At 40.7% G+C, this 106,551-nt stretch overlaps 4 protein-coding genes, 1 long non-coding RNA gene and 1 gene segment (V, D, J or C); 3 read left to right on the top strand and 3 right to left on the bottom strand.

Moving 5' to 3' along the window:
- Positions 1-15,428: 15,428 nt before the first annotated feature.
- LOC127545836 (vomeronasal type-2 receptor 26-like) lies at positions 15,429-16,906 on the top strand. Its single transcript, XM_051973328.1, has one exon. The coding sequence runs from the start codon at positions 15,906-15,908 to the stop codon at positions 16,689-16,691; it is 786 nt and encodes a 261-aa protein (XP_051829288.1). The 5' UTR covers positions 15,429-15,905; the 3' UTR covers positions 16,692-16,906.
- Positions 16,907-24,045: 7,139 nt separating this feature from the next.
- Positions 24,046-27,749, top strand: LOC127549146 (vomeronasal type-2 receptor 26-like). The gene is made up of 3 exons (XM_051976976.1): positions 24,046-24,054; positions 24,228-24,351; positions 26,839-27,749. Exons 1-3 carry the CDS (start codon positions 24,046-24,048, stop codon positions 27,747-27,749), a joined length of 1,044 nt encoding a protein of 347 aa, XP_051832936.1.
- Positions 27,750-36,595: 8,846 nt separating this feature from the next.
- Positions 36,596-45,382, bottom strand: LOC127543849 (uncharacterized). Its single transcript, XR_007949320.1, has 3 exons — positions 45,031-45,382; positions 44,354-44,449; positions 36,596-37,066 (listed from the first exon to the last, which is right to left on the bottom strand). It is a non-coding gene; the product is annotated as an uncharacterized LOC127543849 (long non-coding RNA).
- A 5,147-nt stretch (positions 45,383-50,529) lies between these two features.
- On the bottom strand, positions 50,530-72,760 carry LOC127545835 (zinc finger protein 383-like). The gene is made up of 5 exons (XM_051973327.1): positions 66,266-72,760; positions 64,721-64,798; positions 63,884-64,010; positions 62,757-62,852; positions 50,530-54,651 (listed from the first exon to the last, which is right to left on the bottom strand). The coding sequence occupies exons 1-5, from the start codon at positions 66,518-66,520 to the stop codon at positions 53,240-53,242; spliced, it is 1,968 nt and encodes a 655-aa protein (XP_051829287.1). The 5' UTR covers positions 66,521-72,760; the 3' UTR covers positions 50,530-53,239.
- A 6,685-nt stretch (positions 72,761-79,445) lies between these two features.
- On the bottom strand, positions 79,446-91,862 carry LOC127545824 (zinc finger protein 254-like). The gene is made up of 6 exons (XM_051973325.1): positions 91,664-91,862; positions 91,227-91,282; positions 90,187-90,313; positions 89,768-89,863; positions 81,213-81,298; positions 79,446-79,932 (listed from the first exon to the last, which is right to left on the bottom strand). Exons 1-6 carry the CDS (start codon positions 91,854-91,856, stop codon positions 79,930-79,932), a joined length of 561 nt encoding a protein of 186 aa, XP_051829285.1. The 5' UTR covers positions 91,857-91,862; the 3' UTR covers positions 79,446-79,929.
- An 11,676-nt stretch (positions 91,863-103,538) lies between these two features.
- Positions 103,539-104,206, top strand: LOC127545829 (immunoglobulin lambda variable 4-69-like). The segment is given in 2 exon segments: positions 103,539-103,675; positions 103,797-104,206. Coding segments are annotated over 2 exon segments (441 nt in total).
- Positions 104,207-106,551: the final 2,345 nt, after the last annotated feature.

Here is a 106,551-nt window from a genome sequence, read left to right as displayed (position 1 = left end):
CAGAAATTACATGAACATAATTATGAAATACTATTTATACAAATTAAGTTAAATTTAAGTAACTGGAGAAATATTAATTGTTCATGGGCTGCAAAGTCATGCTGATTGGGATTCTCAGGATCAGCAGCTATAGTGGCACTCCTTGAACTGCCAACTAATGTGCTGGAGTCCAGCTCCTGGGAAATAAGGGTGTGGAAACATATCAGGGCCAGGAAAAGAAGTCGAGATTATGGACTCTCCAAAGTTTATTTATCAGAGAGACAAATATACATATAACTCAAATGCTCATAGACTTGATACAAATTACACTCTTTGAAGTTCCTATGTTTTCTCTAACAAACAAGATCTACTGAGATGTAAGTGATTAAGGCCGGATCTTGGTTAATTAGACAGAGATGCAAATAGTTGAGATATACATCAAGGTAAAGTTTATCACACCATTGTCTCAAGTGTCTTTCTCCCAAATACCTTTAGTCTCTATTGTTAGCTCTTTTTCCTTTTCCTAAATTCAAAGGTTGCCTTTAGTCTAAAGAGTAGTATTTGCATTTTGTTTCAGTCACTAGATTATTAATTTATTATGTTGACAAGCAGTCTCTGCTATTTCAATAAGGGAGTTTTGGTGAGCCAAGTTACTGGAAAACTCAAAACCTTGGATGGTTTCTTACTTCTTGACCCTCTGCCACTAGTGATAAATCACTATTGATCAGCAAATTAAGACAGCTCTGAGATACCACTACACACCTCTCAGATTGGCTAAGATGAACAGGAAAAGATAATGACAAATGTTGGAGAGGATGTGGGAAAACTGCAACACTGATTCATTGTTGATGGAGCTGTGAACTGAGTCAACTGATTCTGGAGATCAATTTGGAACTATGCTCAAAAAGTTATCAAACTGTGCATGCTCTTTGATCCAGCAGTGTTTCTACTATACTTATGTCCCAAAGAGATCTTAAAGGAAGGAAAGGGACGCAAAAATGTTCGTGGCAGCCCTTTTTGTAGTGACAAGAAATGGAATCTGAGTGGATTCCCATCCCTGGGAGAATGGCTGAATAAGTTGTGGTATATGAATGTTATGGAATATTATTGTTCTATAAAAAATGACCAATAGGATGATTTCAGAAAGGCTTGGAGAGACTTACAGGAACTGATGCTGAGTGAAACAAGCTGAACCAGGAGATCATTGAACATGGCAACAACAAAATAATACGACAATCAATTCTGATGGATGTGACTTTCTCAACAATGAGATGATTTAGACCAGTTTCAGTGTCTTGTGATGACGAGAACCATTTACACCCAGAGAGAGGATTGTGGGACATGAAGGTAGATCACAACATAGCATTTTTACTTCTTTTGTTGTTGTATGCTTGAATTTTATTTTCTTTTTAATCAGAATTTTTCTTGTGCAGCAAGATAATTGTATAAATATGTATGCCTATATTCTATTTACATATATATTTTTTGCCATGTTTAACATATTGAATTACTTGCCATCTAGGGGAGAGAGTGTGGAGAAAGGAGGGAATTGGAACACAAGGTTTTGCAAACCTTGTAGAAAAATTATCCTTGCACATGTTTTGAAAATAAAAAGATTCAATTAAGAAATGAGCCATAGAATTATCTCTTACTTAGTCACCCACACATATATGCATGTATATGTAATGACCACGTATTTAAAATCAGCTGGAGTCAGGAATTCAGATTAAGGGAAAAATCTTCAATCTTTATTGAAGTGAAGAGGTGAATAAGGATTGCGATAGCAATATGGGCAGCTGCGACAGGAAGCCAGCTAGCAGAGGGGGATCGGAGGTGAAGGGAGGTGGTGATAGCAATGAAAGCAGCTGTGACAAGACGCCAGCCAGCAGTCTCTCCTTCCCCTTCCTTTTCCACTCTGCCTCCACCCACCAAGATCGTCATTTCCTATACAACACATCAGGACTTGCACAAAGAGTGGGCGGGGCCAATCTTTCTCCAAGCTTATCTATTAATAGAGTATGGTCCAATTACTATTTAGCCTCATGTGCTTGGGACCTCAGTGCATCAACTCGAGCCTCAGCCCATTACATGTATATATACATATATACATATGTATACATTAATACATATGTGTGTGTGTGCGTGACTGTGGGAGGCAAAGATCCTCAGGGTTTCTGGCTAAAATAAAAACAACTGATATTTGCATTCACTCTAAGCCACCCAGACAAGGTCAAAATGGATGCACAACCTAGAAAATTTGAAGAACATGGAACATATCAGACTGTGAGTAAATGAACAATTTATGATCAAACAAGAGACAGAAAGTATTGTGAGATATAAAATAGATAATTTAAATTATATTAAATTTAAAAAGGTTTTATACAAATAAAACAAATGTCTAGATCAGAAGGAAAGCAGAAAACTAGGAAAAAACTTTTTATAGACTGTTTACCAAATAAAGATTTCATATCTTGAATATATAAAGAAATTTGTCAGATCTATAAGGATGCAAGTCATTCCTTAATTGATAAATGGTCAAAGGATATGAACAGGAAGAAATTAAAACAATTAAAACAATTTATAGTCAGATAAAAATTTTCTAAATTATTATTTATTAGAGAAATGCTAATTAAAATATTATCTTGGGATATCATTTTATACCTATCAGATTTGTTTAAATGACAGAAGAGGTAAGCGACAAATATTGGAGAGAATGTGAAAAAATTGAGACACTAATTCACTGTTGATAGATCTGTTAACTGACTCAATCATTTTGAAAAGGTGTGGATTTATGCTCAAAGAGTTATAAAACTGCCTATGTAAAGCCAACAGATCATATTTATTCCAGGTCTGGAATGCTCTTCTTTCTCATTTCTGTCTCCTGACTTCTTTCAGGCTTTAGATAAAATCCCAACTTTGGCAAGAAGACTTTCCTTCTTCTCTTTCATGGTAGAAATGTCTTTCCTCCTGATAATCTCCAACTGGACCTATCTGTTGTTTGCCACTGGTCTTCCCCTTTAGACAATGAGTTCCCAGTGAGAGGGATTGGGTGTTTTGTGCCTTTTTTGTATTCTCAGTCGCAATGGTGGAAGATAGTAGGAGCTTAAAAATACTTCTTTACTATTGTCTTATTGACTATATCCATCATCTAACACTCTTAGGTCATCTTTGGAATCTGACTTTGTCACTGAGTAATAAGTAGCTAATGATTATAGACCTTTTACATACAATTTTTATTTGCTCTTAACAATTGGATAAGTTAGCCATGACCTCAGTTTTCCAGATGAAAACACAGACTCAGAGAAGTCTTCTTTCTTGTTCCTTGTGAATAAAGTATCCCTTCCAAAAATATATTCCAACCCATGAGCCAGATCTCACCAATGTGATAATGTCTCCCAAAGTATCAAATTTCTCACATACACATTTCTCCACAAAAAATAAGTCTCCATTTCTAATTCGATTGCTCTTCTTCAAGTTGCATGGAGTGCAGTAAGACAATGGAATAGTGATCATTCAGGATAATAACTATTGGGACAGGTAAATGGGATAGTAGATAAAGTAGTGGCTCTTGAGTCAGGAAGACCTGAATTCAAATCTCACCTCAGACACAACACTAGCAGTGTGACCCTGGCAAGTCACTTAATCTCAACTGCCTCTCCAAAAACCCAAAGCAGAATGATAACTACCATTTACATATTTACATATGCTTTACATACTTTTACTTATGCTAACATACATTCACATATGCTATTATCTTAATTTTAGAGAAAAGGAAGCTAAGACCGAGAGAGGTTAAAGAAGTTTCTAAAAATTACAAAGCTGGTTTTTAAATGTCTGAGATAAGGTTTAAACTAAGGTCTTCTGGCTCCAAGTTGGCACTCTAGGCCTTGCAATATGGAGTAAATAGACCATCTGTAATGTACCGGATCAAAAACAATGTTTTGAAGAGAACTATAAGCTTTCTTTCTGATCAATGATGGTATATTTGCCTCTGACTTCAAAAAGAATTAGATAAATCATGTATTTTCATGCAAAATAGATGCAGCATTTTGAGAAGGCACAATGGTACAAGGGTTGAGTAGCTTTCTTTAGGATCACACCTATAGTAGCCCTTTTCACTGAGTGGCATCCCATAATCCACTGAGAGATTTTATACCCCTTACTCTTTATGCTCCATCTCTCTGGGGAGTAGCAGGGGCACACACATGTATGGGGATGGGCATGCTACCATGATAAAGAAGGCTCTAGGGCAGAAGTTCTCAAACTACGGCCTGCGGGCCAGATGTGGCAGCTGAGGACTATTATCCCCCTCACCCAGGACTATGAAGTTTCTTTATTTAAAAGCCCACAAAACAAAGTTTTTTGTTTTTACTATAGTCCGGCCCTCCAACAGTCTGAGGGACAGTGAACTGGCCCCTATTTAAAAAGTTTGAGGATAGGGAGTGCCAGCTTGGACTGGATATGAGTCCTGTATCTCCAAGATCTTCTTCTTTCCCATGAATATCAATGTGACCATAAAACTGAGTGACTAAATGGTCCTTGCATACTCAGAAAATTGAATTAAAAACAAAGCAGAATATGGCGATTTACGAAGCACGTGTTTCTTAGCCAGTACCAAATGCTTTTGGCGATTGCTGTTTTATAATGCAGTTTTGGATTTGGTACAAATAACAAAAAACAATGTTTGGGGCTGTTGAAAGCCACACTTCATCCCTATTGTGTGTACAACCTAGTAGAAAGCAATTGTTTGAAAGTCCTCTTAAATGTGAGAAAAAAACCTCATGTCATCAGCTTCAGTATATCTCATGTATCTCCCAGTAGAGCTCCTAGATCCAGCTTCTGAAGCATCTCTATCCTTTGACACCCAATGATAACAGGACCTTCTTCCCTTTTAGCTACACTCTTTTCTGAAAGACTTCCAGTTTAATTATAGTGCTGGTGACCAGGCCTTTGTGAATGAGAAAAGAAACTCTGAGACTCCGTAGGATATTAGAAACTAGGTGACCTTTTTAAGACATGTCTTTAAAGACATGGAATTTCTGATGAAAGTGGGCCAGTTTATCCACAAAGCTCCAATATTTATCCATTCTGATAAGCCCATAATGGGATGCTGGATAGATTCAAGGGTCAATAGCCATTTGTATCAATTTATATTTAAAAATCAATTTGTTGACAATAGGAGAGATTTTTTGATAGAGTACTAGAATTGGGAACAGATCCCTTGAACTTGAATGGTTTATCTGATGTTTACTATGTAATTTGTAGGTAAGTTGCTTTATCTCTACAGGTCTAGGTCTCCTTATCTTTAAAATGGTGATAAGAGGGGCAGCTAGGTGGTGCAATGGAAAGAACATCAACCTTGAAGTCAGGAGGACCTGAATTCAAATCTGGTCTCAGACACTTAACACTTCCTAACTGTGTGACCCTCGGCAAGTTACTTAACCCCAATTGTCTCAGCAAAAAAAAAAAAAAAAATGGTGATTAGAATGTTAGACCACATCTAAGGTCCTTTCCCATTTTAACCCCGATGATCTAGGGAGACAATGCGAATCCTAAGAGTTTGTGAGAATGATTCTACTAAGGCAGAGAACTTGGGCCAGTGATGTCCCTAAGCTGGTCATTGTAGAAGGAAATTCTATTTGCTGTAAGTTGTACTAGGTAACTATCATCTCTAAGCGTCTACGATCCTGAGTATGTTGAGAGAGATTATGAGCATATCTGAAGATAGGATTTAGTGCACACGGCCGTTGGCTTAGAGAACATGGTGCACACTGTGGCCATGAGCGAGCAGCTCTTAGTCCATTTGTCTGAACAGAAAGTTTTAATGTCTGTTCACATTGAATCGCATTTGATGCAGCTAGATCCAGGAGGCCCTTGAAAGCCTCCTCCCTAAAACAGCAACATGGGCCAGACTCAGAATCCCTGGCCTTACACAGAAACACAAACAAGAATCTCAAGTTGAGAAGTGTTCACTGAAACGCCAAAACTTTACTCAACTTGTGGACTCTTCTGGGAAATGGTAGGGAAGGGTCAAAACAAGTTACTACACTTCTTTTTCCCCTTGGATACGGAGACACAGCTGGAGATGCCTCAAGCAAGGACAATCCCCAGAACTCCTGCAAATCCCAGCTGTGTCTTTGAAGCCTGTGACAGAGGGGGGGTAAGATGGGAAGGGGAAGTCCCTTTCTTACCTAATTACAAGGGTACTGAGAGATAGAATGTTGTTAAGTAGGCAGAGGTTCCTTATAAATTCAGCCCTTGGTCTCATATCATTATCTTTTCTTGAACAAGGTCTGACTCATGTTCCTTTGTGTTTCCTCAGTTATAGATGGAGGACTCAGGACTGGACATTGGCGATATTTCAGTTGCTGGACAGCTCCCCATCCACCAATGACTCTGCTTCAGGCAGCTTGACTCCTCCCAGGTTTGGGCTTTGTTGATGTTTAGGGAGATGATGCTTCACGTTCAGAGGGACAATTTCTGGCTGTTTCCTAGCCTGTTCTTCACACTGCTCCTGCAGCTTCCTGCTTTTATGTGCAGGACAGAGGAAACCATGTGCTTCTCCAAAATCAGTCCCAGCCTCGACAGAGATGGGAACCTTGTGATTGGAGGTTTTCTCCCTCTGTATTCTGTGAGAGTGAAAAGTCTTATAAGAGCAGCAGTTTTTACAAGTGAGCCCAACAAGGACTGCAGGAGTTATCAGTAAGTGTTTTTCTGTATGAAAGAGTTCATTTTAACTGAACTGACCAATCAAAGCATCCTCTTTTCAGAAAGAGGAAACAGGGAAGCCCCAGCTACTACAACTAGTTATATTCCAACTCTTCTGTCTCCTCCATTATCTCTTGCAAATCAGATTTCATGTCTCTGATTATCTTGCAAAGCTAAAGAGAGAATATTCTTTCTCTCTCTTTCTCTTTGTAGCCTCCATGTTTGTACCCATGTCTCTTTGGTTTCTATTTGTTTCTCTCTGTTTGTATCTCTCTCTCTCTCTTTATCTTTTCTCCCTAGCTCTCTATCTTCCTGTATTTCTCTGCTGTACTTCTCTTTCCTTAGGGGTCATGTCCTTGAGAAAGTCCAGAGATGAAAGTTACTGGAATTCTCCATTATTTATTCCTCTACCTCCCATATTCTGATCCAGTGTCCATACTGACACTACAAATTCATGTCTATGTGTTCCAGACTAGAGAAGCCTAACAGAGCTGACTGGATTACAGTCAGGGGCTGAGAGATCATTAGTATTGCATTTTTTTTGTGATGGCAGAAGTATATTTGGGTAGCAAACTGAATAAAATGAATCCTTAGGGATATAAAAAGCTGATGATAAAATGTATCATAATTAGAGAATTACTAGAGAATTCTGTCATAGTTAGACAAATGTATAGTGCTCTGATTTCCCCTTGAGTCATGCATGATGGCTTGGGGTTTGTTTCTCAAGTAGTTTTTCCGAACTCAAAGCAGGAGACGAGTTGGAATTAGACCTTTCAGAACGATATTAGACCATTAGACCATTGTTCTCATAGCCACGCCGAGACTGACTTATGTCTGGGCCTGCTCCTGTTCAAAACCAAGAAATAAGGACAGCAGGAATCCTTTGTTTAAGAGTCTGCACATGATGAATGAGAGTGGGATCCAAACTCACACACACACACACACACACACACACACACACACACACACACACCCCTCCTCCAGAATATTTCTTTCCAAGGACTTCAGGTGTCTATAACGCTAAATGGTGGCAGAGGATTGTGGGGATAGGGTTACAGGAGATGTATTATGGGGAAAAACAAATAATACTCATTAGATGAGTATTCTGACTTCTTCCTCTAGTCTGCATGCCTCTTGCTTCTCTTTTTCTCTCACTATTGATGTCCTTCTGCATTTCTCTTTGTGTTTCTTTGTCCCCTTCTTCCTAATTATATCTCCATCAATTGTACAAAATAAAGAATCAGATTCTGTTATTTAGAGTCAAAAAGATCCGAGTTAAATTCTGTCTCAGACATTTCTTAGCTTTGTGATGTTCAGCCAAAATATTAAAACTCTTTGTGTCTCTTCTGGATAATAATGGCACCTGCTCGCACCTGGCTCCCGCTTCCCAAGATTGTTGAGGTGATCAAAGGAAATGACATAGGTTAAGAACTTGTAAACCTTACAGCACCATATGAATGGCAGCTCTTGTTTTCTAAATCACTTCTGTTTCTTGAATTATTGAAGATGTTCACAAAACTTCCCTTTTCCTTCATTGTTCTCCACCTGACAGGAATGACGATGATTGGTTTTGGGGGTAAAGGTGCTCCTGGTTTGTATGTAGCATTAGACTAAGGTACAGCTGTGGAGCAAATTTCCTATTTGTCTCTATTTGGCCTTTGATAGACAGGCTTTCCTTGTGAACAGTCGTCCTGGATGGAGACGAGAGTTCCTTCTGCATGACCTCATTCTAACCAGGGAGTGTGAGCGATTTAGAATTCAGCAATTCACCTGGCATTTATTAAGTACTTTCTGAGAGCCAGTTCCTGTGCTACACACTGGGGACTCAAAGATCGACAGTCCTCCTCAAAGTCTTCTTATTCTAACAGAGAAGAATACATGTTTATATTTAAATATAAGCAGAATATAACCAAAATGAGGACAAGGTATTTATGGTGTGGGGGGAGTAGTTGTGCAGAGGATCAATAAAGATTCGGGAGGGCTTATGTCTTTTGGTGTGCAGGGCAGCTCATGAAAAGGTATGGAAAGAATGGACATAGAAAATTTAAATTCTCCGAGGCCTGGAGGGCAATTTCTTGTTAGGGAAAAGAGAGTTGTTTCCTGGAGGTGAAGTCAGCTTGGATGTGAGCACGAGGGATGGAACAGCCTCAGCTGCTGCCTCCAGAGATTTGGGTTTCCTTAAAGTCAGAATACAGAGAAACATTTCCAGATTGTATTGTAGAGTATTAGCATGAATAAAAGAGCTCTTTGTTCTGCATTTTCTGATTGAAGATTGGTTATAGGTCTTTTAGGTATACTGACTTTCTGCTCTTTTCTATGCTTTATAGCAAAGAGAAAGAAGTGTGGGGGGAAAGGAAGGAAGACCTGGATAAAGTCCTGGCTTTGAAATGAAGATATCTTGGGAAGATCTGATCAGAAATTATATATGTCCAAATCTGACAGGTTTCCTATTTTCCAATCTACCTCCAATCCTTGCTCTTATAGCTTTCTCTTCCCAGAAATGATATTTATAAATAGCTCATCAGTACATAGTGCCTACTGTACTTCTTAAGGGAATTATAGTTGTTATTGAATTTGATCCACATAACTGCCCTCCCATAGAAGTGCTATTTTTATACCCATTTTGCAGATGAGGAAACAGAGAAAGGTCAGAATACAGAGAAACATTTCCAGATTGTAAGTCTGTTGGAGAGTATTAGTCCAGGATCATACAACTAGTCAGAGTTTGGGACTGGATTTGAACTCAGGCCCTCCTGATTCCTAGCCAATGGCCATCTCTATCCTGTCACCTAGCTCCTAGAACGCAAGCAAGTAAGAAACAAGCATTTACTCAGTATGTATTATGTATCAGGCAGAATCAGGAATGAGGTAATAAAACTATCTCTTTTTACAAACAATATGATGATACACTGGGAAAATCCTAGCGACTCAACTAAAGTTAGTTAAAATAATAATTTTAGCAAAGTAGTGAGATATAAAGTAAATTAAAACAAATCACCAACAACTCTATATGTCACAAACAAAATGCAATATAGTAAAAACACATCATTTTAAATAATTCTACACACTATAAAATACCTAAGAGTCTACTTGGAAAACAAACCTAATAACTATATAAACAAAAGTATTAAAAGACCTTTGTATCTAAATAAAATCATATTTAAATAATTAGAGAAATATTAAGTATTCATGGGTAGCCATGGCCAATATAATAAAAACAACAATTTTATTCAAACTAGTTTACATATGAAATGCCATCCCAAATAAATGATCAGTTTTGAAGTCCTGTGCTATACCTTCCCTCTTCCAAGCTGTTACAGGCCTTTGAGCTGGTAAACCTTCCTTTGTTCAGTTTCCTTCAACCAAGACTATTCCTAACCCAGAAGTTAACAACAACAACAACAAAAGAGACAAGTTTTCTCGCCGACTATGGAAAAGATTCAGTGGCAGAAAACACGTCTCCTTCAGAAATTCCAAATTAGCTAGAGTAAGCAGAATTAATTCTTTCATTCCTATTGATCTCAGGTTTGACATCTTTAATTTGACAACTTGAACGGAATATCCTGGACACATCTTAAGATCATTATGACAAATATTTGGACTTTTTTCCCCCAAGCATGCCTTCTTCCAAATTCCACCTCGAGGGCACTATTCAACTGCCTCACTTATCACTTTTGGGACCCTGGGATAGACTCTTCCAAAATACATGGACCAGACTCAGAGTCCCTATCGTCCTTTTCTCACCTAGAAACACACACAAGGACCTCAAAATAAAAAGCGGTCACTGAGATTTCAAAGTTTCAACCATCCTGTGGGCTCTGCTAGGAAATAGTAGGAAGATATCAAAGCATGTTATTCCACTTCTTTTCTCCCCTTGGATACAGAGAAATAATTGGAGATGCTCCAATTATCCAGAAGGAAGTTCAGTCTCCAGAACTCCCAATGATCCCAGAAGTCTCTCTGTGGGCTGAAGGGTAAAAGGAGCAACCCCTTTCTTATCTAACTACAAGGTTATTGAGAGACAGTCTTGTCAAATAACCAGAGGAGCCTTATAAAATCAGTCCAGTGTTTTACATCATTGTTCTTGTCCTTGACAAAGTCCTGAATCATGTTCCTTTATGTTTGCTCAGTTATAGATGGAGGACTCAAGACTGGATATCAGTAATATTTTAGTTACTGGTCTGTGGTCCATGCAGCTCCTTGTCTCCTTCCTAGGTTTGGAGCTTTGGTTGATATTCAGAGAGATGGTGCTTTCACTTGTAAAGGGACTTTTTATGACTGTTTCCCTATCCTGGTCCTGACACTCCTGACACTGCTCCTGCAGCTTCCTGCCTCCGTGTGTAGGAGTAAGAAGTCCCTTTGCTTTCCTAAAATTAGCTCCAGCCTGACCAAAATGGGAATCTGGTGCTAGGAAGCTTTATCCCTCTGCATTCAGTGAAAGTAAGTAGTTTTACAAAAGCGGCAGCTTTTACAAGTCAGTCCAACAAGGACTGCAGGAGTTATCAGTAAGTAGATCTCTGTATGAAAGAAATCATTTTAATTGAGTTTCTTTTTCAAAGCATTCTCTTTTTAAAAGAAAAAATCAATACTGAAATCTCAGTGACTATGGTCGTTGATACTTTTATTCTTGCCCAATTTTTGTTTTTGCAAATTAATTTTAGTTTATAACTATATATGTATATATTTGCTGAGGCAATTGGGGTTAAGTGACTTGCCCAGGTTCACACAGGCAGGACATGTTAAGTGTCTGAGGTCAGATATAAACTCAGGTCCTCCTGACTTCAGGGCTGGTGATCTATCCACTGTTGTCACCTAGCTGCCCCTTGCAAATTAATTTTCATCTCTCTGTCTTACAAAGCTGAAATTTGAAATTATTCTTTTTCTCTGATTTGAGCTTTCTGTTTTTGTGTCTATTATCATTGTATCTTTTGTTTCTGTCTGACTTCCCTTCTGTGTTCCTTAGCTCTGTCTCTGTCTGTGTCTCTCAGTGATATTTCTCTTCTGCCCTTCTTCCTTCCACAGGGTTCTTGTCCCTGAGAAGCTGCAGAGATGAGTTCCTAGGATTCATGGTAATTTGTTTCTCCACTCCCATATTCTGAGTCTCAGTCTTCATGCTGACACTGTAATTACATGTCTTTGTGTCCCAGACCAGAGAATCCTCCCGTGACTGGGAACTGGGACGTCATTAATGTTGCCTTTCACGGGATGACAGAGCTGTGTCTGGACACCAGCTAGAGTAAACATGAATACTTTGGGATCTCCAAAAACTTATGTTAAAGTATGGGTCATATTTTTCCTTTGAGGGCTCTGATTTTCATTTGAGTGGTGAATGAGGATTTGGTAGTTGTTTCTCAAGAAAGTTTCTGCTGGCTCAAAGCAGGAGACAAATTGGAGTTGGACCTTGTAATGACCGCGTATTTAAAATCAGCCGGAGTCAGGAATTCAGGTTAAGGGGAAAATCTTCAATATTTATTGAAGTGAAGAGGTGAATAAAGATTGCGAAAGCAAATATAGGCAAGAAAGATTGCGATAGCAAATATGGGCAGTTGCGACAGGAAGCCAGCTAACAGAGAGAGACGCAAGCCGAGCCAACCGTGGCAATGGCAATCCCAAAAGTCTCTCCTCCCCTTCCTTTTCCACTCCCCTGCCTCCACCCACCAAAATCGTCATTTCCTATACAACACATCAGAGCATGCACAAAGAGTGGGTGGGGGCCATTCTTTCTCCAAGCATATATATTAATAGAGTATGGTCCAATTACTATTTAGCCTCATGTGCTTGGGACCTCAGTGCATCAACTCAAGCCTCAGCCCATTACAGGACCTTACTTCCAGAACCTTATTAGACAATACAGACAATGTTCTCATGGCCAGGCAAAGACTGAAATTTTGTCTGGGCTCTGCCCCTGTTGTTCAGCTGGCACACTTTGTTAACAGTGCAGCCTCACTTGTAAACCTCTGTGAGTCAGGAACTGAGGTGGAGGAGATGAAGTACATACAAATTCACATACACATTCACACATACACACAATTTCTCACATTTGATGGGCTTCCAATTTCCCAATCTGTTTTTGATCCTTGTTTATGAAGGTATCTCTGATGATAATGATGATAATTGCAAGCAGCGCCCATTTACTCATAGTGCCTACCAACGGCCACATACTACCTGCTGTTCCTGTCAAGCATTTATAGTTATTATCTCATTCAGTCCTTACAACTGCCCTGCCAGAGAGGTGCTATTATTATTTTCATTTTTACCCATGAGAAACCTGATGTAGGCAGAGATTTAAGTGACTTGCCCAGGGTCTGACGTTGGATTTATACTCAGGAGCCCAGGCCCAGTGATCTAGTCATTCAGGATAATCTCCAGAAGTTTTTCAGTCTTTACTGTAAATTCCTAATGTCTCCAAGTACAGCTTGCATTTAATAGTTATTCAGTAAATGCTATCTGCCTGATTAAAAGTCCATTCTTCAAGAGTTATGACAAAATTCAGGAAGCCTTTTTTTTTTTTTTTTTGCTGAGGCAATTGGGGTTCAGTGACTTGTCTAGGGTCACACAGCTAGAAAGTGTTTAGGATCTGAGGCTGGATTTGAATTCAGATCCTCTTGATATCAGGCTAGTGCTCTATCCACTACACCAACTAGTTGCTCCTCAGGAAGCCATTTCTTATGACTTCATTTGGAACTGAACTCCCCTCATTTATCATTCCCTATTTTTTTCTATTGTGCATGTGCACATATCCCTTGCTATCTTGTATTAAAGGCATGTGGGCATTTCTTGCCTGTCTTAGTGTATCATAGAGCCCCTCTGGAAGCAAGAACCGTCTGGATCATTGACATTATCTAGCACATCATATTTGCTCATTATTTATTAATTGAATAAATGAATGAGTTTGGTAGACATTTAAATAAGAAAGTCAAAGCAAATAGCCATTAACATGATAAGAATCATACAGCAGGTATGGTGCAGGGCTGAGGGATCTTGTTATGTTTAATCAGGTTGGGGCACAAAGGTACAACAGTGGTTGGAAGGACAGGTCTCAAGCCAGGAAGACGTACTTAAATCTGGTTTCAGACACTTACTGACTGTCCGTTCCCCTCTTTTTTCCATTTTTGAAATGGGAATAATAATAGTGGATATATCTCCTAAGGTTGTCATGAAGATATAATATAATATATATTATTAACCTATAGTAATATATTATACATTACATATTACATTATATGCTGTATATAATGTAATATATATTATAATCTATAATAATAATAGATGATAATAAATTAAATGGATAAAATAAATTAAATAGATAATAATAGACCGGCACCATATCAGTGTTAGTTATTATTGTTGTTGCTGTTATTATTGTAAAAACAAAAGGGGCCGGAGTGCTTAGTTTTTGAACCTCACTTAATTGTGAAAATTTTCCTTCTGAAATGTATTTTCTCGTCAGGTTTTGTTGGTTCTTTCTGATTCTCACTCAGGTGGCTCCATAAAAACTACCAGCAGGCTTTGACCATAAGGTTTGCTGTGGAGCAGATCAACAGGGATCCTGTTCTGTTGCCCAATATTTCTCTGGGATTCCAGGTCTACAATGCCTACCACAGTGATGAGAGAACCTTGGAGAGCTCCCTGAGGTGGTTGACAGGGGAGGGTCAGCTCATCCCTAACTTCAGCTGCAGAAGGCAGGACAAATCTGTGGCTGTCATTGGAGGAGCCACCTCAGCTCTATCTATACAAATGGGAACCTTGCTGGAGCTTTACAACTTCCCACAGGTAGTGATATTAGTAGGTGATCTTGGGCCTGATACATTCTAAATCTTTATCTCCCCTAAATCTTAAGTGCTAAATACTCTTACAAATACATTAGCTCACTTGGTCCTCCCGACAACCTTGTGAGACAGGAGCTGTTTTATTCCCAATTGAAGTGCACAGGAAGAATATAACTTGCCCATGGTCGCCCAACCAGTAAAGATCTAAAGATTTATTTGAACTCAAATCTTCCTAATTCCAGATTCAGTGCTCCATTCACTGAATCCCAAACCTGGTGCATATACAGGAGAAAAGACTAAAGATAATCAGTTATAAAGGTAGCAGGAGAACTGGAAAACAAAAAGTAACAGAAAAACAAAGAGAAGACAAGCTATCAGGAGAAGAACATGATTCATAGTATCCAAAGCTGCAGAGATATCAATAGGAATGAGGATTTCAAAAAGTTAATTTGATTTGATAATAAAGGGGTCCATAGGTGACTTTGAATATATAGGGTGTCACAGATATGTTGTAAAATGTAAGTTTAAGGATTACAAGATTTTCATTTTGATCTTTTTAGCATTTACTGTGATCAAAGTATAACACCATCCAGTGAGAGCTGAAGAAAAAAGTTGTATGCTAATTACTATCATGGTAATAATATCACTTATGATGTTCTCTCAGATCCAAGTACATTGCATGTAACTAGGCAATATAAAACTTTGTGTGATTTAATAATTGCACAGCAAATCATGCCTTTTTCAATAGCTGGTTTAATATGTGTATATTGAAATTTGTAGATTAGTGAATAAAAATTCAAAGTGTTCAAATGATAGCTTTTGTAAATGCAAAATTCTTTAAATTATTAATTATTATTTCTAAGTGTCTTTAAATAAGTAAAATTCACATTCTAGTGTCAAAAAGAAAACCACTACATTGATTTAAATCACAACTATTATTTTTTTATAGTTGTTTTACTTTGGTCTCAATAAACATGTACAATATCCACAAACACATGATTCAAGCGTTTTTGTTTCCATAAAAGCATTGTCATCACCATGACTGAAACATAACTATTTTTGAATAATAAGCAATTCTTGGGCAAGAACAAGTATATTTTCATGTATTTGGGAAGGATCCAAAAAACCATTTAGTTGGAGTGGTAACAATAGAAGAATAGGAGAACTCATTCTTTACCAAGCAAGTAGTTAAATGAGAGGGATAAAAATAGAAATTTGGGTTGGATAAAATTCCCCTATAAATGAGAGTGTACTCTAAAATTCATTGCATTTCTCTCCAGAAAGAAAAAAAAATTTACTTGATGAAAGTATATAATTTTCAACAATTCTATTGTTACTACCACATTCATGTAATTCAAAATTTTTCACATTATCTTTGTTTTCCAGCTCAGTTTTGGCCCTTTTGATCCCATCCTGAGTGATAAAACCCAGTTTCCTTCTCTCTATCAAATGGCCCCCAGGGACTCCTCCATGCCCCGAGGCATAGTCCAGTTACTGGTCCATTTTAAATGGACCTGGGTAGGTCTGGTAATCACAGATGATCTCAGGGGTGAGGAATTCCTTCGGGCAGTGACAGGGGAGATGGCAAAGCGTGATGTCTGTGCGGCCTTCACGGAGAAGGTCCCCGTCAGTGAGAGACGACATGAGGAATCAGAGATGAATTTCATGTCCAGGATAATGGAATCTCCATCCAGGATAGTTGTGATTCATGGTGACACAGATTCATTAATGATTTTGAGACATTCACAAGTTCCCTATTTCCCAACATTAAAAGTGTGGATCGCTACTTCTCATTGGGACATCACCATGAGACCTCACTCTTTTGATAGTTACAATTTCCACGGAGCTCTTACATTTAAATATCAGACCAGTGAAGTTCCTGGTTTTAAGTCTTTTCTCAGGTCAATCAACCCTAATAAAGACCCAGAGGACATTGTGCTTAAGGATTTCTGGTTGTCAGCTTTCTGGTGCAAGAAAAAATATAACAATCTGGAAGAAGAAAATTGTGTACCAAATGCTACCTTGGAGGCTTTGCCTATATTCCTTTTTGACATGACTATATCTGGCTTGAGTTATACCATCTACAATGCTGTATATGCTGTGGCTTGGGCCCTTCATAAGAAGCTTTTGATGAAATCAGAGTTTGTATCTGAGAAAGCTGGAGAAAATTGGGTGCCTCATCCTTGGCAGGTAACGGTCCCTTGGAAATTGGTCCTATCCATTGCTGATTCTTGAAATTTTGAATGACACTTACAGTAGGGTCTCACAAAATCTTCAGATTTCACAATCAATCTAAACAGAGTAGCATACATTGGAGCCCTCAAAAAACTCATATTCTGGAAACTACATCAGTTTTGATTGCTATGGTTTTTTTTTTTTTTTTAGCTTTATGAGACTGTTTTAGACACAATGTTAACATATAGTAAGCTTTAGTCAACTAAAACTCTGGATATTTTCTTTTCACATGAATTATTACAAAGCTTCTTAAAATTATCTCACCCATCTTATACTTATTCTTGTGAAAATGATTTCTTGAACTTAGAAAACACTTTTCTTTTCTCTCTATTACATTTTGTGTACTTAATCCTAACTGTGATATCTTCCTTTGATTTCCAGTATTAAACAGAAATCCTCTGTTTTGCATTAAACATTCTTTATCATCTGGTTCACCTCATAACTTTCCAGTCTTTTTATGTCTTTCACTACATTTTAACATACTTTTTGATTTAGTGACACTGGCTTTTTTATAGTTTCTCATGCAAAATACTTTCCTACTATTTTCACTGACTATCCTCTGTGACTAAAATTTTCTCCTTCCCTCTTTATGTTGTCTTAGCTAGTTTTTTCCATTGCATTTTTGGATTTCACTTATTTGGTAGTTTTTTTCTAATCCATCTTAATGCTACTGATTTTCCTCTGGTGATTATTTCTATCTCCCCCCTTAAGATACTGTTTTGATACAAGTTCTTTGCACGTTGTCACATTGTGAGTATATTGAGGGAATGGACTGTCTTTTGCATTTCTACATAACTCCACATTTAGCAGAGTGCCTAGAACATAATAAGTGTTTAATCAATGTTTGTTGACTGTGGGCTCATTGACCGATTAATCTTATAATCCTAGCAGATAATCCTATAAAACCTTTTTTGGATCTTGACTGTCCTGTTAACCTTGGGTGTCCCACAAGATTCTGTCCTTAGCTCTTCTCCTTGCTCTTTTATATTTCATTGGGGGAATCTCAGTTGCTCCTATGGTTTCAATTATCATCACTATGCTGATGACTTTTACTTTTAATCACTTAATTTTTTCTAATTACATGTAAAATAGTTCACAAAATTTATTTTTGAAAGATTTTGAGTTCCAAATTTTTCTTCCTCCTTCCCTTTCCCCCCCCCCTCAGGAGAGCAAGCAATCAAATATAGGCAATATCTGAACAATCGTGTTAAACATATTCCATATTCATGTTGTGAAAGAGGAATCAGAATAGAAAGGAAAAACCCTTAGGAAGAAAAAAATTCAAGAGTGACAAGAGTATGCTTTGATCTGCATTCAGACTCCATAGTTCTTTCTCTGGATGTGGATGGCATTTTCTATCTCAAGTCTTTTGAAATTGTCTTGGGTCACTGATTTGTTGAGAAGTTCTAATTCTATTTGATCATCACACAGTGTGGCTATAATTATGTACTATTTTCTCCAGCTTCTATTTACTTCATTCATATGTTGATAATTATTGAATCTTAGCCAGTCCTAATTTCTCTGTTGATTTCCAATTTTGCAAGGTCAGCTGTCAATTAGATATTTTTTAAACTGGACTTCATATATACATTTAAAAGTAAACATGACTCAAGCCGAGCACATTATTATTCCCTCTAATTGCTCTCCTTTTCAAAATTTGTCATAAGGGTAGTGTTTGAACAGTCTCATTTTGGGAGCACCAGGATACACTCACACACAAATACACATTGTCTGCATGGGCATAGTGAAAAAAAAAAACCCACACCTGAATGGGCAATGGTAAATGGTATACGTTTGTCCAAGAAAACTCTCACCTTCAAAACCACAGTCCTTGATGTTCTTTCTTCTTCTTTTTTTTTTTAATTTAATTTTATTTAATAATAACTTTGTATTGACAGAATCCATGCCAGGATAATTTTTACACAACATTATCCCTTGCAATCACTTATGTTTCATTTTTTTCCCCTCCCTCCCTCCTCCCCCCCCCCAAGATGGCAAGCAGTCCTATATATGTTAAATATGTTGCAGTATATCCTAGATACAATACATATTTGCAGAACCGAACAGTTCTCCCGCTGCACAGGGAGAATTGGATTCAGAAGGTAAAAATAACTCGGGAAGAAAATCAAAAATCAAATAGTTCACATTCATTTCCCAGTATTCCTTCTTTGGGTGTAGCTGTTTCTGTCCCTTGATGTTCTTTCTTCAAGGAAGTTTCAAAAAGTCCTGTGACATAGTCAAATAATAGATGGTGCTCGCTGCTTCTCAAAGAATATAGTAATTCTTTTGGCTGATAGTGCTGTGGGATTTCCTTGAGCTTGTTTCCCAAAGAAAGCTGCATTCTTCACTACTTTCAGCACCAAGATCAGCTGCATCTCTTTGCTGGAGTACCACTGAGCAAAGACCATTTGCAATTGATGGGCAGAAGCTTTCCAAGTTCCAAGTTTGAAGCCTCAGCTCTGACTTTCACTTCAACTCCACCAGCAATCAAGCAGGGCTTCTTCAGTGAGACACTTCCTCTTAAAATGGTCGTCCAATTAATTTGCCAAATGTTCATCCCTGCAGGCTAAGCTATAAGTTTATGTCATTTGAGCAGTAATCCATTGGTTTCAGAATTGTCCAATTTTTAAAAATCCTAAAGTGCTCCTATTGATCTATGCAAATGAATAACTGGGAAAATAGACACAGTGGCGATCTATGTTTTATGGAGAAAGTTCATTTTTTTTCTATTAGACTTTCCATATACAAATGAAAAGACTCAAAGTTAATCAATCAACAATTGTTTAAATTAATAAGTGCTCATCCAGTTAAATTAATAGGTGCTCCTCTAGTCTCCTTTCCTGGGAGGGGTGAGATACTGCAGGTCTCTTTCCAATAGAATTATGACCTTAGCCTTGGGCTGGCAGAAATTTTTTGATTTTCCCTCCTTCACGAACTCAGTTCTTACTCTTGCCACTTCCCAGGTCATTTCTTTGGCAACTCTTTCAACAGCAAGTTTAGCTTCTTCAGTGAGAGACCTTTTCCTAAATTTGCAATAACCATCCAACTATCCATCCAACAAACCAATAATCTTCATCTCTGTAAGTTAGGCCATATTCAGGCAGTGACAGTTTGCCCAATAATCTATGGGTTTCAGAGTTGCACAATTTAAAAAATTCTAAAGTGCTCCTATTGATATGATTGAATAGTTGTAGAAAGGGCACTATATCAACAAGAAGCAAGTTTGTTTTCCATTTTGGATTTTTCACATGCAAATGAAGAATCAGGGTCTCACATTCTTCACAAGTAAAACGTTTTGTAATTGTTTATTAGGTATTTTCTTTGTGTTAAGCCCTTTACTAGATACTAGGGATACCAATACAAAGAATCACACAGCTATTTGTTAAACTCAAACAATACTATGGGGACAATTGCTCTGAGGACTTGTTTGGGCAGAGGCTAGGCTCTTGGACATCATTTAAATTTATATCTATCTCTAGCTAATTATTGGTATATTTGGCTAAGCAAACTTCAAGTTATCGGAATTATCTAGGAAAAGAAACAACCAAGTGTATTACAATGCATGTTGACAGACAGCATTACAATGCATGTTGACAGACAGGTATCATGAGGAAAAGTTGGGGAAAGAATAAAATTTTCCTTAGAACTTTTCTCAGTTCTTTAAAAAAATGGATACAACTAGTAATTTGAACCTGAGACTTGTGAGATAATCTTCCTCTAGATCTTACTTCTCTGCCTAATATCAGTCTTACTTTCCCATTTATCATTTTGCTTTGTCTTCCCATCCTGCCATTGCTTTGTGATGTACTCTTGATATATTTCTCCTTTCTTTCTCATACTAGATTTCCAAATCTCCTAGTCCAACTATATTTTCTATAGGTTGCAAGTAGTATAATACTATCTGTCAGTCAATCCCAATAGACTACTTACTTGACTTTGACCCTGATTTTAGGTAAAGGGTATACCTAGTGGAAGTTTTAAAAAGAAATGTGGGTTAGAGGGAATAAGAGTCAAATCATAAACCATTTGAAAAATAAATTGAAAAAAGTTTAGCAAAATTGTCACTGATAAACAAGCAATTAAAACACTTGTGAGTAATGGTAAGGTGAAGGGTCATGATCATTTTTGCATATAACAAAGGAGGAGATAATGGCAAATAAATATATTAAGGAACAGGGATATTAAGGGATGTAAGAGGCTATTAATATGTATGTTGAAGTCCTCCTAATATGAAAATAAAGTGAAGAAAAGAGAAAGACTGAGCCCTGAACCCTTTCCTAAGGAAGAAAGAAGAATATTTTGATGATCAGGAGATGACAACCAACAAGCTTTAGCTTGGGTGATAAATGTGGATATTGTGATAGTAAAAAGAGAAGTGGCTCAATGAATGCTGTTGATCTGGAAGCGGTAATGGGGAACAAGGAGTAATCTGACTCTTCCATCATGATCAATAAATCAGGAGATTTCAGGAGATGTGTAAAAAAAACCTGAAAGAGTAAGAAAGAAAGCAATATTTTCAGGATGGAATTATATTTTAGTAAAGTCCTGAAGACGAAGTGAATGAAAAAGAAGTAACTTTAAGGTGAAAATAAGTTTGCTAATGATGGGTCAGGCATTACAGAAGGCATGAAGGGAATTTATATTAGATAGTTGCTCTTCAGAGACCCATAAACTCTCAAATTCTGTTTATGCTGAGGACCAAGGAGAGCATACAATTCAACTTACCATTCAATTTGGTTATTTATAATAAGTGAACAAATTGGTGCTCTCTTTGTTTCCTTTGAATAAAGTATCCCTTCCAAGAACATACATTCAGATCCCACTAAAATCATGGTATGTCCAAAGTCATGGACTTCTTCCTCAACACACAGATTCCCCTATAAAGAGCAAATTTCTTTTTTTTTTCCCAGTCTTTGTTTCTTTATTTTTTTTTAAATAGCTTTTTATTTACAAGTTATATGCATGGGTAATTTTACAGCATTGACAATTGCCAAACTTTTTGTTCCAATTTTTCCCCTCCTTCCCACTACTGCCTCCCCTAGATGGCAGATTGACCAATACATGTTAAATATCTTAAATATAATATAAGTATACATGTCCAAAAAGTTATTTTGCTGTACAAAAAGAACCAGATTTTGAAATAGTGTACAAAATGGTAGTTTTTGGCGGACAAAAATATAGGGATTGGGAATTCTATGTAGTGGTTCATAGTCATCTCCCAGAATTCTTTCGCTGAGTGTAGCTGGTTCAGTTCATTACTGCTCTATTGGAACTGATTTAGTTCATCTCATTGCTGAAGATGGCCACGTCCATCAGAATTGATCATCACATAGTATTGTTGTTGAAGTATATAATGATCTCCTGGTCCTGCTCATTTCACTCAGCATCCGTTCATGTAAGTCTCTCTAGGCCTTTCTGAAATCATCCTGCTGGTCATTTCTTACAGAACAATAATATTCCATAATATTCATATACCACAATTTATTCAGCCATTCTCCAATTGATGGGCATCCCCTCAGTTTCCAGTTTCTGTCCACTACAAAGATTCTTGCCACAACATTCTTGCACATACAGGTCTTTTTCCCTTCTTTAAAATCTCTTTGGGATATAAGCCCAGTAGTAACACTGCTGGATCAAAGGGTATTCACAGTTTGTTAACTTTTTGAACATAGTTCCAAACTGAAGAGCAAATTGCTTTTGAACATTTTGCTGACCCCCTTTATGTTTCGTGACAAATAGAAAATTTCAAGAAAATTAAGAAAAACAGCTGTAATTTTCATTGCACTTTGGGATATGTACTTTGGTATTTTATTTTACAAAGGTGATTAGTAAGGCCAGAGAAAATGAATTAATTGCCACAGACATAGAGTTAATAAGTGGATGAGGCAGAATTCTATATCCCATGTGTCATTTTCCAAACAGGGACCAAATCTTCTGGTCACCAAACTCAGCATCCACCTGACATATTGCACAGCTTTTGCTTTTGGGAAAGCCCTGATTTCAGATACCAAGAAATGACAGAAATTTCTTTTCCCTTTAGCTTCACTCCTTTCTGAAGGACATTCATTTTAACAACAGTGCTGGTGACCTGGTGTTTATGAATGAGAAAAGAAGCTCTGAGGCTCAATATGACATTCAGAACTATGTGTCCCTTCCTGATGATACTGAACTCCTGGTGAAAGTGGGCCAATTCATCCCCAGTGCTCCACCTGGTGAAGATTTCACTATATGTGAGGAAGCCATCGATTGGGGATGGTCAGGTTTAAAGGTCAGAAATTATTTGCCTGTGAGCACAAGAATAATTCTCACTAATATATATCTCACTAAACACTCAATATTTTTTCTTTTGCCTTTCAAGCAATTGTATGTCTTTCCTAAAACTTTCATATTTAGCATCCTTAGGAATAGACCAGGAAGAGACTTTAAAGAGTTCCTTGTCTATCTCTTTGAAGATTAAAAAAAAAAATCCAAAGTTCTGAAACCTTTTAATTGGCCCAATACATTCTGATTCCAAAGACAATGACTCTTATCCTACTTCCTGCATCTTCACGAATGGTGGCAAAATTTCTCAGTTCAATTGAATTAAGCCAAAATTTTATTCAGCCACTTTACAAAGTTTTATTTCTCTGGAAAAGGAAAATTTGTCACCTACATTTCATCCAATTATCCAAATATCTAAATATTCTTTAATAATTGGCATTTCCATAATACTCCAGTTGTTATAAAGCTCTGAAGATTCTCATTCTAACTCATTCTCACACTGATAAGTTAGATCTCCAGGTCGAGGCTACAGTTTTCTGTGGTTCCTGCCCACATATTAGTGTTATTTGGGGAAGAGTCTGAAGCATTCAATTATGAAAAGAATTATAGCATGTTTCTGTCAGAGAGAAGATAAAAATTCTTGGCCAATTATTGACTTTTGACCGCATTCTCAGTGTTGGTTCAGCAGTAAATGGAACAACATTTCTTTTTTTCACATAATGTGGTGTAATGGTGAACAGAACCCTTTTATTATACAAGATTACTCCTTTCTGGAAGCAAGCAGCCCAGATTTTTGAACATGGATTGACAACTTTTCCTTTGGGTCTCATTGACTAGGGCCCTAAAATAGGAATCAATTTACTTCCATTGTACAAGTTTATGATCCTTGCATACTAAAAGGGTAAATGTAATTTTGGATGGTAGCCAGTCTTTCATGATATGATGGGGTCATTACTATTAAAATAATCCAGGGTATATTTAGTGATAAAAAATGAAAATTTCTTAAAATGGTCTAGCACAAAACTCTCATTTTACAAATTACAAAACTCAAATCCCAAAGAAGTTAACCATTTCAGTCAAATTTCCACAACGGATGACAAAGGTGGGACAAGAAAGGAGATCCCTTGGATATTCCATTAGTGATGCTCCTTGATGTAGGATGTAAGTGTAAAGATCAGAGGTGATTTAAAGGATATAGCTTCTTGGCCTATACTACTCACCACAAAGCTCTCTCAAGATAATGGTATACTTCTCACTTTCTTGTTAATGACTTAGACCCCCCAGTCTGTGTGCAGTGAGAGCTGTAACCTTGGATACAGGAAGACAATTGAGGAGGGAAAGGCTGTCTGCTGCTTCATATGTTCCCAGTGCCCAGAAGGAGAAGTTTCTAATCAAATTAGTAAGTGTCTTCAAGGGGCTTCTCTAGTGAGTCTTCGATATAGAACCGTGTTGGGTTGAGTTTTTGGAATAATAGCTAATCCAAAGTGATATCATTGCTCCAATAATAGGATATAACCAGCAAAGAGAATCAAGATAAATGTCTGAGATAAGGACACATAGCTGGAAATACTGAAATAAAGGCAAAGAATTGTATCAGACATCACAGCATGATAACAAACATGTGTGTGTATGTGTGTGTGTGTGTGTGTGTGTGTGTGTGTGTGTGTGTGTGTGTATAATGTCTTCCCTTATTCCTTTATGAATCATGAACCACATCTTCATTCTGGGCCTGAGCATTGTAATATAGGAAATAAGAGTGTGCAGGAGCCAGCTTATGTTCACCTCTGAGTGGCAAATTTATACAAAGGAAAATTTACACAGAGGAACTAAACCAATGTTGCTAATTAGAGTTTGATTTGTTTGTTGATCAAACTTAGGAAAAGGATGTAGAAATAGTTGATGATGTGCATTCAATTTATGAGTGGGCTTTACATAGATTTCCCCTCCCTCAAAAGCCAGTTGTTAAAAATTTACCATCACAACTGTAAATGAAAAGGGTTTCCTTTCAGACATGTGTGCTGATAGAAGCTGAGCACAGGATTTCACATTTCTTCTTTGATAGAAAATGTAAAAGAGAAATTTGACCAAGTTAGGGTAGAGCCACTTGAAAGGGGCAATAGTAGTCAAAATGACTTGTTCCCTCAAAGCTGTTCTGAAAACAATGACTGTATAAAATATTCACTTAATTTTGCTCATTTTTTCTACTATCCTCAAGCTGATCCTTTCTTATAACACAGTATTATTCCATTTTAATTATACATTACAACTTGGTCAGTCACTTTCCAAGTGATGGGCATCCCTGAAATTTCTAGTTCTTTGCCATCATAAAAAGAGCTGCAAGGAATACTTTGGCAATATAGAGCAAAAATATATAGAAAGACCAAAAATATAGAGAAAAAAAACATAGAGCAAAAAAATTCTCATCTCTAGGCTGGGGCAAAGGGAAGAAAAAAAGGAATTTAGATAATTTTATTTTATATACTACTTTTGATATATCTCATAAGTTTTAATGTTATTATTTTCATTCTCTTTTAATGAAATAATTTGTCCTTCAACCCACTAATTCATTAATATTAGCTTGTTTAGTCTCCAATTAATTTTAATTTTATGCTTTCATGGTCCTTTATTTAATATAATTTTTATTGCATTATGATTTAAAAAGAATGAATTTAATATTTCTATTTTTTTGTCCTCATATATGGTTAATCTTTGAAAAGGTAGCAGGAAGCACTGAGAAAAGGTATATTCCTTTCTATTCCCATTCAATTTTTTTTATATTCTATCTTATCTAAAATTCTATTTATGTCCATATCTTTTTTCTCATTTACTTTTTGGTTAGGTTTTCCTATTTATGAGAAAGGAAGAATAAAAATCCCACTATTGTTGTACTACTGTTTATTTCCACTTGCAATCCATTTAACTTTTTTTTAAAAAAATAGATGGATGTCATATTATTTGATGTAAATAGATTTAGTATTGATATTGCTTCATTGTCTATGGTACTTAATTCTTACAATTACCTTGGATGGTGGTAATATCTCCCTTTTACACATGTGGAAACTGACATAAAAAGATATTTATTAATTTGGCTAGGCCCCTCACCTTATAAAGAGCTGAAGTTAGATTTATACTCATCTCCCTGACTCCTTGCTGCCTCTAACAGCAAAGACCTGAGAAAAGTTTAGTATAAAGGAGAATTTACAATCTCACTATAAAAAACAAAACCCCTGCCCCTTCTCCCCAGTTCAACTAGTAAAGTATTATGTATTAAGAGTGAAGACGAGTTTGGTTATGAAGAGAAATGAATTGTCCCAGGGGAAAAAAAAGGATGTTACATATAGACTTCTTTCTGAATGTAGATAACTTAATTCATGATGGAGTCACTCCAGAATTAGCACTGGAATTACTTTCTTTTTTATGTTACTAATACATCTAAAAGTAATAGACTACAGTGAATCCCAGGTAACAAATGATATGATGAAGTCTATCCAAGGTAAGCTGGTTTTAAGAACACTTTGTTAATTTTTCTAGGATTTGGCTCATGCTTTATGTTAATCACAATATAAACCATAACTAGCAAAATGTGGTTCACTATTTAGGGATCATGAAAGAAGCTGTAGAGTTTATTAAGTATCTACTTAGTGTTAGGAACAGTTTTAAGTGATGGTGACACATAAAAAGGCAAAACTAGTTTCTGCACTCAAGAAGTTCACCTTGTAGTAGGGAAGACAATGTGTGAACAGCAAAGTAACTATTGAATATATACAAGATAGATGGAATTTAATTATAGAGAGTAGGTCACCAGCAGGAGCTTCTCCTACAGAAGCAAGGATCTGACAGGATTCTTTTCTTTCTTTCTTGTTTTTTGGGGGATTATTTTCTTCAGATGTGGACCATTGTGAGAAGTGCCCAGAAGATGAGTATCCAAATAAGAATAGAGATCACTGCTTCCCAAAGATCGTGACCTTTCTGGATATTACAGAACCTTTAGGGACGACTCTGGCATTGGTAGCTATTTCCTTCTCTCTCCTGACAGCCTTGGTTCTGAGGGTTTTTGTGAAGTTTCAAGATACACCTATAGTCAAGGCCAATAACCGGGCTCTCAGCTATGCTCTCCTCATCTCCCTCACCTTCTGTTTCCTCTGCTCCCTGCTCTTCCTTGGTCGTCCCACTGCAGCCACCTGCCTCCTCAGACAAACAATTTTTGGAGTCGTCTTCACTGTGGCTGTGTCCTCCATTTTGGCCAAAACCATTATGGTGGTTCTGGCCTTCAGAGTTACAAGACCAGGGAGGAGAATCAGGATGTGGGTACAATCTAGAGTATCCAACTTTATTGTCCTCATCTGCTCTGGGATTCAAGTGATTCTCTGTGGCATCTGGCTGGGAACTTCTCCACCATTCCCAGATTTAGACCCATATTCTGAACCTGGTCACATCATCATTCAATGTAATGAGGGCTCTGATATTGCCTTTTATTGTGTCCTGGGCTACATGGGCTTCCTGGCCCTGGGCAGCTTCACAGTGGCTTTCCTGGCCAGAAATCTGCCTGATACCTTCAATGAAGCCAAGTTCATCACCTTCAGCATGCTGGTGTTCTGCAGTGTCTGGGTCTCCTTCCTACCCACGTACCAGAGTACCAGGGGCAAAGCTATGGTTGTTGTAGAGATCTTCTCCATCCTGGCCTCCAGTGCTGGCTTACTGGGCTGTATCTTTATTCCCAAGTGTTATGTGATCCTATTGAGACCAGAAAGGAACACCCAAGAAAGGATAAAGAAAAAAGTGCATTTGAAGGGCTGAAATTATTCTATGATATTGTCTCAGAATGCCTGCCAGAAGCACAGAATATTTCAATAATAATAAACCTCATCAATGTGAGAATCCAATGTTTAGCCAACTTATTGATATTTAACCTTCATCTGTTTCTTTTTTCTTTCCCATAAGCTGTCAGGGACACTTGGGATATGCTTGTAAATGCTTGAACAAAACTCTTTGAAAGTGTACCAGAAAGTTTTTAATTTAATCTGTCTAATTATAATTTTCCTATTATTTCATGAAATCTAGAAATTAATAAACCAATAAGTCAAACCCTGTTGAGAGCATTTTCCAATTTCTAGTCTGATTGTTGTTCTCACTGAAAGTTTAAAAATGAGCTTTCTGGAGCTGGTATGAACTGATTCCAATAGAATCCTAAAAGCCAACATGACTTTTTAGGGTCCTGCACATAAAGTTCTTGATTCACACTTGATATTTCTGATTCTTCTGAAATAAATCTATGACAACATCTCCTTTTCCATACTACTCCCTTCTGCAACCATTGCCTACATCCATACCCCTCAGCCTGGATTAATGAATCATTCCAGCATATATTCATTTAGAGCCAATGCTCTGTCTTGTATATTATACTGTTTAGTACATATTAAAAACACTAGAGAGTATAGGAATAAATGGACTTTTCCTTTAAAAACAATTAGTAGCATCTATCTAAAACTGTCAGCAAGCAAACATTGGATAAACTAGAAGCATTCCCAATAAGATCAGGAGTGAAACAAGGTTGCCCACTATCACCATTACTTTTCAATATTGTATTAGAAATGCTAGTTTCAGCAATAAGAGTTGAGAAAGAAATTAAAGGCATTAGAGTAGGTAATGAAGAAACCAAATTATCACTCTTTGCAGATGATATGATGGCATATTTAGATCTCCCCAGAGATTCTATTAAAAATAATCAACAACTTTAGCAAAGTTGCAGGGTACAAAATAAGTTCACTTATTTCTATCATTAGCATTCTTATACATCACTAACAAAATCCAACAGCAGGAGAGATGAAGAGAAATTCCATTTAAAATAATTGTTGATGGGATAAAATATTTACCTAAACTACTATTTTTTAGTGCTATATCAATCAAACTCCCAAAAACTGTTTTACTGACCTAGAAAAAAATAACAACAAAATTCATCTGGAAGAACAAAAGATAAAGAATTTTAAGGGAATTAATGAAAAGAAAAGCAAATGAAGGTGTCCTAGTTCTTCCAGATCTAAAACTATATTATAAGGCAGTGGTCACCAAAACCATTTGGTATTGTAAGAAATAGAGCAGTGGATTAAAGGAATAAGTTATGTTCACAAAACAAAATAGTCAATGACTCTAGCAATCTAGTATTTGACAAACCCAAAGACCCCAGCTTTTGGGATAAGAATTCACTATTTGACAAAAGCTGCTGGGAAAATTGGAAACTAGTATGGCAGAAACTAGGTAGTGATCCACACAACACTATATACCAAGATAAGGTTGGCATGGGTTCATAATCTAGACATAAAGAATGATATTATAAACAAATTAGAAGAACATAGGATAGTCTACCTCTCAGATCTGTGGAGGAGGAAAGAATTTTTGACCAAAGAAGAACTAGAGATTATTGTTGATTTTCCAGAAAGAGAAGCCTAGGAAGACTAACCAGAAGGAAAAAGGAGAGATGGGGCTGATCCTGATCAGGGTCATTCCTTTTAAGGCAGTTGTCATCTTCAGGAGTCTTCCCCATTCCCACCTAGAAGACCACTTGTTCCACTTTTTTTGTCCCCTTAAATATACAAACCCCACTGTTTCCCACAACATAACATTCTCACTCTCTCTGTTGTTATTTGCTTGCATTTTGTTTTCTATCTCAGTTTTTTTCTTCATTCTTGATCTGATTTTTCTTGTCCAGCAAGATAACTATATAAATATGTATATATATATATATATTATATATATATATATATATGATTTAATGTGTATTTTTAACATATTTAACATGTATTGGACTACTTGCCAGCTAGGGGAGGGGATGGGAGTGTTAGAATTCTTACAAGATGCTAAGTCAGTGGAATTGATAGAGACAATGGTTGTTTAGCAGGATGCTTAACAATTCACTAATATACTTAGTGCTTATTAGGGTTCACACCTTTAAGAGAGCATATATAAGCTAGGAGCCTCAACCAGAATGCACTTTGGGAGATTCAAAGCCAGGATTTAGTCGAGGAGATTCACAAGCCAGGCAGAACGAAGGAAGATAGAGAAGTGGTGGCAGGCTGTCCTGTGGAGAACACTGAAACCAAGATACAGAAGGCCTCCAGAAACCTGGCCCCAATGAAGGAGATAAGATTTTGACAGAAACAATAAAGGATTTGGACTTTAACTCCTGGCTGTATTTGAGATGATTATTACACTGAACTGAAATTAAGGCTGTCTCTAGAAGACTCCCGAGAAACCTGTACCCAGAGAACAATATATTTTAGAGAAGAAGATCGCATGGGGGGGATGAGGGGAAAATTTGGAACAAAAGGTTTTGCAAGGGTCCACGTTGAAAAATTACCCGTGCATATATTTTGTAAATAAAAAGCTTTAATAATAATAATAAAAAGAAAATGCCATCCGCATCTAGAAAGAGAACTATGGAGATTGAATGTAGATCAACACATGTTATATTCACAGTTTTCGGGGCGGGGGGGGGTTTCTCTTGTGGTTTCTTCTTTTTATTATGATTTTTCTCTCACAACATGATTTATAAAGAAATGTGTCTTAAAAATGTTAATACACATTTATAATCAGAAAAATAAAACAATTAAGAAAAAACTACTGTTGGAAACTATTTTTACATGTATTTGGAGAAATAAAATATTATTGAGAAAAAAAGAAGTATGCTCCTATCTGCAGTCAAACTCCATTAGGTTGTTTTTTTGGAGGTAGGTAGCATTTTTCATCTTAAGCCCTTTGGATTTATCTTGGATACTTACATTGCTGAGATAATTAAATCATTCACACTTGATCATTATAAAACTTTGTTGTTACTTTGTGCACCATTTTGGTTCTGCTCACTTCACTTGATATCACTTCATGTAATACTTTCCTGTACTTCTGAAAGCATTATTTCTTATAGACTAATAGCATTCATCACAATCATATATCACAAATTGCTCAACTATTTCCCAATTGATGAACATTCCCTCAGTTTCCAATTCTTTGTCACCACAATGAGCTATTATAAATATTTTTGGGCATATATGTCATTTTTGTTCTTCTTAAACATTTGACATACACATCTAATACTGTTTCTGAGGAGGTCAAATGGTATATATAATCAGTCTGGTAAGTGTGAGGTATAAATTAAAACAGCTCATAGATACTGCTCCATATCTACCAGATTGGCTCATATATCAGAAAAGGAAAATAACAGACAAGGAAAACAGAATTGGACACCATAGATTTCACCAACATTCTGGCTCTACTCCTGATATGGTAATCCTGAAGATATCATCCCTACCATTTTACTATTTTTGCTGATAGGTGATAAGTGGTTGAAGTAGCAAGTGCAGATCCAATGGAGGCTGCAGATGCAGCTCTGAATATGGGCATACCCATGGCCATAGGATCATCTTCTCAATTGAAGTATCATGTGCAGGTACACTGTAGCTCTAGCACCAAGTCTGCACACAAGTGGGTTAGACCATAAGATAACATTCTCACTAGAAGCAACAGTAGAATTTCTCAGCTCCCTGGGTGTCTGAGCAGCCTTTTAAGGATCAAATTCTTGCCTCCAAATGTAAGGAGTAGGCTAAAAACAGTATTTATCCAATCCTGGTCTGATGACCACAGTACATGGAAATCCCATCTGCTTTGGTTGAAACACAAAAAATGACCGAAATTTCTGCAAAGATAATTTCATTCATCATTGTCATTGAATATTAATAATCACTTATTGATCTCTTGTTGTAAGGTTTGCAAAGCTAAAATGCATTCATTGAGGAAGAGTTATGATATTTGCATATAGTGTCAATGTCTTACAACAAATGGAAAACCCATTTCTGAAGATGGAAAGAGTTTCATGTTCCATTATTTTGCACTTTCTCAGCAGCATGTGATATGCAGTTAGGGCAAGAAAGAGAGGCAGGAATATAACTTTAATGAAGGGATAAGAAGCCTGGAATCCCTGCCATATAAAGATTATCTGAAGGTTCTGGGAATTGCTCAACTATTTCCCAATTGATGAACATTCCCTCAGTTTCCAATTCTTTGTCACCACAAAATTCAGAATAGATAAGAAGGGATACAGTAGTTTTCATTAACTATTTATTTATTTAGAAATGTAATTTTATTTATATTCTGTGACATTTTCAATTTGGAATTTTTTTCTCTCTTCTTCATACCTTGCACAAAAGAAGGGACATGTGAACACACATGAACAATTCTAGGCTACCAACTCCTTTTTATCAATTCTTTTTCCATAGATGGAAAACATGTTCCTTCATAGGTTGTTGGTGATTTAAGTATTTAAGTATTCAGAATAATATAGTCATTCACAATTATTCTTTAAACAATATTTCTCTTACTGAGTCTCTTCATTCTGCCCATTTCACTCACTAAAGCTATTTAAAATGGTATATCTCTTACTTTCTCTTTTTGCATATTGATGTATAGGAATGCTGTTGATTTTCATCTGTTTACTTTATATTTTTCTATTTTGCTAAAATCACTAATTATTTCAACTATCTTTTTAATTGAATCTGGGATTTTCCAACTGTATCATTATGTTTGCAAAAAAAGAGAAACTTTTGTTAATCAGTTCTTATTCTATCTGCTTTTCATTTCTTATAGCTCTATTCTAGGATTTCAAGTACAATATTGAATAATATTGATGACCATGAACATCCTTTTGTTATCTCTAATCTTACAGTGAAAGATTAATGGAAAAATCTTATTAGCTTTTCTCTATCACAGATGAGGCTTGCTAATGGTTTTAGATAAATGCATTAAAAATCAATTTAAGAATAATTGATCAATAGCTACACTTACAAGTGATTATAATTGAAATGAGTGTTCTTTATCAAGTTTTTTCTGCATCTTTTGGCATAATCATATTTTAAAAACTTTTATTATTGACATAACTGTGTTAATAGTTTACTATATATTAAAATTTCAAAGTACTTTACATATGTGATCTTCTTTGAAACTTGAAACAATATATTATGGGTTTTTTATATATGTTATGTATATGTTATTATTATCCCCTTTTACAGATCACAAAAGTTAGACTAGGCAAAATTAAGTAATAGAGCAGATCCATGTCTGAAGCATTTCAGGATATTTACATCATTTCTGAACTGATATAAGAACAGTGCTCTATCCACTGCACAACCTGTTTCACATTCAGAAAGACCCTTCCTGAGTGTTTTCTACCCTAATTTTGATACTGATTCTGCAGCTTCCTGCCTCAATATATAGAAATGCTCCTCCCCCTACAAAACCTAGCTGACTCCAACCTGGGCATCCCTGTATCATCCCACTGGACTTGGTAATCCATGATTCCAGGGATGCTCAAGACCAGCACTGATAGTGGCACTCCATGGACTCCCAACTAATGACTTAGGATGCATCAGATTTATTCTCTTTTGGCTGATTTTCTTTCAGGTGCTGAAATTCCAACATAAGTCTCCATTTATTTGTTAATGTCCTCTGAGTTCCCTTAAAGATGGTTCTAGAAGACAAATTTCTTGACCTATGAAGTCGTAACTGGAAGTAGTTCTAATAGAGGACATTGACAACAGAAGAAAATTCCCAGTAGAGATAGCTCTGTACTTAAAATCATATCCCTTGAACTTGAATGATTCATCTGCTGCTTATTAAATACCTGGTGTAAGTTACTTTATCTCTATGGACCTCAGTTTCCATATCTTTAAAATGGAGATGAAAAAATTAGGTAGATTTTGAAGTCCCTCCTCATTATCAGTTCCATGATTCTATGTTCTAGGGAGAAAATTTGCATCTCAAAAGTTTGTAAATATGAAGTACTAAGGTGGAAAACTTGAGGCAATGCTATCTCTCAAAGGCTAATCTTTGTGAAAGGAAATTCTGTTTGATACAAGATGCACTAGACAACCTCTATACTTCTATGATTCTGAGCATGGTGCCAGATGGGACTTAGAAAGTGATTATGCTGAATTGTGGGTACATGAGCTCAGATACACATGATTTCTTACTCAAAGTATGGTTGGACTTTGAAGCCATCAGTGGTCAGTGTCAGTACTGACCTGATCTGAAAATGGTGGTGTTTGTTCAGTGAGTCCAATCCGATACAGCCAGTTCCAGGAGGCCCTAGCAGAGCATTCTTCCTGAAGAATTAACATGGGGTAGACATAGAATCTCTGAAGCCCTTTTCTCACCCAGAAATACATATCAGTACATCAAGTTGAAAACAGTCAGTGGGACTCTACAGTTTCACTCCTCCTGTGAGCTCTGCTGGGAAATGGCAGAGAGAGGTTAAAGCATATTATTCTATTTCTGTTTTCCCTTAGATGCAGAGACACAGCTGGAGATGCTCCAAGCAAGGAGAGTCCCCAGAGCTCTTGATGATCCCTGATGTCTCTTTATGTGCAGAAGTGGCTCCTTCCTTACCTAACTACAAGGATAATTGAAAAACACATTGCTATCAAGTAGCCAGAGGAGCCTCATAAATGCAGCCCTTAATCTTGCATCAATGTCCTTATTCTGGACAAAGTCCCCACTCATATTTCTTCAGTTATACATGGAGTATTTAAGATGGAACATCTACAATATCTCAGTTGCTGGACAGTTCCCCGACATTCAGTGATGCAAGCAATTGACTTTCCTTTGGTTCAGGCAGCTCCTTGGTTCCTTCAAGGTTTGGGACTTTGTCTGACATTTAGTAATATGGTGCTTTACATCCAGAGAACCACTTTCTGGCTGTTTTCCACCCTGTTCTTGATGCTGTTCCTACAGCTTCCTACTTCAGTGAGTAGGAGTGAGAAGCCCCAATGCTTTTCCAAAATCAGCCCCAGCCTCGCCAGAGATGGGGATCTGATGATCGGAAGCTTTCTCCCTTTGTATTCAGTGAGAGTGAGTAGTTTTACAAGGGCAGCAGCTTTTGCAAACCAGCCTAGCAAGGACTGCAGGAATCATCAATAAGTAGGTCTCTCTATGAAAGAGTTACTGTGGTGATTTTTCAAAGCATTCTCTTTTTAACAACGAGGTGCACAGGGAAGCTTCAATTACTATGTGCAGTTATAATTCCATCCTCCCCTGCCCCTTTTGACTTTTTTTTTGTAAATTAATTTTCATCTTTAAAGATAAAGAATATTCTTTTTCTTGGTCTCTCTGTCTCTATCTTTTTCTTTTTTCCACTTTAAATCATTGTCCCTTTTGTTTCAGTTTCTCACTTTGTTTCTTTCTTTGTCTCTATCTTGATATATCTCTTTTTCTTAGTTCTGTCTCTATCTCAGTTTCTTTACATTTTCCTGCTGCACTTATTCCCTCCACAGGGGCCCTGCACTTGAGAAGTCTCAAAGATAAGGGTTACTAGGAATCACCGTAATTTGTTTCTCCATCTTTCATATTCTCATTCTTCATATATATACTTTCATTATAAAAGGATGTTTTTGTGTCCCACTCTAGAGAACCCTAACATGGCTGTCTAAGTTACAAGGGGACCCTTGGGATAGGTCATTAATGTTTCCTATTTTTGTGATGACAGAAGAATGTTTGGGAACAAGTCAGAGTAAACACAATTCTTTAAAGATAGAAAAAGCTGATGGTGAAATGCCTGTTGTATTCAGGCGCCTGTGAAGAGATCTGCTTTTTCCCTGAGGGATGTGTGAGGATTCAGTGTTTTTTTTTCAAGAGAGGTTCTGCTAAAGCCAAGAAGGAAACAAAAAGGAATCGGGTCTCTTTGCATTTTGCGAGACTGTGTGAACATTGTTCTTAAGATGAGCCAGAGTTTGTAATTTTGTCTGGGCTCTGCTCCTGTTGCATCATGAGGAGCAGCAACTCTTTGTCTGGCAGTACAGACAGAAGCAAGTGCAGTATAATGTAAATGAAAACCTCTGTGAGTCTACACATCATGAACTGGGGTGGAAAAGGTGGGTTTTGAACTTAAACCCACACTCACAGCACACATTCCCCCCCCCCCCCCCCCACACACACACACAGACGGGTGCACACACATTGCTTTTCCACATTGTTTCTTTCTCCAAGGAGCTTCACTGCAAAGTGGATAAGGAGTTAAAGAGTGAACAGGACTCTGTGACAAGGTTATGGGAGATGGATTATGGAAAAATGCCAGTGATCCATTCAGATCACCGTTCTGACTTCTTCCTCTAGATCTCTGTCTCTATGACTCTTGTATCTTTCTGTTTTTCTCTCACTCTCAGTTTCATTATCAAGGTACTTTTGCATTTTTCTGTTTCATTTTGTGCTATTTCCTACCCTTCTCTCCTTTAGTTGTAAGGAAAAATTCTGTTTCCCAGAGTCAAAAAGATTTGAGTGAAATCCTGTCTCAGATATTCGTTAATTTTGGGATGTAGGGCAAAACACTCAACTTCTCTGTGCCTTCTTATGGATAATAACAGTACTTACTTCCCAGGATGCTTCTGAGGATCAAATCAGATTACCTATGTAAAGCATTTTGAAAACCTCAAAGCATGTGATTGCTAGCTCTTATATACTCAATCATTTATGTTTCTTGAATACTTGAAGATGCTCTAATGAATATCTTCCCTTTAACCTTTCATTATTCTCTGAGAGGGATGATAAAGATTAACTTTATTTTGTTTTAATGAATTTATTTTTTATTCAAGCTTTTTATTTACAAAATATATATATGGGTAATTTTTCATCATTCATCCTTGCAAAACTTTCTGTTCCAAATTTTTTCCTTCTTCCCCCTACTCCCTCCCGTAGATGACAGGTAGACCAATACATGTTAAATATATTAAAGCATATGTGAAATCCAACATATGTGTACAAATTTATACAGTTTATCTTGCTGCATAAGAAAAATCAGCTCTATAATAAAAACCTGAGAAAGAAAACAAAATTCAAGCAAACGTCAACAGAAAGCATGAAAATCCTATGTTGGAATCCCCACTCCGTCCCACAGTCCTCTCTCTGGATGTAGGTGGCTCTCTTCATCACTGAACAATTGGAATTGGTTTGAATCCTCTCATTGTTAAAGAGAGAATGGTTAACTTTAGAGGGAGGAAGTGTTACTGGTATATAAGTGAAGTGCTGTGAAGCCTGTTTCCTTTGTTGCCTTTGATCTACTTTCCTTATGAAACATAATCCTGAATGGAGACAAAAAAAAATAAACAGTCAGCAGTGCCTTATTTTAACTGCAGAGAATATGAGTGATCTAGAAATAAATTTATTAATTTAACTGGCATTTGTCATCACCTACCGGTGCTGAGTGCTGTGCTACACTCTGGTGATATAAGAATAAGAATGTGAGAGTTCCTGCTTTTAAGGATCTTTCATGCTAATGGAAAGAACAATAAATTTCTTTAAAAATACAAAGAGAATAAAATGAATAACAGGTGAGGAAGGCACTAGCTGTGCAGAGAGACAAGAAAGACTTTGTGAGGATCGGCCTTTGGGTTTGAGGGACAGCTGATAAAAAATCGAAAGAATGGACTCAGCATCTCAGATTCTCCGAGAGCTGACAGGAAGCTTCTCATGGGGAAAAAGAGTTGCTTCTTGCAGATAAAATCAGTTTGGTTGCGAACACAAGGGTGGAGGGCAAGATTGAAGGACTTTCTTCTCAGCTACTTCTGCTCAGAAAACTTCTGTTTTTTCTTAAATGGGGGAGCTGATAGAGAAACATTTCCAGATTGTAAATCTTCTGGAGAATATCAGCATCAACAGAAGAGCTCTTTGATGTAGATTGTCTGGGTAAAGACAAGGAACAGTTACAAGAACAGTCTTTTAGGAAACTTTGACTTTCTTCTCTCCTACAGCTTTAAGTGCAATGAGAAATAAGAGGGGAGACTGGAATGAAGGCCTGGGTAAGGTTCTGGTCTTGGAAGAAAAAGCTGTTGGGAAGGTCTGATTGCAAATATCGAGTGCACAAATGTGACTAACTGCTTCTGATCCTCCTTTATTCAGGTTTCTCATCAGTGATAATGATATAATCAGTGATTATATATAGCTCTCTTGTACATAATACCCACTACTTATAGTGCTGGCAAAGTGCCACATAGTGCCCACTGCTCCTGTTAAGTTGTATAATTATTATCTCATTTGATCCTCACAACCATCCTTCCAGAGAATAGCTATTATTATGCCAATTTTTATTTGGGAGGAAACTGAGGCACACTGGCATTTATGTGACTTGCCCAAGGTCTGAGAATGGATTTAAATTCTGCAACCAAACCCAGCATTCCATTCATTTTAGAGAGTCTCCAGGATTTTTTCAATTTTTTCTTCAAGTTCTTAATGCCTACTGCCATAGCTTGCACATAATAGATGCTTGGTAGTTGATTAAAGCGTATCCTTCAAGAGCTAGGATAAAAATCAGGAAGCCTTTTTATATCTTCATTTGCAAGAGAACTCTCCTCTAATCATCATTCCTCCATTTTTCTCTATTATACATATTCAAATATCTCCTGTATTTAAAACTTGGGGGCATTTTTTCCTCCATTATAGTCTCATAGAGCCCTCTGGGAACATGGACCATTTGAATCACGATATAATGTGGTCCATCTTATTTGCTCAACATTTAGTAGTTGTATAAATGAGTGAGGTTGACAGACATTCAAATAAGGAAGTCAAAACAAATAGACATAAACATAATAATAATCACACAGAAAGAAGATTACAAGATAAATGGATCCTGTTATTTATAATCAGCTTTGGAAACAGAGGTACAACAGTACTTATAAGGACAGATCTCAAGTGAGGAAGATGGGTTTAAATCCAGTTTCAACCATTTACTGGCTGTGTGACTTTGGACAAATTAGTTTGCCTCTATTTCTCTAAATTTTCCATTTTCAGGATAATAGTAACACGTTGTCATAAGAGTTAAATAGATACTAATTACAGAAACTGGTCATATAAATATTAGTCCCTATTATTGTTATTGTAAGCACAAAATGAACTGGAGAAACTGAGAAAGTTTTCCTTCTGAAATGTATTTTCTATTCAGATTTTGTTGGTGCTTTCTGATTCTCTCTCACTCAGGTGGCTCCACAAAAACTACCAGCAGGCTTTGACCATAAGGTTTGCTGTGGAGGTATCTTCTTATTGGAATCCAGGAGTAACCTGGAGAACTCATAATTATATCTTCACTATGAGTTGCTTCATTGTGAGTTTGGGATGTTTTCCTGAATCAAAATTACCAAGAGGTCAGTATTTGACTATTATTTGACTAACAAATAAAAGTACAAATGTTTCTTTTTACCCAATGCTTGTGGATATGCTCTCCCCTCTACAATCACTTATAGGAAGCCTCAAATTAAAAGTTTCTAAAGGAATTTTCTCAAGCTAATAGATTTTCAAATTCAGCATCACTATTGGATAAATCATTTCCTCTTATATTCTTTGACTTGGGCCTTGCTCCTTAACATAGTGTTAATTTCATGACTGGCAGAGATCTCTGCTGTTAGTATTCATCACATAATTTATGAAGGCTCGCTCTCCCAACCCTGCAAATTCCGCAGTTTCCAATGTTTCTTCAACTAAAATATCGACAGAAAAATAAAATCAAAGTCAAAACACAGAGACCTATGGTTACTGACCACTGTTTGAGGAGGGTCTGAGGCTTTTAATCACCATGAAATTTAGAGCATGTTTTTCACTGAGACAGAACCAAGAGAAAAATCCTGGGCCAATCACTGCCTTTCGACTATATTCACTTCTGGTTCAGGAGAAAATGAAATCAAAATTTTTTTTAAAATTTTTTTTAAAATTTTGAGAGAATTGTAAACATTTAGAATTTAATGGAATATTTGTAAGGGCAAACACAACCCTTTTATGATATCCTTTGACAATAGGCAGAGCATAGGGGTCTCATTGACTAAGTCGCTAAACTGGGACAGTTAATTTACTTCCATTCTATAAGCATATTGTTCTTGCATACTAAAAGAGTAAAAGTAATTTTGGATGGTAGCCAGTCTTTCGTTAAGCAACTTGGGGTCATTATAATGATCCTAGATATATTTAGCAGTACAGAATGTATAATTTCCTAAGATCATCAAGCAAAAAGCACATATTTTACAAATGACAAAACTCAAATTTCCAGAAGTCAACAGTTTTAGCCAAAGTTCCACATCTGGAGTATACAGGCCTAGAAAGAAGCATTCCATTAGTGTTGCTTCTTGATGTATGATCCAAGGATAAAGAATAGAGCTATTTTAGAGGCCACTTTCTTGGCCCATATCATCCAGCACAAAGATCTCTCAAGTCAATCAATAGTTCCCCATCTCCAGCGAAGCGGGGGCTGATTTTGTGGAAGCAGATGGGCTCTTCTGCCCTGCAGAGAGAAGCCCCAGCCACTGACCCAGGGGTCCTAGAATCCTCCCCTCTCCAGTTTTTGTTTGATCACATCAAGTGTCATCTCTCTACTTGTGAAACTAAAAAGAAAGATGTGTTCCAGCAGCAGAACAGGGCAGCAAGGACTCTGAGTTTGGCCCATGTTATTATAATAGTGAGGAGGTTCTGGGATGAGATTAAACATGGATAGATAAAAACAAAACCTTTTGGTTTAGGCAGCTGGGCTAAAAGCGGACTAATTGTGACCACAATGTGCACCATGTTCTATAAGTCAGGAAATATTGCAAGCTGCCTGCCAAAAACCAAAACAAAACAAAAACAACTGAAATATTTTAAAGTTACAGGCTGAATAACAGAAAATTTATCAGAGTCTACAAGAAAGAATCAGAGGGATTAGAATATGATATTCTGGAGGGCAAAGGGTTTAGAAGTACAAATATGAACCACCTATCCCACAAAATTAAGTATACTCCTTCAAGAGCAAAATGGTATTCAGTGAAATGGAGGACTTTTCAATATTCCTGATGAAAAGACCAGAGCCGAATAGAAAATTTGACTTTCACATATAATATTCTAGAAAAGCATAAAGACATAAATGAGAAAGAGAAATCATGAGGGACTTAATAAGTTTAAGTTGTTTATATTCCTATATGGGAAGACGTAACACAGAAGAACTTAATAGGGCAGTTAGAAGAAGTATATATAAGAGGAAACAGCTATGAATTGAATATGATGCATAATGTCTACAAAATGAAAATTAAGAGATGAGAAAGAGGACTACACTAGGAAAAAGAGAAAGGGGAAGTTAATGGGTTAAATTATCTCAAATAAAAGAAACAAGAAAGAGTTTTTTCAGGGGAGGGGAAATTGGGAGAGGTGGTGGGGAACACTTGAACCTTACTCTCATCAGAATTGGCTCAGATCGGGAATAACATACACACTCCATTGGGCACAGAAATCTATTTTGTCCCACAGGAAAGTATGGGGATGGCATATAAGACTCAAGAGTAGGGGCTGCTAGGTGGCACAATGGATAGGGCACCAATCCTGAAGTCAGGAGGAGCTGAGTTCAGATGTGACCTCAGACACTTAATACTTCCTAGTTGTGTGACCCTGAGCAACTCACTTAATCCCAAATGCCTCAGCAAATAAATGAGGGGGGGGGGGGAGGGAGAAAACGAGAGAGAGAGAGAGAGAGAGAGAGAGGAGAGAGAGAGAGAGAGAGAGAGAGAGAGAGAGAGAGTACTTTAGTACTCATAAAAGGGTCCTGGCAGAAATTAGAGGAAGATCTAGTCAAAAGAAAAACTTTTGCCCTTTGAAGAGGCACAGGAGGAAAGAAGAAAGAGAACAGAATAAATGGGGGAGATCAAATGAAAAGAAATATATTTAACAATTAAAGCTGTAAAAAATAAACTCTGAGGCAATTTTCTGTGGTAAAGGCCTTACTTCTGATATACATATATGTAGAGGGCTGCAGATAATGGGTGCTTCAAGTATATCTTACCCAGAGTTCCCCCACTATCTGCAGCCCTCTACACACACACATACACACACACACACATATATCTGAGTCTAATTTATAAAAATAAGAGCTATTCCTTAATTGATAAATGATCAAAAATTATGAACTGGGAATTTTCAGATGAAATAACTGAAGGTATTTATAGACATATGAAAATGCTCTAAATCACTATTGATTTGAGTAAGGCAAATTAAAACAATTCTGAGATACCTTCTCATACATATTAAATTGGCTAACAGGACATAAAAGAAAAGTGACAAATATTGGAGGGGATATGGGAAAATTGCAACAGTAATGCACTCTTGGTGGAATTGTGAAGTGATCCATCCATTATGAAACCATTCAAACCAATTTGAAACTATGCCCAAAGACTTATAAAATCATGCAAATCCTTTGACCAAGAACATCTCTACTAGGTCACTATGTTCTAAAAAGAACAAAATAAAAATTGTATACAAAAATATTTATAGCAGCTCTTTTCTGATGACAAAAGAATTGGAAATTGAGGGGGTGCCTATCAATTGGGGAACAGCAGAACAAGTTGTTGTAAAGGATTGTGATGTAACACTATTGTGTTATAAGAAATGGTAAGCTAAGTATTCTCAGAAAAATCTGGAAATGCTTACATGAACTGATGAAAATGAAATTAATAGAACCAGAAAAAAATTGTACACAGTAAATGCAATATTATAAGATGATCAACTGGGAATAACAACTATTCTCAACAATATTATCCAACACAATTTTGAAGAACTTATCATGAAAAATAACTGTCAGTTCTCAAAGAAAGAACTGATAGAGTCTGAATATAGATAGAAGCATACTTTTTATACTTTAAAAAATTCCTAGGTTTTATTATTTTGGTCTGTTTTATTTTACAACATGACTGATATGGATATATGGTTTGCATGATCAAAATCTCTTGTCTAAATTCTGTCATATAATGCTGAGAAATAGTTCAATATAATGGAATAGCAGGCTTCTTTTCTATTTATACTTTCCCATCTTGTTCTAAGACTTTGGGATAACTCTTTAATTATTTCTTATGTTATTATATCAAAATTCTTTTTTTTAGTAGAAGCTTTCAGGTAGTCCTATTATTCTTATGTTTTTAAAATTGCATACTCTATTCACTGCTCTGTTTTTCTCTATTTTATTGCTGTAAACATTTAGATATAATTTTTCTCTGATTATTGCTTTGATGTACTCCATAGGTGTTATGTGGCTTCATATTTTTTAATTCTCTTTAATAAAATGTTTTAATTTTTATTTAACCTATTTATTCTTAAAGATTAAATTATTTAGTCTCTTTTTTATGTTTCCATGTTCCCCTATTCAATAGAATTTTATTGTGCTATTATCTGAAAAGGATGCATTTAATATTTGTTTTTCTATACTTAACTATAAAGCTTTTAGACCTTAACATATGGTCAGATTTAAAAAAGTACTATGTACTGATGAGATTTTTTAAAAGGGTGTGTTCTTTTTTATTTGGATTCAGTTTTTCCAGGTAGCTATCACATCTATTTTATCTAAGATTCTATTCATACCTTTGACTTCTTATTTATTTATTTTTGGTTAGATCTATCTAGTTCTGAGAGAGGAAGTTTGAAATCCCTTACTGTTATAATTTTCTTATCTATTTCCCCCTGTAATTAAAAATTTTTTGATGCTATAATATTTGCTGCATATAGGTTTAGTATTGGTATTACATCACTATCATGATACTATTTATCTTTGCTTATCTCTTTGTTTATCTCTTTTAATTAAATCTATTTTAACTACCTTTGTCTGAGAACATAGTTGCTACCCCCCTTTTTTTGCATCCACTGAAGCATAACAGATTTTACTCCAACCTTTTGTAAAGACCAATTGATGTGGTAATTAAGGGAATCATTTAGTAGAAGAGAGGAAGCATTCAGTTGAGCTCCCCCAACATTCTTTTCCAGATTGACAATAATGGCTCAAACTGAATGTGGCAGTTACAGAAGCCCCAAAACGTCAGAATGAAACATCATGCCAGCCAAGATGACACAGGAGATCAGAAAAAGGGATTTGTGACAAGGGGAGGAGGCTGGCCCAGAGCCATGGGGATGGACCACACCGGTGAAGCTAAGAGATGGTGAAAGAAGCAACTGCCCTGCTAATATCTACTTAACTTAAGAGCAGGGAGGAAGCCTTGAGGATCAGTATGACTTTTTGCTTCAAGAGATCAAGGACCCTGAACAGCAGTAATGTTTCCTGTCCCAAGGAAAAGAGAAATAGTGTCTGAAGTAGAATCCTGATTTTGTGAACACACTGAACAGTAATAAAACCCTCATGACTTGAGAAGCCGAAGCAAATAAAGATGCCCCCCTCCCCACTGAGGGTCCTCTTTCTCTGAGTCTAGAAGACTCCTGGGAGGAAGAAAAGTGATTTGCTGGGATTAAGATAAATTTCCATGAAGCTACTGACAGCCATAATCCCAAAGGGGACAGAGGAGAAGTGTGTGTGGGACGGAGGGCGGTGAGAGTTGGCTCACCCCATGTCTCATAAGCTGCATCTTCTTCTCTCTATTATTTACCTGGCCATGTGTTTGCCTCCAGGTCTCTCCTTGCCATGCAAGATGCTTCCCCTTGCTTCAAATGGGAGATCAGGTCCGGTCTGGAGACTGCGAGTCCTGCTCATGGACAAGGGGACAGAGAGACACCTCAGAATTCAGTCTCCTGCTTTCTGGCTTGGGGAAGCCCCAAGGAGGATCAGAGGATGTCTGAAAGATGCTCTGCATGATATATATATATATATGTGTGTGTGTGTGTGTGTGTGTGTGTGTGCTTGTATCATATATGTGGGGAACAAGTCACAAAATGCATCAGGATGCAGAAAGGCAAACCCTTCACTGCACCCACTCCCACCCTAAGAGTCCAGGAATTTTTCGGGCCTTCAGGGATCTGCAGAAAGTCTTGGAATTAAAGGAAGATTTGGACACAGGGGGTTAGGGCATGGGGGACAGGGCAGAGAGGGAGGTTCAACACCATCGATTCTCCAGTTTCCAGCTGTATAAAGCAATACTTTTAACCTGGAAATAGTCTGAAAAACAAAACAAAACAAAACCTTTGACTTTTGTTCCCCAAAAGATAATCTCTGATTTCTGTTGGCTAAACAATAACTGGCCTTTATGTGAGATGCCCTAAAACATTTCAGCTAGCAAACAGCAGGCCCCATGGTGCACATACTAAGTCCCGGGGAAACCATCCTTACCAAGGCACACCGGTTGCTATAGTTCTTGAGAATCACCTCCCTGTACGGCTCCTTCTGAGAAGAGTCCAAGAGCCCCACTCCTCTTGGGTGAAATTTATGACATCCTTGAAGGTCACTGACTCCTGAAAAGCCAAACACACATGTGTTGAACCAGACAGCAGCCTTCACAAGGACCTGGGGGGCAAAGGGAGTGGACAGGACTTGAGCAGGGTTTAGACTTTTAGCCGAGACTTCAGTAGTCTCAGATCAGTGATACTAAATATCATTTTCTGAATCCTGCAACAAAATAATTCGTGATAGTCTATTTGTGGAAACACTTTTAAAAAATGTTTTTGACATTTACTTTTCTAAGATTTTGATTTCCATTCTTTTCTCCCTCCTCTCACCCTCCCCAAATTGGCAATCTGAGATAGGTTCTACATGTACAATCATATTAGACATATTCGCACATTAGTCATGCTACCACCATCAGAAAAACTGGTTTCTCTTGCTTTTAAGTGTCAACAAGAATGCTGGAAGAAAGGTTCTTTCTGCTAAGGTTTGAAATCTCAGTTGATAATGCGGTATTTCTCCCTGTAGCTGAAGAGAGAATGTGTTTCGGACTTTAGATCTCCTGAGATAAATTTTAGAGAGGGATTATGAAAAGGGATAACTCTGGAAAGCTGAAGAAATTGTTTCTTGTTGTGACAGAAAAGTTGCAGAGAGCATAGAGAAAAGAGATGCAGACATCTTTCCAGACAAAACTTTTTATCTTATTTGTGAAGAGGATTTTTGTGAAGAGCATTTACTTCTTATCTTGGGAGAAACTAAATGACAGAGGATGATTTTCAAAAATGAAGGGAAAACAGTTGAATTACAATGAAAGTTTGAGATGATACTGCTCTAACCATTTCCAAAGTCAAAATACTATAAATCATTATGCCTATTAATTAAATTAAATTAAAATTAAAATAATTAAAAATCAAAATATCTATTATTGATTTCATTTGTTAGTGAATTTTATATATTCATTTTATTTTTTTATTAAAGCTTTTTTTTATTATTACAAAACATATGCATGGGTAATTTTTCAACACTGACCCTTGCAAAACCTTCTGTTCCAAATTTTCCCCTCCTTCCCTTCACTCCCTCCCCTAGATGGCAGGTAGTTCATATATATTCATTTTAACATCCACATTTTACTGGGAAATGAGTTTTTTCCCAGTTTAGAAAATAATATATAATATTTAATGAACTGAGGTAGAGACCAGAGCTGATGAATGAATTAAAAAGAGGCAGCAGATTTCTGAGAAAAGATAAGTCCTTGGATTTCTCTAGAGTTCAGAATAGAATTAAAGAATGAGTCAGGTAGTTAGCTGAGAGGCCATACAAGGTACAGTGATGAATGCCAATTAATTTTGCTTAATAATGCTACAAATAATCAATAATTTTTGATTTACAGAACAGCCTTATGAATCACAGTGCAAGTAGTCATTTATCTCCAATTTAAAGAAGAGACATCTGCATCTGAGGAAGGCTTGCAAACACACTCTTCACCACAAAGCTTGTATACATCAGGGGAGATTCCATTTCTGGTCTTCTGAACCCCAGGCCAATGGTCTTTCCCCCAAAACAAGCTGCCTCCTGTTGTACAGCTCAAACTGACTTATACATCATCATACTGGGGTGGCTGAAAGTTTAATAATTCATAAGTCAGGCAACAAATACTTAGGTAATTATCAACTGCCAGAATGTGTGCTAAATATTGGCATTTCAGAGAAAGGCAAAAATATAGGTCTGATCTCAAGGATCACACGTTCTTATAAGGAGTGACAATCTGTAAATGACTCTGTACGTACAAGAATAGACAATGGAGTGGACACATGGGAGTGATGTGCCAAGGATGGCAATGAGGTTGTGAGTCTGGGTGACCAGGAGGATGCGAAATTTTGGAAGAGAGACTTTGGGAGGGACAGATGAGTTCTGTTTTGAATTTAGTGCTTTTTAAATGTCTAGTTTGAAATGTCTAAAAGCAGAGAATAAATAAATCCAAGGGAGTTGATGAGATCACTGAATGAGATGGGATATAAAGAGGGTACAGGCAGAGCCTTGTTAGACAATGAGACTTTAAAGGAACAGGGGACCAGCAAATAAACAGTGATCAGGCAAAAAGAACTAGGAGAGAGCTGTCACAAGGACCTAGAAAAGAGGTAGTTTCCTAGAGCAAAGCTTCTTAAACTGAGTCACAATCCCTCTGGGATCACAAAACTGAATGTGAAGGTTGTGAAATTATACTTTATTATCACCTATTTTATATACTTATAGGTCTGGGGTCACAAAAATTTCTCAGATGAAAAAGGGTCTTTAGTGGGAAATGTTTAAGAAGCCCTGTCCCAGAGGAATGACTATCAAAAGCTATAAAAGAATCAAAGAAGGATTTGGTCTGTGTGGAGGGAACTATTGACAATTAGCAAGTGACAACTAGCACTGATATACTGCTCCAAGGTTTGTGATGTGCTTTACATTTACTATCTCATTTGACCCTCATAACTCCTCTGAGGTAGGTGCCATTATCACTCCATTTTACAAATGAGGAAACTGAGTCTGAGATTGTGATTTGCCCAGATACAGCAATGGCCAGTTATGAATCCAGGGACTAGTACAATAGGTAAGGGAGTTAAAGAAGTTTTCTACAAACATCCAATGTTCTCGAAGTCTAACCAGTCACCCACCTCCAAGAATAGATTTTCTTCTTTCTTGAAATTTGTCATGTAACCCATCAATTGTATTGGTACACAAATAGTTCTCTGAAAGGTTGCCAGATTTGGGGTTGTAGGTAGTATATTGCTGCCTTGTCAGCCCTTTCCCTCTTAACTAGTACATAATTTGTGTTACCTCGGCATTCAGAGGTATTGAGATGTGAAGCTCTTTCACATTTCCAAGTAAGGAATCATGGTCATAGATCCAGAAATTGCTGTATAGTTTTAAGTACTTGGCAATTCGAAATGAAAATGTACTGTGAATCCAAGTTTCTAAAGTTAATAACTTTCACCTTCTCCACACTCCTTCCTATTTCCCTTAAACCTGGGAACATAAGGGACTAAAAATATCGGTGACCTAGACAAATTTTTGAGCATTTGAGTTAAGATGATAAAAATTTTAAAAAGAAAAATAGTGATCCCACTGGATAAAAGAACAGAGGGATAATAAAGGGATAAAAAGGACACAAAGGGATTTAAGTAGGACTTTAAAAATCAAGAGAAAGTAAAGAGGAATTTCAGATAGAAGAAAGGGGTGGAGGGAATAGATAAATGGATGGTGTGTCTCTGCCAAATCCATCTTGCAATAATAAAGGGATGGATCTTCCAAATCTCTCAGCATGAGAATGGGACCTGCAGAAGAGAACTCAGTGAAGTGGGAGGCCACATGTTGCTTTCATTGGCAGCACCCCATCCCAAGAGAAGGGAAATGTAAAGATCCAGAGTAAACTGACATTCAGCATTGTTTGTGTGTGTTGGGGAATGGGGGGGGGGGAGGGAAGGAAAATAGGGACAGCAAATCTCGGATGAGATGACATGGCCTTTGGAAAAGAGAGCAGTCATGGTGAGACAACAGAACAACTTCTATTAGGCAAGAGAAGCTTCCCTTATGAATTCTTTTTCAAAATGATTTTTTAAATTATGAATGCCTTGGCAACTCCCTCCCAGAGAATCCTTATAATAAAGGAAGGAAAACAAAGTTCAGCTAAATTAATCATTATAATGGAAAAAATCTGCCGTCATTTGCAATGTTCCACACCCCTGGATTCCCCACTTCTGTAAAAGAACAGGGAGAGCTTATTTTTGGGTCATTACAATTTCACCCCAGTTTGCATTGTTTTGTTCCCCTACTAAATGATTCTCCTGATTCTGTCCATCTCACTTTCTATTAGTCCACATCTTCCCAGGCTGCTTTGTATTCATTAATAATTATGGCCCGTGAACATATCTCAAGGTAGCACAGTGTTTCACGTGGCCCAATAATGGGGTCTGCTGCTGTTTCCAGCTCTGGTATAATGACATTATAATATGGGTTTATGGGGCCTTTCTTTTTGCCACCAACTTCAAGAGATATATGCTCAGTGGACTCTGAGTCAAATTATAGGGGCATTTTAATCCCCTTTTTCCCAGAATTTCAAACTGCTTTCCAAAATGGTGGTGCTGACTTATAGCTCTATAAGCAAGGCATCCCACATCAACTCCTGTCATTTTTTGCCATCTTTGCCAATAGGTACAAGGTAAAACTTCAAAGTACAGGCCCTGTGGCACATTGATTACAGGGCTGAGCCTGGATTCAGACATCATTTTCCTAAATTCAAATCTAGCCTCAGACACCAGCTATGTGATCCTGGGCAAATGAAAAATCCTGTTTGCCTGTTTCCCCATCAATAGAATAAAATGAAACCATCTTATCTCTGCCAAGAAAACCCCAAATAACATCAAAGGTCACAAAGTAACACAACCAAACAACAAAACCTCAGGATGGTCTTAATTTATATTTTCTTTATTATTGGTGATTTGAAGCATTTTTTCTTTTGGCTGCTAACAGCTTTTTCCCTCCCTAAAAAGGCCTGTTTCTATCCTTTGACAATTATTAGGGAATGAATGGCTTTTATGTTTATTAGTTATTGCTATCTTGAGTAGCAAACACTTATCAAATATAGGCAATTGACAAAAAGATTTCTCCTCAGCTGTTTTCCTCTTATCCTAAAAACAATTTTATTGATGCAAAAAATTTTCAAATTCATGAATTAATGTAAATACTGTCTTTATTACTTGTTTAATTTAGAATCCAACTCTGGATCATTGCTATGAAAGGAATGAGAATTGCTCCTTTATGATGTCAAATATTTAGCAAATAGATATGTTTTGAACTTATGAAATACAGTATAAAATATTGGTTTAGCTTCTACTAAAATGCTTTTCAACTTTCCCAGAAATGCTTACCAAACAGAGGTCTTTCCTAGGTAATGTGTTTGTGGGATTATTAAACATATTACTGAATTCCATTATTTATTTTTCTTCTTTATCCAGTCTGTTCCATTGATCTACTTTCCTTTTAGTTTTTTTTTTTTTAACTAGTACCAAATGGCTTTTTATTATTACTGTTTTACAATATAGTCTTGAAGTGTGGAAGTGTATTCCTATTTCACTTCTCCTTTTCCCCAAGATTTCCATTGAATGCTCTAGGCTATTAAAAAAAATTGTTCAAATATTTTCTTTTTACATCACTTCCATTTCCACCCATCTCTCTTCCCTTCCTTCACCTTCACCTTTTCTAATACAGAATTTTTAAAAAACCAGGCTTATAGTCCTGGTTTCCTCTCTGAGTTTGGTATATTTCTACACAAAATTGTGTTCCTGTTTCCACTTCAGATGAAAATTGGGTCATAACATGCCTGACCCTCCCCTGACCATATATATATATGTATGTATATATATATATATATATATATTCTTCTCTTCCTTATTTCTCCTCCATATGTGTGTGTGTGTATATAAATATATGTATATATATATATTTATATATTCTTCTCTTCCTTATTTCTCCTCAATTTCTTTTCCTTTCATCTCTTAAAACTAACAAAACAAAACCCAAAACCCAATGTCAATCCCACTTTGCCCTGTTTTTGTCTTTCTTATCTGTGACCCTTGAATGTTTTTGATCATTCTCTCATCTCTCAATTTGAATGTCAGCACTTCATCTCCATTCAGTTACTCCAACTGTTCAAGTGTATTTATCTTTCTAAAATTTGTCTTAATTCTAGATACCTTCTATTCTATTAACAACTGATGTCTTTCCTTGAGGAATAATGCTGTTTTTCAGTGAATTACCTATAATTGTAAATTTTTATCTTTTGGAATCTCATAGTTCAATATTTAATGATAACATAGTTTCACTTCATACTTGCCTCTGATACACAAATCCAAGCAGTTTTCTTTTATGATTTCTGCAAATAGTTTCGTCATGGTCTTCAGGAAACTGGATGATTCTTAAAATTCTCTCATCTTGACCTATTTTCCATGTCAGTTGTTTCTGATTATAAGTACTTTACATTTTTTTCAGTCTTTAGCCTTTAATATATCTTGTCCTCTCATGTGTTGATTGAGCTATTTCTTCCACTTCAATTGTAATTTTCCACTTTCTGTTCTAAGCTAATCTTTCAAAATATTTGTCTGAGCTGTTCTTATGTCAGTGGCTTCCAATGCTTTGAGGAGTGCACAGCAAGCCATTTTTCCTGCGTAGTTATATATGGTGTCAGTTTTTTCCCCATTGCTTCTGCTCTGATATGTGGGACTGATATACTGCTGGCTTCAGGCCTCTAGTTATTAGAGATCCCTAAAATGACTTACTCTCCTTCTGATGTGTCCTCACAGGGGAGCCACAAGCTTCAAGCACTGGTAGAGGAGATCATGTTGACTTTCCCATTTAACTTCTCCGTCATCACTCCTAGTCTTCCAGCCACATTTTAATACAGGCTTAATGAAGGAGGATGATATTGCAGCTATTTCTTACTGAATTTTCCAATCATTCTATTTGGTGCCATTTAAAAATCACTGCTGCAGTATATGTGGGAGAGTTAAGTTCTTCTATCTTTCACATAGTCACTTTAAGTAGGTCTTGTGGAAATACTTAAAATGCTAAAAAAAACCCAAAAAAACCCTTATTTAACAGGATTTGCACCAAAACTACAAATTAAGAAAGGATTATTTATCTAATGGAAAGAGAAAAGAAGTCAAGATATATGTGACATGAGATCATATGAGTATTATAAAGCTTCAAGGATTTCCAGATTGAGACAGATATTGTGAATCACAAAAATTCAAAGAGAGTTCTAAGAGGCTTATGTTTTCAGGTCATAAAAGTTTCAGTATTTCCTAATGCTTTATTAGTTTATTATCACTTGCATGTAGAATATTGTTTTCAATCAACAGCAGATTTAAAATGTAAAGGCCTATTAAATTTGAATTAAATCGTATGAGGTGCTTAATTTCAGTAATTTGAAGCTACTATTTTGCTTTGAAAGTTATCATTGCTCAATTTTCAATGAGCAGATTTGATGAATGACATATCTCATCAAATCTGTAAATGAAACAAAGCAAGAAGGGAAAGCTAAAATATGGGATAGCAGAGTCGAGAACCAAAAAGGGCTGCCATGGATAGACCTTTGGGTTATATTTACTAAAATGTAATTAAAATGAAGTAAATGCAAAGTCTTATGCTTGGACTAAAAAAAAAAAAAAATCTATTTCTCAAAACAAAATGAGAAGACATGATTGACCAGCAGTTTATGGGGGAAAAAAAGGTCTCAGAATTTAAATAGACTATAAGCTTAAAATGGGTCAGCAGTGTGATTTAGAAGTTGTAAAAGCTTATCTTGAGTCACATTAAGAGTAAAAGCTCAGAGATACAAGAAATTAGTAGTCCTGTACTCAAGTCCCAGTTGAATCACATGTAGAATAATCAATTCAGAACTCAGTGTAATAGCTTCAGAAGGACACTGTTAAGATAGAAAGCATCCAGAAGAGGTAAAATCCTGAAGGTGAAGAAACTTTAGCCAATATTATATGCAGAAGGCTTAAAATGATTTAGGATAATTAGCTTGGAAAAAGTTCTGGATTTGAAGAATGTATCGTAGATAGTTGATTACTTGTTCTGGCATGCAAGGACTGACTCAAAAGCAATGGGTTAATTTCATAAGGATGAGAATTTAGCTTGATTCCAGGAAAAGTTGATCTTACAATGAGAATTGTCCAAAAGTGGCTTGGTAAGCCATAATAGGACACAAGTTTCCCCATAATTGGAAATTATTAAAGAAACGAGACATCACATGTCAGGAACATCATAGCAGTGACTTGTTTTAGATATAGGTTGGATGAGATGGCTTCTGAGGTCCCTTCCAACTCTAGAATTTTCTTATTCTGAATTCTGACTGACTTAATCTTCCTAACATACTAACCTTAACTTAGCATGTTGGGTTTTTCCCCCCAGTATGAATTCAATGATGTAAAATAAGGTGAATTCTCTGGTTAAAGACCTCCACATGTTCAATACATGTCTAACATTTTTCACCAGTAAGAATTCTATAATGCTGAATAAGGATTATTATCTGGCCAAAGGCCTTGCCATATTCATTGCACTGATAAGGGTTTTTTTTTTTTTCCTGGCATTAATTCTCTGATGCTCTGACTTAAGAACTTCCCATTTTCATTAAATTCATAAGATTTTTCTCTCCAATATGAATTTTCTGATGTTGATTAAGTCCTGATTTCTGGCAGAAGGTCTTCCCACATTCACTGCATTCATAAGGTTTTTCTCTAGTATGAATTCTTTGATGCTGAGTAAGTAGCCTTTTGCAGCGGAAGGCTTTTGGACATTCACTGCATTCAAAAGGTCTTTCTCCAGTATGAATTCTCTGATGTTCCGTGAGGTATGTACTCCGACTGAAGTCTCTTCCACATTCATTACATTCATATGGTTTTTCTCCAGTATGAATTCTCTGATGTTGAGCAAGTTGTATTCTATGGCAAAAGGCCTTCCCACATTCATTACATTCAAAAGGTTTTTCTCCAGTATGAATTACCAGATGTCGAGTAAGTTGTTCTCCCCTTCTAAAGGCCTTCCCACATTCATTACATTCATAAGGTTTCTCTCCTGTATGAATTCTTTGATGCAGAATAAGGTGTATTTTCTGGTTGAACTTCTTCCCACATTCATTACATTCATAAGGTTTTTCTCCAGTATGAATTTTCTGATGCTGAGTAAGGTGAATTCTCTGGTTGAAGGCTTTCCCACATTCACTGCATTCATGGGGTTTTTCTCCAGTATGAATTCGTCGATGCAAAGCAAGTCTTGAATTCCAAGCGAAGACCTTCCCACATTCAACACATTCATAAAATGTCCCTTCAGAATGAATTCTCTGATTTTGTGTATGTTCTGTTCCCTGATGGAAAGTTTTCCCATATTTATTACATTCATAAGTTTTCTTTCCAGCATGAATTTTCTGGTGTTCAGCAAGTCCCAAAATATATTCATTATGTTTATGAATTTTCTCTTTCATATGGATTGCTGGAGGTACAGAAAGGGATGAGCTCTGGGTGAAAACTCTTTCACATTCTTTATATTCATACTCCTCCTCCTCAGCGCGTTTCCTACTGGCCTCATTAAGGTCAGAATTGTGACTGAAGAATTTCTCACATTTATCAGGTTTCCAAAATGTCTTCCTTGAGTAAATTTTATTACAATTATTTGGATCGGAACACATTCTGAAGAACTTTCTTTGAGTTTCACACTGATGAGAGCATTCTCCCAGAGAAACTCTTTGGTGTTGAAAAGGGATGGATGATGGACTTAAGCTTCTATCACATTTGTAACCTTTGGGACCACTCATATTACTGGAAGTTTTGCTCCTAGAGGTTTTTATTGGCTTTGCATATTTTTCCTTATTGCTCTCTTGCTTCCCTACACCGGAAGAACACTGCCAAACTCCTTCACACTTGGAGACACAGGAAAAATGCTTTGTGATTCCTTCTGGGGATGATTCTCTTAAAGAAATACCCAGCTTTCTGGCTGATCCCTTGGTTTCAGTCCCAGTCTCACAATCTGAAAAGAAATAAAAAGTGTCATTACCCCTCATTCATGCTACTCTACTTTTAGTCTTATATAATGTCTCTTCCATTAAGAAAAAAAGGCATTCAAAATGTGAAAGGGAGAATAAGCATTAGTACCTTATCCTTAAGTTTCAACAATGTGTCAAGCACTAAACTGAGTGCTGGGTACAGAGACAAAGAAACAATAGCTCTTTAAGGAGCTTATATTCTATTGGGGGAAACAATATAACCACATAAATATAGAGTATGTTTTCAAAATGCAAGGGAATTTTGGTGTGTGTGAAGGGTGCTGGGTACAGAGACAAAGAAGAAACAATAGCTCTTTAAGAAGCTTATATTCTCTCGTGAAAAACAATATAACCACATATAGAGTATGTGCATTTTCAAAATTCAAGGGAATTTTGGTGTGTGTGAGGGGGAATTATCATTAGCTGTGGAATGGGGGTCATGAGGGAGGAAGTGATGGATTAGGCTAGATTATAGGGATGTAGATAACCTTGGAATGGTGTTCTGGAGCTCAATTCCCGCAGAGCTCACCTTTAAACCAGAGGGTTCTATTCTGGGCTCTTCCCTTCACCCTCTATGCTACTTCCCTTGCTGATCCCATCAGTCTCATGAATCTGTCATCTCTGCGGATGATTCTCCAATCTCCCTATGTGCCCGAATCTCTGGCGATCTTCAGTCTTACATCCCCAAATACCTTTCAGACACCCCCAACTGCATATCCAGGAGACACCTTAAACTCAACAGGTCCTAAAGAGATCTCAGCTTTTCCCAAATCTTCCCTCTATCTGACTTCCCATTGCTCCTCCCAGTTCCTCAGACCCATGGTCTAGACATTATCCTGCACTCGTCACATACAATCTGTCCAAGACGTATTTATTTCACCTTTTCCACATCACTCAGATATGCCCCTTTCTCTCCTCTGACCCGGTCACCATTCAGGGCCAGGCCCTCATTGCCTCACACCTGGAGCATTACAACTGTTTGTTGATGGCTCTGTCTCACCCCAGTCTCTTCCCCACTCTGATCCATTCTGTTTAGCTCACAAACTGATCTTTCTAAACAGCAGGTCTGACAATGTCACCCCTCCACCCTGCCCTCACTACCTAAACTCCAATGGCTTCCTACTTGCCTCCATGTGGAGGCACCTCTATGTAGCCCCCCCATCCCTTTGGCAGCTTTCTACTTTTCTATTCTCAAAGCTGACCTTGCCATAGACTTTTCTGCCTGACACTGGCCTCCTGGCTGTTCCAGGAAAAAGACCTTCTATCTCTTGGCTCCAAGTATTTTCTCTATTTCTCATGTTCTCTCTCCTCATTTCTACTGGCTTCCTTGAAGTCCCAACCAAAATTCTACCTTCTAAAAAAAACAAAAAAAAAAACAAACAAGAAGTCATTTCGAATTCATTCTTCTTCCACTACTTCTAACTGCCTTCCTGGTATTAACTATTCCCCATCTATCCTGTCATCTCCCCTATAAGGTTGTGAGCTCCTTGAGCACAGGGACTGTCTTTTGCCCTTTTTGGTAACCCTAGCACTTAGCATAGTGCCTGACCCACAGGAGGTGCTTAATAAATGTTTACTAAGTACTCCAGATATATAAGCATAGATATGTATATCCTTGTTAGAGAGGTACATATAGAATGCTATAAGAAATGATAAACTGGATACTTTCAATAAAACCTGTAAAGATTTTCCTGAACTGAAGCAGGATGAAGTGAGCAGAACCAGGAGAGCCCTATACATAGTAAAGCAAGATTGTATGATAATCATCTGTGAATAATTTAGTTATTCTTAACAATACGATAATCTAAAGAGACTCCAACAGAGTCATGATGAAAATCGATATGTACTCTCAGAGAAAGAACTAATGGGAGTCTAAATGCAGATCAAAATATACTAGAATTCATTTTATTTTTACAGGGTTTTCATCTGCTTTCTTTTACAACATGACTAACATGGAAGTGTTTTGCATGAAAGCACATATATGACCTCTCTAGGGAGAAGGGAGGGGAAGAAAAAAAGTAAAGAATTTGGAACTCAACCTTTAAAAAAATGTTCAAAATTTTACATCTTATTGGAAAAAAATATTATTCAAGAAAAAAATTATTAACAACATTGTACCATCCAGGGTACAAATTAAGCTTCCTAAAGCACTACCCACCATCATATCTCTTAAATAAAACTAATTATTTTCAAACAGCACCAAAAATATCTTAATCACTTGAGGCACATGGATGAAATCAAGTAATGTCTTCACTAAAATCCCATTAAACCTTTCAAGACATCCCATGAAATCTTTCTCAAATGATGTAAAAAAAGTCATTATGAATCCAGAGACATAAAACTGTGATCCAAGGATAGAGATTCTGAAGGCTTTAAGCTTGACTGAATTAATACAGGTGAGCCAATAAACAGACACAACACTTACAAATAATTCTGCCTCCTTCAGAAAAATACACTGAGCTTGAAGCTGTAAAGGAGAAAGCCGCGACTACGTACGTCAATAGACTGACATCCTGAACTCAAAGCTCAACAGGTGAACACGTCTGGAGTAGTTAAAAGCCTCAACTGGATCCTTAATCAACCAAGAGGCCAGAACCATTGAGGAGTAAAAGGATAAGGGGACTGGAAAGGGGCAAGAAAGGGCAGGTTTGGAAGGACTTGGAGACCCTCTGTATTGTTCTGAAGGTGGTGGAGAGACACTGGAGTTTACTGAGGAGAGTGAAACTGAATAGTTGGAGGACAGGGGCAGGCAGACCCCACCTTTCCCCTCCAGCTACCCTCATAATCAGAGATGGTGGCCTGGAGGATAAGGGCAGGCAGACCCCACCTTTCCCCTACAGCTACCCCCACAATCAGAGATGGTGGCAGGGTCAGAAGGGAGGAGGAGGGGTAATCAGGGGTTGCTGCAGAGGGGAAGCTGACAGGCTTTGGCAACAACAGGGTATGGGGGGTGGGAGATAATAAAACAGATTGGGAGGTGGCGTTGATGTTAGGAGTCTGGGGGGCCAGGAGACAATACAGTAACATAGTAATGGGGGAGAGGGGAGGATCGAGGGCAGAAGATGAGTTCTGTTCTGGACCCTCTCAGGTCACCCTGTTTCCTTTGCTGGACCCTCCCCCAGATCATGCCCTCTGGCCACAGGTCCCTCGGGGCTCTGTCCAGGGTCCTCCCTTCTCCCTTCTCTAGGCTCATGGTCTTAGTGGCCAGATTTAATCACCATTCATGATTTATGTACCTCTTGTAGCCCAACTATTCTGCTGCCCTTCAATACCCCATCTCAAAAAGTGTAGAGGGCCATAGATAGTGGGGGAACCCTGGGAGTTCCATCAACCCAAAGGGAACCTGCTGACGGTGTCTGGTTCGGCTCTAATCTCCCCCAAGGGCTCTCAGCCTTCCTGAGAAGTCAGGGTGGGGACGAATGGAGGGGGTGACAATCTATGTTGTGATTGAAGCAGAGAGATAGCAGGTGGCAAAGAAACATCTACACACAATAGCAAGTTGTTTATGCGGTCCCACATGTGCTGTGTGCTATAGTTAGTAAGGACATTAGAGTATGTAAGACTGAGAGAATTTGGAATAAGTGGACTCCATCTTTGACCATCCACGTGAGTCCCACCTCTTCCCTTCTCTTCTAAGACCAAGGACTCGGGCTGGTACCGAGATCCTCCAGAGAGCTAGTCCGGACAACACAAAAGCCCCCACGGGCCCTCCTCACCCCAAGCCTGTATTATGGAAGTAGCTGCTGGTGGGTCCTGCCGGCCCAATTGGACCCACATTCAGCCCGCAAAAGGCAGGTTTGATTATGTCACTTTTCCTACTCAATAAACTCCACCCTCTCCCCATCACCTCAAGGACCGGCTTTCAATCCCTTTTCAAGGCCCCCTTCTATCTGTCCATTCTTCTTGAACTATGTGCAGTGGCTCGGTCTCCTGGCCCTGGGTGGGCCGGGGGAGAATCAGGGATCTACGTGCTCTCCAGGGACAGTTTTAGAAAGCAGTGAGTAACCCTCAGAGGCCCAAAGCATGAGAGGGCTGTGTCCATAGCAGAGCACATTCAGCTCTTCAATCGGCCTCTATCCCATCCGCCCCAGCGTTTTGTTAGGATGTTTTTGCTAATAATGGTCTCAATGTCAGTCTTAAAAGGAACGATTGCTCCTTTGCCACAGTCGTTCGTGTGGGAAGCGGGGAGCACCGGGGTGGCCAAGGCTTTAGCTCATCCTTCCACTTCTGCCACATTGCCCATTCCACCCCTACCAAAGCTAAGCAGGGTGGGGGCAACCACGACCCAGCACCCCAGGGGAGCCAAAGTCCTCGTCAGCCCTGCAACGTTAACGGTTCTGACTGCACCAAGGCCCAGAGAAAGCTCTGACAAAGGCCCATCCTCCGGTGACTGAACGCTTCCCTGTGGTCAGCACCCTCGCACTCCACTATCATTCCTGCTGTTCCCATTTTACTAGAATCCCTGGGAGCTGGTCCCCCTGCTGTCCACCCTGCCGTTCTTCTCAGGCTAGCCCCACAACTGGATCACTCCTTCCCCGGGCAGGTCCATTCCCCTTCCTTCATGAGCAGCCTTTCTCTGGTTCTGGACATTTTTCTCCTAGAGCCCCAACTCCCCCCCACGGTGAGCGTGGAGAGCTATCTTGAGTAGGGAGGACTCTCTTGAGCACAGGCCAGACATTCTCCCACCTCCCCAACAGGGTCCTGGACACGGGGCCAAGAATCATCCTTTTGCCCACAGAGACTGCTAGACTTTCCTCCTGCAATATCCTCTGCTCACAAATCTCACCAACCTTTACTGACAGGTCACCTCGGGACTGATGTTAGGTACAACTTCCCAAAAGGTCTGTGGGTGGACCTACGAGCCATCACTGGGCAGATGGATGGAACCCTGCCTGAAGTCAATCCTCCTTCCTCAGAGCTCCTAAACAAGGCAGCCACAAGGAACCAAGTCCTGGAAGATTCGGACCCACTCTACAGATGCTTCCTTCCTGAGGAGGGATGGGTTCCCCTTCGAAGACCTCAAAAGCCGGAATCCTTCTTAAATAAGTCGGATTAGAAAGATATTGAGGTCCTTCCAACTCACAAATTCTGCACTAATTAGAGAGTGTGGAACCTTGGGACCTGCCTGGGTGGAGGCAGGGGAGACAGGCTCAGAGCTCTGCTTAAGGAAAATCATTTTGGTAACTGGGGGATACAGACTGGAGGGAAGAGTGACCTGAGTCACAAAGACTATGAGTAGATCACTGCAAGAATCCCATGGAGGCCAATCAGGGTTGGGTGTGAAATAAGGTGTTAAGTGAACAAATGTGGAGGGAGAAAATATCAAATTCTGGCAACTTCTCATACAGTAGTTGTGAGGGAGAGTGAGGAGGTGAGACAAATGCAGAAACTGTGAACCCAAGAGGTTGGATGAAGTGCTGAGAAGTTTGGGGAAAGATCGGAGCCCTGTTTAGAGCACAGCCATTTTGACTCGACCTCAGGACATCCGGTCTGAAACATCCAGTGGACAATGTGCCAGGTGGGTCTGAAGCTTGGGGGAGAGGCCAGGTCTGTGGGTGGACCTACGAGCTATCACTGGGCAGATGGATGGCACCCTGCCTGAAGTCAATCCTCCCTCCTCAGAACTCCTAAACAAGGCAGCTACAAGGAACCAAGTCTGGAGGATTCGGGCCCACTCTACAGATTCTTACAAAGTTGGGGTTCTGGATAAAAGGGGAAGGGGAGAGAATTATCTCCCAAAAGTCCCTGCCTTGTTTGCTATCAAGAATGAGAAGTACTTCCTCAGCACTAAGCACCCCAGAACTGGAACCAGAGGCGTGACCATTCGGTCAAAGGAGATGTCTGCTGACTTGTGCATCCTTGGGCTGAACCCAGTGAGGACAAATAGGAGTCTGTATAGACCTGCACCAATGCTAAGCAAATGCAACACTGTAAAAATTCAGAAAAAATTGGCAATGGTCTCTTTGCCTTTAAATAAATCCTGTGTCTTTAAATAAATGTTTTTAAATCCTTTAAATAAATCCTGTGTCTTGGTAGGCCAACTAAGGCTATTGTATTTTTCAGCTATTATGTTGGAACCTTTCTATCACTGCCTTCTGATTTTCATTAATAATACAAAACAATGCTAGTGGCTTAAAAGTTTTTTTTTACTTTTTATTTGACTGATTCTGGGAGACTTTTCTCAGGAAATCAATCTGAAAGCAGAATGGACCTGAAGGTACCTGAATGAAGCTGAAATGAGAGTAGTCCATTCGTTATCACCAATTACTCCCTTAATTTTCTCATCCTGTCTTACTGTGCTAGCTAAATGTAGAGTACTATGGCCAATAACACTGGGAGACAGTGCTGTTTAACCTTAAGTTAAGAGAGTGATTTCATGGTGTTTTGGGTATTCCAAGAAGTCAAGGTGACAAAGGTGAATATTGCAGACAAGGGGACAAACTGCAAAAGCACAGAGGTGGGGAATGGTAAATTGGTCCGTTTGGAAGGAGACGGGAGAGACAAAGTCCGGACACCTAGAAACCAAGAGCACAGGCTCAAAGATGTGGGGTTGGTAGGTACCTGAGAAGTCGAATCCACTGGCTCATTTGGTTAGTAAGGAAACTAATTTCCAGGTGACTTGTATAAGCTCACTCAGGTAGCAGGATTAGAAAAATTGCCCGAGGCAATTGGGGGCCACTGAAGATGAGATCAAGGGCTGGAGGTCAGGCCACCCCTGACCCATCCTAGGCACTCTGGGGATGAACCCCACCGAGGGCAAACAGGAGTCTGCAGTCGGTGTAGACCTGCACCAAGCAGTACAAAGCAAAAGCAACACTGCAAAATTTCAGGAAAAAATGGACAATGGTCTCTTTTCCTTTAAATAAATCCTGTGTCTTGGTAGGCCAACTAAGGCTATGGTATTTTTCAGCTGTTATGTTGGAACCTTTCTATCGCTGCCTTCTGGTTTTCACTAACACTATAAAGCCATCAGACAGCCAAGCACACACATCCTCCTTCTGCCACGGTCTGCCCTGCTCCGCTCACCCCCAGGAAGGACCAGACCAACCCGGCCACAGCCACGAGAAGGCCGTGACCATCGCTCTCGTGATTCCGCCACAGAACACAGCCTAGCCGAGGGTGCCCTCGGTCCATCACTGGGCAGACGGAGGGCAGCCCGCCTCCCTCCTCAGAGCTCCGAAACAAGGCAGCCCCAAGGAACCACGTCCCGGAGGACTGGGGCTGCTCTCCCAGTTCTCACAAGGCCGGGGCTCTGGGGAACGAACCGCCACTGCCCTTTCCCGCCTACATTTCCATGCAGCATTTCTCCTTGGATGCCCATGACTAAGTGAGCTACACATTTCTCACTGGTTTTTGTAGATGTGAAATCCTGCCCGGGGGGAGTGGGGGGCGAAGCCTGAATAGTTTGTGACAGAAAAACGGGTGGAAAACTGTCATTCCGGAGGAAATCCCAAATATAGAATTTGGAGAAATATGGGCAGGTGCCTATGGCTTGGAGACAAAGTGGCCTCCGAACAGGCCCTTCGCCTCCATTCTGACCCTCCTCCACGCCACGTTCCACAAGGACGCCAACGGGGTCTGCCTGAATCACCGGCGTGACCCACTGGAACACGCTTGGGGTCCTCGGCCCTTCCGCCGAGCCTCCGCTGTCTGACTGGCCCCTCACCTGGGTCTCACGCACAGACCAGCCCGGACCATCAGCAAGCTCCCTCCTCACCTGCCCCAGGAAGCCCCCGGGGCCTTCCAGATCCCGTGGCCCTTCTACATGGATCCTTCCCAGGTCAGCTGCGTCTCCTCTCTCACCCACAGGAAAGCCTTCCCTCTGCCGCTCACTCACGTCCCGGCCGCCTCCCCGAGGGCGGGGCCAGGTACAGTCCCTGAGGAACACCCCAAAGGCAGGCGCAAAAAAAGATGCTCCCCTCCCCACTGAGGCTAGAAGACATCTGGGAGGAAGGAAAGTGATTTGCTGGGATCAAGGTAAGGTTCCCTGAAGCCGCTGGCAGCCAGAGCCCCAGAGAGACTGGAGGGGAGGTGGGGGGTGGGAGATGGCCCACCCCTCACAAGCTGCGGCCCGGCCTCCCTCCCTCACCTGGCCACGTGCCTGCCTCCAGGTCTCTCCTCGCCATCCAAGGTGCTTCTCCTTGCTTCAGCTGGGAGATCAGGTCCGGTCTGGAGGCTGCGAGCCCTGCTCGGGGAAAATGGGGAAGGGACAGAGAGACCCCTCAGAGTGCAGTCTCCTCCCCTCTGGCTTGGGGAAGGCCCAGGGAGGGCCAGAGGGTGTCTGAAAGATGCTCCGCACGATGTACCTGCTACAGGTAACATGACACATGTCACAGAACGCAGCAGGACGCGGCAAAGCCTTCCCCGCCCCCACCCCCACCCGCAGGCCAGGAACCCTCGGAGCCTTCGGGATCTGCGGAGTCTTGGAATTAAAGGAAGACTTGGCCGGAGGAGTTGGGTGTGGGGGCAGGGCAGAGAGGGAGGCTCGTTTCCAGTTTAACCTGGAAACAGTCTGGCAGGTCCAACAGTCTGGCTCAGGTGGAAGGGGCCTGATCTGCGGGTGGAAGGGTTCTGGGGGCTCCCTGAGGGGGGGGCCGAGATGAGAGGGGGGGAGCCCAGATGAGGGGGGGAGCCCAGATGAGAGGGGGGAGCCCAGATGAGAGGGGGGAGCCCAGATAAGGGGGGGAGCCCAGATGAGAGGGGGGGCCCAGATAAGAAGGGGGGAGCCCAGATGAGAGAGGGGGAGGAGCCCAGATGAGAGAGGGGGGGAGCCCAGATAAGAAGGAGGGAGCCCAGATGAGAGGGGGGAGGAGCCCAGATAAGAGGGGGGGAGCCCAGATGAGAGAGGGGGAGCCCAGATGAGAGAGGGGGGGAGCCCAGATGAGAGAGGGGGGAGCCCAGATGAGAGAGGGGGAGCCCAAATGAGAGAGGGGGGGAGCCCAGATAAGAAGGAGGGAGCCCAGATGAGAGGGGGGAGGAGCCCAGATAAGAGGGGGGGAGCCCAAATAAGAGGGGGGGAGCCCAGATGAGAGAGGGGGAGCCCAGATGAGAGAGGGGGAGGAGCCCAGATAAGAAGGGGGGAGCCCAGATGAGAGGGGGGAGGAGCCCAGATGAGAGGGGGGAGGAGCCCAGATGGGGGGGGCAGTTTAGACAGCTCGAGGTCGCCCCCAAACCCGGCAGCGCGAACGAGGCCCGGGGCCGGGGAAGCCTCCTCACCCAGGCACACCAGGTTGCTGTAGTTCTCCAGCATCACCTCCCTGTACAGCTCCTTCTGGGAGGAGTCCAGGCGCCCCCATTCATCCTGGGTGAAGTCGATGGCCACGTCCTTGAAGGTCACCGACTCCTGAAAAGGGAGCCCCGGGAGTGAGCGCGCCCTGCCAGGGAGGCCGCCGGATCACCCCCAGGGGATCTATCCCGGTCCGGAGGGGACCCAGCTCAGAGCGGGCTGCGCGGCCGGTACCGGGGGAGGCCTGAGGAGGTGCAGGACCGGGGGTGGCTGGGGGAGGAGGGGCAGGCTCAGACCACCAGGAGGCCGCCAGTGCCGAGGCTCCAAGGCAGGGACCCAAGGCTGGGGGGGAAGGCGGACCGGGGCCGGTCACTCTGGGAGCCGGCCTGTGGGTCTCGGGGGCCCAGGGACGCTTCCCCCTAGGAGGAGCCTGCGCGGGCGGCCAGAGAGCACAGCCCCCCTGAGGCAGGGGCCGGCGGGTCTGCGGGGGAGGAGCGGGGCTGGGCCCGGGCTGACCCACAGGGGGCGCTCGGAGGGGCCGGCAGAGTTCTCTCTGCTACCGGGCTGAGCTGCTGAGCCCCGAGACCAATGAGGGGACGGGGAGAAAGGGGGACGTCAAGGAGGGTCCTCGAGGTCCGCTCCTGCTGCCCCAGGCTGACCGACAGCATCGGGACCACCTGCTGGGGAGGGGCCCAGGCTGCCCCCAGTTGCTTGTCTATCACAGCGACCACGTGACACCAAAGCGGGGGGGGGGGGGGGGGGGGGCGGCTCTCAGCTCCCTGTTTCCCAGGGGCCCCAGAGCCTGAGACGCCTCACGACCCCCTCACCTGGTAGGCGCGGGCTGGCAGGAGCACAGGTGCCATCCCGGGCTCCTCCGGTCTCCTTCTTCCCGGGGAAAGGCGGAGCTGCAGGGAAAAAAGAAGCCTCCCCTCAGCAAACATGCGCCCCCACCCCCAGTCCCACGGCCGCTTCTGGCTGACATGGCCTCCCCTGGGCGACCGGAGAAGGCGGCAGCGGCCACAGGCATCGGTCGCACGCTCGGTCAGCCATTGGCCCGGCTCTCCTGCCCTACTCCCGGACTGCGGGGGCTTGGGAGGCTGGCAGCCTGGAGTCCCATCAGGGCCCGGATGTCACCGGGCTGGCATCAAGAGCAGGAGCCACCTGCCCTCCCAGGGGCCGGGGCGGCATGTGGGCTTAGTCGGCCTGCAAGCATTTATGAGGCACCTGCTGTGTGCCGTTCGGGCGCACTCCAGGACCATCGAGGAGACCAGCAGAAATTGGGGGGAGGGGCAGCGCCCAGGCTGCCAGCCCACAAGGGTGGATGAGGTCCCTATGATGTAATATAGCTCCCAGAGGAGACAGCAATGATTGGAGGTCCCCTGACCTTAGGGGGCTTCCGTTCTAACAATGTCAGCGATCCTGCCATTGTTCTAACAGTGCAGCTGATTCTAAAGGCTTCTGGTCTCAGGACAGTCCCGCAGATGCGGAGGAGCCCACGCTCTGGGTGACTTCAGCCCGAGAGTCTGTGGGTCAGTGACAGCCCAAATCCGGGCACCTCTCCGTGCCCCTCCCTCCGGGCCACAGAATTAGCACGTCTTTCTCTTAGCAGTTGCTCATTTCTGTTGGAACTCAGCCTTGACTAGGACGTGGGGTTCAGGCTTTCGAGTTCTTTTGAGGCACCTCATGACACCAGTCTGTGACCCCAAAAGTTCCTCTTCCCAACCACAGCGCTACTTCGTGCTAAGGACGGTGCCAGGGACGGTACAGAGGCGCGGGCAGCTGCCTCCGGGAGTGGCCGTCTAGGAGACAAGTGGAGAAACGGGCTTAGTCAGCCTGCGAGCGTTTACGAGGCACCCACTGCGGGCTACGCACGGTGTTCTATTCGGGGGCACTCCCGGAGATGCACAGGGGACAAGACCAGAAAGAAGCTGGGGGGAAGTAAGATACTCTTCCGGTTGCCCCCGCCCGGGCGCCCCTCCTGCGCTCAGTGCGCTCCTTGTGCCTGGCGCGTACCCGGCGCTTCATAAAAGCTCGCAGGCTGATGGACCGTCTAGGAAGAGGCAGGGGAAGAACTGGGGGCGGAGCGGGGAGGAGAGCATGGGGTGGGGAAAATGGGGCAAGCCCAGCCCGTGGAGCAGGAGAGGGCCCTGATTGGTTCTCAGGGGCCGCCCCGCTTCCCTTAGTGACCAATGGGAGCCTGGGCTCGAAGATGGGCGGGGCACTGCCCAAGTTGCGCAAGCGCGCTTCCACCCCTCGCCCTCCTGCAGAGTTCCGCAGCCTGGGCCAAGTGCCAGGGATGCGTCTCCTCCCCTGCCCCTTCAGACCCCTACCTCAACTCACCCCACCCGAGACCCGGGACGCAGGACACGAACCCTGGTGACGGCAACTGGGCGCCAAACGGAACCGAGGCGGCCCAAGCGCGCGCCCGAGCCGGCGGAGTAAGAGGCACCTATAGAACGCGCGAGACGCGCGCGAGTGACGCAGCCCTGGGGGGCGGGAAGTGACGTATAGCGGGCCATCCCCCTCGGCTCCCCTGCATGACGTAATATTGGGAGGAGCCTAGGAGGCGGGGCCTCCTCCCCCGCCTTCCCCCACCCCCTAGCCAGTGTCCTGGAGCTGGGACCCATTTGCTGGGAATGGAGGTGGAGAAAGGCGACGCTGAGGCTGAGGCACTGATTACTGTATGCAGTGACCTTTGCTCTGGAAATGAATGACTCTTGCCATCAGGGAGGAGACCTGGAGCGAGCCCCCTGCAGCCCGGAGGAACGCCGGCTCTCTTTAAACTCTCCGTGGCCGAGAGTGCGGACACTGGCCGGTGTGCGGCCCGGCTGAGAAGGGCGGGCGGAGGCGGCCTGCGGGCCGGGCCGGGCCGGGCGCGCACGGCGATCCCCGAAGCCATGCAGGTGGTCAGCTGCGAGGGGCGAGGGGAGGGCTCACCGTCCTAGAAGCGGGAGAGCTGGACCATTACCCTGGAAAGTGTGAAAGGAAAACGAAAGCGAGAAAGAGAAACACGGGCTTGTAATGGCTTCGGAAGTGAGTCCGGAGGGAGACGAAGAGCGAACCGCCGGGGGGCGGGGCTGCGGGGCCCTCGGCTGTCGGGGGACTTCCCCGGGGCCCCGGAGGGGCTTCGGGCCGTTCCCGCAGTTCAGTAATCGCTGACCGTACAGGAAGGCAAAAATGGACTGGAAAAAGGCGGGCCGTACAGCCGCCTAAAGCTCGAAACGCTGCGGCTCAATGACGAGCACGCACAGCCCCGAGCCGGAAGAACGTTAACCCAGGGTTTGGTTCTTGAGGAGCCGCCGGCTTCAGCCTGGGAAAGGGCCTCGGGCGGCCCGGGATTAGCGGGCGCCCACCTCTTGTCCTCAGCATCTCGGGTTACCGCTCATTTCCCTTCTGGGAAACGTGTCAAACTTCGGGAGATCGGGGATGCACCGTCGCCTGCCGTTTGTGGCGAAATGCAAGAATCTGGGCTCTGTGGCCCTGGAAAGCTGAAATCTAAAGGGAGCAAATATAAAGTCTCACACTTAAGCGAAAGTTTTAAGAGCACACAATTCCCCAGATAGAGTCAATCAGGATTGGTTTGTTTTGTTTTGTTTTTGCTTCTGTCCTTTGGGTCACTTGACCACAGGCTCCAGTGTTTTTTCCCTTATTGCTTCCCCACACCACGTGGCATCTCCCCTAGTCCCATTAGGCTACTGACCTGACTACTCTTTATAGCTAACAAACTCTTTTGGGGGCTAAGTCTCATTCCTGGTGTCCATGGTATCCCTTCCATTTTGTCTGTAGCCTCTTCTCCTAAATAAAACTACCTTTTGCCAAAGATAATGGCCATTGTGAATTCTTCGCATGGCCAAACCCCATTTGGGGCCTACCACCGGCTGCTGTCTACACCAACCACATGAGAGATGCTTTCAAACAACTATTACTCCTCATTATCTTAGGCAAACTTTCAAAAAAAAAAAAAAAAAAAAGAAAGGAAGAAAAGGAACAAAGGAGAAATTTAGAAAACTCCAAGATGGAGCTGAGGGAGCTAACTAGTCACATCCCACAGTCTCAGCACTGATGTGACTTTCTTTCCCTGCTAGAAATAAGCTATTATCAGATAATTCTATTTTCAGACTATTCTTTTCAGTATAGAGTGACTGTGAGGAAGGAACTCTTTATCAATCCCTATTGTCCATTTTCTGACCTCCCGGTATCTTTAAACAACCTTTTAAGATATTGATGAACATATCCTTTGGCAAGTCTGGGATCTGGTCTGTTACCTGGCTCTTTGACTCTTCCCTCTTGAGTTTGCGCCTTTACACCTGAGAAACCCCCAAGGCTATGTTTCCCCTATAAAAGATCTGCTTATGCTGAAGATCTTTGCTAAATTCTTTTCAGCACTAAACCACTAACAGGAGGCTCTCTCCATCATTAGTACCATCCTCTTAGTGGCTCCTTTCTCCTTACTCTAGCTAACGCTGGTTAGTTTAAGCTGCCTGTCAGTGGCTTATTCCCACCTCATGGTGTATTTCCTTACTCCTGGTTAATTGTGAATAGCCTGGAGAACTTGTATTTTTCCTTATTAACTTTATTTCATATTTGCCATTCTTGGTGTCTATTATATCCCTTCGTTTTGTCTATAACCTGTTCCACTAAATAAGCCTGCCTTTTGCCAAAGAGAATGGACTTCGTGAATTTGTCACATCTTTATTTTGAACATGTTTATTGCTATCCCAACCTCATCAGCACTGTCTACTCCAACCCCACTAGGGTTTGAGCAATGACGGGGCAAGGGTAGGCAAATTGGAATTCGGGGTAGCTAAGTACTTATGTGTCACCTTCAGATGGGTAAGTTCGACTCATGTATAAGTAGAAATATTAAGAATAAAATTTTTAAATTTTATCTCAAAGCCAATTCACTAAACTCAACTCTATAATGTTAGGGGAAATTTGATGAGCAACATGCTGCTAAATATGATAATCAAAATCTCTAACATACTATCACATTTAAAATTTTGAGCAGTAGATTAGCTGGAAATAGTGAAGGGGGGTTAAGAATTGATCTAGCTCTTTAAGGAAGTAGTAGAAAATGTTATTTGGAAAGGGAATTATTGCCACATGTATTTTAAAAAAATAAAACATATGTCCATATCTGTGTGTATATATATATATATATACTTACTCCTTTCAAAGTTAACATTTTCTTGAAGGTTTAAATGTTACTTTTAGCAATTATAAATCTGGATTTGATTTGGTCTGAAATCTGTCCTGAAGGAAATCAAAATGTGGTCTGAGTATATTCTCCTATCAGAATTTATGGCAAATCAGAATCTAATGTAAAAGACATTTGCTATTTGGCAGTATTAGCTGTATGAACCCAAACAAGTAACCATAAGGTTTATCTCTGTTTCTATTCTGTAAGGGAAGGGTGATAGCACCCACCTCTCAAGTTAGTTGTGGGCATCACATGATTGTAAAGAATTTCACACAGTGCCTGGTGTAAAGCAAGTGCTATGTTAATGTTTATTGTTTTTATTATTTTTTAATTAGATGTAATTGCATCATACTTGATAACTTTATTGGGTTTTTAGATGTAATCGGTATATAATACCAATGGTGATGAGATGAATGATTTTCTGCATAAGATATTTTGGACACTCATTCAAGTGAACTGAGGTCAATTGATTTGTAATGAGTTTCGTTTTAAGTTTCAAATACATAAAATTCTTTAGGATATTGCTATATTTCTAAATTTTCTTATATTGTGACATTTGTTAAATAACTGTATCAGAGGCTATTAGAAAAGCAATTTCTCTTCTAAACTAGCTGTTGTTAAAGTAAAAACGACTCTGTTAAAGCAGATTTTTAAAAAGTCTGTAAACTGTTATTTTATCAGCCCTGATGACTATGTGCTGTAATATTTTGAAAAATTGAAACTTCCAGTGGAGGTTCCACCTGAAATTATTTGACAATCATTTATGAAAATTATGAGATTGTTAAATAAGTTCTTTGAAGTTATTATTATAATGTTAAAACCTGTAAGTATTTACATAAATATTTTTAAAAGACAATTCAATAATTGATTACTGTGTAGGAAAAGATACAAAGAAAAGATCTTGTAACATCTCCTTTGTAAACTTACCAAGGATTCTTGGAACTATTTACTCACAAATTTGACATTAATCCTGTTCAAGAGCTGTTTTGTGGAATTCCTATTGAGTGAATGTGATACAAATAATCCCTGCATCAAATATAGATGGAAATTTTCAAGTTTGATTATGATGTAAACTGAGTTTCATGTAAAGATATATATGTATGTATGAATGTATATATATGTGTGTGTGTGTGTGTATAAATATATGTATGTATATATGATAGAGTAAATGGACTCTAGCAAAGTAGTACCCATTGTTTGAGTGGGGTCCAGTGAGGATTAAGACCCTGTAGAATTACCTTGTTCTGACATTAATAGGTACAGACAGAGCTTACCTGTACTTGTATCCACTGTTGTGCCTGGATAACCAATACTTCAGTGTTGGTTATCCTACAGTGTTACCAAATGTTGGCCTGAGTTCCTCCCTGGTTCCTGTAAAACTTCCATCTCACAGTATTCCACTTCCAGTTTCTAGAACACTTGTTATCTCTAGATTGGCTGCTAATGACCATCTCCTTTTTAGGGATGTCTCCATTCCCAAAAAATATTTCTTTAATAATTAAAAGAGGAGCAAGAATCATGTAAGCTTTAATCAGTCCATCTGTTCTCCATTGCCAAAGAATAATGTGAATTTTAAATAAGCACATTCAGTTGCCATTTTCAACCTTATCGCACACACAAAAGGAGATCAGTTTCCTAGGACTGTCTTGTTAGCATATCTAAGGCATACTCTACTGTCTCTTCATGCAGTTGCTCCAATAGACATAATATAACATGCATTTGAGCTTGTTTTCCACTAGGACCCTCTCTAACTCCTCTCTAACTTTCTAGATCCTCCCCTTACTTCCTATTCCCTCTCCCCTTTAACAAGCCCCCTTCATCTGATCCCTTTGCTATAATCATTTTGATTTTGCCAATGAGCCTTTTCACATCGATAAAGGACACCTTTTGACTGATAATGACTGTGAATTTTTCCCAAGTAATAGTTTTGCTGGGTCAAAGAAGATGCACAAATTTATAGCCTTTTGGACATAGTTCCAAACTGTTCTTTTGAATGGTTGGATCAGTTCACAATTCCACCAAAAGTTTATTACTCTAACATTTCCCCCTTATTTCCTTTAATATTTGTCTTTTCTGATAGTTATGAAGTGTTTCTTCAGAGTTTTTTAAAATTCTTCTAATCAAGTGATTTAGAAATGTTTTCGTATGACTGTAGATAGCTTTGAGTTTTTCTGAAAATTGCCTGTTAAAAAGTGTCTTTGACCACTTATCTATTAGTGAATGGCTTTTATTTTTAAAGATTTGACTGAGATTCTTACATATTTAAGAAGTGAGGTCTTCATCAGAGAAACTTGCTATACATTTTTATGTTATTTAATTGCCACTGATACCTTTTAGCAAAATGTAGTTTCCATGATTATCTTTTAATTAAGTCTGCTTTTACTTTTGTTTTGTTGATATCATGATTACTACCCTGCCTTTATTTTTTTTTTTTTCAATTAAACAAAATTCCAGTGATTATATTCTTTTGGCACCAAGTACAAAATCCTCAGCTTTTTACTAAAATACCCTCTATAATCACCTTCTATTCTGGAATCCAGTGATTCCAGTGTAGGATACTATAAAACTTCTGTTCCTCAAAGAAAGCATTTCTTCTTTCAGTTTCAAGTATCCTAGCTGTTCCTTATGCTGGAATGTTTTCTTTTCTTATCTATTCTGGATTTCCTGGCTTCTTTCTAGTCTCAGCTAAAACTCCACCTTCCACAGGAGGCACTTCACAGTCACCAGGAATTCTAATGCATTCTCTCTGTAAATTATTTCAAATTTATGCTTTATTGTTATGGGAGTAACCCTCTAGTGGCTGCTGGGGATCTAATTCTGACCATCAGAATAGATCCCTTCATGTGAAAGGGATGCAAGGAGATTGGGAGGCCATTGCATTCTTTGATCTTTCTCCTCTTCTCCCTTACCTTTGATTTATTTCATTCCCAATTCACAAGCAACATCTGCAACAGTAAAGGCTGCTTTGCAATTCCTTCAAGTGTGTTATGATTCTATGATTCACAGCTGTGAAGGCTTGTGTGTGTGTGTGTGTGTGTGTGTGTGTATGCATGTATATTTATGATATATATGTAAAATATAGTTGTTTGTATGTTATGCTCCTCATTGGACTAAACCATTTGAGATCAGAGAATATCTTTTGCCTTTCTTTGTATTTGTTTGTTAGTTAATTAATAAACATTTCTTGGTTGAACGATATCCAACTCAAATATTCTTCCAAAGGAGCCCATGTGCTCCCTCATTAAATTCCATTTTCTGGCAATGGAAAACAATTTTAAAATAATATTAGTTGTCATTATTCCTTCTAACATGGATTCATTTTTCTGATTTCTGATTTCACCGAGAACATTTCATGGAGGGTCCAAGTTATAGCATAGACACTATTGTAGATGGTGTAACTCGAGTCAGGCAGAGGCAGAGAAGACAAAGGACTGGTGGCAGGAGCTCAAGCTCTCAGAACCAAGGGGCAAAATTCAATTCAATCTTCAATCTTCCTGGTGGCTGGCCTGGCCTCCTGTATTTCCCCTACTAAGACCGAGACCAGACTAAAAGGCTTTCCAAAAAGCTGCCTCGCCCCAGGAAGGAGATAATGAAGAATCTGAACTATAAGAAAGCTAACCAGGCCCCAGGAAAGGAGATAAGACTTGGAAAGAGATAATAAAGGATTTGGACTTAAACCCCTGGCTGCACTTGTGGTAATTACTGACGGAAAGGAAGGCTGCTCCAAGAGAGCCCAAGAAAACTGAAACAAAGAACATTACAATTAATCTAGCTTACAACCTTTATAGGCCTTCCAAAAGGAGTGAATGACAGACTCATGATGATGTGATTACCACTTGGAGTAACAGCAAGTATCTCTGATAAAGGCCTCATTTCTCAGATACATACAGAGGTGAGATAAATTATTTCCTGATTGATGAATGGTCAAAAAATAACAACAGGCAGTTTTCATAGAAATAAATCAGTCAGTGTTAGACATGTGAAAAATGCTCTAAATTAAACAACTGTGAACTAATACTTCACATCTATCAAATTGATTAATATGACAAGAAAAGTAAAATGATTAATATCAAAAGGGATATGAGGAAACTGGGCCCCTAATGCACTATTGGTGTACTTGTGATCTTATCTGACCATTCTGGAGAGCAACTTTGTACTATTCGCAAAGGCCTGTAGAACTACGTGTACCCTTTGATTCAGCAATATAATTGTTAGATCTGAATCTCAAAGAGATTTTTAAAAAGGCAGCTGAGGTGAAGAACCTATTTGCATAAAAATATCTATAGCAGCTCTTTTTGTGAAGTCCAAGAACTAGAAATTGAAAGGATGCCCATCAATTGGGGAATAGTTGAATAGGCTGCGGTATATAACTGTAATGGAATATTACTGTGCCTATCAGAAATGATAAGCAGGATGATTCCAAGTCATATTGGAAAAAATGATAGTGGAAATGTTTTACATGATTGTACACATATAATCTATATCAGATTGTTTATCGTCTCAGGAAGAAAGTAGAGGATAGAAAGAGAGAGAGAATTTGGAACTCAAAACTTAAAAAAAAATGTTAAAATTTGTTTTTACATGTAATTGGGGAAAATAAGATATTCTTAGAAAAATGGGTATATCAGTTGGGTAATATGACAGAAAAAGAAAATAATAAATATTGAAGATGATGGAGAAAATTGGGACAGTAATGTACTGTTAGTGGAATTGATCCATCCTTTCTGGAGAACAATTTAGAGCTGTGCTTAAAGAGTGTTTGATTATCAAACACTTTATATTCTTGGCTCCAACATTACCACTACTAGATCTGTATCTCAAAGACATTACAAAAAGGGAAAAGGACTTGTAGGCACAAAAATATTAGTAGCCTTTTCTAGGGTAATAAAGAATTGGAAATTGAAGGAATTTCCATCAACTGAGGAATGAACAAATTGCAGTGATTTAATGTAATGAAATACTATTGGTCTCTAAGAAATGATGAGCAGGAGGATTCCAGAAAAAAAATTAGAAAGGCTTATGTGAATTGATATAAAGTGAAATGAGCAGAACCAGCAGATTGAATACTCTGCAACATTGTGCTGTGATCAATTATGAATGACTCAGCTCTTTTAAGCAAAACACTTATCCAAAACATTTCCAAAGGACTCCTGATGAAAAATGCTATCCACAAGCAGAGAAGAATTGATGGAGTCTGAATGCAGATTGAAGCACATGATTTTCATTTTATCTTTTGTGGCTCTTTTCTTTTGACCTATTTCTTCTTTCACAACATAACTAATATGGAAAAATATTTTACATGATTATATACATGTCAACTATAATGAATTATTAATCATTTAGGGGAGGAGTTGGGGAAGAAAGGAAAAACTTGGAACTCAATTTTTTTAAATGTTAAATTTATACTGTACAAACAGTATAACAGATACTGTACATCCTATACCCTCACCAAGCTTTAGTCAGTGCCAGTCCTGAACCTTGACCAACACCCAGGTATGAGCCCCCATGGTCCCTGATCTCAAGGATTAATTCTGCTTGTTCCAGATAATGACCCTATAAAATTCTACTTCCTCAGACAACAAACTCTATCCAAGATCCCACAATACCGAAGTGTGTCCCTCTTCCTTTTTCATGTGTCCCTCTTCCTTTTTCATGTGTCCCTCTTCCTTTTTCACCCTGTATCTTTGTATCGACCTGATCCCCACAAAAAACAAAACAGAGAAGAATTGAGAATATCTTTAAATATTCAAGAAATATAAGCAAACATTAAAACATTTCCTTATGTTAGACCAATGAAGATAAAAATATGGAAGAGGGAAAACAAAGAGAGAAAGGGAATGTAAAATGCAGAAAGAACTCAAAAGCAGTAGAAATGAATAGACCCAGAGACATACATTCCCATCTTCCATAGTCCACCCTTCATCTCCCAAAACCATTGCTGCAACCCCCTTGTCAGATCTATGACTTCCCTGGGGCCTCACAGTGTGAAATTGTGCAGGGATATCCCTGGAAGGAGTGTGTGTGTGTGTGTGTGTGTGTGTGTGTGTGTGTGTGTGTTTAGATCAAAACCCAATCTCTATGGTAAAGTTATTCACTATTTATATTTGAGTTTGCATCTCTAGATACTGGGTTCTTGTATTTACCAGAGTTGTTCACAATATAAGCAGGGCCGAGACATAGCTCCAGATCTTTCCACTGCTTCAAGATCAGTCAAAATGAGACAGACAGACAGACAGAGATGTAAATACAGAAACAGATGAGGAGACAGGAAAATACAAAAGACAGACAGGGAGACAAACAGACATAAATCTTTAACTCTTTAGCTCTGAAGGAAAATCAGAGGATGGAAACTATGAGAAACAGAAGTCAGAAAGGGAAGGAAGAGAGCCTGGGGTCAGCAAGCAAGGGTGCCCCTTCCTGACCACCCCTTCCATAAAGGACTCTAATCTTCAGCCCTCTCTGAGGCTCAGGATGGCTGCCACTTACTTATAATCCCGACTGTCCTTGTTAGGTTTACTCTCAAAGAATTCCGCTCCTGTGAAACTTCTCACTTCCACTGTATACATGGGGAGAAAAGTTCCAATCATGACATCCCCATTTCTGACAAGGCTGGGGCTGATTTGGGGAAAGCAGAGGGGCTGCTCTGTCCTGCTCTCAGAGGCTGGAAGCTTCAGGAGCAATGGCAGGATCAGGACAGGAAGCAGCAGAGAAAACTGTTTCTGAACAAAAGGCCACATATCCCTGACTGTTAAATAAAGCCCCAAGTCTGACAGGAGTCAAGGAACTGCCAGAATTAAAGAGAAGTCAACCATTTGAGGCTTGGTCTACTGAGAAAAGTCCTGTCTTGTTCTGGCAGATGGCCAGCTCTAATACTCTCTCCACAACTGAGGAAACACAACAGGACGCTAGCTGTGCTCACATTAAGGACAAGGACATTGATACAGACCAAGGATGTGATGATAAGACTTCTCTGGACACTAAATTTCACTCTGTACCTCAGCAATCTTGTGATTAGTCACTGACAGTTCTGCCCAGAGAGACATGCAGGTCCATCAAGAGCTCTGGGGACCATTCCTGCCTCCGGCATCTCCAGCTGTGTCCCCTGCATCCAAGGCGAAAATGCAGGTGGAAAAACATGTTTTGGAATCTCTGTCCCTATTCTCAACAGAGACTACTGGCAGGTGCCTTCAAGGAGGCGGTTATGTGCTCCCGTGTCACCCAAGGGGCTGCAGAATCTTGGAACTAGAGTCTGATGTGAACGAACAAGATCAAAGAGAGGCAGCTGGGCTGAGAGTGCACAGGACTTGTGACCAGGAAACATCTTATACTTTGATGAATTCACAAGTTCAGCCTTTCCCCATAGTTGGGATCATACAAAGAAACTCAGGGAACAAAAATGGGACATCAGAGAACACTAGTCCACCTGGTGCCTGATATTTTGCCATATTGACATGCTCTGAGAATTTAGAACCAGAAAAAACCAACATATGATTTTTGGAGATAAGAAATCTAAAGTAAAAATGTCTTGTCCATTTGATTAATAAGTAGAATGATCCACTAATAATACAAGCAAGTATTTTTGTGATGCCTTAAAGTTTGTAAAGCATTTTATATTTATTATCAAATTTCATTCTCATAACTCTTCTGTGAAATAGGTAGTATTGTCATTACTTTAATGAAGAAACAGCCAAACAGAGAAAGATCCAATGTTTTCACTAGGATCTCACAATAAAAATGTAACTGAGAAAAGATTCAAATTCAGGTCTTCCTCATTCTAAATCAGACATTATGCATTACATCACTGATGCATGTGGAGAAAAGCATATTTCACATCTCAAAATGGTAGAAGCAGCGAAATTCAGAGATTAAAACTTGTAGCAAAAGTCAGTGAAAAGCTATTGTTGGCTGAGAAATCTATGTGAAGAATGAGGGCCTTGGACAGGGGCATAAAGACTAACGGGAGCTTAAAAGCTTGATGGGTCAGGACCAAACGAGTGAAAATTGCTCATTTTGGCAAAAGAAAAGGCCAGAAAAAGGAAATATGTTCTCTCTAGCTGTTGGAGCCCTACAAAGGTCAGGACTCTACACCATCATTAAGATTTGCAAAATTCAATGATACATGTATACATAGAGCTACAGAACTTTAATAGCTAAGATACACAATGAATAAATCATTGGACCTGGAGTCAGAAAATTGTTGCTATTGTTCACTCATTTCATGTCCAACTCTTTATAACCCCCTTTGGGGTTTGCTTAGCAATAATATAGGAAAGAATTTGTCATTTCCTCATTTTACAACTTATTTTAGAGATGAAACTGAGGTAAACAAGATTAAGTGTCTTGTCCATGATTACCCAGTTAATGATGCCAGATCCAGGTCTAGCATCAATCCACTAGTTGCTCAGTCAGCAATACCTTATTTGAAAATCCTATTTCACAGACACTGATTTTGTGATCATAAACAAGTCTGAGTCAACTTTTGTCTGCCTCAGTTTCCTCAACTGAAAAATCAAGAAAAAATAGCATGTGGCTCTCACAGTTGTTTGAGGATCAAATAGTATAATACTTGTAAAGTCTTCAACAAAATTCCGACCTGTAACAGCATCCAAAACATACTAATGCCCCCTTTCCTTTAGCATAAATATGTTAAGTCAATAAGTGTTTAATGACTTGTCTATTGTCTGCCAAATACAATGTTTGGTATACAAAACTAAAAATAAAACATTTCTTCCTGTAGGGAACCTACATCCTAATAGGAAAAGCGTATCTATAGTTCTCTGCAAACATATATAAAGTATAGAAGATGTAAAATTGGATGGAGTATTTTGAACACTTTTATATCACAATGCTGCTCCAGGGATATGGCATTTTCCTGTTGGGAAATCAAACTAATATAATAATGATAAAGTGCTTAACACAAGGACTAGCATATACTAAGCACTACATTATTGTTATTATATAATCAAATGTAATGTTTGATACCTAATAACACAAAAGCAGGTTTATAATGCCAAAAGTAATAAGATTAATGGTTTTTATATGTGATATTTTGAAAATTCAGTTGGTATTATCTGAAGTCTATTGTTTGTATCTATTATATTTCTATATTGTGTTGTATTAATAAATCTGTATCTTGAAATTAAAGAGATTTGTAAGAGATCACCCAATTGGTAATACATAATGTTTATGCTTATGGTTTCTAAATTTTCTTATATTATATAATTTGGTTAACAATTATGTCAGCTTTTTTGTAAGAGAAACAATTTCTCTTATAATCTAAATGTTGTTAAATTAAGAATGGTACTGATTTTTTTTTTTTAAGCGAATGGATGATCTCTGGAGAAAATTAGGGATAAAGAAATATACTATTCTTTTCATCAGGACATGCCATTTGCACAAAAAGTAACAACATATTAGGACACAAAAACTTCACAATAAAATGCAGAAAATCAGAAATAGTAAATGCATCTTTATCAGATAATAATGTATATAAGGGCAGTGAAAAATAAACCAAAAATTAGCTGGAAACTAAATAATCTAATCCAAAAGAATGAATGTGTTAAATAATAAATCATAGAAAGAATCAATAAATTCATCCAGAAGAATGAAATTATTAAGACAACATATCAAAATCTATGAGATGTAGCCAAAAAAGTTTTTAGGGGAAATTTTGTATCTCTAGATGCTTATGTGAATAAAACAGAAAAAGAGAAGATGAATAAATTGCACATGCAACTAAAAAAACTAGAAAAAAGAATTGAAATCCCCAATTAAATACCAAATTAGAAATTCTGAAAATCAAATGAGAGATTAATAAAATTAAAAATACGAAAACTATTGAACTAATATATAAAACTGAGTTAGTTTTATGAAAAAAAACAATAAAATAAATAAACTTTTAATGAGTGAAATGAGCAGAACCAGGAGATCATTGTACATAGCAACATCAATATTATATGACGATCAATTCTGAAGGATGTGACTCTTTCCAACAATGAGATGATTGATTCCATTTCCAATGATCTTGTGATGAAGAGAGCCATCTACACCCAGAGAAAAGACTGTGGGAACTGACTATGGTTCACAAGATAGCATTTTCACTTTTTTGTTGTTGTTTGCTTGCATTTTATTTTCTTTCTCATTTTTTTCTGTTTGATTTGATTTTTTTTTGTGCAGCAAGACAATTGTATAAATATATATGCATAGATTGAATTTAACATATATTTCTACCATGTTTAACATATATTGGATTACTTGCCATGTAGGAGAGGGGATGAGGGAAGGGAGAGGAAATTGGAACACAAGGTTTTGCAAGCATCAATGTTGAAAAATTATCCATGCATATGATTTAAAAAATAAAAAGTTTTAATTAAAAAATGTATTAGTACAAGCGGTATAGCTTAAGAAATAATCAAATAAATCCCAAAATACCCTATCCAGTGTTGGACTTTGTTGTAATACAGGAAAGCTGTTGGAATACATGGGAGCCACCTGACAGTGGTTGCTGGAGATCCAACCCAGAATGGATCTCCTCTTGGGAAAGGATGATACAAGGAGACTGAAGGCTGTTGTTGTTGACCTCTCTGACTGAGAGGCTGCTGCGTTGTCTGACCTCCCTCCTCTTTCCTTGGCCTTCAATTTATCTCATTCCCAGTCCCCAACACTTGTGTCAGCAAAGGCTGCCTTGAAACTTTTTCAGATGCTGTGATTCACAGCTGGGGAGGCTCTCGGAGAATTGACCTGTCCTTTAATAAGAATTCTGAATGATGTTAGCACTGGGGCTGGTATAGGAGAGTTCAGATAAACTTCACATTGATAACAGGTAACAGAATTTTATCACTGAAAACAAAGGAAAGAGAATAGTGCACCAAGGGACAGTTTTGGTGTTTAGTCCTCTAGCATACAGTGGGGTGATTTCTGGATGTAGAACCATGTGATGGCTTTTGTATTCTGTTCAAAGGTGTAAAGACCCTCATAGCCTAAATTTTTTATACAGTTTTAAACCCCCCCCAAAAAATGCAATCATTTGTAATCAATTAGAGACTTCTCTGCCATCCAGAAGAAAAGATACTATTGTAGCCCAAATCTAAGAAATGAGAATACTAAAAAAAAAAAAAAAAAAAATGAGAATACTTTCTAAAACAAATAAAGATTAAGCAATAAGGCAAAAAAAATGAACAATGTGCCAGTCTGTATGGGGGATGTAATATCTAATCTCTGTATTGATTAGCCTTGGATACAAGCATCCTGAGGAACTGAGGCCACCAGTCAAAATGGACTTTACTGGTTCACAATTGTTCATAGTTTCAAGACCATCAGACAATCACTGTCTTGTCAATCTGTAATCCATAAAGATAGAAAATAAACTATCTAAATTTGACCCTAAAAAAAGAAATCTTTCAATCTTCTCAATGGCAAAACAAAAAAAAAAGTATCACAGATGAGGACTAATGGTATTCTTTATATAAATCTCAAGGTACCAGCATTCTAGAAATGAAATAGCTAGATTTTTCATATACAATATAATATATATTACTATACTAAGCATCCAAACACGGAACATTTTCTTTAAAGAAAATTGGTGGACTTCAGATGCCAAATGGATAGAGTTTCTCGGAATCATTCCCAAATCCTGTCCAAACAACCTTACAATCATTTCTAACAACACATTTTGGAGCAATGAAGATTAATATCTCAGGACAGAATGAAGGGTCAGCAGGAAAGATCTTTCTCACTAGAAAATCCCCTCTTTCACTGAATGTCTGCCTTTTCTCCTGAAAGATAATGGTTAATTTTGCTGGATAGTTAATTCAAACTACCACTGATTCCATTCAGTGAATTTTATTTTTCCATTGAATTTCATTTTGTTCAGTGAATTTTTTTCCATTTTGCCAAAATTTTTTAAGGAGATGCTTTCTTTTTCTATTTCACCAATTTTATTTTTTAAGGAGTTGAGTACAAGTTTTATCAAATGTCAGGAAATTCATGTTGGAGGGAAACCTTATGAATGTGATGAAAGTGGGAAGATCTTCCTTCCACAACAGAGAATAAATTCTTCAACATGTTTATACTAGAGAGAAACCCTACAAATATAATGTATATACTCTTAGAATAAATACCTTATTGCCATATCTAAGTAAGATGGATTCTCCATTCCTTTTTTCTTTCCAGCTGTCCTCCAATGCCAAGATCAACATGACAGATCCTAGAAAGTATGGGTAAAATTTTTGCTTAACTGTCATAGCTATAGCATCTCACATTGTGATGAAAATGCTTACTAAAATGGCAAACTGGAGACATTTAGAGAAGAGTAATGTGCTCATATTCTTTTCAAATATAGTGGGAGTGATGAAGGAACTAGTTCTGGTAGCCAGAGTGCCTATAGAACAAAGGTTGTGTAGAAGGCAGTGACAAAAAAAAATTATTCAAACAAAAATAAGAGCTAAAAATAAAAAATGGTTTTCTGATGGTGAAGTGGGGAAAGAAGGAAAGGAAAAAAAGAGAAAGCTTGTTAAGAACCATGCCTGGGTGAAGGGGCAGGTCAATTCTCAGAGACCCTCCACAGCTGTGGTTCATAATATCTGAAGGAGTTGCAAGGCAGCCTTTGCTGACACAGGTGTTGCTTGTGGACTGGGAATAAAATAAATTGAAGGCAGAGGGAAGAGGAGAGAGGTCAGATAACGCAACTGTCTCTCAGTCTCCTCGTATTATCATCATCATCATCATCATCATCATCATCATCATCATCATCATCATCATCATCTCACATGAAGAAATCCATTCTACAGGTATGATTTAGACCTCCAACAGCCACTGGCAGGTGGCTCCCATGTCACAGCAAAAGCTAGACCTAACTGAAGCAGAATTTCAGGAAATAGCAAGGTGAGATAAGGTTTTCTTAAATGAGCAATGCAAAGAAAATTAGAGATATCAAAGGAAAATTTCATGCAAAAACTAGCATGATAAAAGACAAAAATTGTAAGAATTTAACAGAAACAGAAGAAATTAAGAAGAGTTGGCAAGAATTTATAGCGCTATACAAGAAAGGGATATTATTTAAGTCGGGGTTTCTTAAACTTTGCCTACTCATGACCCCTTTTCACCCAAGATAATTTTACACAACCCCAGGCATATAGGTATACAAATGAAAAATATTTACTGATAATAATTTTCAACTCCCATATTCAATTACATAACCTCATATGATGTCATGACCCACAGTTTAAGAAGCTTTGATTTAGGTCATATTCATGTGGTCCAATCATTTTCCCTTTCTTCAATTTAACTCTGAATTTTATAAGAAGTAGCTCATAATGTGTCACCAGATGTATAATGTGAATATATATGGAATGTTTTTCAGTCATGTCAAATTGGAATTTTTTAATGCTATTTCATTCTCTAGCTCATTTCACAAGTAAGAAAAGTGAGGCAAACAAGAGTTATGACTTGCTCAGGGTCATATAACTACTAAGTGTCTGAGGCCAAATTTAAACTCAGGAAGAGAACTCTAGGTCCAGCCCTCATCCATTGCTTACCTACCTACCCTAGTCCATTCATGGGTATCAGTTAGATTATGGCATAAGGCATTTCACCATAAATGAATCAGCTAATCCTGCTGTTAACATGTTCTTGGGCAAATTTCTCCACTTTGATATTCCTGAGAATTCACATCTATCAACGGTACCATGGAAGGATCTTTGTGGTGCTTTGTAATTAAATTACAATTTAATTAAAGATTCCTCTAGTCCTCAGTGGTTCCAAGTTAAGCTGTTGTTGAGAGCAGACCAAGGAAGGATGCCGTAGGGGCCAGTGTCCCAGATCCTGGGACCCTTTTAATCCCAAGTAAAATTTTATCTTCTATAGGAAGACTTTCCCAATCCATCTAAATTATAATTGTTTCTATTTATCCTATATGTATCTTGCTTAAACCTCTTTGTTTCTTAATTTCTCCTAGTGAACTGTGAGCCCCTTGAGAGCAAAGACTTTTTGTATCCCCACTGCTTAGCTCAGTGCCTGGCACATAGTAGTTAATGTTTTTTTGGCTATATGTAGGATGGAGGGAAATTAGGAGGCTGTTGAAGTAATTTAAGTGGGAGGTGATGAGTGTCTGAAATAAAGTGGTAGCTGTGTCAAAAGAGTCATATGCAAGATGTTGGACAGAAAAGGCAAAATTTGCTAATTGGTTGCATATATATGGAGGTAAAGAGGATATTTGTTATTATAAAATCAAAATTCTTTCAAAATTCTGGTGTATTCCACAGAATCAGTAGGCACTAAAAGTAGGTGGGTGGAGAATGAGAAGTGTTAAGAAAATCCCAACCAGGAATAGGAAGGCAAAGAGAATATAAATTTTCTTTATTTTTAGTATTTCCAGACACCTTCCAGTCTAGTTTTGTAACCTTGAATGTGGGCTTTAATGAGGTTTCACTTTTTCTTTGCAGGCTTTAAACTTAAAGGGGACAATTTACATTGTGCCTCTTCTAGTGGCTGGCATACATTTCCAATACTGGGGGCCTCACAACTCAACAGGTAAGCAGGCAAATAAAGGAGGTTGGAGGGGGACAGGAGAATCCTCTCATTGGATCCATGAAAGACAGATCTGAGAATCTAGGAAGACAGACCAGAAGGGAAAAAACAAAACAAAAACAAACTCCAAAGTTTGAAACTTAGGTCTTTATATTAGTGAAGAAAACCAACTCTTCAATCACACACAAACAACTTGTGCCTTTCTATGTATCTTTTGACTAAAGACACTGTTATCCATTAATGTTTGAGCTGGATTCAGAAGTTCTCGAGACAATTAATTAGGGTACATACACAAACTCAGGTAAAAGTAACTTTACTTAAGGTTAAAGCAATAACAGAAATTTTCCAAACAAAATATTTACTAGACATTTTCAACTATTTGTGAGCAATCAACAAGCAGTTCTTCAAAATGCCCTGTAATAAAATGAGTTTTATTCTCCAGAGATATCTTACAGGTTTCATGTCAAACAGAGGCGTCTTCAATTTACAGTATTCTAGAATAAAACTGTCATCTGAGCATGTATAGTGGCTAGAGAACTCGAGTGAAAACTGGCTACTGCCCAGGTGCTATAAAGGGATGCTAAAACAGGGAGAAACCTGTTGGGTCTTGGGAAAAAAATTATTTGGTTACCTTGATCTCTTCCAGCTTGGTATGTCTTATCTCTGAACATGTCTTAGGGTCAGAACAACATATTCTTTGCATCAGCTCATAAGATTAGGTCTCAAAATTTTAGCTATTTAAAACTAAAATCCGATCCTCTGTGGTATAACTTCTGTCATCGTTCTAGTATGCACAGAGCACTGCCATGAGGAGCTCAGAAACTCTGAGATCCAATCTGGCTTCTGTAATCAGTCAGAAGGTAGAGAAGTCACCTCCCCTTTCAGCCTTAGACAAAAATACAGGACCAAACCTCCTTCCTAGTCAGCCTTAGTCAAGTGCTTTTCAAACCAATTGGGAAGGACCTTTCTGAGGAGATTCTATGACTAAATCTAGAACTGGGATGGATTCACTACAGAGAAGCATTGTATGTGGTGGCAACATCCCAAGACTAGAATAAGGGGATGCCAAGGATGGAACCCACGTGAGCATTTCCCAGCTGTGTGAGCAAGGGTAAGTCAATCCCATCAGCATCTATTTTCATAGGATTGTTATAAGGATTAAGTGAGATACGATGTGTAAAGGCACTTTACAACCTTCAAAGCTACCTAAGTTGAACTGATGCTAAGTGAAATGAGTAGAACCAAGAGAACATTGTACACAGCAACAAGATTATGTGATGATCAGCTGTGATGGACTTGGCTCTTCTCAACTATGAGGTGATTCAGGGCGATTCCAATAGACTTGTGATGGAGAGAGCCGAGTGCATTTGGGACTGAATGTGGAGCACAGCATAGTATTTTCACTTTCTTGTTGTTGCTGCTGTCCTGTTTTTCTTCTTTCTCATTTTTTTCCCTTTTTGATCTGATTTTTCTTGTGCAGCATGATAAATGTGGAAATAGGTTAAACATATACAGTTCTTCTAAACTTATCTTGGATCGCTATCTGGAGAAAGGGAGAGAGTTTTGAAACACAAGATTTTTGCAAGGGAGAATGCTGAAATACATTTGCAAGTATTTTGAAAAATGAAAAGCTGTTGTTATAAAAATTAAAAGCTACTTAAGTGTCAGGTGAATACCTGGAGTGTTATCTTGGGGAAAGGCCTGATGAAATGACAAAAGGATTTTGTACTCCTTGAAGTCAGGAGGGATTTTAGTAACCATAAACTAAGCTTTGATTAACCTTGGACGATGGAAGAGACACAAAAATCCAACCTTCAGATTTATAACCTGTGCGATCCTAGGCAAATCAATTAACCTCTGTCTGCCTCGGTCTGCTCACCTATTAAATGAGGACCATGATAGCACCTTCCACCCAGGGTGGTTGTGAGGATAAAATGACAAAAGGCTTGTAAAACATTTTGTAAACCTTAATTCAAATCTAAATGCTAATTATTATTATTCACACTCAGAAGAGCAAAGTCATGGCAGTGAGGCAATGGGAAAACCAACAGTTTCTAGGGCCAAGGAACAAATCTGTTGGCACAGTTACCACAATGAGACATGAAGGTCTAAAGATGATTGGCTAAAGGACTTAATACCTCCCAATCAGAGGAAGACAGTCAAAAACCACTGTGTCCTTTCTATGTGCCCTTGGCTGTCATGTGCTGTTCTAAACCTCACTCTTTTGGTTTACAAAATGAATCTAAGGTCCTTTACCTAAGCAGTATTACTACTCTAATATTCTATCTCTAAAATATGAGTGGGCATAAAAAAAGACAGGGTCCTGGCTTCTGTTTCTGGTGGAAGCAGAGAATGTTAGGTAGAGAATACCGATTTTTCTCCAGTATGAATTCGTTGGTGTTTACTAAGCTGTGTGTTCCAGCCAAAGGTCATCCCACATTCCTTGCACTGATAAGGCTTCTCACCAGTATGAATTCTGTGATGAGATGTCAGCGAAGAGGTATATCTAAAAGCCTTTCCACATTCGTTACATTCATACGGTTTCTCTTGAGTGTGAACTCGTTGATGTTTACTAAGCTGGGCCTTCTGACAAAAGGCTTTCCCACACTGATTACATTCATAAGGTTTGTCTCCAGTATGAATTCTCTGATGTCGAGTAAGCTGTGTCCTCCGGCTAAAAGTCTTCCCACATTCACAGCATTCATAAGGCTTCTCTCCCGTATGAATTCTCTGATGTTCAATAAGTTGTATGCTCTGGGGGAAGGCCCTCCCACATTCATTACATATATATGGTTTTTCTCCAGTATGGATCCTGTGATGGTAAGTAAGGGAAGAGCTATGTTTAAAAGCCTTCCCACATTCATTACATTCATAAGGTTTCTCTCCAGTATGAATTCTGTGATGGGAACTAAGGGATGAGCTATGTCTAAAAGTTTTCCCACAGTAATTACATTCATACGGTTTCTCTCCAGTATGGATTCTCTGGTGTCCAAGAAGCTGTATGCTCTGGGGAAAGGCCTTCCCACATTCATGACACTCATAAGGTTTCTCCCCATTATGTGTTCTCTGGTGTAAAGTAAGATGTGTGCCTCGGACGAAGGCCTTCCCACATTGATTACATTCATAAGGTTTCTCTCCTGTGTGCGTTCTCTGATGTTCAATGAGATGTGACCGTCGGCTGAAGGCCTTCCAACACTGATTACACCCATAAGGTTTCTCTCCAGAATGACTTCTCTCATGTCGAGCAAGATGTGCACTCTGGCCAAAGGCCTTCCCACACTTACTACATTTATAGATTTCTTTTCTAGTATGAGTTGTCTGATGTTCCAGAAGTCTTATGTTCTGGGGAAAGGTCTTTCCCCATTTATCACACTCACAAAGTTTCTTTCCAGGTTGAATTCTCTGATAAGAAATAATGGATGAACTGTGGCATATGGTGCTCCCACATTCACTATATTCATGAAGTTTCTCTTCAGTACAAATTCTGTGACATTCAATAACATCAGAATTACAATTGAAGGATTTCTCATATTCACCATACTTGGAAAATGCCTTCTTTGAGCAGTTTCTGTTGCATTTGCTCGGGTCTGAATTTAGTCTGAAGCTCTTACTGTGTTTGTCACATTTATGGAGATTCTTTACTATGTGTTCTCCCAGTTGTGGAGAAGGGGCTAGATTTAAGTTTCTGCCATATTCATTATATAGGTGGCTTCTCACTGTGGTCAAAGAATTCCTTTGGGTGATTACTTGCTGAGACTTTTTCTCCTTCTTACTTTGCTGCCTCTCTAACTTGGCATCATATTCACAGGCTTCTCCAAACTTGGAAACACAAGCACCATCCTTTAGGAGTCTGTCTTGGGATGACATACTCATTAAAATGTTGTGTTTTGGAGTTTCAGGCCTAATCTCCCAGTCTGGGGGGGGAAAAAAAGTAAATATCTATTGTGCCCAATGTTATACTTTTAGTCGTATCTCATGTTGCCCACCCCTCTCAAAAATGGTCAAACTTTAAAAGGTAGAACAAATAATTTATAATTGATTTAGAAAAAAGTTTTTTCCTAATGACCTCACAGTAACCCAGTACAGTATGCAAATTATTCTTAAAATTTCTAAATAAGTAAACAAGGATTTCAAGTGATTTAGTGACTTCCTTAAAGTCTCATAATTAATTAATAACAGAGTAGCTGAAATAGGATTCAATGGAATCCGCTTTCTACATATGGAAATTTAATGAGGGGCTGCAAGATCATTTATTAGGAATAACATAAAGAGGATCCAGCATTGAGTCAGAAGCTGGACTCGACTGCTCCTCAGTTTCCACAGATTCTATGATTCTGGCTCATTATTTATTCTAGATAAATCACTGTGATGTAAGAAAGTACTTATAAGAAGGGCCACGGCTCTGATTATCCCGGGTCTTTTTCTCGATGTCCCTTGTCCTGTCACCTCCAAGGTCTCTGACCTGTTCTTTCTACTCTGTGGAAGGGATCAGCTTCAAGTGTCTGTCATATATGACATGTACAGGCACAATTAGAGATAGTTACTATATTATTAAAAGGCCCAGATTGTATTAATCTTCAATGCGGTAATTAAAGAATAAGCATTGGGATAATAAATAAAACATGACTTTAGTACAAACCGTTCATCTGAATGAAAAAAGCAATTCTCCTTGCTAAGAAAGTATATGGCATTGACATTTTTTAGCCTTTTAGATTGGTGTAAAAGTAGGCAGGAGGAGGTCAAATGGAGGAAAGAAAGACATTACCAAGGGAAAACACTAAGGGAAGAAACGGCACTAGAGTAAAGTAACAGACAGTGAACAAGAAATAAGAGACATCTGGGATAAGCATCTAGAACCTCATTATCTCACACATGGCATCCTGCAACAGAATCTTTCTAAGTCTGCCAATCTTCTCCCCCTGCCCCCATTTATCCATCAACTGGCTGTGAAATCTTCCTTGATGACCTCATTGCTCAGCATAATGCAAGATCTCCCAGAATGTCTCTTTCTCTGAATTCTTCAAGGGCTTACTGTCTCGACCACTCATTCTAACAGAAGTCTGGGATGTTCAGGATTATTGGCTGCTTTTAAGTCTTGTATATTTTATCTAGAGCCAAAAATTCTGGAGGACCATGAATTAATCTCCCACTTTTATGTCTACACACATCTGTGTGTAGATGTGGCTTATAAGTGGTTCCAGAAACACTGTATATAGCTAGCTGGCCATCACTCAATATTCAATCTGTTGGAAGACTTAAAAGAAGATAATGGAATGGGAGCTCAAGACAGAGCTGGGCTCTCATGAAGACATTTAAAAAAGAAAAAACAAAAAGAAGCCCAAGAACCAGCATCAGAAGACATAAAAGGAGGCAGTTCAATACTCCCATGTCCAGTGACCATCTTGATCAGGCCTCAATTTACTTCCATTTTGAGAGCCCTGCCCCTTCTAGCCAAAATCTGTCTAGAGTCTCTTTCAGTATCTCACTTTGTATTTTTTTTGCCTGTTTTGTACGTCTGTTCTTATCTACCAGTGTCAATGTCTCCTGTACCTTATGCCATATGTGGAAACCCCTCTGCTGATCCCCTAAAAACAGGATCAAACTTCAAAGTGCAGAATCCCTAAGGATGCTCCCTTAGGTGTGTATGGTCATTTGTCGTTGATAAGAGAAATCCATAGTGGTTGAACAAGAACAGGAGAGGCAAGTAAGCCAATGATTAGGTTTCCTAAATAGGCAAACTGAGACTCAGATGAAAAATTTAGTAACTTTCCTAGTAGTCTGTTAACTAATCTAGAAGAAGTGGGACGCAGACCTATGTCTCCTAACTCCCATCCCAGGGTCCTTTTCATTTAGCAACATTTCCATCCCAGGATGGTTTTGTGATGATCTTTCTCAAGACAAAATACACATTAAAAGACAGAAGAGAAATGAATTAAGAGAGATGAGGCAGAGGGAGGAGAAGGTGGCCACCAACCAGGCATGTGAGAAAGAATGGAGAAAGTGCCTAGAGAGATGGAGAAGTTCATGTCAGATAGGTGTAGCCCTTCTCCCCAGAGTGTGGGGAGACTATGTGAAAGGATTCCTTCCCCCTTGATGGCTGCCTGAGCCGTCTCTGGCCAAGCTTCCCCTGCCAGTGTCGCTCACTCACCTGCACACCTGCATCTTGGGTCTTCTCTCTCGGGGGTCCAAGGTGCTTCCCCCTGCTCCAACTGAGAGATCACGTCTGGTTTGGACACGGCAAGTCCTGCTCATTGGAAACAGGAGAATCCTAGAGTCAGAGTCAGCTCTAACCCTTTTGTTTTCTGAGAACGGTGGGAATGATTCACAAAAAAATTTAGGCTTAGAAATAAAAATTAATTATCGGGGCCCATCTGTGGTAAGAGCATAGACACCCAGTATCTCCAGATATCTGCCCCAAGACTTTAGGAAAGAATCTTCGTCCGGAGGGAACCAAGAATGGGAGAGAGGGAAGCGATCTCCAAGTGCTCACAAAGCTTTGTGGCGCATGAAGCTCGGAACACACTCCCCGCCAGGGCCAGATCCCGCTCTCCCAGGAGCCCTCCTTACCCAGGCACACCAGGTTCCTATAGTTCTCCAGCGTTACATCCTTGTACAGCTCCTTCTGAAAAGCATCCAGGTGCCCCCACTCCTCCCAGGTGAAGTCCACGGCCACATCCTTGAATGTCACCAGCTCCTGAAAGCAGATGCGACCTCTGTTTACCCAGAAACGCCTTCTCCTACACCCGTCAGGACTCACTGCTCCTGGATCTCCGTTTTATACTAAATTTGGACTCGCATCACAAGCAGGTGACGATATTTCCTTGGGCCTGTGTATACTGACCATGACCCAGCCTCCCCACCACCGCCCCCGCTGTGGGCTTCTCCTCCGTGTTGCCCCTAAAACCGGATACCAGAGGTCCGGCGCACATGGGCCCTCCAACATGGGCACGGAAGGCGCGATCCTGGGCCAAAGCAAAGTGCTCCTGCACCATCCCTCCGCACGGGGCCTCCATCTTTCCATAATAAACCAAGGCGGGATCTGCATATTTCCCAACTACCTATCTGCATGTGGCTGCGCGTTCTTCCTGCTCACCCAAAGGAGCAGATGGCAGAGGGAGTGCAGAAGCAGGTGGAGAATCCAGCTTCTCTCCATTAACCGAGGCAGGAAGGAGGGTTGCAAAAACAACGTATAACACCACTCACCAAATGTGTTTGTTGGTGGAAAGTAGCTATTTTCATAAATATGATAGTTATGTCGCCATGTAATAATGTTTCTTGTTCTTTTAAAGAGGTTAATATTTTACAATGTTTTAATTTCTGTGTCAGGCCTGGAATCAGGAAGACCCGAGTTCAAATCCAGCCTCAAACCCTTCTTGGCTATGTCCCCCTGGGCAAGGCCCTCAACCCCGTGTGCCTCAGTTTCCTCCTCTGTAAAATGAGCTGGACTGGGAAGGGCCGAGAAACTCTCAAGTAGGGTCACGAGGCCGCGGCTGAACCGCGACGGACCTGAGCCCTGCTCGCCCTGACGCGCGCCCCTCCGGGACAACGCGCGTGTGTGTTCCCTTCCGGGCCTCAGCTTCCCCCGCAGGACACTGGCTGTCCCTCACCTGGGGGTCCTCCATCTCCCGTGGCTTCTCCGAGTCCGGCTTCGGGCCAGGCGGTTCTGGGGAGAGAAAGGGCAGTTCCTCGCACCCGCAGCCCCCCACCCGGAGTCAGCATCTCTCGCTGGGCCTTGGAGGGGACAAAGGAGAGGGAAGCTCCAGAGAGGCTGGGCACTCCCTTCTCTCCCACCCCAACCCGACCCACAGCATGCTCCGCCCCGAGCCGGGCCCACATCTCTTATTGGCTCCCAGGCCGGGCCCTCGCCCGACCTGACCAATTGGCGCCTGCGCTCGGCCAGGAGGCGGGGTCGGAGGCGGCCAGCACATGCGCAAATTTATCCTCGGCCAGCTTTCCAGTCCCCCGATTCTCTCTAGTCTCCTCCGGTCCCGCTGTCTCCGGGCGCTTCGCCCTCTCTGCCCGCCCGCCTCCGGAGCCCACTCACCCCGGACCAGAACAGACACAGGTCTCGAAGCCCCAGCAGCTGCTGAAGGCGCAGAGCCGAGAAGGCCACAGACCGAGAGGACCTGAGAAGCTGACAGCAGCGCCGCGGCAGGAGGGAGAGGGCGGAAGCGGAAGTGACACATCCCATAGCGCCTCCTCCTGCCTGCCTCTGCCTCGCGTCTCGCAATTTCCATGACAACGGCCAGAGAGAGGACATTCCATCGCCGCACATGCTCAGTGGCGCATTTCGTGCAGGCCCTGTCCACAGTGGGATTTCTCAGAAGGGGTGGGGCCAGGAGGGCGTCACGTGTCCAACACGTGCAGTGCGTCTGCCCCCTCGTGGTGACCCTGAGAATGTCTCACGGGTGCATGCGCTTCCTGGGCAATTTGCGGGAGCAGGCGCTTGGGGCTAAGGTGCAGCTCTCCCCGGCCGTCCTGCCCCGAGTTGTGGCGCACCTGTATCTGTTTTGTCAGATCTCCACCAGTTGCGTTGTCTCCGGGTTCCGCCGTGGAGGGCTGCCCGCTCCTGCCTGGGGAGTTAATACCCGGAGCACAAAGGGCACGGCGCAGCAGCGGCGCCCGCGGCGATGTCGGCCCCGGTCCGGCCGGGGTGCCGCCCCTTGGCCCAGGAGATCCCGGCCGCGCCCGCCGCGCATGGGGACTCGTGCCGGCCCCCCGGGGAAGGAGAAACAGAGGCTTCCCCCGCTTGGGACGGCTGGCAACTTCAGCAGTTAGAAGCGCCAGTGGAAGAAGTTTCTGAATGTGAGAGAAGAGGGTGAGGCGAGAGAGGGAACGCTGGTCTGTGAGGTTATGGGCCTGGCAGAACCTCAGGAACTGCGCCCGATGCCGGGGACGCACCGAGGAGGGGCTGGAGCTCCCGATGCAGGCAGGCAAATGGCCTCGGGGCTGCAGGCCGAGAAGGGGAGAAGGAAGCACGGGAGTGAGAAGAGAGGTGGGGGAAGAAAGGGAGGGGAGAAGGTTGCCGTAAGTTAAGAGAAGTAGTTTCTGATCCTCAGGGACGCTCCGACACGCACGGACATGCTCCTTAAACTGCGGGCGAGACTCCACATAGAGGCTCATAACTATTATTTACTATCAGCAAATGTAGGATTTGTACGCCTGTTTATATAAAAATGGGTCACATAAAAATTTCTCAGGTAAAAAGAGTTTATAAATAGAAAAAGTTTAAGAACCCCTGCTCTAAAGCAATCCAAACTTTTCATGATCCTCACTCAAAGACTTGATTCAGAGGTCACAAATTTTTTACCTTGAATCTATTCCTTTTTCATTCCCTTCTTCTTAGAGTCGCTAAAATGCTAGTGCCTTCTGCCTACACTTCTTTCGCTGTTTCCCTTTTCAGAGCTGTATTTTCTCTTATTTTCTGAACCCACTAATGAAAGTGGGAGGATCGAAATAATTCTTGTTCCTCATGACCACTTCTAGGCCCTCCTTGGCCTCTATCACTCAATAACCTTCCTTTGAGGTTCATTCAGTCCACACCACTCACTCAAGATTCCGGTGGCTATTGCAGCGACTCCTGGGATACTTCTTTCCCAAATGAGTCAATACTTGGCTCATAATCTTTCTCTCCTCCCCAACTCTGGCTCTTAAACTAGAAGACATAAAAGACATATTAGTCTTTTATTAGTATTAGTATTAGAATATTAGTATATTCCCTCTAAAAATCTAAACTCCCAGTTCTTCAATTTATCCATTTCCTACAACCTTCTCCTCTACTCTACCTCATCTACTCAAAAAGAGTTACATTTGTGATCTTGCTATCACATACAAATGGACTACTTCCATGTATATAAACTATGAGATTCTCTCATTTGACCATTATCAATTGTCATTTGACTTCTTTGGCTTACAGCTCTAACCACTGTTTCATTCAGCCTCTTTGGGCCCTTAGTCCTATTACTCCTATACTAGCTATACTCTCCTTTTCTGATCCCCAGCTGCTATCTCTAACTGCCTATTGGATATCTCAAATTATATGTTCTTAAACTCCAATTGTGAAAAACTGAACTTAACATTTTTCATCATTTTCCTTCTGTCTTCCAAACTTTCATATTACAATGGAGGATACCACCTTTGCCCTAATAACACACTCTCACAATCTATATAATTCTCAGTTCTTCTTTCCTTTCTATCCAATTGTTAAATCTTACTTGAATTCACCTTCATAGCATCTTTTTACCTACCTTTTTCTCTTGGCACTGCTACCATCCTGTTAGACTCATCACTTCATACTTGGACTACTACAATATCCTATTAGTTGCCTCAACTCTTTGCTTCAAATCTACTCACATTCCAGTCCATCCTCCACTCTGCTACCTAAATCACCTTTCTAAAGTGCAGGTCTCCTCCATTTAATAAACTCTGTCTCCTCAGTACTACAAGATCAGATATAAAATCCTCATTTTAAATTCCTTAATAACCCCCAATCAAATACCAAATGTGAAATTCTAAAAGTAAAAGGGAAGATTAATAAAAGTGAAAGTAAAAAAAAATTAATAAGTAAAACTAAGAGTTGGAATTATGAAAAAAACCAGCAAAAAGATAAGCCTTTAGTTAATTTGATTAGAAAAAGGAAAGAGGAAAATCAAATTGTTAGTCTCAAAAATGAAAAGGGAAAACCTACCAATGAAGAAGAAATTAGAGCAATAATTAGGAGTTATTTTGCCCAATTTTATGCCAATACATTTGATAACCTAAGTGAAGTGGAGGAATACCTACAAAAAATGGATGGTCCAGATTAACAGAGGAAAAAGTAAATTCCATAAATAGACCTACTTTAGAAAAAGAAATAGAACAAGCTATTAATCAACTCCCTAAGAAAAAATCCCCAGGACCAGATGGTTCACATGGATTCTACCATATATTTAAAGAACAAGTAACTCCAATACTACACAAACTATTTGAAAAAAACCTTCTCAGTGGATAAATAGTCAATGGGTCTCTTATTGATGAGTTAGGAAGGTGTCTACTGCAAGAATGTGAGTACTTTTTATAAAAGAATAAAAGAATGTAAACATTTTTGTTTCAATAGCCCATAAAAGATGGCAGAAGCTGGCACCCTAGGCAGTTGGATTTTGGTCAGATACTGATGATGTCAAGATCATCCAGTGTATCCAGAGCCATCTCCAGTCACCTTGACTTTTGCTTTCTCACTGGGTGCCAATGTCTCTAGAAGAGAGAGTGAAATGGATGACTTGGAGCAATTATATCTCATTTAAATTCAATTTATACATGAACCAAAAGACATCAGATATGCCATTTTACTATTCAATAATATTATAAGCTAGTATTTTATCATTTTACTATTCAATCATTTTATTATTTTACTATGTTACTATTTTACCGACTTCTTGTGGAAGTGGGCTAGTGACAAATCAGCAGGTATGGATACAGTGGGAGCTCTGGTCACAACTTCTCACACAAGCAGTCTAGGCCACAGTGTTGTCTTCTCGTTGAGTTAAAGCAGCAGTGGGAATTGGCAGCCCTCAGCTCCTGGTACCTGTATAGCCTTGTTAAGGCCCTTACTGCTCATCTTCAGGCATGAGGAAGAGGCTAAAAAGAAATGCCCTAAAAATTGATTACTTTACCTAATTCTAGCCTGCTTCCTGCACCAAGTAGGGATAAAAACATATGCAGAAACTTAATATATAAGATGATTCCACACATCATTGGTACATAGACCGTGTACATGTTTATTGGCGACATGTAATCCAGCAGATCTGAAAGACAAAAGCTGCAGTTATGAGTGAACCCAGCAGATTTTACATCCAAAAAACAGCCCTCAAAAACAAGGCTGGTAAATGGAGATCAGCTGAAGTCAGAGCTGCTTACACATCTTCCTGAAGTGGCCACAGTGGTGGGGAGTGCCCGAAGCTGGCATAGGTTTTTCAGTCCAAATTAATCTAGTCGATAAGCTTGTGTTGGAATCTTTACAAAGTGTTAAGTCATTAGAGTTGATAAAGACACTAATTATCTAATTTAGCATGGTTCAGTATCATTGATCTAATCTTACAAGGAGATGTTATGGGCCAGAAGAAACAAGGTACTAAATAGAATTGATAGAAACAATGCTTGTGTTCACAACTTTAGAGAGCTCATATAAGCAAGAAGCTCTTAGGGCCAGAGAGCACTCTGGAAGGAAACCCATAATCCCACTCTCAGAGAAGGAGCATAGAGCTTCAGCGAGCCAATCAAGTTAGTTCAAGCAGAAGCCCTCTCTCAAGGGCAAGACAGATTCATTCCATCTTCCACCTTTGTGCTGGCTGGAGGCTGAAGGGAGCAGAGGCAAAGGACTAGCGGCAAGTTTGTATCCTGCCCCCCTCCAAAAAAAAAAAAAAAAAAAAAAAAAAGATCCTTCCCCATCACGTAAAGCAAGAACAAACCCAAAGAAGCAAGCTGCTCCTTCACAGACCATTTCTTGGCCCTTGACAGGGAAGTTCTGCACCTCCTCATTCTGAAGCTTCCAGCGCATCTTGGCTCTTCTACAGGAAGTGAGGAACGACAAGGGCACAAGACTCCCTTTTGCTGAAACCAATCACAAGGCTTCTCTCCTTCACATTTCATCAGAAAAGGGAACTAGTAACAGAATGGGGCCCAGGCTCCAGGGAGGGAAATGTGTGATGTTCTCTCTAAAATGTAATGTTTTCTGTTGAGGTTTCTTGGCATCTCTGGGAGCAGCCTTTTGTTTCAGTTCAGTAATCACCACAAGTGCAGCCAGGTGTTAAAGTCCAAATCCTTTATTGCAGGGGTCCTCAAACTTTTTAAATAGGGGGCCAGTTCACTGTCCCTCAGACTGTTGGATGGCCAGACTATAGTAAAAACAAAAGCTTTGTTTTGTGGGACTTTAAAGAAACTTCATTGCCCTGGGTGAGGGGGGTAATCATCTTCAGCTGCTGCATCTGGCCCACAGGCCATAGTTTGAAGAACCCAAAGACTTCAAAGTATTGTCTCCTTTCCTGGGGCCAGGTTAGCTTTCTTATAGTCCAGATCCTTTACTATCTCCTTCCTGGAGCTGGGCAGCTTTCTGAAGAGCCTTTTGGAGTCTTGGTTTCAGTGGAGAAGAGAAGAAGGAGAGCCTGCCACCAAGGCGTTGTGAGATGGGATGAATAAATGTGGCTGTGAGTCCCTGCTTATATGCCCCACACTGAGTATACACCAATCATTATATCACTAGGAAACCATTATTTGTTGTAGGATTAAATCAATGCTAAACTAGATTTAACTATTGTCTCCTCAATTCCGCTTAGTACCTTGTTTCAAGTTCTGGCCCATAACATCTCCTTGTAGGATTAAATCAATCACACTGAACCATGCTAAATTAAATAACTATTGTCTCTCTCAATTCCACTGGCTTAGTACCTTGTAAGAATCCTTTGTTTCAAGTTCAGAGTTCTGACCCATAACAGAAATGGGCCTGATCATTCCACATGCACTGGTCCTTGTTGTAGGAGGGTCTAGCACATGGCAATGGTTTCAGCCGAACATAATGGCCATGCTCCTGCGTCCTCCCTTCCATTGCACAAGGGGCTGTGAGATGCTACAGAATCCCCTGGTGATATCCAAGTGTCTTTCAGGGAGCAAGCTAAGCCCCCATTACACCTATCAATATGAAGAGTACCTATTAAGAGACAGGTTACTTCTCTGGGAGCCTCCCTAGCTATGGATCACAGCATCTGAAGAAGCTGCAGGGCAGGTGTTGGGGACTGGGAATGAGATAAATTGGAGGCAGAGGGAAGAAGAGAGAGGTCAGACAACACAACAGGCTCTCATTCTCCTTGTATCATCCTCTGACATGAGGAGATCCATTCTGCAGGTTTGTTTTGCATCTCCAGCAATCATTGTCAGGTGGCTCCTGTATATTCCAACAGGAACCTTTCCCCACTTTCCCTGCCTGGGGACAGCCTCTTTGAGGCAGGGACACCTTGGCGATTGTCTTGGTATTCCTGACACATTGTATATAGGAGAGGCTGAAGGGATGGCTCATTGGTTCATTGACTGGCTGAATATACAGGACACAGTGAGTTCTGAGAGTGTGTGGATAGGGATCAAAGCAGGCCTAGGAGCTCAGGCAAAAGAGCTCTTTGTGCTCCATGATGACCTGAGAGGAGGCTGGCTTGGCCCAGGGATAAAGGAGGAATCCCTAGAAGAAGGAACCCCAGGTTTCCAGGAGGCCCTGGGGCACTATCAGGCTGTGACCAGGAAGGGAAGGCCGGGCTCTGGGGAGATTCTGGGGTCCAGGACATGTGGAAGCCTGCCAGGTGAGAGGCAAAGACTTCAGATTCTGGAGGCCCTCATGTCTCCCTCTCTGCTGGCTGAGGGTGGTGGAGGCAAAGCCCCAGGCCAGATGAGGGGACTGAGGAGCAGTAGGGTCTGGGACCCTGAAGCTGCAGCTCAAGGGCTGGCAGAGGCTGGCTCTGCCTTTGGGAGGGGGAACAGAGCAGCCATCAGGCCTCCTTCATTTGCTGAGGCTCCTGAAGTTTGCCTCCAAGATGGAAATGGATGAGGATCCTAGAGCCAACAGGAGTATTGAGGGGCTGGTCTAGGACAGGCAGGGGACCATGAGGAGCCCAAGGGTCTCAGGTGGGTATCAGTCCAGCTGGCTGGGGCTGGGGCTGCTTGCTATAATCACTCAGATGGAACATCTCAGCCAGGCTGGACCAAGAAGGATTACCAAGCAACCATTGTTAGGTGACTCTTGTGCATTCCAACAGGAACCTCTCCCCACTTTCTACCAAGGACTACCAAGAACTTCAGGCCCGCCCAGAGCTCTGTTCATGCTGCTGCAGCCTGGGTTTGATCTCAGATTGTAAATGAGAGACCACACTCAGTCCATTCCCCTTTGTCTTCAAATATGAAAATGTCACCCTTGCACCTGTGACAAGGTCTGCCTTGATTCCCTTACGGGAGGCTTCCAGAGTAGAAGGGCCTGCTTGGGAGTATGTGAGAGCAAAGTGATTGTGGGACAAGGGAATGGAGGCCAGAGGGATGTCTCAGTACTTGAGGCCCATCTGTCCTGGAGAGAGTGAAGTTGATGAGCCACATCAGAGGAGCCTCACATGGACAATGAGTGAGGAAGAGAAAGCCAAGAGGAAAATGTTCCCATTTAGAGAGGAATCATGTGGCCTTCCAGCTGCAGCAGGAGCCTAGTCTGGCAATCACAACAGCAATAAAAGGCGTAATAATCACTATGAACCTCTCCCCTACCACATTCAGTCCATCATTCTGGCCTAACAAGGACTTTGATAAGAAAACTGTTCCCAGAGACTCCAAAATGTTGATATCCACACTTTCTGGGAGAGTTAAATATTTGAAATAAAGTAGATACCGAACAATGAAAAAATGGCCAGACCAATTGTAGTATATTAATGGAACAGAACACTAGTGCACTGGAAGAGATGTGTGTGAACAACAAAGAATTATGGAAAGACCTATATGATCAGATACAGATTAAAGTAATCAGAGCCACAAAAACAATATGGACAATGATGGCAACAATGTAAATGAAAAGAACTGAACCAAAGAATCAAAAGTAAATGTAGCAAAATGAAGTAATCAGAGCCACAAAAACAATATGCACAATGATGGCAACAATGTAAATGAAAAGAACTGAGCCAAAGAATCAAAAGTAAATGTAGCAAAATGAAGTAATCAGAGCCACAAAAACAATATGCACAATGATGACAACAATGTAAATGAAAAGAACTGAGCCAAAGAATCAAAAATAAATGTAGCCAAACGATGGAGGTCAAGTGGGATCTGAATGAAGAGATCCGGCAAGACATACCTAGTCCACCCCTTCCTGGAGATGTCCCTAATTGCACATGTTCTCAGACAGTCATAAGGTACTGATAAGTTGTGCTGGATTTTTTTCACTTCTTAAAAAAATGCCATTTGTGATATGAAAGAGCTCTCAGGCAGGGAAAGGGGAATAGGGAGATATATGTAAAATACTGTGGTGATAGAAGAAACAGAAAAATACACAAAAATTATTTTTTAAAAAGAGAAAACAATATAAAAAATTAAAAGTGTGAAGACTGGATGAGTTACTTGACATCTCAGTCATCCTGTGACCTCCTGGATTTGTTTCAGTGACATTTCCTTGAATCTACATCAGATAAGCTGATATCCTCATTTTTTTGTTCAATTACAAAAAGGCAGTCGTGTTTCCCCCACAAAAAAATTAAATGTAAAAGAATAATAAGATAGAAATTTATCTTCAGATGGATTCTCTGTGAACCACATCATACATGACAGCAATCAACATAATAGTAGTATTAATAGCAGCCTCAAAGTTCAACTCCAACTCATTTCCATATCAAGGTGGGGAATGTGGGGAGAACTGAGAATGAGAAAGGAAAGGTGTGTATTGAAGGCAACCTACAGGATGAGGAATTTGTGTGGCTGGAGACAGCTTTGGTAGCTGTGATGACCTCCCAGGAAGCCAGAAATGCCAGTTTCTGGGTTCTGGAGATACCACTAATTGCTTTACCAACCAGAGCTAATGGGATGCAATTGTTCCTCTGAATCTCAGAAATTCCCCAGACTCACCATACAAACTGTCATGATCATTGATTTATCAGAGAGAACAAAACAGCATTCGATCTCTTTATGTTACAGTACCCAAGATGGCAAGGACCTTTGGAACAAAACAAAAAGGCACTCCATTGTCTCTTGCTCTAAAGGTTCCCATGCAGATGGTCCTAATGTCCAAAGATGACAAATTATGAGGACATAAGAAATAGACTGAAGACATGGGAACTCTCATTACCTACCAATACGATTTTACTTTACTTTTTATGAAAACTGCTTAGATTTATTCTTTTTTGGAATAATTTTTCATTTTCTTCCCAATTTCATGAAAAACAATTTATCACATCCATTATTTAAATGTTTGAGTTCCAAATTCTTTCCCTTTCTCTTTTTCTTCCCCATTCCCTGAAATGGAAAGCAAATTGTTACAGGCCAAATATGTGAAAACACATAAAACATTTCTATATTAATCATGTTGTGAAAGGAAACACAGACCAAATTTCTTATAAAAGGAAAAAAAAAAGATAAAAATATCTGCTTTGACCAGCAATAAGACTCCATCAGTTCTTTCTCTGGAGATAGAATGTTTCATCATGACACGTTTGGGATTTTCTTGGATCACCGCACTGCTGGGAATAGCTAAGTCATTCATCATTGATCATTGTAACATTGCTGTCACTATGTACAACATAGTCTGGTTCTGCTCAAATGACTTTAAATCAGTTTGTATAACACGGTTTTCATGTTTTTCTGAAATCTTCATGCTTGCCATTTCTTATTGCACAATAGTATTCCATTGCAATCATCTGCCTCAGCTCGTCCAACTGTTCTTGAATTGGTGGACATCTCAATTTCCAATTCTTTGCCACCACAAAAAAGTTGCTATAAATATTTTTGTACACGTCCAATTTTTCCCCTCTTTAAAATCTCTTTGTGATATAGACCTAGTCACTGGTATTCTGGAACAAGGGTATTCGTAGTTCTGAAGCCCTTTGGACAGAGTTCCAAATGGCTTTCTAGAATGTTTGAACTGCTTCACATTTCTACCAGGACTACATTAGTGTACCCAATTTCCCATATACTCTCCCATACTTGTCATTCTTATTTTCTGTAATATTAGCCAATCTGATAGGTGTGAAGGGTTCCTCAGAGTTGTTCTACTTTGTATTTCTCTATTCAATCGTTAGACTATTTTTTTCAAGTGACTCTAGATAGCTTTAATTTCTTCTTCAGAAAATCACCTGTTCATCTTCTTGAAGAATTTGTCAATTGGGGAATGACTTTATTTTTATACATTTGATTTGTATTCTTATAAAATTTTGATTATATATTTGAAAAATAAGCTCTTTATCAGAGAAACATGCTGTAAAAATATGCTCTGCAGGTTTCTGCTTTCCTTCTAACTTTAATTGCATTAATTTTGTTTGTGCAAAAATGTAATCAAAATTATTCACTTTACCTGCCATGTTCTGTCCTCCTAAATATTATTGGTCTAGGTGCATGTTTTAACAGTCAAGTCATTTTCCTCTTTTGGTATCCCTTGGAAAGATTGGACATCGAACAAAAATACTACAGTGGACAAATATACCGAAACCAAGATTCAAGATGTACTTGATAATTTATTAATCCATATGAAGTTTTATCTTTGAAATTTTAAGCATCAAAGACATCGGAGGGAGAGACAACATGGAGTGCCGGCAAATCAAAGGACTGCCCCAGCACTGACCACCATCTCCTCACAGACTCTCACGGGACCCTGGACTCGGGAACTTTGGGAATAGCGGCGCTTCATGAGCCTCCAGACTTCCTGCCAGCCAAAGCCTGACTGCCATCCCTGGGGAGAAATCCCTTCGGAGAAATGACCCATCTTCCTCAGCACCACCAGCAACCAGTGCTCAGCAGCGTCCCCAAAAGGCAGACAGCCGCATCGAGCAGCGGAGGTTTTCCATGTGATCTGCAGCCAAAATTTCCAGGAGAACGGGAGCCCTTGAGGTTGGGGCTGTCTGAGCTGCTCATTGGGGTCCCCGCCCTCAGCGTGGAGCCCCCACACTAAGCACTGCCCACGTGTGTCCATCATTCCTTGTCTGTGCTCCTCTGGCTGAGGGGGAGGATAAAGGCTTCTTTAGGGGGGTCTGTCCCAGGGAGTCTCCCCACTTGCACTTGCGTCTCAAGTCTCCTTGTGGCCCCGTCACCTGCCAGGACTGAGGGAAATGGGGACACAAACTCTCTGCTGGGGCCGAGGACATTCTGTCTTTGGGGAAACTCTGGGAGAACCTGAGGAAAGATGCTGAAGGAGCTGGAGCCGCTGGAAGAGAACAGGGGCCGATCCCTAGAGCTGGGCAGAGGCTCCAGGACAGATGTGGGGCCACAGGTCACAGGGACGGGTGAACACCTGCCCAGAGAGGGACAAGGGCCCCGGCGTGGCTATGGCCAAACACGCTTGGGGACAGCAGGACTGCTCCATCTCCTTCATTCCTGAAAAGTGACGGGGCAGGGGCAGCCAGTGGGGGCAGTGGATAGAGCACCGGCCCTAAAATCAGGAGGAACTGAATTCAAATCTAGCTTCTGATACCTAACACTTCCTGGCTGTGGGACCCTGGGCAAGTCACTTAACCCCAATTACTCAGCAAAAAAAAATGATGGTGCTGAATGGAGCATTTGTGATTGAAGAGTGATGGAGTATACACACACACACACAAACACACAGACACACACACATACACCCCCATACACACACACACATACACACATACACACACACACTCATACACACACACACATACACACACACACATACACACACACGCAACACACACATACACACACATACACACAGATACATACACACACATACACACCCCCACACACCAAACACAGATTCACACATAACACACACACAATGTTATCATCCCATTGTCCGCTGCACAGACCCCCCCTTGTGGAACTGGTGACCATTACCAAGAATCTTCTTGCTCTGAGGCCCCTGAGCTTTGCTGAAAAGGGCGGGACAGGGCTGTGGGTGACCTGGGGCCTGCAGCCACTAGGGGACACTGTGGGACTGTCTCTGGGCAGGCAAAGGGGGCAGGAGGAGCCTGGGGGTCTCAGGGGGGATGAGCCCAGCTGCCTGTGTCTGTGGCTGCTCTGACCCCTGGGATCCCTCACGAGCGACATCTCAGCTGGGCTGGGCAAGGGCTTTCACTGCTCCATCCCCTCCCCCTGGGAGATGCGCCTTCCCCGTGGGACCTGGGACCCCACATTTAGGACTCAAGGTGTGGTTTAAAAAACCAAATTTGCATCCAGACCCCGCCCCCTCTCAGCCCCATCCCAGGCTCCCAGGGAGAGGATAAGAGGGGCCTGGCAGAGCCCGGACCCAGCTGGTTCTCTCTGGGGAGCAGAGCTCTCGGGGTCCCCTGCACCATGGCCTGGCCTCTCGTCTGCCTCCTCCTGCTCACCTGCTGCTCAGGTCAGGGCTGACCCTGCTTGTCCTGCTCCCTCCTCCCTGTCCCGGGGTCCCCTGTGAGGGTCTCTCAGCACCTCCCCCCTCCCTCCTGTGCTGGGACATTAATGTCTGTCTGTGCTTCCAGGTTCCTTCTCCCAGCCTGTGCTGACTCAGGCTCCCTCCATGTCTGTGTCCCTGGGAGCCACGGCCAAACTCTCCTGCACCCTGGACAGTCAGTATCGCTATAATACAATTACATGGCACCAGCAGAGCCTGGGAAAGGCCCCTCGGTACCTCATGTATGTCAACAGCGATGGAAGTGCAGGCAAGGGCGAGGGGGTCCCCGACCGCTTCTCGGGCTCCGGCTCTGGGGCCAATCGCTACTTGTCCATCAGCAACATCCAGCCTGAGGACGAGGCCGATTACTACTGTCAGACATATGGTAGTGGTGCTTACCACAGTGCTACATTCAGTGGGGAAGTGGGACAAAAACCCCCCTGCCAGCCCAGCCCCCGCCCCCCTGCTGGCCCCGACTTCTGACACAGCCCCAGCTGCTAAAGGGCCCTGAGTTTGTGCTTCCTCTTTCTCTGTCTCAGGCTCAGAGTCTCGTGTCCAGGACTTGCCCAAGAGCACACTGAGAGTAAGTCCCAGAAATGGAGCATTTGTCTCCCCTGACCAGCACTTTGCTCCTTCCCAAGCTACTTCCCAGGGCACTGACTCCAGGGCAGGCTTTAGCTGAGCCTTCGGGCTGTGGTGGTGGAGGGGGCTGAGGGGCCCTGGCTCCCTGAGGCTGCCAAGGCCAGGCCCTTGTAGAGTGAAGGCTCTTTGAGGTTCCCATTGGCTCCTACCAAGTGACACGCCCACATAATTCTACAAAGAGATTTAATAAAAAAAAGCTCCAAGAAGAGGCAAAACCTTATAAAGGGAGCCCAGAGAGGTCGGGAGAGTTCTAGAAATCGTCAGCAGAGCAGGGAGCCCCAGCCCTAGAATCAATATCTGGGGGAGGCCCGGCTCTAGAAACAGCAGCTAGGGGAGCCCGGGGTGGCCAGGCGAGTTCCCATTGGGAAGGGTCCCAGACAGGGCGTCCTCTCCATGACTCCGACTCCGACCAGGAGCCAGACTGTCCCTGTGAAACGTCTCAGCACAAGAAGGCATCCTACCGGAAGGACCTGGCAAAGTCCGAGTCCTTCCATAAGGCTCTGGCAGGGGGGATGACCCTCCATGACTCCGGGACAATCTGCCCCCACAGTGGCCGGTTCTGGGGGTCCCCAGGCAGCTGACTGTGGTCCTCCTGGAGACTCTGGCCAGCATCGCACAGGGAGGTTTCCTTCCCGTTCTCCAGACCAGCTGCTCTAGGACATCCTGAGGGTCAGTTACATGTGGTTCAGCGGCTGGTTCTAGAGCAGGTCGTGTTGTAAGTCTCGGGCCTGGGTTTGGATAATCCAGTCCTGGGATTTCTCATCCTTTCAGCCTTTGTAGCTCTCCCCGAGAGCAGGCTTGTGGGTCTAAGGTGACCCCCGGACACTTGCCAGGGCCCATGAAACCACAACTACGGACACCATGGAGGGGAAGCAAAGCCACTAGAAAGGAGGCGGGAACCCCGAGGATGGGGCCGGCTGCCGACCGTCCCTGCCCGAGAGCTGCTCCCTGCTGTTAGCCAGCGCCCCCTCCCCAAGGGGCCGTGACCAGGATCTGCTGAGGGCAGCCTGGACCCTGAAACTCTGCCCCCCATGCTGATAATGAGGGCAGCTCTTGTCCAGCTCTGCCAGCCAGGCAGAGGCTACAACCCCCCTGCTCTGGGTGATACCGCCCTGGCATTCGAGGCTCTCGCCCCACACTAGCCATTGTCAGTGCCAAAGGTTTAGGCCTCCAGCTCAACTCAAAAGTCCCCTCAGGGAACAGTGCCCTCTACTGGCGTTCCAGAGAGAAGGCTGGCGCTGGGAGCATGAAGAGCTGAGTTCCAATCTGCCCTCAGACAATTATGATGGTTTCAATCTTGACAAATCAGTCTTTCTTGTCTGTTAAACAGGTATAACAGCCCCTACCTCCTGTTGCTGTTTTGAGGATAAAATGAGACGGTAAAACACATCAAGCTCTATTTTCATGTTGTTACGATCGCTAAGTCCACCAGTCCCCCTGACAGGGAACTTCCCCGGGAATACCACAAGGTGATGGTTCTGTGTGGCTCCAAATAACACAAACAGTGGCTCTGAGTCCTGGGAATCATCAGCCCAAGGGCATGAGTTCCTCAAAACTGGCTTTTATTGAAGTGATGTCACTCACCAAGTGGTCAGAAACAGCAATGCAAGGACACTCCCAAGGGGTCTCTGAAGAACGTTAGAATCGATTGTATGACATGGGAGAGCCTGGCCCGGGACCTCCCTGCCTGGCGTGCCCTCCTCAGAGAAGGCGCCACGCTCCGTGGGCAAAGCAGACCCGAACTGGCTCAGAAGAAATGCCAGATGTGCAAAGTCAGAGAATGCCCCCAGATGTTCAGAGGGACGTTTGTGTCTGAGCTGTGACCCCTGGCATTGTCTGGTCAGCCACGGTTGGACGTCACGTTGGTCCTCCTGGAGAACGAAGCACAAACACAACCCATCTGTGCAACAGTGATGAACAGACCTGGAGAAACTCCCCCAAAAGGCTGCGGGTCAGGGAGAAGCAGGGGCACCCACTGGCGGTCCTCGGGGAGGGGCCGCATGGAGGGCCCGGGTGGCCACGACAGCCCATTCCGGGGACCCCGCAGGGTCTCATGGCACCGGGCCGGCAGCGGGCACCCAGCATTCCTTACGTACCTGCTCCCCATCAGATACAAAGCTCCGAGGAGACAAAGAAAGGGAAATGACCATCCCAGATTTCCAAGAGCTTACAACCTAAGGGCAGAAGAGACAGAATGAAAT

The sequence above is a fragment of the Antechinus flavipes genome, chromosome 1, assembly GCF_016432865.1.
Source record: "Antechinus flavipes isolate AdamAnt ecotype Samford, QLD, Australia chromosome 1, AdamAnt_v2, whole genome shotgun sequence".
Classification (NCBI taxonomy): Eukaryota; Metazoa; Chordata; class Mammalia; order Dasyuromorphia; family Dasyuridae; genus Antechinus; species Antechinus flavipes.
This window is presented reverse-complemented; position numbering and strand designations above follow the sequence as displayed.

What these genes read in the sequence shown, in the direction of transcription:
- LOC127545836 (XM_051973328.1), top strand. Translation starts at nt 15,906, where the DNA reads ATGGCCCCCAGGGACTCCTCCATGCCCCGAGGCATAGTCCAGTTACTG.
- LOC127545835 (XM_051973327.1), bottom strand. Translation starts at nt 66,520, where the DNA reads ATGGGTCCCAGCTCCAGGACACTGGCTAGGGGGTGGGGGAAGGCGGGG. An exon ending in GCCCAGTTGCCGTCACCAGG is followed by an intron (nt 64,799 to 66,265) that starts GTTCGTGTCCTG and finishes TTTTCCCTGCAG; the next exon opens with CTCCGCCTTTCCCCGGGAAG. An exon ending in TGCCAGCCCGCGCCTACCAG is followed by an intron (nt 64,011 to 64,720) that starts GTGAGGGGGTCG and finishes CTCCCTTTTCAG; the next exon opens with GAGTCGGTGACCTTCAAGGA.
- LOC127549146 (XM_051976976.1), top strand. An exon ending in AGAAGTTTCTAATCAAATTA is followed by an intron (nt 24,352 to 26,838) that starts GTAAGTGTCTTC and finishes TATTTTCTTCAG; the next exon opens with ATGTGGACCATTGTGAGAAG.
- LOC127545824 (XM_051973325.1), bottom strand. Translation starts at nt 91,856, where the DNA reads ATGGAAATTGCGAGACGCGAGGCAGAGGCAGGCAGGAGGAGGCGCTAT. An exon ending in TAGGAACCTGGTGTGCCTGG is followed by an intron (nt 89,864 to 90,186) that starts GTAAGGAGGGCT and finishes TCCAATGAGCAG; the next exon opens with GACTTGCCGTGTCCAAACCA. An exon ending in CCCAAGATGCAGGTGTGCAG is followed by an intron (nt 81,299 to 89,767) that starts GTGAGTGAGCGA and finishes CATACTTTCTAG; the next exon opens with GATCTGTCATGTTGATCTTG.